The sequence below is a fragment of the Phyllostomus hastatus genome, unplaced genomic scaffold (genome assembly GCF_019186645.2).
Source record: "Phyllostomus hastatus isolate PE091 unplaced genomic scaffold, TTU_PhHast_1.1 phas_contig_148, whole genome shotgun sequence".
NCBI classification, from domain to species: domain Eukaryota; kingdom Metazoa; phylum Chordata; class Mammalia; order Chiroptera; family Phyllostomidae; genus Phyllostomus; species Phyllostomus hastatus.
The window spans coordinates 20,068,340-20,210,834 of NW_025333607.1; the positions used below are offsets into that span (position 1 = coordinate 20,068,340).

Here is a 142,495-nt window from a genome sequence, read left to right on the forward strand (position 1 = left end):
ACACCAAGGCACATCATAATTAGCCAAGATGAAAGATAAGGAGAGAATCTTAACAAGAGAAAAGGAGACAGTTACCTACAAAGGAGTTCCCATTAGACTATCAGCTGATTTCTCAAAAGAAACCTTGCAGGCAAGAAAGGGCTGGAAAGAAGTATTTGAAGTCATGAAAGGCAAGGACCTACACCCAAGATTACTCTATCCAGCAAAGCTGTCATTTAGAATGGAAGAACGAAGTGCTTCCCAGATAAGGTCAAGTTAAAGGAGTCCATCATCACCCAGCCGTTATTATATGAAATGTTAAAGGGGCTTATCTAAGAAAAAGAAGATAAAAAATGTGAACAGTAAAATGACAACAAACTCACAGCTATTAACCAAACCTAAAGACAAAAACAAATGAGCAAACAACTAAAACAGGAACAGAATTACAGAAATGTAGATCACATGGAGGGTTATCAGTGGGGGAGAGGGAGGGGGAGAGAGGGGGAAAAGGTACAGAGAATAAGTAGCATAAATGGTAGAAAATAGGGAGAGGTTAAGAATAGTATAGGAAATGTAGAAGCCAAAGAACTTACATGAACAACCCATGGACATGAACAAAAGGGGAGAATGTGGGTGGGATGAGGGTGTACAAGGCGGAGGGGAATAAAGGGGGGGAAATGGGACAGCTGTAATACCATAATGAATAAAACATTTAAAAAAGAAAGCAGAACAGTGCCTTGAACACAGTAAATGTTCAATAATGTTTGATATTATTATTTCCTGGCTATAGGGATTCTCATTATCTTGGTATTTATCATCTGAAAGCTAGCTGTTGGAAAATCTTAACATGAGGTGTTCATTCTAACAGGAAAATGTTCACTAAAAGATTGTTTATTATCACCAAATCTCTTGGCCTATCCCCAGAACCTTTCCCTATCTACTTCCCTTTTTTTCTCTCTCTTTAAATTGTATTCATTACTTTTGGGGTTGTGGGGGTGGGGGACAGAGACATTGATTTATTTTTCCACTTATTTATGCATTCATTGGTTGATTCTTGGGGATTGAACCCACAACCTTGGCATATGGGGATGATGCTCTAACCAACAAAACTACCTTCCCAGAGCCGCTTACTCTTTCTTGATCAGCCAGGCCCTACAGCATGGTTTGAAAAATATTAAACATCATGAGGCAAACTAATTGCACAGTGAAATTACAAATCTTTAGAAAGGATATAAGCTATTGGAGGCTTCAAAAAAAGAATCACTCAAATATGTAGGGATTAAGAGAGTGAAAATTAAAGCTACAATTAGTTCAGGAATTATTCTTATCATTACGTTGCAAAACTCAAGTTCTGATAGAAAAATTTCTCCCTCCAAATACTTCATTCATTCACTCAGTGCACTGAAAATTAAAATGTTGTAAAAGTAAGCTACTTTTTATAATGTTTAGTGTTCTCTTCTAAAAGGTACCCATCTTTTTTTTTTAACTGTATAGCATGAAATTTTAGTACCACTTCAAGAATCCACTTTAAATGGCTTTTTATTATGCTTGGATAATGAGCACCTATGTAGCCATGCCTATACACATAGAATAAGGAAGCTATAAAAACACCACCTTAAGTAATAATAAAGAGTTAAAAACAGAAAACACTCCAAGGGAATATTGTAACATTAAAACTCCCCAATGTTTACAATCTATCGTTTCTTGCTTGTCAATAGTTTAGCAAGGAGACCTTTAAGACAAAAAGGGCCTGTGTGCTCATCTCAAAGTGGGGCAAGGAGAATCAAGTTAGGGAGACTACAGCCAACTTAGCAGAGGTGTAGTTTCAAGAAAAAAGCAGGCAAATTCCTGGAGCTTAAACCTGAAAAGTAAGGAGGTTAATAAATGCTAGCCTGGACCTAAGGTTTATCAACTAAGTAAGCAAGTCCTTTTCATCTCAAGTCTAGCATTTATTTGGTATACCTAAAACCATCTGCTACAATATTCACGATTGAAGCACTTCTTTCCTCAGAGGTTTTCTCGGGCAGTGAAAGCATGTGGGAGGTGCATTCTGAAATATCATGCCCTTCCCTGCCAAGTGTAAGAGTGTTTCTGGAAGACACCTTGCTCCTTAATTCTAGTTGAGTGGGCAAAAGTTATCACCTAGTATGGAAAGGGGCATAAGAAGTGCACAATAAATGTTTCCCTTCCACACTAATGACGCACCCTCCAGTCATGCCACATTCGGGGATCGCCTACTATTGCTAAGTAGGCAAACTGCTAAATGCCTTAGCAATACATATAACTGGAAAAACACATCTTTAGGGGCCTCAAAGGTCAGCCAGTCACAAAGTCATGTCGGGTGATCAGCATCTTTCTAGCTTGGCATAGAAAGTTCAAGAATTCCCAGAGTCTTGCAAAACTGGTAAAAGCTACCAGAGCAAGTGGCTAGAAAGAGATCCCACGCAGACGGAGAGATGCAGTGGCCGCACAGATGAGCCAGCTGGTGGGGCAGCCGGGACCGTGGGGCGGGCCAACATCAGCCCAGGGGGCAGGTCTCCCATGCCAGCCAGGCAGCCGACGGGTCTGCGGAGCACCGCAGTGCAGGGAAGGCACTGTCCACGGTACAGCCAGTAGCACCTCAATGTCAATGCCACAGTGCCTCCTATGCTCGAAGCCGTGGCCACTTAGCAGGAAGCGCCCCCTTCACTTCCTGCACCGTTAGCAAATACAAATGCACAACGCACAATTACAATTTGAAATACACAGCAAATAACTGTTTAGTAAGAGGATGTCCCGTGCAATATTTGGGATATACTTAGACTAAATTATTCGCTGGATATCCGAAATCCCAAATTATTAGGGCATCTTGTATTTTATCTGGCAGCAATGGTGGCCAGGGTGGTGGGGTGGTTGGTGTCCAAGCGGACACAAGTATTTTGAGGCTCGTCCAGTCGCTTGGGGCCCCAACCTCCGCACCCTTTCGGAGCCGGGCCGGATAGGTCGCCGGGTCCACGTGGCCCCGGGAGAAAGAGGGGCGAGACCTCCTCGCCCCGCTGAGCCCGCCCGGCCGGCCTGTCCGCTGTGTCCAGTACCTCGAGGCCGCCCCGCCCAGCCGGCCCGCCAAACCGCTCCCACTTCGGGCGAGCCGCGTCCACACCAGCGACGCGCTGCTCCAGATCATAGTCCGAATGCGGGGCCAGAGCCGCGACCAACGGAGGAGACACCGCAGCCGCGGCCCGGGAGAGTCGGCCTCGGCTGACAGGCCCCGCCCCCGCACGCAACGCAAACGTTCCCCGCTCGCCCGACCAGCCCCTCCTCGCAAGGCCCCGCCCTCTAAGTCCCTGGCCGCGCCCCCGCCGGCAGGCCCCGCCTCCGCCTCCCGGGCCCCGCCTCTCAGGGCTGCCGGCGCCAGGGCAAGTGTAGAATGAAGGCTTGGATGCTAGGCTCTCCGCTCTTGGGTGGTCGGCGTGTGGACGTCCGGGAGCGCGGAGTCCGGCCGAGCCCCTCCCACGTGCATGCAGCCGCCTGGTGGTCCGCCAGGGTCTCACCTGTTAGTCGCCAGGTCTTGTCCAAGCCCCACACCTGTTTCTTTCAGGCTTGGGGATCCTCCTAAAGGCTCAAAGGCGCTTGTGGACAGTGCGTGGGGTTGTGGCCAACATTTCGGCCAAGCAGAGAAGAAAAGTAATGACTGTCCCAAAGAGGCCTCGGATGGTTACCTAAGGATGACAGCGTCGTCCCAACTTCCTGTTGGGCAGGTCTAGATGTTGAAATATACCCATATTAAAATAAGGCCATTGATCGAAAGTCCCTATCAGTCTTGGGAATGTTGGATTTTACATTCACAATTAAAAGAAAAAAGTAATCCAATGTAGAATGTTCATTCCAAGGAATCCAAAATAAAAGTGAAATTAGAAAATAAGACTTAAAAGAGCTCAGAAGTGTGTTGCAGTGGCTTTGGAAAATAGGCCGATGCTTCTAATGACAAGATGGGGCACACAGTCATGGTAATAATAGTCCTCTGTGGGTGGCTATCTACGATGAAGTGGGTAGGCCTTTATTTTTATTTATGGAGGACTTTGAACTCTAGTTCAAGGTCAAAGATCAAATGGTGTACCTAAAATTTTGAACAATTATTAAAGTAATACATACCCTTTTCTCCATCCTTCATGCTCAACTAGCTAAGTTAAAGATTCATGTTACCAAGTTACCAAATTAGAACTTCTGTTTCTGACAGTTCTTTTTCTACTTTTTCAAATGGGCTATGCTTCATGATTTCATAAAAGGGTGCAAGTTAGTTACAAAAACAAATACCCCAAAAGGTGTGAAATCATTATTCATGAATCGAAAATTAACTTTAAAAATTAAGATATGTTCTTTATAGTGTTGTGAGGGTTTGTTTTTTTACCAAAAGAAAGCTATTTAGGAAATTTACCGTGTTCTTTTAGTTTTGAAGTAGAGTTTTACATTATTTGCCTCAAGTTGTTTTACAAAATAAAGACCACTACAAGGCAAAAACAATCATGTCATTATTTTAATAGAGATGGCTTATGTTTAAGTACAGAATTTATTGGACAAAATTTTTTAAAAAGGGAATCCCACAGTGAAAGTACTTCGGACAAAAATTTATGCAGATTAAGCATATTACGATTTTCAGATTCTTTGTGTTTGATTGGGTAGGTGCAGAAGGGATGATTTTTGGTCACATTTGTGATGTCTGCAAGAGCACGTTAAGAACCAGGCTGGCTGCTCGTCTGAGTGTGTGGTGTGGACACAACAGGGGGCGGCCAGCATCGGTGGGTCAAGAAGGTGCTGATAAATGCAGCCTCATGAATCCTATAATTTTTTCATACCTCAACACGGTAAAAGAATTGATGTATCTTTTACCTGTTTTTTCAAACTTGTATTTTGTTCTTTAAATTGTCAATTAGAGCTGGCGTGTGTTCTTTGAGCAGGTGTGTGCACTGCCTGGGGCTGGAAGCCACTAACGTCAGTAAATGATGAGATCTTTTACTTGAAAGGGCCTTTAAGGTAGGTCCTCTAGGGTGGAGCCAACCTGTGGACCTTAGGCCCCTGGCAAGCATCACAAATCTTTTCCTCCAAAGAAACTTTTCAGAAAAGAGACTGACTGTGAGCCCTCAAGGGTCAGTTATTGTGTTAGTTTCCTAAGGCTGCTCTGACCTATTAGCACAAACTTAACAGAACAGAAATGGATTCTCTCACAGTTCTGGGTGCTGGAAATACAAACCTGGCTGGGAGGTGCTCCTTCCAGACGTTACTCTCCAGGACCGTTCATTTCCCTTCCCACCGTCTGGTGCCTCCAGGTGTTCCTGGCTTTCTAGACTTGTGGCCGCGTCTCTTTAGTCTCTGCTTCCACTTATATTGCCTTCTCCTGTTTGTCCCTGATGAGGACACTTGCTGATTAGATTTAGGACCCACCTGGATAATCCAGGATGATCTCCTCAAGATCCCAAACTAATTGACATCTATCTGCCAAGACTCAGTTTTCCAAGTAAAGTAACTTTTACAGGGTCCAGGGATTTGACTGAAATGTGTTATTGCAGGGGGTAAGGACCAATTTTTTCAGCCTACCACATTTTTTAGCCCATAAATCTAAAACTGCCTATAGAAAGCCTGATGTTTCATTGAGATTTGTGTATTTTGTTAAAATTCTGTGAATTTTGTATTACACTCCCCTTGCACTATAATCCACTCTTTGTTTTACTGTACAGCTTCATCCTCTCCCATGCCAGTCTCCGCTGTAGCACAGTCTGCAAACAAGGCTCCTGCCCGTAAGAGACAACACTCTATCTTTTCTCCAATTTTGTGAGAATGGTGTGAAATTCATGGTTCTTAGAGATGAGTCGTGTTTTTGCTCTGGCATCACTGTTCAATACCATTTTGAGCCCTGTCTTGTGTGGCTCAGTGGGTTGAGTGCCAGCCTGTGAACTGAAAGGTTGTTGGTTCGATTCCCAGTCAGGGCACATGCCTGGGTTGAAGGTCAGGTCCCCGGTTAGGCACATGCGAGAGGCTGCCAATTGGTGTTTCTTTTGCACATTGATGTTTCTCTCCCTCTTTTTTTTCTCCCTTCTCCTCTCTCTCTCTCTCTCTCTCTCTCTCAAAAAACACCTGTTTGAAAAGGTAAAAACAAATTTATGTGTGCCTAGGCTTTATTTAGACTGAACAATGTCTCCCTCTTGTGTTTTTTTTCTCCCCAAATATACTGCAGCTGTAATTAAAATCACTTAGTTTAAAACCATTCCTGAAATGCATTGTACGTTTTTGGCATTATAAAGTTTCTCATTCTGCAAGTGCAGAGATTCTTCTTTCACAGAAATGCTTGAGAAGGAATGTTGCTTTTCCACATAGAGCATTTTCCAACGCTCTGACGTCAACTGGGTGCTCTACACTTCGGTTCCACGCTGACACTCACCACCTGGAGTGAGCACATGCCTCGCAGGTTCAAGACTCAGTCCCACAGGTCTGCCTCCACTGTGGACACCAGCCACAGATGGGGTGTCCTGGCTACTTGCGGTTCTGCCTGGCCAACTACAAATTTGATTGTTACTCTGACCTCCCTCAGGTTCAATGATTTGCTGGAAAAACTCACGAAATCCAGGAAAGTGCTGTCCTTACAAATACAGTTTTAATTCGAAGGCTATAACCCAGGAACAGCCAACTGGAAGAGACTCATGGGCAAGGGTGGGGGAGGTTGGGTGCAGAGCTTCGCTACACTCTCTCCGGGAACACCCCTCTGTGGTTTTCACAGACCAGCTGCTGCCCCAGTCCTTTCCGTTCAAGAGTTCTCATCATATCTTTTTTCATAGGCATGATTGATTAAAGCAATGGCAAGAACTCAGTCTCCAGCCCCCTCTCCTCCTGAGAGGTGTTTGGGGGTGGGAAGTGGGGTGTTGAAAGTCCAACCATTAAGCCCAAGTAGTCACTCCCTTGAAACTAAATAAGGATTCTCTAGTAATCACCTCACCCACATCAACTCAGGTACATGGGGAAGGGAGTTGTTATGAATAACAACAGACTTCAACCACTCAGGAAATTCCAAGGGCTCTAGGAGCTCTGTGCCCGGAACCAAACCAGGAACAAAAACCAAATACACACACACACACACACACACACACACACACATCTATATATGCATACACAAATACTATCAATTTTATATATGTATAAAATTACACCACAAGGACCTAGCTAGCCTTTGTATAGAAAGCCAGGGGTTAAAAGCCCAGTGAAAGAAGGTGTCAGATGTTATTTGAAGTTCTTCTACTCAGAAAGCACATGGTTTGGGTTCCTAATTCAAGAATGAAATGAATAAAGAAATATCATTGTTAGATAGGTTATAATATCCAGCTGCGTAGTAAAAATGGAAAGAATTAACAATTTCTCAGAAATTGTAAGTGTCAAACTGAAAGACATTTCAGTGCTTTGAGCTCAGAGAACAGGAGGAGATAGTATTTTATACATCATGGAAGAATTGGGAGTGATATTCCTGAACCAAGCGTGCCCTGGATGTATTTATGAGGAAATTAAAGATATGTCATTCATTAGGGGAAATCCTGTTAAAGAACGTGGTAACTTTACCCCTTCAATTCACTCAGGAATTAGCATCCGGTATATTCTGACTGAAGTATTTGCTTTTATTTCCTTCCAAGCACTTTCTTCCTTCTGTGTATATCATGTCTATATCCATAAAACCTGTGTCCTTAAGTCTCTGGGTCAATAGACTGGATGACAAGAGCAGAATATATGTTTTCTTTTGAAGTGTGAGCAAATTATTTCTTCAAAAGATCTCGGGTGGTCTCTAAGCCTTCGACTAGACAAATTAATGACTCCAAGTGCCATGTGGTGTTGAACAAACAACATTTAGTGATCAATGTTTCCTGACCTTTGCATTCTGGAGGGGTTTTTTTTTCTGTCTATCTAACGAGTTCAGTGTTTCTTTGCCTTGTCCATTTTCTCTTGTCAAGGGGAGGCTAACCTTGTATTTTTATTCTTACTTATGAATTTAAAGAGAATGAATATTTTCAACTTCACTGGTGAATCAGATATTCACTTAATAGTATAGAAACTTTCAACTGTTGATGCAAAAGACTGAAAGCATGTGTCTGGTAAAATTTAATAGTGGCATAGAGTGAATATAGGTAAATTCACATAAGTAAAAGTCACATAATTGAGTGACATTATCTGGTTCAGATTGAAGACTGAGAAATGTCAGTGGCATTTCAGAAACAGGCTACAGGGGTAGTTGTATTCCACTGAGTCTCCGACTCTTTAAGCTGTAACAATGGGTATGCCTGTCTCCACAGTGTGTTCCTGGGGGCCTCTGTCCCAAGGTCATTGACAGAAATGAAGTTTCCATCAAGATTCAGCAGACACCCTCACCACCACAGACTGGGATCCTTGACTCTTGTCTATTTCTGGCTAGGGCCATGGATGCTTAACTGAGCTCTGACTTTTTGTTGAAGTCCTTCACATTGGTTATTATTTTCTTTTCTTTCCTAGGAAGAAGTCTCCTGGGCCCCTTCTGTTATCTAACCTGATTTGTGGTGTTCATTTGTGAAATTGTTTGCTAGCCTTCTAACATTTTCTCCTGATGTCTGTTTGTCAGGTTGTCTGTTGGGGGGAAAGTCTGTGAGAAGATTCCAGGCAGGGACCCTGTAAGTCTGTGCTTGAGCTGGCCCCCGGGGTCTCCTTTGAATCACCTTTGCCTCGAGTCTCCTCTCCAGGCAAAAGTAGATATAGATATTCTCCTTAGTCTTGCCTTTGTGTCCCTGCTCTGTTTCATTTCATCTGCTTAAAGCAGGAGGTTTGCCTGACCCCTGTTTGAGGATGATTAGCCTTTGGCCAACTTCCAGTGCCGTGAGGTTTCACCAGCACCGCCTTTCAGGAATAAGGCTGTTCTCACAGGGGCTTCTCAGCTGAGCACGGCCACCTCCACGCCGCGCACGGCTTCCCTCACGTTTGCACACTCTGCTGACTTGTACGCTTACCTAGGAGGCACAGTTGCACCAGGGACGGTTTAGAGCTCCCCTGGCCACTTTGGTTATTTCTGACGAGAACAAGATGTTTACTTAAGAGGTGTTTTAGAATAAAAATAAAAGAAACCTTCATGAGAAAATTGTCGTTTGTGTACAAGAAAGAGAATTTTTAATTCAAGGTAGGAGACACCCCCTTGTATATGTCCATACTTAGAAGGCTGCTAAGGCTAGCCTTTTCATCATATGACCAGATGAAATTGTCATGGCCCAGCTTACTCTTTAAATCAGCCATAGTAACACTCTTTTGTGTGTGTACATGTTAAAATGGGTATTTCTACATCTAAATTTTCTCTCTTTGCATAGAAAATACAAATAGGCTTTTACAGTAGAAATTTCATATTTGTCTAAAAACTGGCAGCTTCTCTCTCTGTTCTGTTTTTCCCTCTCTTAAAGATTAACTGATGGATCAAACAAACAAAATTGTTGAAATAATACAAAATGCATATTCATGGAAAAAGTAGCTAAGCAATTACTGGTTTTCTGTCTGATGATTTTCTCTTTTGTTTGGAGAAAAAGATGGTTACTTTGAACAAATGTGATCCTTAATGTGACTGGTTGACTATATGAGGTGACAATAATTACGGAGAAATAAAAGAATGTATGGTAAGCAATCTATATGGTTTTCTGATTTAATTGGTACATTATGTTAGTTCAAATACATATTTTAAGGCCATAGTTAAAAACTTTATATTATTTGCATATATTCATTTATGCTTAAATATACATAATATAAAGGTATAGTTATAAATCTTATATAGCCAATAATTACATGAATAATGTACAAAAGAGTAGAATATGGGCCTTTTTTTCTGTAAAAGAATCCAGTCATTCTGTGCCCAAGTTAGTAGAGGTTCCTTTTTGTCCACCAAAATATGTTCATTCTCAGTGCTTTCTAACATATTCAATCATGAATTTTGAAAAGACTCCTCCTTTTGAAAAATTTAATTCCTAATTGTTGTCTATCACTGTTTTTACAATATTGCCTCTAAATATTTCTTTAGATGCGTATTTTTTAAAATTCCTTTTTTAAAAAAATTAATGATCCAGAGAGAGGGGAAAGGAGGGAAAAGACAGGGAGAGAAACATCAGTGTGAGAGAGAACTGCACGCTCCCGGACTGGGGACCGAACTCACAACCCAGGCAGGTGTCCTGACTGGGAACTGAATTCACAGCCTTTTGGTTTGCAGGATGACACCCAATCAACTGAGCCACACACCAGCGAGGGCTCCTCTTAGGTACCTATAACTGAGTTCTCGTTTTCTGTAACAACTGTTGTTAATTTTGCTTTAGGCTCCACATTCAGAATAATGTCTAAATTCTGATCAGGTCTCCCAAAATGGCCATTGGAGAAAAAAAGAATTACTCTTTTACTCTAAGTATTAAAAATCAAGAAACATAATTCAACATTTCTATAATTCTTCACATTTTAAAAAGTTATTGAGAAATTGTTTTCAAATCTTAGGAAAAAACTGCAAAAAGAGGCTGTTTTAGGTTAATTATCTATAAACAAAATGTGTTAATAAAAAATATCTTTCACTTACTGTATATACTTTTCAAGTTAAAAGAAACCTAGCAAAATCTTTGTTTCCAGCTCTGGCTGGTGTGGCTCAGTGGGTTGAGTGCCAGCCTGTGAACCAAAGGATCCCAAGTTTGATTCCCAATCAGGGCACATGCCTGGGTTGTGGGCCTGATTCCCGGTGGGGGGCACGCAAGAGGCAACCACACACTGATGTTTCTCTCCCTCTCCTTCACCCTTTCCCTCTGTCTAAAAGTAAATAAATAGAATCTTTAAAACAATTTTTGTTTCAAGGATCCTCGTTTCAAAAATCCTTTTTTGTTTTTGTCCAAGGAAGGTCTGAACAAGCCAGAGGGGTACTGACTCTTTAGAAGTTTATTACTTACTTTAGTCTTTCATTCAATCCAGTAGCCAAAGGGCACTTGTCTTGTCTAAGAACTTCAGTTGATTGTTTCAGGGCCCCTGCTAAACCTAATTGTTCCCCAAGCCAAGCAGACTTTTTAAAAGCTAGCAGATTAACCTATAAAACAGTTTTCCTCATGCACCTCTGTCTGTTACTACAACACTAAATCTGGTCACCTGCTTTCCTTTACAAAAAAAGTGATTCCCACCATTGATTACCTCCTTTAGGAACTGCCCTTAATACAGCAGGTCCTTGAATAACATCATTTTGTCCAAGCTGATGGGGAAGAAAATGTATTCCAGCTGAGGTCATAGCCTGGGTGCAGTGTGAACATCCTCGCCTTGTCTGCTGTGTTTTCCTCCCACATCCCAAAGATGTGCATGCTCAGGTTCAGTGACGTGTCTACATGGTGCCCGTCTGAGTGAAGTAATAGCGAAATGTACAATTCAGAAAGGTAAATAAAAACAAACAAGAGCATTCTTTTCCCACCTGGTTATTCCAGGCCAAGGCTGCGGTGACCCAAGCCTGTCCCTGCAGTGCGGACCCAGCTTGGACAGCACTCCCTTCCAACCCAAAGCCACTCACACCCACCACGCCCATGCAGACTGGGACCGTGTAGACAGGCCAGTGACCCTCACTTGTACGTCTGTCTTTGGGTTGTGGGAGGAAATCAGAGACTCCAGAGCCCTGGGGGAAAACCAACACACACGAGTACACCGTGCAAAAGCCACACAGGGAGTGGCCAGGCAAGATGATGTTTTCTCATCAAAGAGCAATGGTTATTCTAGGACCTGCCGTTTATTGAGATGGTATTGTTTCCAGCACAGCAAGGCCACCCTTGAGCCGTCTGAATACCAGTTTAAGAAATCAAGCAATCCGAAAGTGCTCTAATTTGGGCAGTTTGTAGTTCTTCTCTTCACTTCCCACTGGCATCTTGGAACAGATCCTTTTAAATTCAGCCCTTTGGGGTTGGTGGGGAGGAAAGGGGACCAGGATGGAAAAAGTCATTATGTACAGAATGGAGGGATAAGACCCCACATGGGTGGCGTTTTGATGATTTGCTATACGCTTTCACCTAATTCTCTTATTAACTCCATTTTCGCTATTGTCCAACTGTTGTTGTGATAAGATGCTTAGTTGACCAGGATCAAAGAACGGGAAACGAAAGTGGTGCCCAGGACTGATCTCTGCTGGCTTCGGTCTTTTCCAGTATGCGAATTCACCCCAAACCTCAAACCTCACCCTTCCAAAGGGATTAATCCCTGAGCGCCAGGGGCCGTTTGCTAGACCTGAGTTCGACCTCGAGGGCAACACTGTCCCAATGCTCTGCAAACCTTTGGCCAAGCTCCGTCCGCGCTCGCCACAGCAGGGAGCCCAGAGCCTTCGGCCACACTCAACACCGGCTCCAGGGATGGGAGGGCGGACTCTCCGCGCAGGTGCGCGCGCACCTGTCGGTCGCCGAGCGCTCGGCGGGGTGGGAGGGTGTGGTGAGAGCCGATTTGCAGTACGTTCTCCGTGCGCGTGCGCCCGGCGAGGATTCCCGTCCGAGCGTCTTGCGTGGGCGTCGCGTCTCCGCGCCGCGAGGTTCGGGTCGGGAGCCGGCCCGGTGCGGAGCGGAGGTCTGAGAGGGGCGTGTTCCGGGCCCGTGGGCACGCCCCCTGGCGGCGGCCGCGCTGCGTTGGGAGCACGCAGTCAGGCGTTCTCCGCGGGCAGCCGGCGGCGGGGCCTTGCCTCCTAGCGCGGGGTCCTCGGCGGCCTGGGCGGCTCCTGCCCCTGTTGCTGGCGTAGCGAGCACGGCTGCGAGCGCGGCCGCAGTTGGCTCGCGGCGGCGGCGTTGGCGACGGCGGAGCAGCCGCGGGCGAGCGAGGCGACAGGCGCGGCCGGAGGCAGGCGCGGCGGCGGCGGCGGCGGCGCTCGGGGCCCGCGGCGGCGAGGGGGCGGAAGATGGCGGACGTGCTCAGCGTCCTGCGACAGTACAACATCCAGAAGAAGGAGATTGTGGTGAAGGGGGACGAAGTCATCTTCGGCGAGTTCTCCTGGCCCAAGAACGTGAAGACCAACTATGTGGTTTGGGGGTACGTCGGGCCCCGCGGAGGTGGGCGCGGGGCGGCCGGGCAGAGCCGGGCGCCCGGGGCGCCCTCAGTCCGCCTCGGTCCGGGCCCCTCCCCCCGGGCCGCTCGGGGGTGGGAAAGAGGGGGCTCCGGGCGAAAAGTTTTCCTCTGGAGCAGAAGTTGCACTTCCAGGTGGGGATGCGGAGGGGCCGCGTCGGGAGCGGCGGCCGCGTCGGGAGCGGCGCGTCCCTTCTAGTGTCTGGGCGGCGTGTGACTTCCCGGGTCCCCCGAGCTACCTGCGCGGGGCGCCCCGGCCGCCCCCCCCCCCACCCGGACGCCCCTTTTTGTTCCGGACGCTCCTTTCCTGTCGCTGCGCGCTGCCCTCGGACGCGAGTGTCGCCGCTGTCCGCGAAGCGCCTGCTCGCTGTCTGGTGCTTCCGCGGCTCCCCTAAGAGAGGAGGGGACGAGCTTCGCGGGGTCGGGACGCGGTCGCTTTGGGAGAGTCCTGCAGGGCGCGTGGCAGGTGAAGGGAGGCGCTTCCCAAGGGAGCGGGGGCTGGGGAGCCCCGAGGGGGAAACGGATGGTGTGATCTCGGGGAACGGGCTGCAGAGAGAAGTGGTTTGGGGATGCGGGTCCACGCGGGGTGTCCCGACCTGCGGTCCTGAAGGAAGTGCCTAGAGCGAGCTCGGGGAGTCGCCTGCGCCTCTCCAGGGACGTCGGCCTCGCTGGCGTCTCGTTGTCAGTAATTGGAACCTGCGGCCCGAACGTCCCTGCCCGCCTGGTTCGGGCGGACGGGAGTCGTGGGCCTTGTGGAGAGCCGGTGCGACCCGGGGGAGACGGAGCCTGTTGGTTCGGTTCTGCGTGTGCTGCTTGGCTCCCGGGGCTCCCGGTTTATTTCGCTTCGTGGCACGTTGGTGAAGCGGCACTCTTCTGACTTCGTGTGTGTGTGTGTGTGTGTGTCAAATTGTACAAGCAGAATTACATTTGCTTGGAGTTTTAACCGATTTTTAGTTTTTTCTTTAAAAAACGGTGAAGGAGTTTATTCGGGCTGTAGAGCGGTCCAGCCTGAGAAACAGGAGAACTCTTAGGACCCTGGTCCCTGCCTGGACGGCGCTTGACTTCCTCAGTCACTGTGTGGTCTTGGGGTGCTGGGTTTCATAGATGTGTGCCTGGCTTATGGACACGATGCAGGTTTCTGCTGAACACCTGGGTGAGGAAATGGATGAGCAGCTTTCGAGAAGGGGTGGGAGTTCTGAGTTCGAAGGATGGGCTAGGTCTTTCAGGACCAGGGGACCGGGTGGGGAAAAGGCCCGGCAGCCCGAGGGGAAGCGTTTTGACAGCAACTCAGCGAAGCCAGAGCGGCGGAGTGTTGAGGGCAGTGGATCTCAAACTTTCACAGCAGTGAGTCACGCCGGTCATGTATTTCCATTTACAGTTAACTTGTGTGCACGCGTAAATATGTGCGCACTTGGAGCGGTAAGCGATACATTACTGCATGTGCTACATTCTGTTACTTTGCTTTTCTCTGTCATAAAAAAAGCCCCTGTTGTTGCCCCTATATTAGATTTCATAGTACAGTAATTGACAGTGATGTGTGGTTTGAAATATATCCTCTGAGAGGAAAAGTGGGAATAAAGGCTAGAAAATTAGGTTGGGGGCTGATTATACTGCTGTGTTCAGATGCAGTCCAATACTCTGGCGTTTGTGCGCGGGGGTGCGGGGAGAGTGTGGTAGGAAGGGGGGCCTGGCTGCTGCTATTGCTGAGCATTGGAGAGCTTGTGTCCCCAGGTGACGTTGTTTTATCACGGGTAGAATTCATTTTGCTTTGCATCTGTCGGTGTGATTTGAGGGATGTCACAAGAATTGTACCTGTGAAATTCAGTGTTGTGTTTACTGTGAAAATGTTACTTGGAAGAGGTAGTGGGATCAATGTCTTCTTGCTTCACCTAATCAGTTTGATTCCTTTATTGATCCCCTCCAATGTGTTACTGATTCGGTTTCTCTATTGACCCAGCCCAGAACCTCACTTGGGTCACACTCTAAAAAGTGCGTAGTAGCCTAGGGTACAAGTAGTGTGTGTTTTCCTTACCAGCTGCTTTTTGTCTTTGTCTACCTTTGTGTTCCTTTGGTGGGCGCTAAGGACAGTTCCATTTATTAGATTTCATACTTTGTGTGTATTTTCTTTTAAAAAAAAAGATTGTATTTATTTTTGGAGAGGGGGAAGGGAAGGCAAAAGAGAGGGAGAGAAACATCAATCCCTTTCACACCCTGAGTGCCCTGCCCCGGGGCCCAGCCGGGACCTTTGCTTTTCGGGAGCCACACCAGTCAGGGCACTTTGTGTATATTTTCCTTTGCTGCGTTAAACCCGTTGTTGGAGAGCAGGGTGGGGACAGGGGAACCGATGCATGCGGTTGAGCTCAAAGGACTGAATTCGAATTGTGAGTAAAACTCTTGTCATTCTTATTTCAGGACTGGAAAGGAAGGCCAACCTCGAGAGTATTACACGTTGGATTCTATCTTGTTTCTGCTTAATAATGTGCACCTTTCTCATCCTGTTTATGTCCGACGTGCAGCCGTAAGTAGAACTCACTTCAAAAGTTTTTTTTTATCTAATTGAGTGTAGGTATCATTTGGCCTGGATAACTTCCCTCATGGATTGCAAATTGAAAGGATGAAACGGTTTTATTAAAATTTCCTGGTGGGTTGTGATTATGTTATTGTGATTTGTGGACATTTTTTACATGTAAAATGTGGGTGGTGTTTATAACAACAAAAGTTTTAAGGCCATTTGTAGGGATATTTTAAATAATTTATGTGTCTGTGGAAGGACCCCAATGTTCAGGACTTGAGTTTAATCTCCAGAAAACTTTGACACCAACAGAATTAAGAATAACAGGCAACTTTTAAAATTAATTTTTAATTAGTAAACTTTGAAAACTTTATTGATAAATTTATTTTCAGTTTTGCCTGATTTCTGTGTTTCGGTGTCTGAACACTGCTATTATGAATAAATGTGCATATTTAATGTCAAATTTGTATTGAAAAAACACCAGGGAGGGTGAAAGTGCTTGGGATTTGGGGGAGGCGTGGGGTGACATAGCAGCATCTCTCTACAGAGCAGCGTCAGCGACAGCTCACGTGAGACCTTCCGAAGTGAGTCAGGCAGCAACTAGAATGTTTTGTTGGGTATATCCATTCATTTTGAGGTAGTAAAGTTGCTCCAGATTCTTGGTTTAGAGTTAGAAATTTTGCATTTTGGGGAATGGTTATAGCATATAATGAACTGCTGATAGCTGTGATTGTGTCTGATGCCCTTAACACCCTTGGTCACATAAGATTTAATTCTTGTTTTTCGTAACTGTTTGACACATCAAAAGGGCAGGATTCTAAAATTCTAGGGTTCTACAGTTTTATTCTCCTAACTCCCCTGTGTTATTTGCTCCTTCTTCTGAGTGGACTGTTTCTGAAACTTTCCCCTGACCCATAGTTCATCTCTTACCATCCAGGGTTGTGTGCAGAGCACTCGGTGCAGTGGCATTAAATCCGTGCCCAGTGTGACGTAGTTAGCCCGAGATACTGAGGGCTCTTGTTCCTTCAGTGTTGCTTATATAAAGTGACAGAGGCATTTTAACTTCATGATCCAGCAGCCACCAGTTTTTCCTGTGCTCTCGTTTGTTTACATTGTAAAAATGCTGTGGAAATGGTGGTAGTTACAGGATTTACTGTGTTCATGGCCTGTAAATGACTTCTGCCTCAAGTATACAGGCTTATTTGTTTTGCTCACCTCTTTATAAATTGCTAGTGTAGAAGGCTAAAGGAAAATCACTCATTTTACCAAAATAGATGCATTTTCAAGATTTAATTTTTTATACCTTTTTTTGCTGACATACAGAATTTCTGCTTACTGAAGGATAAAAAGGAAATACGTGAGGTAGAAAATAAACAACCGCCATGAACGTTTTCCTATATAATTTCCTAAATTTTGCCCCCATGCCTACACAATGCAAACCTATTATTAATTAGGAAAACGTAGTTTTAGTGGCTGTGAGTGTTTCTGACAGAGGTCGGGAAGACTGCAGGCTCGTTTGGGTGTGAGGAAAGAAGGTCCTCTGCAAGCACTGCCTGGCGTGCGCCGGCACCTGGACTAGAGAGCTCTGCCGCAGAAGGCACGCAGACCGTCACGGGCAAAATTAAAAAGTAAGCAAAGTAAGCCAAGGGAACCAGAAAGACTCAAATTGATATTTTATAGCGTTGTTTTATTTCCAATGACTATCATTTTTATAGCATAATTAAGTTTCAAGAGTAGAGTTATCCAAAATTAATATGCTTAAAGTTTTTAAAGATTTTTGTTAGGTTCTTTCAGCCTAGGCATTTTCTAAAAATATCCTAAATAAATGTTACCAAGTTACGTTGAAATAAAATTCAGGTGTTATGTAATATTTACTTTTACCAAGTTTCTTGTAGTTATTATTGATTTGATATCTAATTTAACATTTTTATTTCAGACTGAAAATATTCCTGTGGTTAGAAGACCTGACCGAAAAGATCTGCTTGGATATCTCAATGGGGAAGCATGTGAGTAATTTTTGTACTGCTGTCCCTCTTTTTTTTTTCTTTCTTTCTTTTGATTTCATCTTTACTGTATTTTTTCCCTTACCATTTAGCCTCCTTGTATCCCTCACCCCTGGCATATTGCCGTCCGTCTTATGTGGGCCCCGCTTCATTCTGTCCCCTGTGAAACAAGCAGTGCAAGAGAACTTGTGTTTCCACTAAAAACTGGCCTGTCTGCACCTCTCTCCAGCTGCTCTCCTTTCTTTGCTGTGGATGACCTCTCATTTTTTTTGTCTACTTCCTCCGATGCTGACCTGTTCCTGAGCTCCAGACTTAGGGAGTCCCTCCCAACATCTTCCCATGGAGATGTACTAGGCATCTGGAATTTAACATATTCAGATTCAGTGCTGGTTACCTCCTCCCTGTCTCCTGGAAACAAAACTTGAACAGCAGGTTTATTCCCAGTGTCCGCATCTCAGTAAATTCTCTCTCATCCGGGGAGTTGCTCAGGCCAAGGCCCCGGCTCTCACTTCTCCCGTGCACACCATCTGGGAAGGTCTGACAGCTTCTTACTGGTCCCCTCCCACCCTGCTCCGCGCTTCCTCTTCCTGCTCCCGCACGACCCTCCCTTGGGTTTCCACACAGTGTTTTCTACAGTGTCCCCTCCGCCTGCTGTTAGAGTGACCTGCTTTTGAGAGAGCACGTAGCTTGATGTGTCACTCACCTGCTCAGGGCCATCCTGGGGCTTCCCGTCACACTCACCATGACTTCCACGATCTTGCTTCTGCCTAGATCTCTGACCTCTCGTCCTGCCACTCTTCCTTGCAGACGGCAGTCCGGTCCTGCCTGTTCTTTGAACTGTTCTAACCCTTAGAGCTTTTGCAGTCGCTGTTCTCTCCGAGTTCAGCCCGGTTTCTCTGCGTTGTCACATGGCTCCCCTTCTGTCACTTCACTCAGTTCTGTGCTCCCATGGTGCTCTGCCAGAGGGAGCTCACCCGGCCACTCCGAAGTGTGAAATAACACCGCTTTCCCTCATCAGCCGTCTGTGTGTGGTACCTCCGGTTTGTAAACTCTAAGGGGCACACACGTTGTTAAATAACCCAGCACTTAGAACAGTTAATAGTCGGTGCTTACCTGAGTAAGTGAGCAGTAGTGAACTTGCATCTTACAGAGTATGAGTAAATTTATGGTGTAGAACTGTTTGGTCTTGCCTTTGCTAGGGTGGAGTTCCTTACCTTGAAGTCCTCTCTGTCTTGTCCCGTGTGCTCCCCGGCTTGAACACGAAGATTGGTTTGCACAGCCTCGGGTGTAATGGAAAGACCATCATCAAGGGTGCTGGCTCTCTGTGCTGTCCGCACTGAGCATTCAGCAGGCACTCCCTGAGTGCTTATTCTCAAAGGCATTATGCTGCGTGCTGTACAAAGTGCAAAGTCCCCGTCCTAAAACATGTTACAGAGGTGCAAGGTAGACGTGACAAAGGGTGAGAACAGGGGTAACCCTGGGGAGAGGGATCTTCGGTTTGTGGTGAAGAGGGTGGAGTTGGGGAAGATAGGCAAAGGCACCCCGCCCTTTTGAACCATTTGGTGGTACAGTTGGTAAAAACAGATTTTTGTTTTGCTTCAGAAGATCTTGTGTGGAGTCTTAGGATTCTCTGTTTTTAACAGGTTACCTCAGGTGAGCCTGTTAAATAGGCTAGTTTGGGGACAGTGCTTTAGAGCAAATGGTTTTTCTTTCCAGAGCAGAGTTCCACTTTAACCCATCCTCCTCATTTCCTGTAGTTTCTATAGGATAAATAATTTTAGTCGTTGAGTACATTGCTTTGCTAATTTTTTAAAAAATCTTTAATGGTTTAATGAAAAAGTTGATCAAATCTTAAGACATTTCATGTTCTCATACAGGAAGACATAACAGCTTAAAGATAAGAGTTGACATAATTTGTACATTTAACATGATCCCAATAAAAATCTGAAGGAAATTGGTGACTATCACATTTAGAATCATCAGAAAAGATGATTCTAAAGGTCACTTAGTAAAGTTATTGTCACAAAGATTTGGAGAAGAGCAATGAGAAAAGACCAGCCATTGTAGAGTTTAGAACTTAAAGTAAAGCCCAAATAACTTAAAATATCTAAACAAATAGCTTAATAAAACTTTTTTTTTAGATCTTTTAAATTTACTTTTTAGAGAGAGTGGAAGGGAGGGAGAAAGAGGGAGAAACATCAGTGTGTGGCCAGATAGAACTTCCTTATTTGCTAGAGGTGTGAGTTTAACGAGATTAAAGAGACATTTCCATTTCTGATTAAACTGAATCAGATTATTCAGTTAATGGGTTGGTAAACAATAAAAGTTGTGGCTTTGTGAAAACATGATAAACCGGGAAAGGGTATTTCAACTCATTAAAGTAAAAGGGCCAATCTCACTGATAATGTGAAGTGGTCTTAGAAATATATACATACCAGCAACCCAATGTATTATAGTCACCGAGTTCCCGGAACAGGTCATTAAAATCATATGAAAAATGCTTCACTTCATTCACAGAAATAGAATTGCAGATATACACTTGTGGAGAAGCAGTTTTTTAAACTGACAAAAGTCTAGAAGTTTGAGAATGCACTCTAAGGCGGTGGGGAAATAGATATGTTAGTGAACTGTTGGTTGTAGTGTCAATCGACACAGCCCCACGGAGGAGGTTTGGCAGTGACCGACCATTACAGATCGGCAGAGAGATGCTGCCCACCTGGGGCCTCGTGCTAGAGGCGTGCTTGGAGATGTGCGAAGCAGGTGGAGACTATATATGTGTTTTTCATTCTGCCCTTGTTTGTAGTGGCAAAAGACAGAATTGAACTGCCCATTGATCAGGAACCTGTTAAATAAATTACAGGTACTCTATATATTAGAATACTATGTAGTTATTAAAAAAAGAGTTAAAAATGCTCCACATACTGATAGGGAAGGCTATTGGAGAAGATATATTGTTAAATTAAAAAGAGGAAGGTTCAGAACAGTGTGTATACTGTCTTTTGTGTGAAAAAGGGAAAAGTAACTGTAGTTTGTATTGTATCTACAGAAAGGAACTCTAGAAAAGATATACAAGAGACTTGATCGTAGTCACATGACGTGTTGAGAACTAGGTGGATGGGGACGGTGTACCCTTGGTTATCTTTTTCAGATAGTTTAATTTAAAAATAACTTTCTATCAATTGAATAACTAAAAATTTCATTACAAACTGAATGCTAACTTATAACCTTTTCCTCATGTGTATGTTTATGTGATTATGATTATACTTTTATGTGCATGTATTGGGATATTAGAGTATGCTCTTTGAAGTGATCAGTTGATTTCAGTCAGATTATCTCAGTAATTTGTAAGTTAAACTGTTAAAAATACTTTGTCTAACGGATTTTCTAATACACTTTAGTCTTTTATAATACAGTGCATTTACAAAGCTGCTTTAAAACTTACGTTTTACCTAGGGAAATGACCTATATAAAGTAATAGAACAAATCTTGAGCTTTTTCACTTAGAATAATATCTATTGTTTGTGTTCTGATATTGACCGCACATAAATCTCTTTAAATCTTCAGCAACGTCAGCAAGTATAGACAGAAGCGCCCCTCTAGAAATAGGGCTTCAGCGATCCACTCAAGGTATGTCTTGTCAGATGTTTATATAGAACTTTCAAGAACCTATGCATTTCTATGTTTATATAGAACTTCCAAGAACCAAAACTATGCATTTATTTACTTTTTTCCCTTGCAGTCAAACGAGCTGCAGATGAAGTTTTAGCAGAAGCAAAGAAACCACGAATTGAGGTGATGGAATTTTATTTTAGAGGCGATTCATACTGTTAGAGAAATGGGGATTGTGGAGCAACAAGAGTTCTTTGCTCATGGTATCCCAGGAGCTGTTTTTCTGGAAAAATTGCTGTAGAATAAATAGTAGCTTGAGCAGTAATTCAAGATCTCTGTCGTATAAGCTATGTCATGGATAAATCACTTTATTTTCCTTATTGATGAAAGTGTTGGACTGTATCAGGGATCAGAAAATTTTCTGTAAAGAGCCAGAGAGTAGATGTTTCAGGCTTTTGGGGGCATTTAGCCTCGGTCCAACTACTGCCCTCTGCCCTGGTGGGGCGGAAGCTGGCATAGACTCCATGTAGGTGAACAGGCCAGGCTGCGCTCCAGTAAACTTGACAGAGCAGGTAGGGGCTGGGTTTGGCCTTCGGGCTGTAGCTTGCCTAGTCCTAGAGTAAGATGGTATGGAGATTTGCTTCATTCTTAAGAGCTGTGCACATAAAGTGCTTATTATAGTTACTTTTAAAATATTGACACATCAGGTTACATGTTTTTCTAACATGTTATAGCCAGCAGGTGAAAAATAATATGGGTAAATAGTTTACCTGCAACAGAAGTCACTTAAGAAATGCAGTTAGTTACCTCTGGAAAGAATATTTGTTGATTAGCTAGTATACTGCAGAAGACTTGAGGAATTTTATGATACTGTTTATTTAAATGTGTAACAGGCCCCAGATCAGTTACATAGCAATCCCCCTTTGGTTTGCAGGCTGGCACTCAATCCACTGAGCCACACCAGCCAGGGCATAATTTTAATTCACATACCTGAGACATGGGCCAGATGTTTTTTAGGCAGTGATAATAATGATGATTAGCTCACTGTTACTACTCTGTGCTAGGTGATGCTCTCAGTACTTTATGTATATTAACTCCTGTAATCCTCACCGCAAGCTCCTGAAATTGGCAGTACTGTGCATGTCATCTGTGAGCACCCCAGCTCAGAGAGAGTAAGTGACTCGTGAGGGTCACAGAACCAGGACTAGAGCCCAGGCAACCTGCCTGCTGGCCACTCCGCTCTCTTGGGTACAAGTTTCATGGCAATAAAACTGAAATTTTCCCCAGCTCTGTTTCTCTGAAAGGAGGCTGTGACCCAGTATACAAAATGAGTGTGTTAAGGGATACCATTTATTTGGGAAAACCTTAGATCCATAGTATAATTACTGAAAAAAAAAATGAACAGATTAGAAATGCTAATTTTCTAGGAATCTAGCAGTTTGAAAAATCAGCAGGACATAGTGTAATAAATTTGTTTGCAGAGCATTTATAGACTTATGTGAATTCCTTGAACAGCTGTATTGCATAAACAGTTCTCAGTTCAGCAAATACATGTTGAGAACCTGCAAGGCAGTGTTCTGGGAGACAGAAACCTTGAGGACAGGGATTCTGATCTGGTTGAAAACTAGGCCACAATTGTTTTTAAAATCCACAAGTAGCCTCCTAAGGAACTTGAGTAATATGTTTACACCTTTGTTACAAATGTCAAAAATGTATTGGATTTCGTAAAATATTATTCTTGCATTCACGTTAGCAATATGTCTTATTTAAAGAGTTCTTAAAAAGATTTTATTTATTTATTTTTAGAGAGAGGGGAAGGGAGAGGGAGGGAGAGGGAAAGAGAGGGAATCAATGTCTGGTTTCCTCTTGCTCACCTCCCAGTGGGGACCTGGCCCACAACCCAGGCACGGGCCCTGACTGGGAATCGCACTGGCAACCCTTTGGTGCGCAGGGTGGCGCTCAGTCCACTGAGCCACACCAGCCAGGGCGTAATTTTAATTCACATACCTGAGACGGGCCAGATGTTTTTTAGGTAGTGATGATGATGATTAGCTCACTGTTACTACTCTGTGCTAGGTGATGCTCTCTGTACTTTATGTTTGTTAAGTATATGCATTGGTTGATAAGTAAAAACAGTAGAATCATGGGCAACATTTGATGCTAAAATAATGTAATTTTTAAAAAAATTTCACTGAATCTGGTCCTCAGTTTCCTCGTTTGTTGAATGTGGAGATTAGACTATGTCAGAGTTACTGAGTTTTGTTTTTAAGTAACCAAACACTTTTCAGACTAAATTTTACCTGAAATTGTACTATATAAATTAGGTAAAAAGTTGCAACCAAGGTTGACTTCAGACAAGAAGTGGCCCAAGAGGCACTTTGTAGTCAATTCCTACTGTTTGGAGGAACAGGCATTGAAAACCATTAAAGGTTCACTTCTGATGTTTTGATCCTTATTGATGGATTCAGGACCTGGGCAACAGATGAGAACAATCTAGGCCCAAAGTGAGATTTTGACTGGTGAAGGCTTTTCATAAACTTAGTTATACACTTTCCCGAAGAGTAGGAATTTATTTATTGTATGATATCTTTCTGAATAAAGGTAGCTCTGATATCTTTGGAAAGACGACTTAATCATAGAAAAGTCACTGAAAGTTTTTGGTAAGCTTTTAGTCAGTTCTACTTGTATGTGACCCAACATATATTTATTACTGTTGTCTTTATGTAATTGAAAGTAAGCTTCAAGTTGTCACAGGGCCAGTGGTGCCTTGGAATTTTATAGGCAGGAACATATGTAAGGGTGTATTACATGCAGTGTTGTTTCATTCTAAAAATTAAATAAAGCTTTAAAATACTCACTAAGCAGCACTTGTTTTCAGGATGAAGAGTGTGTGCGACTTGATAAGGAGAGACTGGCTGCTCGCTTGGAGGGTCACAAAGAAGGGATTGTGCAGACTGAACAGATTAGGTAAGACCCTCGTCGGTAGAAAGGAGGCAGCTCAGGTTCCTGTGAGTGTGCAGGGAAAAGGGGCTGTTGGGCCACTGTCTTCGTTTGCCTTTCCCTCTTGCGCTCACTGTTCGCCACGGTGCCCCGAGTTCCGGAGGTGATGTGTGGGCCTGTTTTATGACGGGGTGGGGGCTAGAAGCCATCGTGTGACTTACGCTTTCTGGGAAGCCTTCCTCTGGGTTCAGTTACCATATTGATCTTTTCCTTTTAAATAATGCTGTAATCTAAGCCACTCATTTTTCACGTAATCTCTTGCTGATGTAGAGGTCAGCAAACTCCTTCTGTTAAATGCCACATTTCGGTATTTTGACTTCACAGGTCATGAGGGTTTTTTTGCAGCTATTCAACCACGAAAGGTCGTGGTAGGAAACAGCTCTGGACTGTTTTCAATCATAAATGAATGGGCGTAGCTGGTTTTGGCCTGTCATCTTGTTTTGTTGACTCTTGAGTTTTTACTGTAATTAGAATAATTTTATAATTTTTCTTTGGCACACTATGTGTTTGGACATTTTATCCAAACTTAAAATTGTAGTGCAGGTTTTAAAAGCTTTATCGAGGGTAATCCACACACAGTAAACTAGTCACATTTGAAGTGTGTAAGCTGACAACATCTGTGGAAGCCCACGTCTGTGGCATCACACTCCAGGTGGTGACTGCGGCACCAGCGCCACCCGTTCCCTGCGCACCCTTGTACTGCCAGGGTCCACCCATCCCCGCGTCTTCCCCTCCCCAGGCAGCCGGTGATCTGCTGCTGGGTCGGTTGGGGTGTTCCCCGAGAGTTAAATATAAACGGAATTGCATAGTATGTACTTTTTGGGTCTTTCACTTACCATAACTATTTTGAGACTTGTCTGTGTTGTTAGAGGCATCAGTAGTTCATTCCTTGTTATTGCTGAGCAGTACTCCATTGTTTGGATGTAACAGTTTGTTTCCCGGTTATCACTGGGTGAATATTCACTTGTTGCTGTTTCTCTGTATGTTTTTGCTTAGGGACATACGTTTTTATTTATCTTGAGTGAATTCCTAGTAGTCATGATGGATCATGTCGTACTGGAGATTTAACTTTTTGAGAAATTACCTAAGCAGGTGTGATACATGTGTTCAATGGAATACTACTCAGCCATAAGAAAAGGTGAAATACTGCCCTTTCTGACAACATGGATGGACCTTGAGAATATCACACTAAGTGAAGTAAGTCAGACAGAAAAAGTTAAGAATCATACGATTTTACTCATATGTGAGAAATAAAACTGAAAGCAATAAATGAACAAACAAGACAAACAAATCTCATAGACAACAGTCAGCAGCGTGGTGGTCACCAGCAGGAAGGGGGCGGGGGAGAGCGGAGGGTGAAGGGGTCACACACATGGTGACGGAAGATGATCTCACTTGGGGTGGTGGGTGCACAGTGCAGCGTGTAGATGAGGTGTCCCAGAATCGTACACTTGAAACATGTACAATCTTACTAACCAGTGTCACCCCAGTATTTAAAAAAAAAAAAGAAGGAAAGAAATGGCCAAACTGGTTTTCTCAGTGGTGGTGCTATTTCACATTTCTGCCAGCAGTGCGTAAGAGTTCTGTTTCCTTTACATCCTTGGTCGGGCCTCTTCAGCCTTTCTGAATTAGAAGACGTCGTGCGCATCTTTTCCATGTGCTCATTTTACATCCTATATCGTCTTCAGTAAAGTGTCTTCACGTTTTTGTTCATTGCAATAAAACGTATTTTTAATTACAGTTTACATGCAATATTATGTCAGCTTTCCTTTAACTGAAATGTTTTTTTATTACTGAGTTTTAACAGTTTGTTATATATTCTGGATACACGTTCTTTTTCAGACTTGTGCTTTTCAAACATTTCTCCTGGTCTGACTTGTCTTTCAGTTTCCTATCAGAATATTTTAATTTTTATGAAGTCTGATTTATGAATGCATTCTTTGGTGAATTGTGCTTTGGTGTTGTATCTAAGAAGTCTTTGAAAAGGTAGACAAAGATAGTCTCCTATATTTTCTGGTAGAAGTTTTGTCATTTTAGGTTTTACATTTTAAACCTGTGATCCACTTTCAGTTAATTTTTTTGTCTTTGCTATGTGGTATGGATAAAATTCACTTATTTTTTTTATGTGGTAGGAATTGAAGTTAAATTTAGTGCATATGGGTAGTTAGTGTTTTCATTGGCCCCCAGTGAATTGTCTTTGCAGTTGGGGGAAAAGTCAGTTGTTCCTTCACGTGCAGGACCCTGATTCTGGACCCGTTCTGGATGGTTGGTCTTTGTCTTTTTTGCCAGTACCACAGTATTTAATTACTCCTTCTGGATAATGAGTTTAGAAACCAGGTTGTGTTAGCCTTCTAACTCCGTTCTTCCGTTTCAGGGATGTTTTGGTGTTTTAGGCCCTTTGCGTTTACATCTGAGTTTTGGAATTGATGTCTGTTCCTACTGAGAAGCCGGTGAGATTCTGATTTTGATTGCGTGGAATCTGTAGACCAGTTAGGGGTAGAATTGACATCTTAAAAATACATCCTTCTGACATGTTGAACAAGGTGTGTTTCTCTGTTAATAGAAAGATACTTAGTTCTTCGTAGTTTCTCTTCACCATTATATACATTTTCAGTGTACAGGTTATATGTCTTTGTCATATTTTCATATATTTGTTGCTGGTGTAAGTGGTAGTTAAAGAAATTAGCTATTTTGATTATTGCTGGTGTAGAGATATTATTGGTTTTGGGTGTGGACCGTGCATCCTGCAGTCGTGCTAGACTCATGGGTTAGTCCTTGTAACCCTTTTGCAGACTTTGTTGGCTTTTCCGCATAGATAGTCATCTTGTGTACACAAAATATATCTGTGCTTCTTTCTTCGCAGGCTGGCTGCCTTTTTTCCCCTAAGTGCACTGGCTAGACTTGCTAATCCAGTGTAGACTAGGAGCAGTGAGATTAGACATTCTTGTCTTGTTCCTCATTTTGGGGGAAAGCAGTCTTTCATCATATAAGCATATTAACTTAGGTTGTTTTCTTTCTCATTTTTCTTTTTATTTTTTAGGTAATCTTTAACAAGTGGAGGGAATGTCCTTTTAAAATTTAGTTTGCTGAGATTTTATCAGAAAGGAATGCTTGATTTTTGTCAAGTACTTTTTCTGAATCTTTTGAAATGATCATATAGTTTTTCTTTTTTATTAATACGGTGAATTTTTTGAATGCTTCCATTCCATGGATAAACTCTACTCGTTACCTGTTGCTGCCCAACACATTAACCCAAAACACAGTGGCTGAAGCAACACCTGTATCATCTCAGCTTCTGTGGGTCAGGAGTCCTGGGATGACTACATGGCTTCTGTGCTTCAGGGTCTCTCACAGGCCGCAGCGTGGTGTTGCCCAGGACCGCGGTCTCCCGCGTAGGCATCAGGGTCTCTCACAGGCCGCAGCGTGGTGTTGCCCAGGACCGTGGTCTCCCACGTAGGCGCGGTTTGGGAAGGGTCTGCTGCTAGGCCCACGTGGTTGTCGACAGGATTTCGGTCCTTGCAGGTTGCTAGATACCAGGTTGTTTAGATGACTCTCTTGGTTCTTGGCTACATTTGGTCGGTCCCTAGAATATTTCATAATACTGCAGCTTGTTTCATCAGAGCGAGCAAACAAGAGGGCTAGAGAGAGGTCAAGTAAGATAAAAGTCAGAGTTTTTATAGCCAGATCTTCAGAGTGGCGCCCTGTTACGTGCACAGCATTCTGTCCCCTAGAAGCAAGGTTGGACCCACACATTCACCCAGAGGGGGATTCAGTGTGTTTGTGGGTGCCGGGAGGGGGATGTCATGAAGAGTCATGCAGGCCCTGGCCGGGTGGCTTGGTTAAAGCATCATTGTTTACACCAAAAGGTTGTGGGTTCGATTCCCAGTCAGGGCACATAGGTTGCAGGTTTGATCTTCTGTCCAGGTGTCTACAGAATGTAATCGATCAGTGTTTCTCTCTCTTTCCTTCCTCCCTAAAATCAGTGAACATATTCTCTGGTGAGAATTAAAAAAAAAATAGTCATGTTAGAAGTTGCCTACAAAGATTTTTTTAAAAGGTTTTATTTATTTAATATTAGAGTGGGGGAAGGGAGGGAGACGGAGGGAGAGAAATATCAGTCTGTTGCCTCTTATGTGCCCCCTATTCGGGACCTGTCCTGCAGCCCAGGCATGTGCCCTGGCTGGGGATCGAACCCTGTGTGACCTTGTGGTTTGTGGGAACAACGGCCAAGCCACTGAGCCACACTGGTCAGGGCCCATTGAGTTTCTTGAGGGAATTTGGGGGTTCATAATTTTCATTGAATTTGGAAAATTTTTGGCACTGGTTTTTCAACTTTTTTTTTCTATTTTCCTCTTTCTGGTCTGTAGTTACTTTAGCTGTTGAAGTTGTTCAGCAGCTCACTTAACATTCTTTTTTTTTCGTATTGTTTTGTATTTCCATTTTCACGGACTCTATTCATTTTGTATAGTTTCTGTAATGTAGTTCACTAGTATTTTCATCTGTAATTATATTTTCAGCATATTTGTTGTCTCCATCTTTGCTTTTTTATTTCTGCAAGTAGCGTAAATACGTAATCTGTGTCTCTAACTTTTTGAGCACTTGGAATAGAGTTGTAATAACTATTTTAATGTCTTTGTTTGCTAATCCTGGGTCTGTGTCAGTTCACAGCGGTTTGATTTAGATTTGTCCTCACTCTGGCTCGTATTTTCCTGCTCCTTTAACATGCCTTGTGATATTCAGGTACTAGATATTTCCATTTTACCTTTTGAGTGCTAGATATTTTTTTATTTCTTTAAATTTACATTTTAGTTTGGGATGTAGTTAAAACATGTGGAACTAGTTTGTCCCTCTTGGGTAATTAATTGTTCCCCACGAGTTGCTGGGGCAGGTCCACTCTGAGGACTCTCCTTAAAGTCCGGCGAGTGTGAGGTGGGAACAGGTGCCGGTCCTCGCCCGGTGTGGACACTGGGTGTGGTCCTCCGAGTCCCCTTGGAGGGCTGTGCGCCCCGCCTTGGTTCCCTCCTAGTCCTGTCTGTGCTGATGGGCACTCGGCCGGAGTCCTCGAGGGGCCTCTTTTGCAGCTCTCCCTTTCCAGGCCCTGTGGGCCTGTGAGCTGCAGCCACCGCCGTTTTACCGGGCCCGGCTCCTTCTCTCGATCCCGCGCCCACTGAGTTTTCCCAAGGCCGCCTGCCTGTGCCACGGTGGAGGCTTGCAAGGCGCAGCTCGTCAGAGATTGCCGTCTTCCGTTGTTGGGTGTCAGCTGTCTCGCACACTGTTGCTTCCCGTGTGCTGACCGGTCGTTTCCGAAAGGAAGGCCGCTGCAGTCCCTGTTAATTCATCTTGGCCGGAAGAAAGTCCAGTGCACATTTCATGGTGATTGAGAAAAGTATTTGGTTTGGCCCAAGGTGTGCTGGTATGCCTCAGATTTTGAGGGGAAGTTGCGCGGTATTGTATAAAATGAGTCCAGTACTAGATGCGTATTCAGCTTCTGCTGTAAAGCACCTTCATACCTGATGTAAATAAGCTAGTATACTATATAATATTACCATATTTAAACCTGCAGGAATTCCCGTCCTTTTTCCAGATGTTGTTTAAACGTATTTCAAGATTGCCATCTTGTGATTAGAGTAATAATTTTATCATCTGTTAAGGTACCCAAACACTTTTAAACTTTTTCTCATTTTACATTGTGAAAAATGACTCTGAGGTTAAGATTATTATCATAATGAAATCTGTCTTCTCAGTGTTTTTTTATAATGGTAAGCCTCTGTTTACCATTTTGCCTATTATTTGAAAGTTAAGTAAAGGAAAGAAAAGGAAACCTCAGAATACGGTTTCATCTCCCAGAGAGTGAAAGAAGTATATGTTTACGTGGCACATAAAAGCCTCCTGTCTCCTATAAAATCGATGTGTTGTACATCAGGACATGTGGGTTTGAAACCTTGAAGTAAAGTTCAGGGAAAATCTGAGCTCGACTTTTTTATAGAATGAGTTTTTCACCCTCCCTTTCCAAGGGTGGTGTGTGTGATTTGCATGGGGGGGGGTGTATGTGTGATTTGCGTGGGTACAGGAACATAAGCAAATAAAAGTCTCATAAAAATATAAAAAAAAGCCGCCATGTTAAAGAGTTCTACTCTTTTGGGGGGAAGACACAAAACATGTGATGAGTTTTGTGGAATTGACCCTTTTAAGAAATAACTAATTTGCTCATAGAGTAATATTTCTCCATGGGCTCTTTATAAAAAATCTTACGTGAGCATAAAATATGAAGTATGTCATTTTTATAGATAAGAAAACCTTAAATTATTGCCACTTCTAAAGTACTTTTTTACTATGAACTTTCAATTGTGATAGTGTATTTTGATGTGCTCAAAAGATCCTTGCTGTGAAAATTAAAAAAATTAATTGCTTTTAGGTCTTTGTCTGAAGCTATGTCAGTGGAAAAAATTGCTGCCATCAAAGCCAAAATTATGGCTAAGAAAAGATCTACCATCAAGACCGACCTGGATGACGACATAACTGCCCTTAAGCAGCGGAGTTTCGTGGACGCCGAGGTGGACGTGACTCGAGACATCGTCAGCAGGGAGCGAGTGTGGAGGACGCGGACGACGATCTTGCAGAGCACGGGAAAGGTAACGGGGGCTGGGGCACGTCCGCCCGGGTCCCGCCTGGGACCCTCACGGGAGTGGCGGAAGTTTGCCGTGGGGGTTTCAGTTCGATCAGAATCGTGTCGGTGTCTGCGTGCCGTGTTTGCCGTTGTAGTCGGCAGCACCGTTGGTGGTTGGTCTCCCTGGAAGCTGCTAAGGAAGGCTGACTCCAGGTGCGGCCCCCGGTTTGTATCCTCCTCTGTCAGGCAAGGGGGGCTCAGTTTTCCCGTGGGTCAGACTGTTGCTGAAACCCAGGGAACAGGGAAGGAACATGGATGTCGAGCTTTCTGGCCACTCATTTTCTTCTCCACAAAGTAGAGAACTTGGTTAAATCGGTCAGCAAACATTTGTTGCACATATTTTATATATTGTGATGTGTGGATGTACTAACAATTATTTGTTCCCTATTAATGGAGTCTTTTTTTTTTTTGCTTGCTAAAGTGGGATTTTCTTCCCTCTTTCTCCTCCTATTCTCCCTTCTTCCCACTTTTCTACCTACCTAGTCACAATTACAGATAATGCATTAAGAAAAACATCCTTGTACATAAGCCTTTGTGCACTTACATGTATATGGCAAAAGAATTAATCTTTAGACACAAAGTGCCAGTTAAAGGAGACATGTACTTTAAATTTTGAAAGATAAAAATTGGAAAGATGTGGGATGTCCAGTATTTATTGGATTTCTGGAAAGGTTGCAGTGATTGTCTCACCCATATATGTTCATCTGTCTTTTCCTCCCCCACCTCAGTTTTCCCCTAAGTGGGAATGTCCCCACTAATGCACAGTCGGTAGCAGTGTTGGTTTGGTAAGGAGGTTGGTACACGTGGGGGAGGTCACTGATAAAAGTGATCTTTTGCATGGGTTGCATTTGCAGATTTGGGGTTCTGGGCCCCACTTGACTGTGCCACTGAACTGTAGTAGGAGTAAAGCTGTTGGGAAAGAGTCCTGAAGGAGAGAATTCTTTTGTACTTTGACTTGTTTTACAAAGTACTTGAATTTAGGATTAAGCAGCATTCTCCAGAGTTTGGAATGAGAGAGAGATCTAGAATATGAGTGAACTTCTACTTTTGTATTTATAGTAAATGATCTGTGTAATACTCATTTTTATTATCTAATATGGGGCTCATAATTGAATATTGTGACTTACATTGTTCTACCAACGTTTATTGTAATTGTTGGAAAAATCTGAATTTTGTAGTAATGGAATAAAACATAGGCGATATAATCCACCTTACTTTTAGACCAAACATTAAGTTTTCAAATAACTGAGGGGAACAATTTTCATTGATCCCTAGGTGGCAGGATTGTATCATCATTTGAAAACTTAGTATTCTAATTTACTTTAGTGTTGTTGGCACCACTGTTAAACATTTTTAAAAATAGGCTAATTTAAGAATTGTTTGGCAGCTAGCTTTGCCTCTATAAATATCATTTTTAAAAATAAAAATTACTTTGGCTGATATTTTCTCTGTATACTGTTTCCTCCCTTGCTAAATTGCCAAAAACCTTGTAGGTGCTCAGCCCTAGAAGGCCCCAAGGATTTAGACAGACCTTCCTGTTTTCTGAGTTCCAGGCGTGAAAGACAGGTTGAAGATGAGAAATGCAAGTTACGTTACTATTGCAGGCATTCAGCATAAAGCAACCTAATTTTTATCGTGGCATAAAGAACACATTTTTGAGCATATGTAAATTGGCATGTGTTCGTTGCTGGAAAGTCGATGAAGAGAGATTATTAAAAGGAAACTAATCACCTGCACTTGTGCCACACAAAAGATCGATTTTTCTGGACTCCGTGCCTCTCACCCAGTCCTGCGCTGTGTTTACAGTTCTGAGACTTGCAGTCCGTCGCTTCGGGCTGCCTGTGCGCGGCCGCCGCGCACGCAGCACGCAGCACGCAGCACGCAGCACGCAGCACGCAGCACGCAGCACGCAGCACGCAGCACGCAGCACGCAGCACGCAGCACGCAGCACGCAGCACGCAGCACGCAGCACGCAGCACGCAGCACGCAGCACGCAGCACGCAGCACGCAGCACGCAGCAGCCTCGGCTGAGCAGGCGGCGGCCCCAGTTCTGCCTGCGGCTGGCCGGCGCACTCTTCGCCCGCTGAGCCCGTCCTTCACGACACGCGGAATGGCACCGATTCCATACTCTTCTTGGCCGTTGAAGAGCGTCTTTCTAGTGTCCGGCGTGATGAAATTAGAGTATACAGAGCACCTCTGCCTACCGAGCAGGGTGTTCGAGCCCGTGAGGAGCACTGTGCCATCGCTTAGGTGGCCGGCCAAACCAGCCACAGCCATGGTTTCCACAGAAAACCGTGTTTCACTTGGAAACCGTGCTGTGCAGACTTACACGTTTGGCGGGCATCTCTCAAAAACGAGGGAAGTTTGTCCCTTCCGGGAAAGTGGGTGACAACATTTGTCGCCAATGATCACGTGTGGACTTTATGAGAAATGCCGATCTGGGGCAGCTTCTCTTCGCTGTGGTGGCCGAAGCAGGTTCCTCATGCCCAGACTCTTCCGGCGGGGTCTGCGGCGAAGCTGCAGCGCGCGGGTGGCACGGCGGGGCGACGCGGGGAGAGTTCCCGTGGTTCGGCGACGCGTGTGCTCCAGACGGCCACTGCGTGCTGTTGTTACCCACGTTACGGGCCGGTAGAAGGAAAAACTCCACTTAGAGTGCCAAAGACACCAGTGGGTTTTGTTTACTTGTTTACGTGTCTTTTAAAAGGTTTTACTTGTTGACTTTCAGAGAGAGGGGGAGGGGGGGAAGAGAGGGAGGGAAACAGCGATGCGCCAGGGGACACGGCGAGGATCGGTCGCCTCCCACGCGCCCCCGAGCAGGGAACCCGGCCTGCGACTCAGGCGGGCGCCGCGCCCGGGGTGGAACTGGAGGCGGCGGCTCCTCCGCTCGCAGCCGGCGCTCAGGCCGCTGAGCCGCGCCAGCCAGGGCGTGGATTTTGAAGAAACAACATAAAGGTTTACGGATGTCGTTTTTACGTTGACGTGCCCTTTAGGAAACTACTGCTTACTGTGTTTTGGCATAGTATCAAAGAATGTCCACAGCTATTTGAAACCTGTGAATACTGTGTGTGTGTGTGTGTGTGTGTGTGTGTGTGTGTGAGGCTAGCTTTTTCTTACATGTATTTACGCTAAAAAGAGATGCCACAACAAATACTGACCGTGCAAATAGATATGAAATCATAGCCATCTTCTATTAAGCCAGGCATTGAGATTTGCAAAAATTAAAAACAGTGCCAATCTTCCTTGTCATTACTTTTCTTGCATTTTGGGAAATAGTTTTTAGAGCCACGGGTTGCTCCAGAAAGCATTGAACCTCTACAAAGACTTCAAGCAGGGGCCCCCCGAAACGAGTGACCCCAAGTCATTTACTGCAAGTAAGGGCTGGTCACCCAGGTTCAAGAATAGGTTTGGACTGAAAAGTGTAAAAATCACTGGAGAAGCTGCGTCTGCTGGCAAAGAAGCTGCTGCACTTTTCTGGCAGAGCAGAAGAAACGATTAGGGCTTCTGTAAAAACTTGCAGTTCAGGCATCCACGGGGTCCTGGGCCACATTCCCCGCGGGTAAGGGGGGACTCTTGCAGCAGATGACCTAGAGTTAAGGCTTTTTGACAACAGGTCTGTCTCATCTGTCTCATTTCAGTGTTAACTTGTTGGAACAGATGCAGAATACAAATGAACGTAAGCCAGTTATGCAGTTTAAGTGAAATGAAAGCACTGGGCTTATGTAGTCATCAGTCTTTGGGCCAGTTTCCTTGTGGTAGTTGATTTGACTTCGGTGTGTAGCAGTAATATAACCGTGTAGAAGGGAAGAGTCAGTAGAAACCTTAGTCTAGAGTTACTGAGTAACCGTGCTGTCTTTGAATGTTTACAATTCAAGTGGGCTTAACTAAAATCTATTTATATTTCAGAATTTTTCCAAGAACATTTTTGCAATTCTGCAGTCTGTAAAAGCCAGAGAAGAGGGGCGTGCCCCTGAACAGCGACCGGCCCCGAACGCAGCGCCCGTGGTAAGGACGCTCACTGCTCTTGTGGTGATCTTACCGGCCGTGACTCTTGGTCTTCAGTATTGTGGTTCGGGAGACATCTGATCTTAAAGATTTTCAGCCAGCAGGCTCTAAACCTTTTGCTGGTGCAACACACATAAAGGATGTGAAAACCCTTCTCACCATTAAAAGTTCTTCAGGAACAAATCTTTTCATTTATGTTTTATTTTTTTAAGATTTTATTTATTTTACAGAGGGGGAGAGGAGGGGGCAAGACTGGGAGAGAAACACCAGTGTACGAGAGATACAGTGATAGGTTGCCTCTTGCACTCCCCCAGCTGGAGACCTGGCCCGCAGCCCGGTGCCCTGACTGGGAGTTGAACTGGCGACCTTTCGGTTCGCAGGCTAGTCCACTGACCCACGCCAGCCGTGGCTCAGCGGTAATTCTTCACTAAAGATATACCTGTGTCAGAGTCTGAAAGGGGTTAGTTAGGAAAAGCCCTCTCAGTAATTGGCTAGACTGTAGCTGGCCTACCGACTGTTGCTTGGGAGAATCACCAACCACTGTTAGAAATACAAATCCCTATTAACATTCACTTTGGGGCGCTTTTTAAAATCACTGGTACCTATGACTTCATTGTGAATGTATTGTGTTTCTTCTGATGATAGGTCATTTGGTCCTGTCATAGTGCCTTTAAAATTTTTTTTAAAAGATTTTATTTATTGTTATAGAAAGAAAGGAAGGGAGGAAGAAAGAGAGGGAGAGGAACATACATGTGTGAAAGAAACACCAATCAGTTGCCTCTCGAGTGCCCCAACTGGGCACCTGACCTGCCACTCCAGCATGTGCCCTGACTGGGAATTGAACTGGTGACTTTTCGGTTTCTTGGCTGGCACTCAGCCCACTGAGCCATACCAGCCAGGGCCATTCTGCCTTAGTTTTAGCTATTTGGAAGGTTGCCTGCGTCACTCAGGATCCTCCCCAGATGAATTTTACTTCTGACATGTAGCCCATATTTAAATTTGGACGCACCTTTCAATTTTGTTCAAATCCTCTAAATAGTTTAATATACATCAGCAAAGGAAATAAGTATACAAATAGCATTGTTTTTATTTTACATAAAATTTTAAAAAGTATATTAATATTTGGTAGGATATAAATACAGTTTTTCCAAGATTTAGTAGTTTGGTTTGCTGATGAAATCACTGGTTCTTAATCATGTGTAAGTAGTGAGTTTGTGGGTGTGTAGATAAGCATTTCCCGTGCACTTGGCAGCAGCACCGACAGTGCCTGCCGTTTGTCCGGCCGTGTGCCGACCAGAGATGCGAGAGTGAGAAGGGTCGCAGTCCCTGTCCTCTCCGGGCTTCCCGTCTCTGGGACGGGGAGGTGACTCAGGGGAGATGGTGGTGAAACACTGGGCGCTTACGTTCCGAGCTGCGCGTCGTTTCTGATAGCAGCTGGTAGGAGACTCGTGCCACATCTGAACGGTTTAACCACTGTCTTTGTGACTGAATATTCTGTGTTCCCATGATCATTAAAATACTGGAAGATTTTGATGCTTGCATTTGACTCTAGAAGTGTGTGTGTGACTGCCAAGTTCACGCAAAATGTTTATCCACACACACACACACACACACACACACCCCCACTCCTAAAGACAGTCTTAAATAAAGTCTCTGTTATTTGGATCAACAAAATGAAGAGTGTTTTAGTTTTCCTGAATATCATGAATTTCCCAACCAGTCTTGGAATATTCTTTAAATATGTTTTTCAGGTTATTACAGACTGAGTTTTAGATAAAGTATTTGTGAATTAAATTATCCATCATTTGCTTGGCAACTTTTTCTAAGTATTTGGGGGAAAAACACCTCTGTTAACTTCAGCCTGACCCAGTACATTTGTAGTGGGTTTGTTGTCACAGTTGTCATTGTTTTAATTTAAAGATGAACAATTCAGAAAACAATTCAGTTAAAAGGCTCTAAAATGTCAGCTTAGTAAACTTTGAATTCAAAGAGGTTTTATTTGTTAAAGAACATATTTATAATTGGAGGGAGCTTATTATTTCATAAAGAAATTTGAGTAACTGGAATGAAAATACTAGGCTCACCTGCTTTATTTCTGCAGTGTCTAAGGGTTTTGCTTTTTGCCTTGGTGCGCGTTCACTTGGGGTCCTTTGCCCTTGTTCCCGTAGGCCTGGCCGTTTTCTCGTGGTAAGCAGTATCTTAAAAATAAGCACCAAATGACTCTCCCCCTTTGTCCTGTTGGCTGTAGTAAGAAAAAAGCTTAGGAGAAAATACCCTTATTGTGGTTTTCATCATGAGTGTTTAGTAACAGTTTAGAATATTAACGTGTAAGTCATGATTTATTTTTCTGCAGGATCCCACATTGCGCACCAAACAGCCTATCCCAGCTGCCTACAACAGATACGACCAGGAACGATTCAAAGGAAAAGAAGGCAAGTTACTTAATGTTTGTCTTTCTGTACTGCTGTCGTACTCAGCTGGAGAGGCAGTGCGCCCGGACGTGTAAGGGCAGGGTTGGCGGGCCACATCTGGAGTGTGGTCGCACTCCTTCACTTGTGTGCGTTTATGGCTCCTTTGGTGCCAGGACGGCAGTGTTGTGACGAGCCTGTGCCGTCTGAGGCAAAGCCTCAAGACCCTGTCCGGTCTCCTGCAGAGTGACTTTGCCTGCCCCTGCTTAGCTGCGTGCATTCCCTCTTCGGACGGCCGCATTCTCCCTCGGTCTCCTCCTCTGTCACAGCACAGTTCTGGCAGCAGTAGTGGCACAGAGCCTGTCTCTCAGAGTTGTTGGGGGTTACTCTGCTTAATCAGGTCCCTAGAATTAGTGGCTGGTGTGTAATAAGCTATTACATACATTTGCTGTTACGAATGTTACTGCTGTTTTTCCAAAAGTTATTTTAGAGTGGAGATTCCGTATGTCAGATCACGTTTCCCAGATTGTAACTGTGCGCTGAGAACCTGGGAAGCGTGGATCCGAGTCGCCGTACGAGGATCGTTTTGTGAAGGTCCCCATGGTGTAGTGGTCAGGTGGACTAATGTCGATGGAACAACTTATTTCTCTTGACTTGGTTCATGAAAAAGTGAGGTGGTAGCAAGTGGATGTTGACATTTGTCATTTCCCCCCCACTGTCTGAAGTCTCTCAGTTGTGTTAAAGGATATTGTCTGATGCAGTGAATTTGTATGTTGACTTCATTTGCTGGACACAGGCATGTGCTAAATCCACGGTGTAGACAGTGGTCTGTTCTTTTATTCACTGCAGTGTTCTTGTGAAATGAATTGTATAAACTAGGGGTTGGCCAGTCACAGCCCGCAGATCAGATCCGACCCCCACCATGCCGATCTGTTTCTCTTACTTTTGCACCACAACTGCAAACCTCAGTGGTTGCGACAGAGACTGCCTGGCTTGCGATGTGTAAAATGTTTATTAGCTGACGCTTCACAGAAGGGCGTATTGGACTCTGTCTTAGAACCCTTATCCTGTTTACAACACTAGTTTTTTACAACATAACATACGCCTATCAATGTAATTTTGGAACGTGAACTTATATATGTTAAAGACTTCTCATGACAGTTGCTTTTAGTGGTACTACAAATTGAGTATTACGTATAAATAATTTTGGGGTAATATCATCAAGCATCTTAGTCTAATTTTTGATCCTCCCAACAACCTGTGCGTGTAGTGGATACAGTTGTAGAGGTGGTCTTAACCGCCTTCCGCATACTGGGCTCATTGGTGAACGTATTTTTGAGACTAGTGCCCTTGAACAGTTTTTATCTTCACAAGTATGTCATTTAACCTCACGTGTACAGTAGATTCAAGGCTTTGTTGTGCTGTTAAATTATTAAGGTATATTGAAGGTTATTACTTTAGATTGGGGACGGATAAAGAAATACTAAAGTCTAATAGAAAGCCTCTTCCCTTACAGAAACGGAGGGCTTCAAAATCGACACGATGGGCACCTACCACGGCATGACACTGAAGTCCGTGACGGTGAGTCCCGCCGACCGCAGAGCTCCTTTGTCCCGTTCACTGTATGTGGCAGCGGATGCTGGAGAAGCCTTTCCTCTTCAGTGTCTCCTCTTTGAAACAGTCACTGGTGACCAGTCGTGTCACTAGGGCTGTGTGGCGGTTATTTGATTCATGGGTGTCCTTATTTTTCTGTGCTTTTTTTTCCTTTTGACTGAGTTGAGTGTGTTTAAATCTGTTGTAATTAACTGCAGGTAGGTAGGGTGCTACCTGGTTAGAGGATTTAAAGCCAGTGAGGCGGCCAAGGTCCAGCTTGGAGAGTTTCTTGCCATGATACCTTACGGTCTTAAAAAGACACAGTGCAGTGTTGATTCCTTGCTTATTACAAATACGCAAATGTCCGCGATTATAAGCCTTTGGCTCACTTTTAGCAATCTTTCTGTTTTGTTTTATTAACTCGCAATCTGAAGTCTCTAAGTCATATATGTTTTTTAACACTTAATTTTTAGTGATAGGACATGGTGACATAGAGCAGGAATTCTATTAACCTCATCTTGCATATTTATGTTATAGATCATTACACCTTTTTGACTTTAAAACAGTGTATGCATTAATTAGAGTACCGTACACTTGAAACACGGGTGCTGAGCTTTGTTTTGGGAGCCACCAGACCTTTGAGGACGCAGGGACAGGGAGTGGTCCTTCATTCGCTTTGATGGCTCACAAGTGAGGTGTATCTCGCCGTGCTCTGCTCATTTCCAGAAACAGCACTTAACAGTGGAGACGCTAATATTAAAAGTTGACTTGTTTCTTTTTCCCGTGGAACTGAGGATTAGATACTCTGCTGATGGTACAGCTGTTTTTAAATTGTCGTCAGATTTACTTTCATAACTCTGAACCTGTGCGTGTACTCGTTCACTCACCCGGCACCGTGTGAGACCTTATTCTGGTGTCTGGGACTGCACCCGGGCTGAGGCAGGTAGGGCTGCTCGAGGGGGAGGAGTGAGGGCGGTGCCTGTGGGCCGGTGTCTCCGGGGAGGTGACGGGTGAGCAGAGGCCTGGCAGGAGAGCGTCCGTGGAAGACAACGCAGAGGTCACCACGACTGAGGCCCAGCAGAGCCCCAGCGGGAAGGCCAGCGTCTCGGAGTCCAGTGGGTGCGGGCGAGGGGTGGGCGGTCCGACACGCCCGCCTTCTAACACCCGCGGCGTCCTTCCCGACTTCACGGCGTGACTGGAGTCTGTTAGAGCTGACGTGGGTCTGCGAAGGTTCGCTTGCTGACCTTCTTGGGGACGGGACTCGCCTACTGGTTGTTCCCCAGGTGGGTCAGTGGGGACGTGGAGTTGTTTTCCTGGGGTAGCCATCAAAGGGAGCCTGTAGTTATTGGCGTTTTTACTTTCGCTTCATGTGAAATGCCATTAAATTGGTTTCATTACTCAGTTTCCATGCAAATTGTAAAATCAGTGATCGTTTTGGTAGTGATTCTTTTTACAGAACAATTTTTCTCAAACCCAAGGGCAGTCTCTTGATTAAGCAGTGGGGAATGATACGGCTGCTTCCTCATCAGAGACTTTGTTCCTACGTACGCTAACGAGAGAGGCGAGTCGAAGCACGTTGGTGGTGTGCGATGGCACGGGAGCAGTCCCGGGAAGACGCTGTCTAGGGCTGCATCCGAAAGACTAAGAACGGTCAAGCTGCCAGCGCTTTCAGTATTTCAGTGCCCAGTTTGGGTCTCTGCTGCTATGGCCTGGCTTATTTTAGCAGTTCTTATGGAATGCTTACGGAAGTGTGAACTGGAAAGCCTTGAAGTTACTCTGGTAATTGTTTCTTTTAAAAAGTTAAACCTCAAGCCTATGCTGCTTTTTTTCCCTCCCTTTTTCTTCTTCTGGAATTATTATGTACTTGTGAGCTTACGAGTTTCACTAATTTTTTACCTTACTCTCCAACTAATAGTTTCTTTTATGATACCCACCCAGACATACAAAGTAGTTAAGTGTCTGTTAAAGGCTTAATGAGTTACACAGATGTGATTTCTTTCTAATTTATGTGCAGTTCATTTTGTTGCCGTTGTTCTTCAGAGTTTTGATATGCCGAGTTGACATACAAAATTACTGAAATTAGAATCAGTCTACATTACGGCTGATCTGTATGACTAAGTTCCAGACACCAGAGTTCTATTAGAGATATAAGACTAAATTAATAAATTGATTCCTGCAGATGGGTAGAAAATTTTTACACAAATGAGGTTTTCTGATGTGTTGTAGAGAAAAGGTATGTGTTTTGATAATAAAATACTTCATTAGAATCATAAGTTATTGAGATTTATAGAAATTCATGCCCAGCCAGGGTGTTGGTAATATTTGGTTGGTATTTCACAGAAGTAGTCATTTACTCAGGTTTATTACAGGAACAGAAGCCCAGGCGGCTGTGCAGTTAGTTGCAAGTTGACGTGGTTGGGTCGCTGGTTGATTTTGACTGACGTCAGGAAGTGCGGTTCATGTAGAGGTCCCAGAGGCCGAGGCAGGAGTGTGGAAGGGTTGTTGGAGGGCTTTTCCCAGTTGTGTGCCTGCCCCAAAGGGTGCTGCTTGGGTTCTAGAGTGTTTAAGAACACTCGGTTGGTCGTCACTTTTAATAGATTGATCGAGAGCATGCCTGCTTTCCCAGGCCTGCCCGTCCTTCCTTTGCCTTTGTCCTCCCTCTTGCCGGGAACGCGGGGGAGACCGCCTGTTGCCCCGGGTCAGTGTGAGGGAAGCTGTGAGGGAAGCTGTCTTGGGAGCTACGGGTGGAGAGTAGAAGCCATTTAGTGCAGGGACAGCAGAGTATATTTTCATGGATTCCTTTTATGAAGGGGGCCGTATTACCTAAGAAAATGCCACCTGCTTGTGCTTTAATGAAAATCAAGTTCAGGAAATGAGAGGGGTTGATGAAGACCTTTCTTTGTTAGGTAGTAGCAAGGAACGTGGCTATGGTTCAGCTGGAGAGGGAATACGAAAGTGCGATCCGAGTTCACCCTCTGTCCTCTATAACAGGGACACTCCACCGGTGTGCTGCAAGAATGTTTAAAATATGCACCACCTGGCTGTTCAGTCAGGGGCACTGGCCTTTTCCCCTTTACATTGTCAAGTAACAAAATGACAACAGCCAATACAACAGTCCTCTGGTGTAGATATTCAAAATTACACCTATTTTGTGTCTGATCAGCAAAAGGTGTGTTCTTTGGCGTTCCACAGAATGTCAGTAGTTCGCTGCCGTGGCCCATGAGAGGAGAGGTGGCAAGTCGCTGACCCGGAAGGCTGTGGTCGTTGACGCCAGCATCCGGCCCGCCTTCACTTCCGCTTCCGCCTCCGGCTCCAGCTCGCTCGGCGGCGGGGCCCGGCGCTCCACGCCCCTGTTGCGCTCCACGCCCCTGTTCCGCCGCACGCCCCGACTGTCCAGGGACCATCTTGCCGTCTGCGTGCTTTTGAGGAGACGGTTTGCACTCCGAGATTGGGCAGCTCTACAGCTTTCCTCTAAGATTGTTATTTGAGTTGACTCTTACGGGCAGTAGTTCTGATAAGTCTTTGGGGAACCATTTTTCTAGGAGTAAGTAAACTTGGGTGGATTTTCAGTGTCTGTGCTAGTGGTGTAATATCACCATCAACCTTTACTTTGCAGAAGGATCCAGAATCTCAGTCTCTTCACGAACTTCTGTTCTCAAGCAGAAATGCGTACCGTAGTAACCTCCCTGTAGTAACCTCCCTGCGCCCTGTGTTGCAGCGTCTTTTCATTCTGCTCAGGTGCTGATCGCCGTGTCCGCGTCTGCCGGGGGCCGGAGGGCGCCGTGGGGGCAGCACACACTCGCTGAGGGCTGCTCACAGGCCGTGCGCTGCGCCGGGCCCTGGGAGGCAGAGGCGAAAGACTGGCACGTTTTCTTGGACTTCGTCCAGCGTCCCTTGGAAGAGAGACCTTCAGCCCCTCTGAGAAAATCGTGGCTGTGCTCAGTGTGTGGGGGTGCATCGTGCCATGGGAACCTGAAACTGGGGGGCTTTGTACAAGTCGGACTGGTCCATTCAGGGGGCAGTAGTGGCAGTGAGGCCTGAAGTTTGAGCCGGGGTTGACTCGAGGACATCGGGAAAGCACATCTGGGAGCAGGGCCCCAAGCATTTACCATCCTGGTGGGGAGAGCGGGACAGGTAGGAAGATGCGGAAGAAGACTGCTTATTGTGCAGGTTCTACGAGTGCGCACGGGAGTGTTTCTTCCCTGGCAGCCGATGCTGCCTGTCTGGGCAACCTGGGCACGTCACGCGGGCAGCCTGGATGGGCTGCTGCTTCTGTGAGCCTGAGCCCCGAGTCTCCCACCGCCGTGGGTGCAGCCTGGAGCGAGTGGACGCTGCCTCTGTCGGGAGGGGCTTTTCTCTCGTCGCCCCAGGCTTCACGGCCTGATGCCTTTTAGCCATCCTGCTGCCCTCCTGCGCACCGCCTTCCGGGGCGCCTGGCCCTCCCATGGAGTCCTGGGCTGAGCACAGGCGGTTCCCGCTTGTTCCAGAGCAGTGAAGCAGTTGGAAACACTGTGGACGGTCGGCCCTGGCTTTGAATCCCAGCTCTTCCGTTCACTGTGCAGCTCAGGAAGTTGAGAAGGTCACTGTACCTTTCTCTCAGTGGCCGTGTTATTTTATTTACTGATTGATTGATTTTGTCTTACAAGATAATTTTACTTAACACGTTAAAACTTCACAGGTCACAGTACAACTGCCCAGCCTTCCAGCTACCACTGACACTTTTCCCAGCACAGAGAGGCCAACAGGTGGAGTTTCTGACTGTTTTTAACCTTTATTTAAAAAGAGGTTTCTGGTAGTCAGAACAAGTAATCTCTCATTTGTTGCTTGAAAGCCTAAAATGGGATCATTGGTTTCCAGGCTTGCTGCTTAGCAACCTGCTGCACTCGCCTGCCTTCCCTCCTGTTGTAAAGTGCAGCGGACCCCGGGGTGGGCTGACGATGGATGGGAACACGACGGAGGCACGCATGCGGGCTGCTCAGGAGTGACGTGTACAGCACAGGCTGGAAAGTTCCTGTCTGTCTGGATGCTTGGGCGCAGCCTAAAGCTCAGGAGGCAACCGCGTGCTGCCACACCCCGGCCTGTTCGCCGGGGCCTGGGTGCAGAGTGAGGTGTCCGCACCCCGGTGCCCACAGGCCGGGCGTTTCTCTGGGACTCACTGTGACGGACAGAAGGTGCTCTTGCTCCCAACTCTCACCGCATGAGTAGCTTTCAATGTGTTGCCATCAAGTCCGCATAATGTGGAACTCCCTTCAAAGAAAATGGTGTATTCTAATTCTAGAACGTTACAGGAGGCTTTTCTTTATCTGGATTTGGATTCAGTTCTTGAGAGGTGAGAGACGTCAAACGTTTGGCTATTGCAGCACATTGGGCTTAATGTCTTATAAATTCCCCTTATTCATTGCCAGCCACTAGCTCAGGCCCGGTCAGTCCTTCATCCTTCTCAGTCAAGGAAATCTCTGAGTTTCACTACTGTTGTTACTGTCATCCTTACACTGCTTCCTTGATCAGTAGATGAGCAGAGATTTCCTTCCCCAAACCTCTGACCCTTCAGCACAGTGTTGGTGGGATCCGGCAAAAACTGCTTGAATGTCCTCTTAGCACTCATTTCTGGAAGCCGAGTCGTGATTGTCGCACCATCTTCAGTGTATTGCCAGTAAGACAGCGGCTCCTTGATTTCTGGAAATCGTTGTGTTCATCCTTGTTTTCTTTAGTATCCTGACCAGCTGGAACAGATGGAAAGACTCAGGGAGACAATCGTTAGACCCTTTCCATTAGGCTCACTAGCAGTACAATGTGGTCCTGACTGTCCATGGAGAATATCACACTTAATACTTTCATGGTTTTCATTATCTTTATTTTTCTTACTGATGGTGATGTGCCTCAAGGAAACAAAGAAACCACTGCCTTTCGCGTCCATTTCTCCTGTCTCTGTTCAAAGAGGCAGGGCAGCTATTGAATGCTCTCCGGCTTTCAGCTGTGAGGTCCTGTGCGCTACGATGAAAGGGTCCCTAGCTCTTCATTAAACATGGTCTCCCATTTTTCAGACGCACTGTTTCCGCACCTGTTCGCAATGAGATACACTCTTCCAGTTCCGCCTGACGGGACCCAGGCAGAAGCTGTGAAATGATGGCTGCCCAGAGGCGACTGTCGTACGCCATTGAATCTGTAGGCAGTCCAGATGCCTCCGTGGGCTGTCCTGAGGCAGTGTCCGGCAGCATTGGGAAGTTCATAATCCTTCCAGGGCCGTCGGTGTGGAGGACGACGTCTTGACACCGGGAGGCACAGAGTGGGTGACTACACGTTCCAGTAGCACACCTGTGTTCCTGGGTGTGTTGATCCATCTCAGCCTTTTCCTTCTGCATCAAGTTCCAGCTGGTAACAGGGCAGTGGCTCAAGGGAGAGTTTGTGACCCTCGGGTCAGGGATCCCACAGAGGTCTCTCCACCTACGAGGGGCTCTCAGTGGCTGCCCCACGGCCTTCGTGGACCCTACCGTGAGAGCCTGTGATGCTCTTGTTGAAAGGTCTGCGGCGCCTCCCTCTCAGCACGGAGGCTGGGAGGCCGCGTGGCTGCCGTCCCAGAAAACACTGCCTCGTGTCCTTATTTTGTAGGAAAGATGGCTTTCGCATCTGGAGAGCGGTATCGTAGTGACTTCCTCTGGGGTTCGTTTAGGGGTTTAAATGTGTGCAGGTGTACCTTGGTTAGTGTTGTTCCTTTCGGTACTCTTTAGTCGTCCCACTGAATTCATCGTGACAGCTACTGCAGAAATGTGTTTACATTAAACATAATGTTTTGTAAACTTTTTGTACTGAACAGAAAACACCTTTTTGTTAAGTTGGTAGTATTTGGTGTGAACACTTATTTAGATAGGTGGGTATTAATCTCCTTATACTGGTACTTTCTTTGTGGTGAGAGACAATAAAGTCTCATTTTATCCTGATATTTTGTCAGCATAATCAGCAATTTAAAGAAATCTCACCCAAGGATATGTTTATTGATTTTAGAGAGAGAGGAAGTGGGGCGGGGGGAGAGAAAAAGAAACATGGATTGAGAGAGACATCCATCAGTTGCCTCCCATGTGCCCCTCACAGGGAAATCTAACCTGCAACCTTTTGGTGTCAGGGACGACGCTTCAACCAACTGAGCAACCCAGCCATGGCCATGAGCAGCATTTTGGTGCTAATATACTTCAAGAAAAGTGAATTAGGGCAACAGAACACCTATTAATAGGTATTAGGAAATTTTAATGCATATTAAGTAAAAGTTTATCTTACTAGATGTACTGAAAATCCATTGCCCTAATAAATTCAATACAAATTAAAAAAGAAGTGAATATAATGAAAATCCATTGTGCAGTGTATATGTTTGACGTAAAGCTATAATTAAACTCCCATTAGTTTAGGCTTGTGAAGTTAGGTTAAACTTCATTAAAGAGTTTATCTAAAATTCTAAAATATATGCACACCTTAGCAGGAGCATTTGAAAGCTTGCTTCCAGGTGTATGTCATCAGTTTGGCTCAAATAAACTAAAAATATTCTCTAAAAAACAATGTAAAAAATTAGTGATTTTGATATTATCTGTAACGTATCTTTTAAAGTTAGTCTACCAGTGATCACGCAGTTAATGCTGTGATCGTGAAACTCCTGAGACTTATTTTTGAAAGAAGCATAGAAAGAACTATTCAGGTACTTAGATCAGAAGTAACCCAAAAACCGTTGTGTAATAACTTTTAATAATAATGTTAGCATCGTCTTGTTTCAGAGTGGTCTAATATGATCACATTCTGAGGATAGAAAATCGCTGGCAGGGTTGCTCGGTTGGTTGAGAGCATCATCCCGGCGCACCAGGTGGTGGGCTCAGTCCCTGGTCAGGGCACACGCAGGAGTCCACCAGTGAATGCGGAACAAGTCCAACAACACATCGATCTTCCTCCCCCCCGCATCTTCCCTCCTCCTCCCTTTCTGCCTGAAATCGGTAAACTAAAGAAATAAGAGACTAGGAGAAAACAAACCAGTTAGGAAATATAATGGTATTTTGTTAATTATGTGATGAAAATTTGTGCCATGCAATTGCAGTTTGATTGTGTATACTCTTTTAATTGTAGGTCCATGTGTAATGCTGTAGTTACATATGACTCATGCACAACCTCAAACTGATTTCCTTTAAATTTAACAGTCTCTTGGATGAAGTACAGTGTAGCTTCTAATTTCTATGTACTTTCATCAATACCATTTGAATCCCTTTAATTTTAACAGAATTATTACCAGTATTGAATGTGTTTCACCACTTTTAAATTCTAACTCCTTCTAAGTGTCTTGGTAGACTAACCACCAATTTTTTTAGCACAGATAAGATTTTATATATGTTTTTCATTTCTTTGAGGAAAAAAGATTATTTCCTTTCATTTAATGATAGACGATTCTAATTCATTCATGTGAAAAACAGCCTACTGTGTTTAATAACATGCTGTAATTGGTGTTTAGATACTTCCTTGATGGATACTTTTCTGCTGGCTGTTGTTGGCAGAGTTTTAGTTTGCTGTCTCAAGTTCTAGGTCTTCATAGATTGGTTTAAATCTTCAGTGAGTTTCCAATCTTCTATATAAATTCAACATCCAAATTTTATTTTCTTAATTATTTTAGTATTTCTGTAATTATTCATTGGATTGTCTAGTTAGTTCATCCCTCCCCCTTACCCCCACTGTGCCAGACCTCATTTGATCTTTAATTCTAAGTTTTGATTTTTTTCCAGGTCTTTTTCTTGATGGATGTTTCTTTTAGTGTTGTTCTTCTTGTCTTTCCTGCTTCTCGTGTTCCTCTGTGAGTGACTGTTCCCACTTTTATTTTAAATATCTGTTCTAAACTCTGACTGCTTCTGGTCTGGATGAAACTAAATTTTATTTGAAATTTTAGAATAGCATTTCACTGTGAATAAATCAAGGATACATTCATTTGTGATACTGAGGAATTAAAGTTCTTAAAGATTTTTATTTTAATTGGAGACAAAAGCCATATCGTAGAACTCAGATAAGTGTCTCCTGTTGAGGTTGTTGTAGTTTTTGTTGTCATGAAAAATCTTTACATTTAGATTTTTGCAATAGTGTGTAAGATCAAGCATAATTATTTTGATATCAAGTTAGTCTGACACTTTTACAAATTACAATTTGAGTCAGAAATAATTGAGTTTTTTATTTTCATCTTCAAACACTGAATGAATTTTGAGCACTATCAGTCTAATTATTGACTTCCCTAAATTTGATATTTTTAGGTTCTTCAATTTTCTTACAGTGTCTTTTTGTCATCGCTGTCTTATATGTGTTGCCATAAACATCCTGGAATCGAATTTTTGTATGTTTTAATATATCAAACTTGAGAACTAAAATTAAGCATGTCCTCAACTTTTCAAAAAAAAATTATTATGTATAAGGCATTTAGTTTTCTTTATTAGGAAACCCCAAAATTCAGCTTTTAATATGATAGAATTTAATAATTTATCTTAAAATGCTGCATAAAATAATAACGTCTTTAGGAACTGTTGAGTTTTAACATAGAACTATCATAACCATTCTGATATAAATTTGTGGGTACGTTATAATTTATCAAGAACTTTGGTATATATTGTCAGATTTTTCCCCCTTCAGTTACTTCACTGGAAAAAAAGCATTTAAAACTTTAGTTATTTGAGTTGGGGAACTTTTTAAAAATCTGGATTAAATGTAGGAGATATCATTGATACACATTTGATTTATTTCTAAACTTTGAGTCATTATTAGTATTTTTGAAAAGCTTATGTAATTTTTTAAAGCTTCAGGCACCAGTGTAAAGGTCACAGTGTGGTAGATGCTACAAAAACACGCTTCAGTGTGGCAGCTGCGTGGCATCACGTGTGGATTTGGTGTCGGGTCTGCTTGTAGACCACTGAGCCCACTCCATAGTCAGGCAGCCTGGTGCCGGCGGCCCAGAGGGCTGCCACCCGCTTTCTGGTCGTGGAGCAGCTCGAAGAGCGAGCGTGTCCCTGCTGTTGGGAGTCCCGGGCAGAAGGTGGCGAGTGCCCCAGCACCCGGTGTTTGGAGAACAGAGTTACAAGGCTCTTTCCCCCCAGTCGGGCTGAGGAAGCACTTTGCAAAGACGGGGAGCCTGCGGAGTTTGGCGGCGGGTGAGGTGAGCAGGACAGTGTAAGGGCAGGGAAGCCACCTTCCTGCCAGTGCAGACCTCGTCCGTGTTTCTGGTTACGTGTGCTGAGCGGGGCGGGTGGGCGGCCCCTCCGTCACACCGATGAAAGGGTTGCTTTTTAGTCAGCTGTTTTGTGACAACCGGGAACCGTCTGGTGCAGTCCAGTTGCCTGAACGCGGTGTTGCCCCCCCATCCAGTTTCCCCTTCTTACCAGTCCTGAAGATGGAGGGGCCCGGCCTGCGTCATTCCGCGTCGTTCCTGTGTGTCTGCACCAACCCAGCCTCCCTCCTCCTCCTCCTCCTCCTCCTCCTCCTCCTCCTCCTCCTCCACTGTTCTTCTGAATTGTCGGGTGTTCCTCGGAGTGAGGCTGGAGCTTAATCAGCACCTGTTAGCTCAGGACTGTAACTTACTATTTCTTCTAAACTATTGCTATTTCTGGTGGCAAGATAGGCTAACTTGGTCAAAGGTGGCTGAGTAAGGAGAAATAGTTTGTTTTCTCTTGGCAGCCAGTGCTGTCAGGCAGGCAGTGCGTACTCAACAACATACGACTGATTCCAGAGCAGGGACTCATGATGCCCTGTCTTCCCTGAGCTGAACAGGGAAGAAGGGACATCTCCTTAGCCTCATGGAGTCCTGCCTCCTGGTCTGGGACTCCAGTCAGCCTGGAGAAGGGGGCATCTTTCTTTCATTTGTTCTGCAACCCTCGGTGCCTTTTCGTCATTTACTCTCTTTAAGGGGCTTCTTTTCGAAAAGCAACTACTCAATGGCTTTTATCTCCCCCCTTTTTCCTTAATTTTGAAAAACTCCAGACATAAACATAGAGAATTGTAATTAGTATGATTTTCTATCAGCCCATCACACAGATTCTGTAATTATCATTTTAAACCCCTCTTTCTTCATCTGTTCCACATCCCTTGTTTTCCTGAAGTATCATAAAGCAAAATCCAGACTCCGATGTTTTGTGTCTACATACTTTACACTTCTAAAAATCACAGTGTTGTTTTTTTTTTTTAACCTAGCTGCAGAGGCATAATGTCACATAACATAAATAATTTTTTGGTATCCTTTCAGTTCATTTTTCAGTTTCTTTGATTTTTCTGAAAAGTGTCTCTTTGGAGTTCATTTGTTGGAAATAGAGTCCAAACAAGCACCAAAAGTTGCATTTAGCTGCTAGGAATCTTAACTTTCTTTTCCTCTAGATTAGAGGTTCATAATCTTTTTTTATGTTATGGACCCTCTTGGTGGACTGGTGAACCCTGTGAGTCTCTCTCTCCAAATATTTTTAATGTGTAATATAAAATACAAAAGATGACAAAACCAGTTTTAATGAAGTAAAGTTATCAAGGTATTTTTAAAATGCAGGTTATGACATGGTAGTTTGTACTTCTTTATGAATGGGATACATAGCAAGATCCAGTGAAAAATCTAATAAATGCCGGAAATTTAAAGTATGAGCGTATGCATTATTTCAAATACATGTAGCGGCAGTGATATGAAAAGAACTGATTTCTGTTGATGACAGAGTCGCAGCCATTGTTCATGGTCCTGTGGTTTGTTGCCTACATTCTCCAAGGATGGAAATGCTAATTTCTGTTAGAGGTTGGTGAAAATAAAATTGTAAAATGTTTTTTCATATTCAGATTAGGGGCCCTCTGAATTCTATCCACAACGCCCTGCTCTACTGTAAAGGTTTTGAGAAAGGCTCTTGCTACAGTTCTGTTTCACTGGCTTTTTTTCTGCTTTTCTACCAACGGTCAGGTTCTTCTCAGCCTCCAGGCCTTTGTCTTTGCAGTTGTTTGCCTGGGTCCTCCTCCTCTCTGCGCTAAGTCGGGCACCTCCTCATTCCCACCTCACTTCAAGGTTTACTTTCTTAGGAAGGCTTCCCAGTGTATCCTTCGAGTAATGCTCTGGTCCGTTCATGTGCTTGGGTGATTTCTTGGAACACGGGAATCGGAAGGCGAGAACCCCATCTTGCCCTGCGCAGTGCCTCGTACGGAGAGCAGTGCTTGGCACGTAGGCATTACTTGGAAAATGTTTGTCAGAAGAATGATTCTTAGCTCATATTACACATTCTGTTTCTAGTTACTTTCCATACTTTCCCTTGTATGTGGAGTAGTAGCTAAAACCCTTCATGTTGTTGATGCTGTAACATGTGGGTCCTCAGTGCCACTGCACAGCCCCTCTGTGTGTTTCTGGGGGCTGTCGTTACATTATGCCTGTGAGTCGGGTCTCACACGGTGTTTCTGTCTCGGTCCATGGCACTGTCCTCCCCTCAGTGCCCGGGCTGGGACCCTCGGCCCCATCTCGGCCCCGTGTTTCCTCTCTGTCGTCTGCAGTGTCTGGACAGCACGATGCCCGCTGACCCTCCCAGCCTCTCTGGAATCTCCTGTCTTGTATCCCTAGCATTCTTCTGGTCCAAACCGTTTTATACCTGCCCTGGACCATGCAGCAGCCTCACAGTCGGTCTTCTCACACCACTCCTGTGTCTCCACAGTCCGTTCTGCGTGTCGCTTCAAGGTCCTAAGAACACAGAAGCCGCTAGGCTTGAGCCAGCCTGTGCTTTTTTCTATTTTCCAGACATTGCTGTGTCTTCACTGGCTTCCCACCACTTCTGGGGATAAAAACCATCGTTCTTAACAGCTGCCACAAATCTTGCGGTTTTACCTGTCCCTGTCTTTTTCTACCTTTCTGGCATCAGTGCATACCAGTCTTCCTCTGTATTTTTGTGCCATGGTTTCTTCCCACCTTGGGGTCATTGTACCAGTTGTTCCTCTTCCTGGAGTCGTGCCCATGTCACCAGATTAGCATCTGGTCACCACTTAGATGTTCGCTTGAACGTTGTCTCTGAGAAGGCTTTTCTGACCCTCGGCAGCACAGAGGAGGTCGGATCCCCTGTTGTGTGCTTTATGGCAGGTACCCCGGTTACCTTTCTGCGTACTTGAAGGTTTGGTGTATGTCTTTCCCTGTTCAGGGAGTGTTGTCTCAACAACGTAATGGTTGTTTCTGTTCATAGGTCTCCTCACAGTTCACGTCTCAGTGCCTAGGCTGGCAGGAAGTAGTTCTCAGATGAATGCACTTTCGGGTGTTTCTTTAATCTTGAGGAGTATTGGGCTTCAGGGTTTCTGTTAGCCTAAGGCTAGAGTTCTGGAACACGGTAAAACATTAATGGGTTGCAAACATCTTTTCCTAGTTTGTTATTTGTCTTCTGATTTCATGTTTTTATTGCCATGCAAGAGATTTTTCCAAAATTTTATGTAATCACAATTATAAATCTCTCTCTGTTTCTCAGTTTGGTCATATTTAGGTAGATTTCTTCTTCTCCCAGGTTATAAAGAAATTCACATTTTCCCCTCTAGAACTGGTTTGTTTCATTATTAACATTAAGATATTTGATCTGTTTGAAGATTATTCTGATACATGGTTGAGGAACAGATCTAATTATTTTTCTTACGGCCATTCAGTTACCCAAACATCGTTTATTGAATTCAGACCATGTCCTCTCTAGTTACCATCATTAGTGTCAGCACCTGGCAAATTGTAGTCTCTTAAAAAGTGTCTGAATGATGGAAAAATTCTCTCTTTAAAGATCTAGTCCGTCACTTTATTAAAGTTTTGGTTATCTTCTATAACTCTAGAAAGTTCTTTAAAAATATTTGAAAGTTATTAAATTAGAGTGGATTTAATGATTACAGTATATAAGATCTACTTTGTCTATAATGCCCATTAGCTTGTTAATGACTTCTTTTTTCACTGATTTTTAAACCTGGGAAAATTGAAAAAATACACAAAAATGTAAGAAGAAAACAGACATCCCATTTTCTAGAAATCATTACCATTCCTGTTTTTTGAGCATTCATTTTCTGGGCTTTAATTTTTTTAATATGTATGGTTGTGGAATAAGGTTATGCTATATAGTATACTGATTTTGGGGGGAGGGACTTAATACAGTATGTAAATGGTTTTCTACGTTATTAAATAGTCTCTAAATTCAAGTTTTAAACGACTGTAGTATTATTCTATTCTTTAACCACCACAGTTTATTTAATCTCTGTTTTGAATGTGAACATGTTTTCTTGTGTTTTACTTCCTTGAATATTGCTTTACAATAGATTTTTAATTGTGGGCTGATGATTCTCAAAAGCTCCTGTTAAATATTTTTAAGTTGTCTTTCAGAAAGACTTTACCACTTTACACTGTCATTGGGATGTTCTGTTCTCATAAGTGCCATAGGCAGTTATTTTTAAAAAAATTCTTCCATTTTAATGAAGAAGGGACCGTACTAATTTTTAAGTACGTTTATGTGATTAGTGAGACTGAACGTATTTTATTCATTGGGTTATTTCATTGTTGTTTGTGACTTCTAGGAATTCTTTTTATATCAAGACTCTGTTAATTATACATTTTTTCCCAATTTCTGTTTTGCCTTTTGTCTTTTAATTTTGTTTATGGCATTAGTTTATGTAGAGGTTAGTTTTTCTGCTTGATTTCTTTCTCTCTGATTTTTACTTTGTGATCAATAAAATAGTCCCCTACCCCCTCATTAAAATGCTTAGTGTAGTACCTGGCACATAATAGATTTGGTAATTATTAGTACAGTATTATACTTACTTTGCCCAACTTGGAATTCATTTATTCTTTAATAGTATGAGTTAAGTAATAGTAAGAGGACTTAACCTGAATCCTAAGCATTAAACCTTAGACATCAGCCAGTTTTTCTGTTGAATAATGGTATGTATATTGGTTCTAATTTGTTCATGATGCCAGGTTAGTATACATGTTAGGGTTTCTTTCAGAGCTAACTTTTTTTTAATACAACTGCCTGATCCTTGTGCCTGCACAAACCAAAATTGTTACTGCTTTATAGTAAGTTTTTTATCATCATTTAAAATATTTTCTTAGCTACTGATACTTTTCCCCATATTCTATATCTTTAGTCATTTAGTGATTTCCATTCACATACTATACGAACTTAAAAAATTTTAAGAAAAGACTCTTGCTTTAGTATTTTAATCTTGCCTTTGACTAATTTTATGCATTCTTTTTATTCTTTGAGTCACTTGATCTGTTGGATGTTATAAATAAATACAAATGTTATTCTCTTCTGTAGTTATAATTCAGTTCAACAATGATTGAACTTGAGTTAATATATATTTTAATGTGCTGTTGATATATTTTTATTTTTTTTCAGTGTTTATGATACTGTCTCAAGTGGGATACAAATTTAAAATCGGTCAAAATTCAGCTGCAGGTTGAAATAATTAGATTAGTAAACAGACCGAGGCAGCTGCATTAACTCTCGCTGTTTTCTAGCTCAGTCCTTTTCTGGGGGACAGGGCAGGGGACAGTCCTGTAGAGCCAAGGATGCTCTTTTTCCTCTGCTGGCAGACTATCTTGAAAGCAGTGAGGTTTGTCCTTGTGTTGTGCGTGGACGAGGGTGTGTGTTTGCGTCGATGGAGTGCACAGTAATAGGTTTCTTCCTGAAGTCAAGATGCGCCTTTTTAGTGTTTGATGTATATAACCTGCCTTCTGATACGCTGATAATCTGCAGGATATATTAAAAGTATATACTGCGAATATTACTTTTGCTTCTTAAATCTCTGTTAATGTAATAGTCAGATCTTGTAGTTGGGCAGCAAACACTGGGGGTGGGAGAGCCCAGATCAGCTGGGTCAGAGGGTCTTACTGGCTCACCACAACATGTGGTGAGTAAAGCGGTGGATTGGGTACATGTAGTACTCTTTGTCTGTTGAGAATGATGGGTTGTGCTTCAGCAGAAGCACCTTTTGGGATTGGTCAGTGCCACGCCTGTTCACAGATGTGTCTCAGTGTCCAAAGGAGCAAGAGGTAAGCACAGAGCTTGTGCTTTCCCAAGGTTCTGGCCGCCTGACAGCAGCGGTGGGAAGGAGAGGAATGGTAACTGAAGGACGGATGGCCTCTCCTTTCCCTTCTCTTTACTCGCACCTAGCGGCAGGCGCCCCTGCAGCGGACCAAGAGCAGCAGAGAACAGGAGACAGTGGACAGGCCATGTCCAGCGCTGTAGCCCCCACGGCGGGCGCTGCGGAAAATGCGCAGCAGAGGAGTGCAGTGGTTATGAGAGTGGCCTTTGAAAGGCGCCCTGCCTCTTAGCGAGCCCCCGAGGCTCTCCTGCTCCCGGTATGGTGGTGACTCCGGGCAGCCGTGTGGTGTGTGTGTGCAGTGCTCTGACATGGCGCCGGCGCCGGCACAGCACACGCGGGGCTCGGCCAGGCAGGGTGCCTGTTGCTCTGTGACTGTTCCCGTAGGGCTTTCGGGTGGCAGGTACTACTGCTGGCGCAGTTGAGCTTAAGTACAATTATGCAGTATAGTGAGAGGCGACAAGTTTCAGTTTTAACACTTGAATTAGAATTTCATCACTTAAGATCTTGAGCAAAATAAATGCATAAGTATTACGAGGTTTTGCTATTAAGAGTTTAGATATTTTCTTCTAAAATATCTATTAATACTGAGCATACAGATTACTTTGTAATTTTTTTCCTTGACCAAATGCAACATTGTCATTTAAAGTTATGTTTTCATGTATAATAAAAATTACATAGTTCTGGGCATGAGTAAGGCATAGTCAATATTTGGTGAAATGTTTAAATATTTTAAAATACACAGAAATTCCTATTTTGCTGAAGAAATCAGCTTGCATATTATTGACAGTGGAAGGTCAAATATAAAGTAATCATAGAATACTTATTTTAAAACAAGGATTCTCAGTAGTACTAAGAAACTGTTATTTGGTCCAGTGCTCTTTGAGAACTCAGAGTATTGTCAGTTACCATCAGTTTTCAAGAAAATATCAGGGATTTAGAAATGATTTTAAACTGGTGCCTGAGATAGGAGGAATTTAGTTGTCTATTAAGAGTTGTTTTTCCCAAGCCAGCTTTTTAAACTTGAAGTTTTCTGGAGGGGAGACACTGTTTTTTTAAAGATCCTGCACCGTGACCACGCACATGCTGGACCGATGGCGCGGGGCTCTGGCTCTGTGCACGCTCACACGCGCTCACACGCCCGCTGGTCTGTGTCCCTTCCGCGCCAGGGGCGCGAATGAGAGAAGTGCTCTACACCGAGGGGTGTATTCCTCCTGCCTTCCATCAGATTTCGCTGCTTTGGTATTCTTGTCATCTTATGTGTGACTTTTATTTAGTAATTTGGGGATTTAATTTTAGTCTTTTTGTAATGTATGGAATTTAAATTAAGTGAAAAACCAAGAACTGGGGGTGTTAGCTCAGCTTTGAGAATTACTGTATATAGAATAGAACACTCAGACTAGTGCATTGAAAATGGGAGATGAATCGAGTATAAATAGAATTCAACATATTAAATAAGTACAGTTTCTAATTTTGAAGTTTATCAAATGTTACAATTCTGATTTGATGCATTATCTTCAGAATCAAAGATACAAACGATCATTATTAGAATTAGGATAAGTAACATTCTGCCTAAGATCAATAAATTTACATAGCTGTATGAAATAAAAACACCATTTTAGAGCTAGTAGTTTTAGTATTTCCTGATTTTTAATTTTGTGATGGAATCAAACAAAACTACTGAGAAAATATTTGTACCATAACACTCAGTAAAGATTTTTTGTTTACCTTTTTTATTAAAAACTTGATAAAAGTGCACTGAATACATTGTTCATCCTAGAATCAAGTGTTCACCAAACATTTGTTGTTTTCTCTCACTCCCCCAAAAAGGTTTTTAACTGGAGATGCAGACTATTCGTCATCTACCAAATTAAAAACTGCAGGTTTTTGTAAACTGGCACTTGGGAAGAAGTAGGTTCCGAGAAATGATTAAATGTTGGTGTGTGCACTCCTGCTGCCAAGATACCAGCTTCCCATATGTTGCCGTTTGGCAGACATGCATCTTAAAAATGGATTGAATGAAGCTGCTGCTGCCCTCTTTTCCCCTTTATCTGTTTCTAGCAGTGCGTTCTCTTTGTGCCTGTAAGTTATCACTTCTGCTGCGGTGAGGAACATGATGTATTTTTACAGATACGCTTGAAGTGAAGTGGAAGTACTCCTTCAGAGTGCAGTCCCCGAGCTAGTGGAATAGCTCCTTCAAATACTAGTGTGGCTCTTGCACCAACAGGAGAACACATTTGTCTGTTTTGAAACATTTAATTTTTTGTTTTTATAAAAATTTGAGCCTGAGACACATTGATTTTTCACATTTTATCACATCATTTCAAAATAACTTCCTTGATATATGTGAGTCTTAAAAGAAAATGAATATCTCAATTGTTTTTGAAAAATAAGTACTTAGATGAGAACAGATTGATGAAACATCTGAACTTTATAAGTGTGTTTTTGGAGTAACTCAACTAAATCTTATTGCACGTAATACAGTTTTTAGAACCCCAGAAAATCTGTCTTCACACAATTACAAAGTTTCCTTAAAATTGACAGTGATGTTTTATTTACATATAATTATATATCGACATGTAGAACTGAATCTAAAATGAAGGGTCTCTCGACTGTCTCCATTTCTTAAATAAAAACTTACGTGGAAAATATATGCAAATACATCGTGTCGGCCCCTAACGTAAGACTGGAGCCATGGTGAGTGCATGCTTGTTATTGCATGTTAATACACAGAATCCCCGCGTACAGTTTTTCTCTAGATCCTCTCAGGGTGCCTTTTTGTCCTATAATGTATTTTTAAGAATTACCTTTTCAGAAATTAAAAAAATACTTTTAGAGTTCTTTTATGTGATGAGTTTTAACTAAAACTTGTCCTATGGGTGTAATCAATCTTAATTATACATGCTTTTAGCAATATTTTACAGATTGCACATTTGGGAAGACAAGTTGTCTTTTCTAGTGCAGTTTACGGTGGCGATACCTGCCTGCCTTTTCCTTGGCTGCGTTGGCACAAGCGTTGTGCTTATTTTGTTGTAAATGGTTCCAGTACTTTATCAGTTCACTGGGCTGGAACTGATGAGAGGTAATCAGGTGGCTGTATTTACAGCTCGAATAAGAAACCCGCCAGTGATTGAACACAAATTCATTGGGAGGGGGCACGGGGTCAATCCGCAGCTTGGCAAGACAGATCCCTACATACACATCCTCCAAGTGCAAACGACGGATGCTTAAAGAAACTTTAAATATCTTCTCTGCCAGATCTCCGGAGAAGACGTAGCCAGTCCCAGAGCAGAAGACCGGGTAGCGCTCGCTGGGGTAGAGGTCCGGTGGCATGTACCACTTGCTGTCTTTGTTTCGGTTGGGTGCGTATCCTCTCATGAGGTACCCAGTGAAATAGTTACGTCTGGGCGGCAGGTCTGGCTTCAGTAGCTTGTGTATTAAATACTCAGTGTTGACAAACATGTCACTGTCCGTTTTCATGACGTAAGGAATGTGTGGGCAGTGTGTGGCGACCCAGTTCATACCCATCAGTGTTTTGATGGTCAGGTTGTAGTATGTGTCTAAGTACTCCTGTTGGATTATGTCATGGTACTGTCTGCTCTCTTCCAGTATCGCATGTTGAAGGTAGCCATTTACCTTGACACTTAGGCCCAACAAAAAAATTCGTGTGATTTGAATTCCAGGGGCTAGACTTTCGTTTCCCCAGGTTTGCCGAATAGCTCTTCTAGCTTCTATTTGTCCAGGCTCTGCTGCTATGAGTAGGATTAAAAAGGGGCTTTTCTCCTGGCATTTGTCAGGTTCGTTGATGATATACTTGAAGTGGTAAGAATTGGGATGTCCGGTACCCTTTTCGCGGTAGATGCTCCCGTTGGCACTGAGTGTGTTCTCCAGCCCTGTAACTCCTTGTGGCGACAGGTCCGTGTTGTTGGCGTTGGTTGCAGTTTGAGGCCTCAGAGTCTGAGGAACTGTTTCTTTCCAGATATTCCGAAGAGAGCTGTGGTTTGTCTCACTTTTTGTAGAACGAAATCCTCGCAAAGTGTAGGTCACGGGGTTTTCTTTGAATCCGGCTCGGCCTGGTAGCCAGTCGTGGTGACTGAAGAACAAGAACGTGGCGAAGAGGAACACCAGGGAGAGGGCGCCGATGAGGTGGGTCCGGAACAGAGACCGCTTGGCCCAGCAGCAGTGCCGCCGCCTCCACTGCAGCATGGTGCAGGCGCCCGGGGAGGGACGGGACGGGAGGGGAGACTGCAGGCCGCGCCGTTCTGCCTCTGCTGGGTCAGGGCTGCTCTTTGGGCAGCATTTCTGTTCGGTCACGTGGTCTCCCTTGCGGTCATTCTGTAGAGATAGAGCATATACAAGTTTACAAAATGCCGAGTATTATGGGGATGCCTGAAGGAGACTTTGGATGATAATAAAATTAGGGCAGATGGGCATTTGGAAGCTATAGAAATGTGATAACCCTGGAATGCAGTTTAAAACTTGTTTCCCTTTGGCACCGTGACCTCGCTGAGGGCAGGGTCAGCTTCTCTAGAAATACTCTGTGGTAGCACTGTGAGCACCTTGCTGTTCTTCCACTTAATTTTCTCAGTAGCCCCAGGCGTTTGTACTTGGCACCCGAGTTAAAGATTTAAAAGTTGCTTGTTTCTAGAAGCGAGAATGTTACTAGATTTCTGAGAGGGGCCATGTAACAAGGCCTGAGAGCAGGTGGAAGTCTTATTGGCATTAATTAAAATTGATTTGACACACTGTTGGTGGGGTGTGCACACTCAGCAGCCTTCTTTGTAAAATGGCCATGTGTCAGCTGTGGGACAGACAGGGCGAGGTGACGACGGCAGAGTTCTGCTAGTCACACTGGGCTGCCGGGCTCGTCTCCACCGGCCCCCGCTGTGCCGAGAAAGTCAGGGAGAAGGTGCGCCTGCCGGAGTTAATTTTCAGGGCCCAGTAGCTTCAGTCTAGGGCTTTGAGGCAGTAATGAACGATGAGCATCGTCAAACACTCTTTTCTGATTTTTAACCTTGTTCTTCAAATAGGAAGCATTCAGGAGATCATTATCCTTACTTAGACTCAAGGTGGATTTTAAAAAAATACGTAACAACGACTCATTCAACCCTCTGTGGCCGCGGCAGGCACCGGCACGTGTCCCGGTTCGCCTCCATGTTGGAGCCGGAGGGAAGTGGCCTCCGCAGTCTTTTCAGATGCACAGAGTGCAGGTGCTGGGTACCGTCACAGCCCACTGTTTAAAATTTTAACTTTCACAGAATGTATTTTTAAAGGTTCTCGAGTTACGCCGTGGTTTAAATTTGCATGAAGAGGATTTGTTACATTTTTAGGACTTTTGCTAGCGTGACATTCAGAGCCTGAGGTTTTTTAAAAGATTGGGGGATGTCGGTGTGGAAGGTGCACGGCGCCCACGTGAAGAAGTGGCTGTGTTGTCCTCGCCCAGGGTTCCCAGCGCACAGCACAGGTGTGACCGTGGTTGCGGCTGGCTCCTGGTCTTTCTGCCTCCAGGAGAGGGGGTGCGGGTGCGGGGGGCGGAAGAAGCCGAGCTTCCGTTCTCTGTGAGGGTGTTAACAAATGTGCAGTTTTGGCTTTTTTCAACGTTTTATTGTGAAGCTTACTACTTTAAGCAAAATAAAACTAGTTAATGTAGGGCCATTTGTTTATTTGTATGTATAATTTTATGTATGTATATTAATACATTATAAACATTATAATATACATATGTGTGTATTCATTTAGCCTGTGATGTTGAGAGATTCATAGTTAATACCAAATTTACTTAATTCTGACATGAAATTTAACTATTTTGGAGGAAATAATGAAAGTTTTTATATAACTGAATAATTATAGAATGAAATTCATGTATATAATGTGAAGTACTTTGAAAATATTGAAAGTGTTAAGACGTATATGTGAATGAAAGTGCTGCTAGTAACAGCCACTAGGGGGAGCAAGTAGCTGGGAGTTTGAACAAATTTCTAAAGTGTAATATAGTACAGGCATCAGCTTTTGATAATTTGTAGTATCTGAAAGTAGTGCTTTTTTAGAAGTAATGGTATTTCTCAAATGTAGAAAATTATTTAATCATTTTGTGAGATATAAACTGATTCTTTTTTTAGCTTTGGGATTTTTAAAACTATCTTGTTATTTATTCGAGTTTATTTACATGAATTTTAATCTTACATTACTACAGTGAAGACCAAGGCTATTCCTTCCACCAGTAAAACATAGTTCTGCAGTGAGCTAAGCTGGACATAATAGGGCTGAGTGTTCTGATTCAGAAACTCACTCTTTCCCTCCTCGTTCTGTAAATAGCAGCCTGTTTAGACTGAGAAACTCTTCCTAAGCTTTTGTTTTCAAGTGAAATATCTGATCAATAGTAATGATTCTTCTTCCATCCCATAAAGAAACCAGTAGATATCAGGTCTATGAGTATAAATTGAAAAGGAAAATTACCTTTAAAATGTATTTGATAATCTATTTTAAACAATCCAAAGCTAGATTAAAATGTGGCAGCTTTCTGTTGATATAATAGTGCTTGGAAACTGATTGAAGTCCCAATTGTTGAAATCTTTTAAAAGTTTAAATCTTATAGTTCGAGAAGCAGTAAATGTTTGGGTGAATGTGTGCCTGGAGGACGGAGGAGGTGCGTGAGGGTGAAGACAGTGACAAATTGTGGTGTGTTTGTGAACACGCCACACCTGAAGTGTTTCCGTGTTACCGGAAACAGCCGAGTGCTCCACATTGTGGCCCAGCAAAACTGCATAGTTCAGGGTTCTCTGTGGCTTTGCAGCAATGGGTGATGCAGGGGCGTCTTGATTTACATTCATGGTGTTTGTGTGCCTGTGAAATAGGAAGCTGTTCTGGCTTGAAATCATTTGTATCCATTTGTTACTCTCCCATTGATAATAAAAAAAGTGCATGTGTCTAGCCTTAAAAAATTCTTTATTGATAAATTTTCTCAGGTATTATTTCTTTGTTAAAAATAAAGTAAAATCACAACCTTCTATTACATGGTAAAATTATTCTCGACATATTCTTGTGTGTTTTTTTTCCCCTTAAAAAGTGGGAACAAGGCAAGAAAGTTAAAATGGTTGGGCATGCTAAATAGCTTTGCACTTTAGATTTTCAGCATATGAATAGCTTTTGATTTATATCCCCTATGTTTTATGATAATATTTTCAACTTATTAATGTGTGTTCATACCTTACAGATTAAAGTTCATGGAGAGGATATTACAGTAAAATGTTGAGTTAGTACACACACGTACTGTTTTTATCATTTGGCTTTTATAAAAGTGTTGCTATCTTTACTTTGTTGAAACAGTCCTAGATTTCAGTGGTGCTTGAATGAAAAATTCTACACTTTTGTGTTGAGATATCTAGCTTATAAAAATGTTTAATTGGTAATTTGAACATTGAGACATAAAGGCACTGAGCAAGACTTGAGAGTTTTACAACCACATGTTTTCAGTACCCCCGATTTCATTCTTAAATGGAATAAAAACTCATGGTATGAATGAGAGTTGATGCTGAGATTATAATAACAATAGGGCCTGATAAAATTTGTTTAGTATTAATTTTAGAATGGCACGCTTACAAGTGCCTTTAAGATGTTTGCCTTTTATGATTAATTGCTGTGAAATTGAGTAAAATTAAGATCTTCCATAGATTTATAAAAAATTTTAGAAACATCCTTGAGTTCCTGAACCATGAGCTGCTATTATAACTGTGATTGCTGAAATAGTTTATTAGATCTATTTCTGCCCTGTGCTTACACACCATGGCAGTGGTTTGTTACTACATATAACATAGCCTGGAAGCACAGTGGCTACATTATGTTTAATTTTTGACCTTGTAGTGCTATTTATGGATGTCTTGATATCAAAGTGTTTTAGTATTATGTTTTTGAGTTTCAAAAATGACCACCGAGAATAAAAGCCTATGTGTGACCTTTCAGAAGCAGTCTGTTGCTTAAAATTAAAGCTCACTCTTTTAAATGGGGCATTTCCAGCAACTATTGCTATTTCTTTGTTTAAAGTTGTCTTCATGAACAGTGTAACATGCATCCACTGTGATGTGCTGTGCATAAGCTCATGCCTTCTGTGAACCTGTGCAAATGCTCTCCCTGTAGTCTGTTACCGCTCGGTAATACTTAAAATTTGTGGGTACTCGCATGGGTCGTATTCGTTCTCTCTATTTGGGGAGATGAATTTTGGAGGGAAGACTTTGTTACTAAAAGCTGCTGTAAGGATTTTGTTTTAAAAGGACTGAAAAAGCTCTTGTTAACATCCTCTCTGATACTATTTAATGTGATTTCACTGCATTGTCTCTCTTGATAGCCATTTTCAAGGGAGCACTGTAATTTACTGGGTAAGGATTCAGTTTGACCTAATTTGGTAGAGGATTGCTATGCTTTCTTTAGAGGGCTGCAGATTTTTTTTTTAAGTTTTAATTTTTCAGAAACCTTTAAGCACATCTTGTTACTATTTGCCTTGTATCGGCTGTATGCCTATAATCTGTAATTACTCCAAGCCCCGTGGTCACTGGAATACAGCAGTGACGGCTTGTGCTCTAAACAATGACACATTTTAGATAATACATTCCGAAAGCCTCTCGCAGTTTCAAGGGCAGTGAGCTGCGGGAACTTGTTTATCAGACACGAGTGCCTCCAGGGCCACACCGGGTAGGGAGCAGACATTCAAATGCACATCGCACACAAGACAGCCACGTACCTTTCCTGGTCAGGCCATCCGTGTGGACCGGGTTATGCCCACTGACCGTACTCTTGGCTCGCCATCCCTTCAGCAGAAAGATGCCCTCGAACATGCGCACATCCCCAGTGGTCTGCCGCCTGCGCCTGCTTTTCACGGGGTCCAGAGTGTCCATCTGTCTGCCTGTCTTCCTGGCACCCTCCTCCTTCATACGGGTGCTGGTCTTCGGAGGCTTCCCCTTTCTTTCATTTTCTCTGGCTTTAAACAAAAGAGCTGTAGTCGTCCGTTCTGCTGGGAGCAGTGTTGACTCTTCCTGGCAGCCGGCGATGCATGGAAGCTCCTTACGTCTGCCGGTTTCCCGGCCGGACGATGCAGAGCTGCGTCCTCTCCTCAGTGTCCATGTTTCTGGGAACCACCCGGACCTGCAGTGGGAGCCGCCGGCGCTGGAACGGAGTGCTCGGCTGGGCTGGGGAAGGACGGGCTGAGCTCCCCTTTGTGGCTGCCTGACAGCTGCAGGGAGGATTTTGAGCAGTTTTCCTGGGCTTTAGTCTGTAATATGAAATCCACGCTTCCTCAGCTGCTGCACAGGCAGGCAGCAGTTTATATCTGGGCTTGACAGATGTTCTCTCTGACAGAGCAGAATTGAACGTCACTGCTTGGCTGGGTCCCACGTGATTGTTTGCATTAATTTGGACTAAAAACCCAAGGTAGGGAGCAGCTTAGAGATTTTGCTTCTGTGTGAAACATACTCGGTGCAAGTGTAGTGACGAGTGAATAATTTGAAAATGGGATGAGGAAATGAATGGTTGTAATTTTATTTTTTCATCTTATTTCTTCCTTAATGCTTAAGCACTGGCTTTCTAAATGTTTTTAGCGTTAGATGTTGGTTTTCATGTTTTATGGGGCACAAGCAATATAAGCTTTTATATATAACTAGATCCGATTTAACCCCTTCAGTGCACTCCCTCCCATGAAATTTCCCTTTTTTCCCTCAAGTTGCCTCACTTTTACAAATACCTAATTAAGACTCAGAGACTGTTTTCTTTCACCTGTAACTTAGGCACAACCCCCACCCCCTTTTTCTGGGGTTTATATAAATCAGCTGCCCTGGGCTGCGTTACTGACACATGATGTGATACAGTGTGCCTCTTTTTTCCCCTCTGAGTAGTTTCCGATGTTCTTGAAGGCAGCAGAACTTTATTTTTAAGCAATTTTAATGTAAACATTTATTATTTATTTAATTTTTCCTTATTTTAAAATTACATGTATGATAGAATTCAACAAAATGATATACTAGATACAGTGCACTTGTACAGGATCTTCTTGATGGGTAATTAGGTTTTACTAATCATATTTGCTTATTCTAATATTTCAGGATGGGCTAGTAACTTGCTCTGAAGCATATTTTTTAGCAAGAACTACATACTCAAGTATTTCTTTGTATGTTTAGTCTCCTGGGCACCTTCTTTCTTTCTTTTTTGCTGTAGAGTATTGGGGCATTGTGCTTTTTTTTCTTTAATATCTTGAATTACCAGTTTTTCCTCAGACATTAGGGACATTAACTCCTAGAAATGTATAGTTTTGGAACTGAAGCTATATGTTTGTGGTCATAATATACCCTTGATCCTGCCTGTCTTCCCCAATAATGTCTGTTATTTCAAAGATAGATTTATATCTCATCTAATTTTTTATTCTACATGTTTATTGTGAGGAAATTGAGATGTTAGAGAGTAATTCTAGTTATTTGATTACTTTTCAGTATTCAAGTTAAGACTCCAAAGTCTATAAGCCATTCAGTTTACACAGTTACTTTTCCATATATTCTGCAGAAACATAAAATTCGAATACAAAGAAATGTTTGAGTGAATCTGAAAACTGCATTTTTTAAAAAATGTCAAAGGGTGGTGATTGACAGGAAGTGCAGTAACATGGAGGAAAGACAAAAATGGCACATGTAAAAGACAAATATTTTTTCTAGATTTCATCTCCAAAGTTTTAAATCTTTCCAACTTTTAAAAACTTTTTGCACCAAAAAAGGAATCAATACTTTTCATCCCAGTCTTATCAACTTGAGCCAAAGCCTTCTGAGCTGCAGTCATTTTGCTATTTTTCTTTTCAGCCTTCAAGTCTTTAGTATTAAACTTAGTGTAATCTTCTTCTGCTTCTCTGGGCTCATCTGATAACTTCCATTGATGGAAGATTTGGCAGCGAAGCTGAAGGGCCTGGAAGCTTCAAGTATTTAGCTAGGGTGATACGTAGCAGGGCGACACGTAGCTCTTCCGGGTTGTAATCAAGCATCAGACCACGGGCACAGCGAACACGGTCCTCTTTCGCGTCCCTGGGAGCCCGGCGTCTGGAGAGCAGTGCCGCTGACCCTGCCTGGGCACTGGTCTTTCTGTGACTGGTTTCTAAGGCCGCCATAGTTGGATGAGCCTTCTTCCAGCCTCATGTCTTTTCTTCGCTATACTTGTAATACTTCCTTTTGTCTATTTCTTTACCTCTGTCATGTGCTGAAGTAGCTTCTCATCTACTGGACGTTTCAGCAACAAGATGCAGTTCAGAAACATCATCCACCACACCTTGGTCTGGAGGCTGAACCTGTCCCACGTGGTCAGCCTCTGTGAAGTAGTGGAGGTGCAGCGGGCGAGGGTCCAGGGGTGTGGCCAAGCAGAGAAGATGCCACTGAACAGGCGGATTGAAGAACCAAAAATGGTGTTTTCCTTGAAAATTCATTTCAGACAGCTTCAATAGACACACATTGAACAAGAAAGGGCTCCTTCCCCTGAACATGGGTGAACCGGTTTTATAAAACATAAGCCCACTTTCATCTTCTTTGAAGCATCTTCTAAATATTCTGGAAGCCACGCAGCCTGTCTTCCCGGAGCCTGGGCACCACCGCCGCAGCTGCAGCCCCGGGAGGTGGACGACTGGACAGAAGTGGTTTGGTTTCCAGAGCCAGCGGGCCGCTCACACTGACTGTTTGAATTCAGTGCCAGCCATCTGATATTTTTAATTTTTGCCCATTACATTTTTAGTGTAGCTGATGAAATGTAGTTTAGGAATTCTGGGACTGTTTTTAGGAATGTCTGTGACTTCCCTGGAAATCTTAGAAGGAACATTGGGCATTTTGTACATGGGGAACCCCAGACCTCGAGTCCCGAGGTCGCAGTTCTCTCCTGAGTGAAGGGGAAAGCGGAAACCCAGGTTGTCCCAGCGTTCAGTCCTCTGTCCACCCTGCTGCGTGCTTACTGCTCCCTGTGTTCGTGTGTTTGATTTAGGTAGCAGAGCAATGCTTAAGTGCCTATGTACAGCAACTTGTTTTAAACAAGCGGATGTCGATTTTAGCAGATCAGTGTTTATCAGCAGTTCCTTGTGCAGGCTGCACTGTGTGGCCAGCAGAGTGACCATTACTGAGCACTGACCCCGAGTCCAGATGGACGCTGGCCTACCTGAGATGCGACGGACATGGCCTTCGTGCTCATCATAGTTTTATGATCGTGATACCCATTTGAAGATGGGGAGCCATGCTTAGAGTTGTAAAATAATTATCCCAAGTAGGAGCTAATTTGTGGTGAGGAGTCCAGCCGGGAATTAAAATAAGATCAGCTAAGTCCTCACACTCTATTCCTAACCATTATGCTCCATGGCACTGCCGGGAGTGATAGGATCTTCTCCTGCTGGGACCGCACACCCAGAGGTCATTTGTGGAAGTGTCAGTGGGGGGTTTACGTTTCACTTGCCTCATCTGCTCGACAAGTTCATGTCGGTCAGCTGCTGTGTGCCCGCACCTGTGTTAGGCACAGCTCATTGAAGTGAGCGGGATCCAAAGGTATTGTAGTCGTATTTCCTGCCCTTTCTCCAGGAAGGGCGAAGTAATTACTTTTTGCCAGTTTGATTGGATTCTTCTTTGATGTCCCACTGGATTTATTTTGGATCTTGGTTATTAAGAGATCTCCATAGGTCATTTGCTGGCTAGTGGGGAACTTTTAGTATTGCCTGGTGCCCCTGACTTCCACGCAGATTGTTGATTACTTCTGCTTGCTATGGGGCAAGTGTTTATACAGCAGAGTCCTGAAAACTAATAAAAAGGGGCCTGTGTACTTAATCAGAATTTACTTTAAACTTTTAGGTACACCTGCATTCTATTTCTTAAGTTCAAGTTAAGCTGGTTAAGAACTTCTCACAAAGTACAGAAAACTAGAGCAGGCATGAAATAAAGAAAGGTTCCTTTCGCAGAAGGAACTTTTTCTAGCAACCTGCATGTTTCCAGCCAAGAGAATCTGTAAAAATCTTAGGACAGACAGGCTTGTAGAAGTTCTCCCTTTAGTCTAATTTCTTTAACATCTGAAATGTATGGGTGAACTTGCCCAGTAAATGCAGTGAGTTTCTTTGTCAGACTGGCACCTCTTCTGTTTGTTTAGCTTTATAGTTATAACTGTGTTGTAATTTTTACTGGCATAAGCCTACATTTTAGTCTATAATGTGTCACTCATGGGGTAAAGGTCGTCGTTACTAAGTGTGCAGTAGTCAGAGCTGTTGGGGTTGGCATTAGCATTTTCCTGGGCGGTCTGGAGCAGCCCTCAAGGAGTCAGAGTTTAGTGACAAGGCTTGCAATGCCTCTGTCAGCATTAAAAATAAAGTAATTATTTTATCAGCGAATGCGAGTTTATTTAGGAATGGCTGAGGAATTGCAAATTGGGAGGTGAAAGCTGTGACAAACCGTAAGCAGGTCTGGAGACTATCGGAGAGGAACCTGAGTTTACAGAGAAAAGGGGAGAGCGGGAGGGGCTCTGAGTGCCAGCCCCTCGGGGGGAAGCAGGCGCTCGGGGTGTGGCAGCACGCAGCTGTGGGTGGTGGCGTGTGGGCGCCCCTCCTCAGGGCTCCTCCCGTCAGCTTCAAGTGAGGTTTCCCGTATTCCTTTCCACGCCTCCCAGCTCCTGGTTTCTCCTGGACCCAGAAGTAATTGTTTTATTCCGGTGGTTAGTAGTTTTCAAGTGATCATTACGTGATGAATCAGGTATAGGCATGCTTATTATCTAAGAGTAAAGATAAGCCATTTCCTGGACTTGTATTATCTGTTATCTAGGTAAATTCAACTGAATGTCCTTGGTGAAAAGAGTGAGGGAGAAGGGGGTGTGGGGAGAGCATGCGCCCCTGCCGAGTGATTTTCAGTCCCTGGACACCTGCGCTTGTCCTCGAGTGGGAAGGGAGGCCAGAGTCTGGTCTCTCCCACGCTGGTCTCCGTTCCTGCTTGTGCTTCAGTATGAGTATGGGCCCCAGATGCATTTATCGGGTTGGCCAAAAAAAGCTTGTTAATTTTTTTCTATAAGGTGACTCTAGTAGTGCTTAGTTGTCTTTAACTTCATTTGAAACAGTTTTGTTAGATTGTATTGTGACAGCTGTCATATCAGTGTGCATTTAAAAAAACAACAAACTTGGTGAATTTTTGTATAGCTATTTTAATATTGAAGATGGAAGAAAATACACATTTTTGGCATATTATGCTTTATGATTTCAATAAAGGTAAAATGCAACTGAAACACACACAAAAAAATTGCGCAGAGTATGGAGAAGGTGCTATGACTGACCAAATGTGTCAAAAGCGGTTTGTGAAGATTCGTGTTGAAGAGCTCTTGCTGGACGATGGTACACGGCCCAGTGGACCAGTTGAAGTTGGTAGTGATCAAATCGAGACATTACTTGAGAACAATCAAGGTTATACCACTCGGGAGAGAGCCAACAAAATATCCAAATCAGTCAAGTTACTGGTGAGAATGAAAAACAAGTCTTTTATGGGAAAAACCATTTGGACTTTTTGGCCAAGCCAGTATTTCAGGTAGTGTTCACCCAAAGAACCACCCATTTTTTTTTCCAGTGCAGGAAACAGATGCTGATGTTTTGGGTCAGATGGAATTGCCCCCACATTGCTCTGAAAGTGCCGTTCCACATTTACTTAGAGACCAGTTTTAGTTTAATTGTGATTGGTCAGCACTTTGCTTGGGATTTGTATCTCTTGACTGTTTAGCCTTAAAATGAGATGAAATCTTTTTCATTACATGAAGAGATTTGGACAAATGGTGAATTTTGACTATTTAAATTTAGTAAATAGTTTTTCCCTTTTCAAGAGGAATTGTTAAGGCTTTAGAATTTTTCTTTGAAGACAGTCGGTGATTTACAAACCAGTTTCACTTTTCCTTGAACTCCTGAAGTGGGAGTGAGCGGACTTGGAACTGGCAGTCTCAGAGTGAGGTGTCGGTGCGGGCTGCCCGTCTCTCTCCCTCGCTTCTCACCAGCTTGCGCCACAGGCCTGAGAAGTTTTCTGACTTCAGAGCAGGGCTAAATTTAAGTGTCTTTTTCAGAACCAATGGTAGACCCCTGTTCATGACCCCAAGGGGGAATGGAAGCATGTAAAATCAGGAGTGAGGTAGGACATACTTGGCTAGCATGCGTGGGCTGACCTTGGTTCCTCGGTAGCCCCGAGATGCTGCTGAGCACAGATCAACTAGGATTCTTTCAGCTGTTACTTGCTGCATTCAGGGGATACTCTGGGTTAGAGGGGTGACACTGGGGGCAGTGCTGCTCTCTAGGAGGTGCTGTAGAAATTTGTGGGGGAGTTCATTTTTGGTGGACAGAACTGGTGAAGGTCGATCGTTGAGGGGGCCCTGAACGGTAGTCTGGAGTCTGTGGGACAGCCGTCAAAAACAGCGAGACCTGGTTCCACGTTCTGCAGGACTTGTGTGTGAGCGGGACGCCTTCTTTATAATCCCACAAACCTAAGACAGTTGGACGGCCAGGTCTATTCTGTAAAGGTCAGACACACGCTGAATTTTCCTGGGAGTTGAACTGCAGCGCACGTGGTGGGAAGGTGGTACTTCACTGCGTTCTGCACTTCGCCGTAGCTCGCCATTCTGAAGTCAGGCCCGTGGGCTGTGGCAGGTGCCGTAGGTCTTTCAGAGGCATCAACGCCTGAGTAAATGATGGGCAAGACTCAGCACTCAGCATGTTTTCTTGTACACATTGCATGCTTAGTGATCAGTTGAGATTTGCTATTCAGTTTTAAGATATCTTCAACCACTCTTAAATATGACAGATCTCATCTTTGTAAATGGGATTATTTTCCCTGAATATTTCAAAGGCATTTAATATGAAGTGTTTGTGGCTTTGTTTACATCTTTCTAATGTGAGGTTATATATTAATTATTCATTTTGAAACTGTTTGAAGGGAAAAAAGGGTTGACTTGATTAAAAACAGGTAATGACATATTTGAGATGTTAAAATTGTCAGCAATTAAATCATTGAATATTTGAGAAATATTATGCTTATAATAACTACTGTATAGTAACAATTTTAAATTTATTTTCCACTTAAGTTTCTATTTCCACCTCATGACCAATAGCATAAAAAATAAGGAAAAGGTATTTATTTTATTTTATACTCTTAGGACCATAGCACGTTCATTGGGGTGACTGAGAAACAACTAGGTATGGAATGTATTCGCAGTAATTAAATGAAAGTGTTTATTATGTAAAGAAACTTTGATGTCATGTGTCATTTTTCATTCTCTTAAAGGAGGGTGCATCGGCCCGGAAGACTCAGACTCCTGCAGCACAGCCAGTACCGAGACCAGGTGAAAACAGACAATTTCTTTTTCCTAAGTGATCAGAAGAGTGAAAAACTGTTGTTGTTTATGACGCTTTGAAAGAATTAAGATTGTCGTTAAAACACTTCTAAAGTAATAGCATAAGAACGTGTACCTGGCAATAGGTATATTTGAAAAGGTAAAGAAAATTTTTAAGAAAATGATTTTAACATTTTATAAAAATGTTTTAAAAAAGTTTACATGCACCTCCCCTTACTTATTCCTTGTTTGAGTCCCCTGATGGGACATGTTTTCTTCATAAAGCATAAAGCTTTCATAATTTTTTAAAAGATTGATTTATTAATTTTTACTGATTTTTTAAGGTTTTTATTTTATTTATTTTTAGAGAGGGAAAAGAGAGAGAGAGAGAAACATCAATGTGCGGTTGCTGGGGGTCATGGCCTGCAACCCAGGCATGTGCCCTGACTGGGAATTGAACCTGCGACGCTTTGGTTCGCAGCCCGAGCTCAATCCACAGAGCTACGCCAGCCAGGGCAAGCTTTCATAATTTTAATAGACTGATAACGCCACTTTGTTGCTTCGAGTTTCAGCTGTGTGTGCCATTTGTCATACAGGGTTGTGGAGTCACTGTTCTAGAAACTGTACTGCGCAAAGGTGGGAAAAGTGGCTGCTGAGGCCCACGGGGCCCAGTGGGTGGGGCGGCACTGGCCTTGGTGGGCGGGGCCCTGGGCTCGCTGCCACTGCCTCTTGTAGCCCGAGGGACCACCCCCCTTTCTGACACGCACGGGCACAGCTGGCTCCTCCAGCCCCAGTTCTACGAGCCACCTGCACTTCGCAGAGCTTCTGGCGGGAGCCCTGCTTTCGGTCAGCGCGAGGAAGAGTCGGCCCTCTGTGTCTCAGACAGATGGCGCGTGCTGCTCAGGCGTCCGCTGCGTCACACAGGTGCCGTGGGAGCACCTCCTTCCGTGGTCGTGGGCTGACGTGCTGGTGACGCTCACGCTCGTGTCTGCAGCTCAGGCGCCTCTTCCTGCCTTGGTGTCTTACACTGACTGCCTAACGTTGGGACGTGCCACAGGCGTCTTAAAGCTGATGTAGAACCTTTGTTCCCTGGCATCTCCCCCGAGAGGTCTACTTCCCACTCCCTGCTGCATGGATAGAAGGCACCAGCCTTAACTCTGTTTCCTAAGCCAGAAGTTTAGGAGCTATTTTTCATCCTTCAGATTTGCTGTGCCTCTCATCTAATGTCATGAGTTCTGTCAGATTTACCTTCTGTATTCCAGATCCGTCTGTTTTCTCTTCGTCTCCACCACCACAACTCAAGTGTCAGCCATCATTATTTCTCTAGATCCGTGGGTCTCCTTTTCTAAAGATTTTATTTACTTTTAGAGAGAGGGGAGTGGAAGGGCGAAAGAGAGGGAGAGACACATCGATCGGGTGGTTCTCACATGCCCCTGACCAGGGACCTGGCCCACAGCCCAGGCTTGTGCCCTGACCGGGAATCAAACCTGTGACCTTCCGGCCTGCGGGACAGTGCCCAGCCCCTGAGCCGCACCGGTCCAGGCTAGATCAGTGCATGGTAAAACATCACTCCACGTCCCCACAAGGTGCACCTGGACATGGAGGGTGCGGTCTGGTCTGGTCCAGCCCACGGGTGCTGGCGACAGTCCGTGGCGCCGCGTTCCCTTCAGTGCCGAGCTGGCCCTCGCCCCACGGGAACAGCCCCAGCGCAGCCTCCGCCTTCCTGCCGTTTCCTCGGAGTCCCTGTCTGAACCCTGTCTTTCCCTCACAGGAGAGGTGAGGTGAATGTTGTGTCACTTTCTGGCTTAAAAGTTGCGTCTTCCAGTGGCGCTTGTGTACGCACTTAATGTCGCCCAAGCGGCTCCCCGGGCGCCGGCATCTGCTCACGTCCCACCTCCGCCCACCGCCGGGCCCGCCTCCCGTCTCGCCGTTGGACCCCTCGTTCTCCGCAGTTGGCGCCTTTTCTTCCTTTGCGAGGGGCTTCTGGGCCTTCTCGCAAGGACACCGTCCTGCAGGGTTACTCCTCTGCCCCTCAGCACTGCCTGTTCAGACCTGTCCGTGCGTCTGTGTGCCGTGGCCCGTGGGTGGTCTGGCTCCACTTCTGCACTGGAGGGTCTCCGGGCGCAGGGGCTGTTTCTCTTTTGTTTGTCGCTGTAATAACAGGATGTAGCAGAGTGACTTGTACACGGCCTCTGAGACATACTTAAGTGAAGAATGTAATTATATTTGAAATCAAACATAGCAACGGTAATGCTTCCTCTGAGCCTGTGCATCATCAGTCCCTGCATTTAGTGGAGGAGGGGGTCAGGGCTGTGACAGGTAGCGCCCACCATACCCGGTTCAGGAGAGCCTTGCACAGTGTCCAGGTGTAGAAACTTACCTTGGTGTTACGGCTGGGGACACCTGAGGTTGAGCAGTCAGACTGGCCAGGGTAATTTGCCTAGAAAGTGGCAAAACGGGGGCCCAAATTGAGATCGTTTGTGTGTAGACTCTTACGCCGTAGGGCTTCCTCTCATTCTCCTCTCCCCTCCCACCCCTCCCCCATGAACCGGCCCCGTCAGCATGCCCCTCACCGAGCCCCTGCCTTGGTCCTTTCCAGGAGCCTGTGTGTATTCTTTTGTGGTTATTTTTTACTGACCCTCTAAACTTTACTTGTACTTTGAGAGCTTTTATATTTTGTCTTGTTCTTACACTTGGTCTTCTTGGCCTTGATTTTAGGACTCTTTTCCTAACCCCCTGAGCCTGTTGTGGCTCTCTTACCACATTGGTGGCATTTCAGTCCGAGACGTCCTTTTGTTTTTCTCTTAGTCATTCTCCTAGCACCTGCTGTCTCCTGCCTGTCCCGGTATCTGTCCACGCTGCCATGCCTTTCCCCCTCCAGCAGATAGCACACACTCACTGAGCCTGGACTTCCTCCCAGGTGCCGCTGTCCGGCTGATGAGATGTACCCGTGAGTGCTGTTCCCAAAAATGCCTGGAGGGGTTCAGTGCTTTTTCTCAGCAATAAGAAAGATGAGAACACTGCCGTAAATATCTGTGTGTGTAAACTTGTGTTTGTGTGTATCTCTTTCTCTTTTTACGCATGTGGGACAATCATGCTACTGAATTCGATAATATCTAATCACAATGAGTTTGTATAGGAGTACAAAGTAGTATTCTAAAAATGGTGTGCTTCCCTTTAAAATGGTATCTTTCTAAGAGCAGATGTTTAGAATTCTAAATCTAAATTTTTTATGACTAAAAAATATGTAAGCACAGTACATGGCACATGGAAGGCAGTTAGTATATTTTGATTTTTATGGATAAACACAGAAAATTGAATGTGTGTGTGTATGGATAGATAGATAGATAGATAGCCCTTTTTATCCTAAAATACATTCATCTTGAACTAGGCTCGTATGACCATTTATGTGCCAGCAAATCTTTCTGTGCGTCATAAAGTCTGTTGCATACAAATAAAAGGTATGAATACTTGTGCTGTAATAACGTATGTTCACAATTCTTAACGATAGGGGAAACTCCAGATAATACAGACCTCTATATGATTCATTGCCCATAGTGCTCTCTTTTAATGAGAAAACAGAAGACACTTTGAAAAAGAGAGAAGCGAAGGTAATGATTTAGGTCTGAGCTCCCTGTAACTCCTTTTCCCTGGAACGTGGTGAGGCACATTGCCCCCCCCCCGTGTCGTGTGCTCCGTGTGCTCCATGCGCGTTAGCACAGTGTCGCAGTTGGTCCTCGGTCATCAGGGCTACTCCTGTGACTGCAGATTGCTGGGTACCGGCTAAGCCCTTTCAGTGTTGCTTTTTAAAGATTTTATTTACTATCTTTAGAGAGAGGGGAAAGGAGAGAGAACGAGAGGGAGAGAAACATCGATTGGTTGCCTCTTGCACGTGCCCCAACAGGGGACCTGGCTTGCAGCCCACACATGTGCCCCGACCTGGAATTGAACCAGCCACTTTTCTCTTTTCGGGCCGATGCCCAGCCCACTTAGCCATGCTGGTCAAGACCCATTTTAATGTTTTTATGAAGGAGAGAAATAATATTATTTAAGATGATTGCAGTACATTTAAAAATTTTATAACTAGTTATATGTAAATATAAATAATTTTTAAACTTTAAAGTAAGAATGTGATTGTTATAACACTCAAAAGTTTGGTTCTTATTTTTTTCTCTTACAGTTTCTCAAGCAAGACCTCCCCCAAATCAGAAGAAAGGTGAGGTGGTGCATGCGATTCTAAGTGTGTTTTGAAAAGTCAGGGTGGGGAAGCTGGACTCCAGACCAGGCCAGTGCTGCGGTGCACTCACGTCGTGTGTTTGTGCGCGGTGTCTGTGCTGACCAGCAGGGCGTAGGTCACATGGAATATTGAGTATTTTGAATTTCACTGCTGACCTAAGATGTTTTTTAGCTCAAAGGATTGAAAATGATAAATTTATAAATTTTTGACTGGGAAGGTAATTAATTTCTTTTCAAAGTACCGATGACATACATGCCGCCTTTCAAATTCTGTCTGACAGGGTCTCGCACGCCCATCATCATCATCCCTGCAGCCACCACCTCCTTAATCACCATGCTCAACGCCAAGGACCTCCTCCAGGACCTGAAGTGAGTGCCGCGCCGCCTCGCGGCTCCCGGGGCGGGGGCCACTGCGGGGAGTTAGCTGGTGTCTTTCCGTGTTTCTTATTTGGGGAAAACAAAATTTCAGTTTCTGCTTTACAGATACTCTGAAATGTAACTTCCAAAATAGAGGGGATTCTTTTACGTCCACTGTTAGTTAGAATAGTGATAGTATTCTGTACTTCGAATGGTCTGACATTTTAAATTCTTGTTAAGTATTTTTAGTGGCAACTAGGAAAATATATTCATTCAGTGACAATATCTAAAAAGCGTGAGTGAGCGCTCTGTCTTTCAACGTAAGAATACCAGTGACAGTCCTTGAGGAAGGAGAAGGAAGCACCTCGCCTCCACAAAGCAAGTCGAGCTGCTTCTGGTCCATTCTGGTCCAAATCACTTCTGGTCCATTGAAACTGAGGAGCAAAGTTGGTTGCAAGACCTGCTCATTTTGGGTTACATCAAATTGAATTTTATGTGCCTGTGACTTTTAAATAGCGGAATAAAGATCTCTCTAACCTAGTACGTACAAGTTTATTCATGTAGTAAGTGATTTTTCTTTAGTAACTTCGAATGAAATTTTCAACAAACTTTTTCCCATTAACAGTATGGAAAGAAGGAATTTTTAAAATTAAATTTGTTGGGGTGACATTGGTTAATAAAATGATAGGTGTCAGGGGTACAGAAGGGATTTTATTTATTACTTTTTAATATTTTACTTATTTTTAGAAGGAGGGAAGGACGAGAAAAAGGGGGAGAGAAACATCAATGTGTGGCTGCCTCCCATGCGTCCCCACTGGAACCTGGCCCAGGCATGTGCCCTGGCTGGGAATCAAACCGGGAACCACTTGGCTTGCAGGCCCATGCTCAATCCACTGAGCTACACCAGCCAGGGCAGGGTTTTATGTATTGTAATATTATATTTTATTAGGTGTTTTTTAGAAAAGACTATTTTTTTTTTATTTTTAGAGAGAGGGGAAGGGAGGGAGAAAGAGAGGGAGAGAAACATGGTTGTGCGAGGGACACATCTATTGGTTGCCTCTTGCATGTCCCCAGCTGGCGACCTGGCCCATAACCCAGGTGTGGCCACACCGGCCAGGGCTGTTAGGCTTTGATAGGGAAGTTTAGTGTTCTGACAATGTGGATTACTCAGGTAATTCCTCTGGTGATCCATGGTTCCTCAAATAATCTACAGTAGGGTAAATAAGAAATAGTCATTTTTGTCTACCTCTTAAAAGACTTTTGATAAAAGAAACTGTCAGACCCATGTACAAATGGTTTTCATTAGGTACTTTTAAAAAGTGTTGCTTTTATTTGAGTATTCATGTATCTCCTTTTCACCTGCTAACCACTATACTCAGTAGACTTTCTGTCCACTGCATCTGTGGGGCGGGAGATGCCTCTCTGTCCGGGCTCTGGTCCGGGGCTGGCTCTGTGTCCTGCAGCTGCGCACCCGGCCCTGCAGCTGCGGGGGAGGCCCTCAGGGGGAGGACCTGTTCTTCTGTTGTGATCTCCGTCTCTGTTGTGTGAGACAGCTCTTGCCTGATAATGGGCACTGAGTAAATGTTCCGGAAGGGGAAAAGGAGGCGGACCACATTGAGAAAATTAGAGAATAATGTAGACTTTTCATCCCTGAAATTCAAAGTGTGTGTGTATTAGCTATGACTTTATCTAGTGCATTTCTCTCTGGTTTTAAGCTCCTTTTTTGATATATGGCAGTCTCATCTGCACTTGTGACTTGACTTTAGTTCCTGTGAAGTGTCATTATACTTGGTGGTAGATTTTTTGCACTGTCTATGGATCTTTACTATCTTTTCTAGCTCTGGAATACTTACGATTTGTGAACTTTGTTCTTACGGTTATCATAATTTTTAGTAATGTACAACTGTACTTTTTATAAATATGTCTGAGTAGTTGCAGAAAATTCATAATAAGTTTTTGAAAAGTTAAAAAAATTCTCTTTAATTTTTTATTCTCTAAATCTTTGCATTGCTCCTCTAATATTACACATCTAATACTTAAATATTTCATAATAGAAGAAAACAAATAGTGCAGAGAAAATCACAAAGTAAATTTTAGTGTCTTTCCCCTTCACCTTGCTACAAAGAAGCCACGCAGTTCAACAGACCACATTCTCAGGACAGACTGTGCCTAATTTTTCTTCCAAGTCTAAAACACTCCCTTCATTGTTTAACACCTCATTGCAGCTGACACGTCCCCTGCAGTGTGAGTCAGCTGGAGGCTCTGCTGTGTAATTAATGCATAATTGAAACCTCCTCCACACAATTACAGCACTGGCTGTAACCCATGGCTCGGGTTGGCGTAGATGTTGTTCGGTTTCATGGAAAACTGAGGATTCTTCAGTTGTCTAGCTCTGCAGTAAGTAAAAGAAACAAAACAAAATAAAATCCACCCTAACCTTTACCACCCTAAACAGTGAAGTAAGGATACGTGATGGGAGCGTTATAAAGCACCTTCCCAGTTTGTAAACAGGACCTTGAGCGAGTTTCAGTGGGGCTGACTGTAAGTATTCAGAATAAGCTGGTCTGAGGATGCTCGTGATTCTGGGCCATAGAAGTGCTGAAGGCCTCCTGGGCAGGTGGCACGCCGAGCAGTTGCTGGAGTTGACCCCGGACCAGGAGTCGTTCCTGTTTCCAGCAGAGTGCAGAATGACTCAGCCACTTTGGAAAAGAGACAGGAGTCGCCCGTTTTTGCTCATTACATTGAAGACACTGCACTGTCTCCCGCTGTTGGTGACGTTGGGTTGGCTGTTGGTGTGACAGCCCGTCCCGTGGAGGAGGTCTTCTTGACTTGGTTATTTTACAAGAGCACCATAGTTTGCTGCGCGTAATGCGAACTTGCACCTCAGTGCTGCCCGTGCAGAAGGTGCATCCTTAGTTTTCCCTCAAAACTGGGGACCAAAAAGTATGCATTATACATGGCACAATACAGTGTCTTGAATTTATCTCTGTACCGAGATGGAGATTTCATATATATCCCACTTTGGGGTTCATTCGAATTAAATTTATGGATTGGCCTTTTTCATCAGTTCTGCTTCTTATCTCTTTAGATCAGTGATTTTCAGATTTTTCTACCTCGTGGCACACACAGACTAATTACTAAAATTCTGCGGCACACCAAAAGAATATATTTTTTGCTGATTTGACAAAAAATAGGTATGATTTTGATTAATCTACAGAAAGGAAATAATAGTAATTACCTACTCTTTTTTTCTCCGAAGTGACTTTTACTTTATTTTATTTTACTATTTTGTTGTGGGTTTTTTTGGCATTAAGTCACCCCTTACACCCTTCTCCGCCCTGCAGTCACCACACTGTTGTCCATGCCCATGACCTCCACCAAAGTGACTTTTTAAAAAAAGTCAGGTGCCTGTGACTTGTATATAAGGATTTCTGGTACCAAGAATTAACCAGTCAGATGCAACCTTACTATGTGACCCATACGATGTAGCCCTATTCTGTGACCTATATATGTATTGTCCAACACAGGACATTCACACCAGACGGCTGCTGTTGTGGCTGTTGTCGCCTTTTCATTCGACAGTCTAAGGGAAAAGAGGTCAGTGCCCTGGACCAGACAGTCAGGTGTTGCGTGTTTTACACGTTCTAGCAGCGCACTAGTTGTAAATCTCTGCTTTATATATTACTTCTTTGTTCTTTCCCCTCCCCCCCCTTTTTGCTCTCTTTTCTTTCTGGGACTTAAGTAAGATAAACTTCAGACCTGTCATTTCATCTTTCACTGTCTTTTGCATGGTTCTGTTTCCCATCTCTCTCTGTCACGTGCATTCTCGATACTTTCCTTAAGTTTAACAGTGAGAAAGTTGTCTGTTTCTTAGGCCATGCCCTAATCTGATGTTAAGCCTATCTGTTGCATTTTTAAATTCAGATAATCTAATTTTTTGATTGCAGTGGTTCTTTTCAGTTCGTTTTCAAACCTTTTGATCTTTTAAAGTAATTTTCCCTTTACATATTTGCAAGCTTTGTTACAAGCTTTGATCTGACAGTTGCATCAGTGAAGCCTTCAGTTACCTTTTTGACTGTTTCATTCATGACACCTCATTTCCTTGTGGTTTTTGCAATTCATGTAATGTTTTTGCGTTGTTTTCATTTACTCATGTCCTTGGAATTTTTTTTCCTGAAATTTCTGGATTTACAGAATGTAGGTGGGGGTACTCCAGAAAAGATTTGCACTTGTGTGTGCTGAACATCTGGGAGCATAACCAGTTTAACACCACTTTAAATTCGCACTTTGAGGTTAACTTCCAGATAGTATTTTCTTGCATTTTTTTATTTAGGAAACAGGGAAACCTGGGAAATATCCATAAACTTTTCCTGTATGTATGTATATATGTATATATTTTCCTCACCCAAGGACATTGTTCCCATTGCTTTGGTGTGAGGGGAAACAGATAGACGGACAGACACTGATGTGAGAAACATTAGTTGCCTTCTCCTGTGCGCCCCAACCAGGAATTGAACCCACAACTTTGCCGCCTGTGGGATGATGCTCCAGCCACCTGAGCCACACTGGCCAGGGCTTGTTTTGTTCTTACAGTAACATAAAGCCTAGAGCTTACCTAGCTGTAAGTTCATTTGCATTTTGTTCTTTGACAAACTGATTGTCAATACTTGGCAACACTAAATGGATGAATCAATGGATGTCAGAATATTTCTTCAAATCATATATATCCATCTACCATCTCGGTTTTGTAATTGTGGTTGTATTTGTTAGAATGCTTTTAGTTGTAAATGATAAAAACTCACTCAGAGTAGTTGTGTCAAAAGTAATTTATTGGTTCAACAGAACTGAAAGAGTGAGGCTTTGGGCACAGCTGGGCCCAGCCCTGAACCGATGCAGTCAGGATTTGGGCAGGGTCTCCCCTTCAGGGACAAAGGCGGTTATCAGAAATGTCAGGTTGGCAATCACTGACCAAGACAGTGCCCGTTTCCCAGGAATTCCAGCAAAAACCGCAGGATTGATTCTCATTGGCCTGGCTGGCTTGTTCTAAACCAATCACTGTGGCCAAGGTTAAATCTTGCCTCAAATCTAAATGAGGTCCAGTTTATAATTCTGAGATTTGGTTTTCCTTGCAGTTGCCATGGCATTGGCTACAGTTGGTGGTGAGGGGCAGGAAAAAGGGTGGTCGGTGGGGTTGTATCTAGTTTACCATTACACCAAACGTATCCCAAGAGTTCTGGCTTTACGAGAGGAGCTTCTGTGGGATGCCCTACCTGGAGTAGAATTCGGGCTGTTTCCTGTCCCAGGAATCTGTGAAATAGAGAGACAGCAAAGTTGAAGTCTAATTAGTTTGCCAGTGCCTTCCATGCACAGAATTCTGCAGTGTTCTGGGTCCCCCGCTTTCTTGTCTGGGGCACAAGTCCTCTTCTTGCTGGTTACCTCAGAGGTGCTTTTATAATGTTCTTTCTACTTTGTCCTACTTTGCAAAACTTCCTGACAGTGTATTGTAAAGTTAAACCTATGCTATGATCCAGCAGTTCCATGCGTAGGGATTTATGTAAGACATGAGAGCATATGTCCCCCAAAAGACGCACACAGAGTGTTTATTGCAGTGTGATTTGTTACGACCCCAGCTGTGGGACTGTCCAAACGTCCCTCACAGGGGAATGCGTAAACAAACCCTGGCGTCGTCCTACCGTAGCATTCTCCCCAGCATTCAAAAGGGTGAGCTAGCACTGCCCGAGCCTGGGCGAATCTGGAAAACCTCAAACCGAGACAGAAGCCAGACCCCCAAGAGCACGCCCTGTGCAATTCTGGCGTGCATTGCTGGAGCAGGCAGCACGGGTCCTGGGTGACGAAAGGCAGGCTGGAGCGGCCGCCTCTTCGGGGAGGGAGCCAGGAGGCTTCCTCCAAGGTGCGCGGCGAAGCCTCCAGCCCAGTGCAGATGTTTTTGATCCCAGTTGGAGTGGAGCTTAGACTGAGTACACGTTTATGAACACTTACCCGTCTGTGAATGTCACTCTGTAAATTTTATATGCGCTCCATGAGATGCTATGGTGTATGCAGAAATACACGGAAAGGAAGTAAACGCGGTGTTCGGGAAGCATATATTTATCCCTGTCGGAGCAGTAGCCTCACTCTCATACTTTCTTGTAGATGAGTTTTCATGCTATCTGGGAGAAATCCTTAAGTGACAGAGCAGTCTCAGCTTTCTATCAGATGTGCCATGGATGTGAAAACACTCCGCTTGGAAGTGAGGTTCACTGTGACCAGTCACCTTGTGCTAACAGCTCTCAGGGTTACACAGTTTTAGTACCACTTCACGATGTATCCAGTATGTGGGATTGGATATTTTCAAAGGATTCTGCCCAGCGCACATTCTCCTGCCTCCTTCCTCCTTCCTCCTTTGTCTCCCTGAACTTTAGAGCAGGGTGATACTCAGTGCAGTGACTGCATTGCCCCGTTTAACTGGAGAGGGCGGACCATAGTTAACACAGTATGCCAATAGTCCGTGTGTGGGGGGGGCGGGGGCGGGGAGAGTGTGTGTGTGTGTTTATGTTTCTTTAAACACTGTCTTAAAATGCTTTGTGAATACTAACAAACCTAGAGCTGGCAACAGCTCTGCAGATTGCTGAATTATTTTTGAGAATAAGGTTGATGGTACAGTAGATAATTGAACTACATAGATTTGCTCATTTGCTAAATTACTAGCAATATTTACTGTAACAGACAATTGGCATACGCTGATCTAATTTCCTTACTTAAAAATTTGCAGAGCATCCCTGAAATTCTAACTTTGCTGAAGCATTACCTGTGAAAGGGGGCGTTTGGTGAAGTTCGTGGGCTGGCTGAGTCGCCTGGCCGGGGAGAAGCCTGGCCGGCCACATCACCTTCCTCTCAAGCCGTTTCAGTTTATCAGAAAATTTCCCTCGAGTAGCACTTGAGAAATCAAGGGTCGGTGTGCTTTTCTGTGTTGCCTTGAGGCGTGCCGAGTGCTGGCGAGTATGAATTGTGCGTCGGTGCGAGAGACGCCCACCCTGGCACGGCAGCAGTGAGCGCGCCCCCGTTCGACGTGCAGAGAGGAGACCCGCACTCCTCGAGCATTATGGTCTGTGCACACGGAGCAGGTTTAATTTGGAAAGAAATGTTTTGGGTTTAAACCTCAGTATTTAAAAAACAATCACGAAGTATGATTTATTTTTCCATGTTTATCACATTGCATCATTTGACCTTCTCTCTGTTTTGTCAAAGATTCGTCCCGTCAGACGAAAAGAAGAAGCAGGGCTGCCAGCGGGAGAACGAGACTCTGATCCAGAGGAGGAAGGACCAGATGCAGCCCGGGGGCACCGCCCTCAGCGTCACGGTCCCCTACCGCGTGGTGGACCAGCCGCTGAAGCTCATGCCTCAGGACTGGTACGGCGGCCTCTCCGCGTGCTCGGGCGTCTGGGGCCGCGAGCCGGGAGCGCATTTACTGTGTGTTGTAAACGGAGCCTGTTTTGAAACCAGGGTAATGCCTGATGTGGTCACCAGTAATACAGTCCAGTGATTCTTACTGAAATCTCTGTTTTGGATAGCGAAACTTCATTTTACTTGTAAGAAGAAACACTGACTTCTGGAAAACTTAGTAGAAATTCTTTCCACTTGTCTGTTTGTTCTGGATCAGCTTTTAGAGCAACACTTGCAGACAGACTAATGTTTTGAGGTCTACATTTTAGACTTGGGAAATTCAGGTTTTCTGGTAAGACACAATAAGTAAAGGCATTGTTGCATTTATTACAAGGGAATAATTTAATAAGAATAACGTGATTACCCTGGTTTAGCACTATTATTATATTAAAATGTTCCATAATAAAATACTGAGCGATGTATAATACAAAGAGCCTTATAACCTCAGATACGAAAGTTACCTCAAACCCCGTCACTGATCGAAGCTGGAGTGGAACCACCAGTGCCAGAGCGTGTCTCTGGGACTCAGAGAGCGCAGCACCTTGGACGGAATTCTCCCGTGTAGCCTCGGTTGGTCTTCGGACCGTAGGAAGTCAAGCCGCTGGCAGTATGCTGCCACGGCGGCAGCAGCCTGGGAGCACTGGGCGTCCTCAGGCCCTAGTGGGGGACTGGAGAGGTCACAGCTGTTTCCATCTTAATGCCAAGTGGCTGTTCTCGTGATTTATCGACCCTTACCCAGGGGCAGTGAGTGGCACAGCCAGTGCGCGAGGTTCGCTGTCTTCGACTCCCTCCCCCCTTCTCCTTTTTCTGGCGTGCCTGCGCACCTCCTTCCTCCTCTGTGGAAGGAGTGGTGACGGGCTCATCTCCGGGACTCTGTTGTTGAGGGCTCAGTGTTTCGGCCTAAGCGTGTGTGAGCTGCTGAGACCCGCGCTGGCGCAGAGGAGGCGCCATGGGGAAGGTTACTAACGGGCACGCTGGGCTTTTGTCCCCACCTCTTTGGTTCTAGGCTTAAGCTGTTTATGCCAGTATGCTTACGACTTCTCCAGTTAATTAAGTATTTTGTAAACTAATGAGATACGAGGGCCTAGAAAGGGATTTGTGGGATCTTTTTTTAGGAAAACAAAATTAAATGGTTAGAAAAACAAGTTGCTATAAGAAAAACTTAAAGACTGTATGGTGAGTGAAACAGTTGTAAAACAATTGAAAAACTTAAAGTTTATGTGGTTTCTGAACTCAGATTACTTTTAAAATAATCAGAAGTCAAAAATAAGGCCTTATAGCTTCATAAAATTGGTGACTTACAATAATTTATAGATAGCATTTTTAATTAAAGTATCTGTTTGAATTTTAAAATAATTCCTCTTTTTCTTTTTTGTTTTAAATCCTCACCTGAGGTCATTTTTTCATTGTGGGGGCAGGAAGGGGGGGTGGAGAGATAGATAGATATTAATTGGTTGCCTTCTCAAACGTACCCTGGCTGGAGATTGAATTTGCAACCTGTGCCCTGACCAGGTGTCAAACCCAAGATCTTTGGTCTACAAGACAGTGCTCCTACCAACTGATCCACACTAGGCAGGGCTGAATGATGGCCCTTTAAAACCAGCTTTTTCAATGACTATATCAGGTACTGTTCCCTGCTGCATTGGAGAAGTGGGCCCTTACTATAGTTACTGCAACAGAAGGGGAGAAATGAAAGGCTGCAGAGAGCCCTGGTTGGTGTGGCTCAGTGGACTGAGTGCTGGTGTGCGAACCAAAGGGTTTCTGGTTCAATTCCCAGTTGGGGTACCTGCCTGGGTTGTGGGCCAGGTCCCCATTATGGGGCACTTGAGAGGCAACCACACATGGATGTTTCTCTCCTTCTCTTTCTCCCTCCCTTCCCCTCTCTAAAAATAAATAAATAAAACCCCCTTTAAAAAGGCTAAAATATCACATAGGACATGAGTGGGATGAATCATGTTGGAAAGATTTAGAGGGGGAAACACTCACGGGACGCACAGCAGTCGTTCATGGACTCGGATGACGACGGAGCAGCGGGCGGTGGTGGTCCTGTGCCCCGTGCCTCGCAGGTGTGCGCGGGACACTCTGCTGCGTGGAGGGGGACGAGGCTCTCGCCTGGAGGGTCACAGCGCGTGCTTGCCTGCTCTCGCTCCACCCTGCTCACCCCCTTCTGTTTGCAGGGACCGGGTCGTGGCCGTGTTCGTGCAGGGGCCTGCGTGGCAGTTCAAAGGCTGGCCGTGGCTGTTGCCTGATGGTTCGCCAGTGGACATATTTGCTAAAAGTAAGATTCCGTTTTTTACTGCTAATTCAGCATAGGGGTGCTCTTGCGTTATTTAAGATGAAGAGTCCCCTGTGTGTCTGCATGTGAGATATGCATATTAAACGATTCCTAGTAACATATGTAATGTCATTTTTCACCTGTGAAATACTTTAAAGCCTTTTTTGAACGTTAATATTTTCTGTATACGTGAATTATTGCTTGTTCCCCAGCATTAATAATTTTCAGGCTGCTTTAAAATCATTAATACTATTTCATGTCCATGCATTGTAATCAAAATTGATGGCCAGCATATATCTTGACTGTAAGTTCCCCGATGGGAGGAGCCTGACCCACCTTGTGCGCTCTAGTTTCGTCAGCGCAGAAGAGTGTGGTGTAGAGGAAGCATTCGGCAGGTCTCTGAGTTTCGTGTGGCTTGTACCCTTTACCGAATAAGAAGTAGATAAATTTAGCCTGGGTTTTTTTGTTTGTGTTTTCCCAGTAGGAAGATTTCAGTTATACTTGAATTTGAGTACCCAGTTAAATTAGTAGCATAGAACTACTTTATGAAAAACATTCTCATGAAACAAATGTTTATTAAAAATGCCAACTTTGTTAGGAGTGTGGACGGTGCTGCTGTGCAGGCCGGCCTGCTTCAGCAGCCTCTGGTTTTGCCAGGGGCCCAGCACTGTTCCCGGCCAGAAACCGCCCTCACGCGGAAGACCGAATCGTGTAAGGGTCTCTGCTACTTCTAACGTCAGCATTGCTTTGTATGTTATTTCTGGGACTTGAGTGATGCATATGGTTAATAAATGAAAGTTAAAAGATCAGGAGACACTGAGAATGTTATTAAAAAGTAAAATGTCAGTCAATGTGAATACCGTGTTTTACCTACTTGTCTTGTTGAATAGCATTGTAAAAATTATGATTAGAATGTCTTCAAGATATAAATGCTCTCTAAATTTCATTAAAGACTATAATGATGTTTTAATTGTTTTGTTCAGATTGGTAATTTCTGAAATTTAGGTGGAAGAGCTTAGAGACTTTTTAAAAATAGTTATTAGTGATTATTTTCTTCCGTGAATTAGTCTTTTTCTTCAGCCTTCTTCTTTACTCCTTTCTGCCAGCATTTAAAATGAAAGTGCTCTTGCCCCTTCTGTCCTGAAAGCACGGAGTGAAGCAGACCCTTCCCCTTGACCTCAGCCTTCCTTCTGGCCCCTTTCCTGTCTGCTTTCACTGCCAGGCTTTTGAAAGAACGGTCTCTGCCAACTCTCGCTCTTCCCTCCAGCTCCCGATTCACTGCGGTCCCATTTTCTTGCCTTCCTCTAGACTGTTCCCACCAAACTCCCAGTGACCCAACGATTGTATAGACAATTTTGACCTCTTCCTCAGAATTTGACTCTCTTCACCACATTTTCTCCTTTTTAAAATGTTACTTTCCTGTGACTTGTTATGCTTTCTCAGACTCCTTATCTACTTTTCCTCTGGCTTCCAGCCACATATTTATGCTCTTGCTTCTCTTCTCTCCTTTAATTACAAATTCTCTCTCTTGAGGAGTTCCGATGGCTTTCCTCCACCACCTCTGTCCTCTGAGCCTCTGGCTTGCTGTTCTGGGCCCCACAGCTCAGGACCCATGACCCGGCGCCTGCTGGGAGGTCCCATCGTGCATCAGGCTCAGCCTGCCCCGGGGGCAGGTGAGCGTCCCGTGCTCGCCCTCAGCCCCAACCTGCCTTTTCCACAGTTAGTCTTTAAATGATGTATTTGCCTAGGTCAGAAACTTAGGGATATGTTACCTCGTACTTCTTAGTGATCTCTTTGCTGATCCCGCTTGCTCTCTGAGCTTCTGTCTGCACGCATGCAGGAAGGGGCAGGGTGCCTGGGAGTGTCTGGGTGGGCCCCGGCGAAAAAGACGTTTTCTTCATAAGCCACCAAGTTTTAGAGATCCTAAGTGTATTGACTTACATAAAATTGCCAAATAAAACCTTTTCAGAATTATGAGAAATTTGACCTTGTAACTAGATACCGCTTTTCTAAAGTATTATTTATTCTGTGTTTGAGGTGGCTGCATACATTGTGATCAAGACTTTTAGGTGATGATTTCTTCAAATTTGTGCTAGTTACCATTTAAAAAGAATTTTCGTTTAATATTTTTTGTATTATTTGTGTCTCTATCATTTGACATCACTGTATCTACTAAACGTTATTTAAGAGCACTGTTTTAATTTTGTTTGTGTTTTTGTTCCCATAAAAAAAAATGTTGACAGGATTCATGCAGGTTGCAGGAAGTGAGCAGCTCTGGCCCGTGTGAAGCCGTTTGCTTTGGTGCTCACTGTGTTACCGATAACTGGCTTCTAAAAAGGCTTGTTTCTCCCTCACTTCTTGCTGATGTTTAAACCTATTAAATCTTCTTTTGAATAAGAAAGATATTTTTTTTAAAAAAAGAAAGATATTTTGTGGTAATGTCCTAGTGCTGTAAGCTTGCCTGCCACAATTGCTTCGTGCAAATGAAGTATTTTATATGATGAGAGAAACCTTGTTCATTATAGCTTACACTTTTGGGCCCTGATATTTCAGCTTTAATTTAAAAATTTGTCTCTTCTGTTGGGAGAACAAATATTCTATAAACTAAATCCATTGAAATCATTAAGGGGGACTGTATGCCTTTGTTGCTTTGGGTAAATCATTTTAAAAAATATAATATGTATTTTTTAAGATTTTATTTATTTATTTTTAGAGAGGGACAGGAGGGAGAAAGAGAGAGTAACATCAATGTGCGGTTGCTGGGGGTCATGGCCTGCAACCCAGGCATGGGCCCTGACTGGGAATCGAACCTGCGACACTTTGGTTTGCAGCCGCGCTCAATCCACTGAGCTACACCAACCAGGGCTAATATGTATTTTTAAGAGTGATTTAAAGCAATCATATTAAGAAAATTAGAAAAGTGAACCATGTTAAGCAGAATAGGAAATACTGAGATGTGAGTTATTTTTTAAAATTTAAAAACAATAAAAAATATTTTCTACCCATAAAAAGCATTTTAAAAATGGGTTTTCTGAAATCATGACGTAAAACCTCTGTAATGAGTTGGTTTAAATTCATTAAATTGAATTCAAAATGAGTAATGGGTCCAATGAGAGACTTTGATTTATAAAAGCAAATAATTTAGAAATAATGTTTGTGTTTTTTTGTGGGCACAGATGATTATTCATTTGGGATTTCCATGAAGAATTGGACCTTGATTGGTTTTTAACACCAAAAGCCAGTAAGCTGGCATGCATTATGGGACAAGCAATCTGTAAAGTAGCTGTCAAAAAATGAGCAAACTTAATCATTTTCTCTTTAAAAAATAAAAAAAAGCCCTAATACTAGATGACAATGGTGAGAAGAAGAGCCATATCTTACATTAGAACAAAAGTAAAAAATGGAAAGAAAGGCTAAATGTCTTCGTGTCATGTGCATGTGTAAAATGACACTCCACTGGCGTTAAGTCACCAAACTATCCACATCTAGGTAACTTTCTCCAGAGGCCTTCTGGGTTTTTTTCTTTCTTTCTTTTCCTCTTTTCATCATTTCTTGCCGGTTCCCATTAGTTCTCAGCCCCTGCGTACGCGCACATCTTCCCCCATGGATCACATCCGCCTCTCCTCTGGACGTCGGGGTCACGGCCTTGCTCTCTGCTGAACACCTGGTGGCGCCTGTTCGCATCTGCGAGCTCGCGGTGCAGGCTCCTCGGTGTGGCCCGTGAGCCGGTGCCGCTCCAGGCCTCTGCCGTGGTCCCCGTGCACACACGGTTCCGCTGAACCTCTTCTGTTCCGAGAGTGAACTGCCTTCTTGAGCGGCTGTCGCTGCTGGCTGGGCCACTCGTTCTGCGTTAGCCTCCTTCTCGCTTCACCGTTAGGGCGCTTAGATCAGACCTCACTGCCCGTGCGAACCTTTTCTGAATCCAGGGTCTGGGTAAGGGGCTCTCGTGTGTCTCTGTGATACCCTCCCTTTCTTTATCATACTGCGTTTGAATTGGCTTTCTTATTTTTCACTGGGCCATACACATTTTATCTCACTTCTCATTTCAGTCCCAGCGGCTGGCATGTATAAATAACCCTCAGTAAATATTTGTTGAATCGAATGTTTCTGAGGATGCCACAGTTTCTAGCATCCGTTTCAAAATTCATTTTGGTTATAATAATAGCTTTGGTTGGTGGAAGGAAACTAGTTTTATGGTTTAGTTTGTTTTAAGTTATTTTAAAGTTATTTAAGTTAAGTGGGGTGCTAATGTCTATATTGTGTGTCTTCATTTTTCATAAAGTACTTTAATAATTTTGATTGCACTTTGAATTAAAAAAACATTTCCTCCCATGCAGTAAAAGCCTTCCATCTCAAATATGATGAAGTTCGTCTCGATCCAAACGTTCAGAAATGGGATGTAACAGTGTTAGAACTCAGCTATCACAAACGTCACTTGGACAGACCAGTTTTCTTACGGTTTTGGGAAACATTGGACAGGTAATTCTGCTTCCGGAATGCTCTTACTTCTGCTTTATCATGTTGACTTTCCCGTCTCTTCAGTCGGATTTTATGTTCCTTAAGGTTGTGAACCATTTCTCACCATTCCATTGTTTTGAACACTAATTTGATGCTGAACTACAGTAGATAAGTAACAAATGTCTTTGTTACAGTGACTTCAGAAACGGGTGGAGGAAGGGCTTCTTGCTTGGTAGAAGGCAACTGAAGTCTGAGTCGGAAGACCTGCACTTTAGTCTGGGTTTCTGTGGTCTGGCTGTGCACCGGGCCGGGCCTTGCATTCTCTCCGCCCGAGAACTTGGGTTAAGGGATCCCTGTGGTTTTTCCAGCACAAGGCCTGTAACTCTGGATTTGAGTTGGGGGTAGCTCATGAAAGGAATTTAGTTTCCGAATTTGTTTTAATTACTAGTTTAGCATTATTAAAGTCCTTTACAAGAGTATCCGTTTTGTAATTGGAAAATAATCACAGTTAATACCACTGAGTCTATTATTCTCTTTGAGGCACCCATTAAAATCTAACTTTCTTGGTCTGAGTCTCCCACTGAATATTACAGGTTTCCTCAAAATCACAGGTGATTGAGGTTACCCAATGATTAGAATTGAAAATGTAGTAAAAGGGAACATGTATAATTCTAGCCAGAAGCTCTTAGATTACAGACTTTAATAAGAGGAATGTTTCTTCTACTTTACTTCAGAAGTCTTTGTATTTCCAAAAGTTATAGTAGCAAGTTTCCAGGGGTTTTTTTTTTTTTTTAAGAAAACAAAATGTCCTGTTTTAGTGTTTTAAAAAGTCAACTTATTTTTACATGTAATATTTTAAAAATCCTAAAATTCTCAATAATCATGATAACTTCTTATAATACTATTTTTCAGGTACATGGTAAAGCATAAATCCCACTTGAGATTCTGAATTACATCATTTCCCCTTCTGCAAATATGGATTAAGAAGCATTGGATGTACCTTGGTCTAAAGACTGCCTGAGAGTCAAGCTTTATGAATTTATCAAAAACTTACAATTAAGAAGGTCACATCGATCAAAAGACCTCATTTGATGCTTTATGCTTCGAAGGGATGGTGCCCGTCATTCATATACGCAAACTTTTTGGCCTACAACTATTTTTTTAATATTAGCCTTCTAGTCTGTAATGGAAATTGTATATTTTGATAGAAGTTTTTTCTCCATTGGTTAAACTAGCATTACTTAAAATGTGTTTCTTTAGACAATAAATACAGGTTATAAATGTGTGTATATTTAGAGGTTATATGGCTCTCTAAGCCATCTTGCTTCTGATTTTTCATTGCTCTATAATTCCTTTTATTGAAAATGCTGTGTTATGAATGGTATTAAATCTTAGTTTCTGGAATTTGCAAAACCAAGCAAAGGGATGTGACTATTTTGGATGAATCAAAATGTCAGCCTGTATGTATGCTATATCTATACTTATTCTTTATTTAAAAAGGAATAATGAAAAATCAAGAACAATTCTTCAGCTTTGGTTGAACTGTTCAGCCTTTTCAAGACTTCTTTACTTATATTGAATACATTTAATGAATGTACATGCTTCTCACTGACTTTGGGGATTTTAAAACTTAGAATGATATATTTCTATCTGTGACATCTTTCCACTTGAAACATCTCAAAACACAGACTGAAAACCTTGTAGGCTATAGTACTTTTTATTTTGGGAGCCAGAGTATGATTTGGGGGAAGGAAATGTATGAGTCCTACTGCAATGTGATTTTAACTTCCTTATCTTTTCCCATAAATCCACCTTTGATTGGTAACTTACAGGGCATGGGATTTGAGTCTTCTGTTTCTAGTCAGGTGGACCTCAGTCCTTATCTTCCATTGTCCCTGAGTACTGATAAACTCTCCCAGGCACCAAAGAACACATTTGCTTAAGTAAGTGTCTGAACAGAAACAAGATAAAAACACTGGTATTTTTATGTGTGTATTCAATATCGTATGAAATATAAAACCTATATTTTAACTTGTTAAGATATTTTACTACTTCTCTACTTCAGACAGTGTTGCATCCATAGTACAACGAATGAGCCTTTCCTTGAGTCTTAATTTCACCTTTTATCACTTAAAAGCAACTCGGAAACTTGACTTCCAGTTTTTACCATTAGAATTGTTGCTGATCATTTATATCTTCCCTCCATCCCCCTGTTTTCTCCCCCCAGTGATTTCTCTTAGGTTGACATGGGTTTTTTTGGTAAACATCTAACTCTTTCTTATGTTCAGCTGACATTGTCTAGCCCCATTTGTAAATTTAATGCTATCATAAAAATGAGAAGCACTTAACTTACTCTTTCACTGACCATGAAAGTCCATGCTGATAATAGGGAATGGAAAAAAAAGGCTTATTCATGTGGAATTCACTAGGTTTTCAGAAGAAAAGCAGTCAGCATTTAAAATAAGATTTTAGAATGTTTATAAGGTTTGAACAGATTTCTGTCCCCTTCTTCTCTGCACCCTCTTCTTGAAAATAAGAGAAAATTTTTTTCACATTAGAATATCAGCATATAAATCTGTTTTCAAAATAAATTATGTATTGTATAAACTTTCTCAGTGATGAAATAGTCAAGGTTTAGAATCTGTAATATTTTAATGTAAGATTACTTGTTAAGACTACTACAAGTGGACATGAACTACCTTTCTATAAAGATTTTTAGTATTTATACTTATGTCATGTATGAAATTTACTTGATAACAGAGTGTGGTTAAAATTGGGAACATCTACTTTAAACAGGATTTATTTTTCTATCTTGAATTTGCCTTATATGTATTCAGAGGCTTCTGGAAATACTGTAAGGAACATTAGGAAAAGTACAAATATGCTACGCCTTGTATTTTAAAATCAGACCTTAGCATGTACCTATTTTCTTTGTCTCTCTCTGTTTTTGGCAGTTCAATCCCTTATTTAGGTCTATGTAATTAATTTATAGACATTAATTCTTAAACAAAAAACCAACTCACAGCCAATCACTGTTCGTGACTCCACGTCCTACAGCTGCAGCCATCACAGTGCCTTGCACATAGTAGGCATTCAGGAAATATTTATATACACGAATCAATGATGTATTTTCAACGTAACATAAAGTACTCTGTACTTGGTCTGGGAGTTTGAAAATACAGAATTACAGGGAACAAAGAGGCATTCGAAGACACTTAAATGGAAATGAAGTACCCGTGAATCAATTTGACTTACCCATAAGTTACTGTGACCAGGCCCCTTGTCTTATCCCAGTGGATGCAGAAAGCTCCACTGCATTATCTCGTGGACACTCCTCTGCGCCAGGGAGCGGTGAGAAGCACCAGGTCTCCGTCGGCAGCTGTCCACCCTGACTGCAGGCCGGAGCCACGTGGGGGCCTGGGCAAAAGACCGTTTCCCGAGTTCTGATTCCCATCTGAGTTGTCTGGGGTGAGACCTGGTCATCAGTGTTTTTAACAAATTCTTCAGGTTCAGAAAGGATTGAGAATTACTGGTATTACATGTGTTTTCTTCTCCTTTTTTCTTTTTTGTGGCCACCCTTTGCACTAGACCATCCCCATTACTGGCGGTATTGGCCTATGGTTCCACATGACAAATTGGTTTTATTTATTTAATATAGGAGTATTTGCTGTTTAATATTTAAACAATGTTTAATATATTTCATTATAAACTAGTATTGTAGTTTATGATTTGTTTCCCATGTGTCCATATCCTTTACTGACTATTTTTTTTAATAACAGCAGCATGACAACAATTCATACCAAAATAACTAATCCGTGGAGGAAAACTTCATAATTTTTAAGGTAGAAGGAAATAAAGTATTAATTTCTTATCTGCCATGCAGAATGAGAGTTTGCTTATGGAAAGAAAGGCATACTTTTTAATTGGTCAACACAAAAAAGCAAAAGTAAATTATTCATTTAAATAAAATTAATGATCTAATAAACATTGAAGGAAATATTTTTCCTAAATAAAAATTTTTGTGACTCCTAACAAAATTAAAGTGATGACATTGTTCTTTTTTGGAGGGCGGGGAGGGGGTCTTTAGTTGCCATATTTCTTACTATATAACAATTCCACTTTATCAGTGTCAACAGTAGAAACAGTGATGATAGGATACATGTATGTGGCCGGAAATGAGGTGCCACTTTGTCAGATAACTTACTATCTGAGTCTTACTTGTTAAGCTAGTTTATAAACTTCTCTGTGACCAATGGAATATTTTATAATACAAATACAAGTACAAAAGCTGGTCAAAATGAAAGAAAACATGAAAAATAAATTTAATTACATTTAGCCTTAATGTCATTTGACTGAATTTTTATTAGTTACTTGGATTTGACATTCAACTGGTTACTCGAGTGGGAGTATATTCACACTAGAAGTAACACACGGAAGAGGTGACGGAAGGTGACATTGGGATTGGAAGTTGGGAAATGCTTTGTCCCCTGTGGCCTGGCCTGCGCGCCCTCCCGTTTGGGTGTGCCCTGACCCCCAGCCTGGTAGTTGCACTAATATGTTGGAATAATAAGGAAAATTGAAAATGTGCAAGAGATAGATAAAAGTTACATTTAGTAAGTGCATAATAGCTCATCATTTCAAGTTCTGGATCCGTTCGGGCGTGTATGTATTATTTCAGGTAGTGCTTTGAATAGTAACTTGGGGATTACAAATGCGTGCCATTTAAAATGAGGAAAGCCAGCGAAATAAACTAATTTTACTACCAACATTTAAAAAGTGGGGGTGGTTGTAAGTGACCTGAGAAGTTTTCTGGCGTCGAGTTCCATTTTACTCGCTTTAAATTTACCAAAGGCTACTTCACTTGCACGTTTGAAGGTGACGCGGGGCGGGCGTGTTCAGTCACCGGTTCCTCCTCTTTCTCCACGAGGGGATGTTGATCGGAGGTTAAATTTGGGCAGCGTGACCTGGTAGGGTGTGCGATTTATTTCAGCGGACTTGGGCACCTAGGGTTCAGTTGAAAATACAACGTGTGGAGCTGAGAGCCTCGCGCCTCCGGATGAGCCGGGCGACCCGGGCCCCCGGGCGAGGAAGCCCACGTGCTGCCCGGGAGGCAGGGGCTGCGGTCAGGGGCTGGGTGGGCGTCTTCCCCGGCAGGGGGCCTGAGGGTGGACCCGAGTTCCGTGTTGAGGAAATGCGCGTGACCCCCAGCAACGTGCGGTTGGGGGCACCACACAGGGTGGGGGTCCCGCGCGGGTCGGCTGGTGTCGTCCGCGCAGTCAACGCACCGGGAGGAAAGGCGGTTCCCGGAGGCCTCTGCGCATGCGCGGAGCCGGGAGGCTCAGGGTGGCCGAGCCATTGTCCCTCGCGGTCCCCGCCAGCTCCGCCTGAGTTTTCACGCTGGAAACCAGCCAGCGCCGCCCCACTGAGCCCCGCCTGTCTTCGTGAGTTAAATACTGTGGAGACTCGGGCCTCTGTACGGGTGGCGGGCCGCGTCTCTCCGTGTCCCACGGGTGAAGTGGCCCTTACAGGTGAGCGTCCCCGTCGGGACATTCGTAACTGAAATTTTAGTTTCCGGTCACAGTGTACGTTCCGTGCTGTTCCGTACCGGTCCCAGGTGCGCGGCCTAGCAGGTAGACAGTCCGGGACCTGACAGAGGGCGCCCCCCCCCGCCGCCACCCCCGGCCCGTATTTCCGGCACCCGCCGGCTCGTGCACAGCACGACGTGGCCCACGCAGTCCCGCGCTGGACTTCACGTCCCCGTGACCCCGTGACCCTGAGTGACTGCCCGGCTGTCCCTCTCATTCCCTCGCCTCGCCACCCAGCCCCACGCCCCCGGCCGCCGCCGGTCTGTTCTCTGTGTCTGTGAGTCTGTCTCGGCCCTGTTCCTTTCCTTCAGATTCCACGCGGAAGGGAGGTCCCATGGCATTTGTCTTTCCCGACCGGCAGACCTCTCCGAGCGCGAGGGTGTCCCGGGCCGCCCTGCTGTCGCAGACAGGAAGATGGCGGCCTTCTCCGGGCCGCGTACTCTCCCACGGTGCACGTGACCGCGTCCCCGCCCGCGCAGCTGTGGGCGGCCCGGGGCTCCTTCCCGCGGTCGCCTTTTCCGTTTCGAGCACAAGCCGTGCCCCCGGGCGGGTCAGCGAGTGGGCGGCAGCGCCGCGCCAGGAGTGGCGCAGGGCCCCTGCGGCCCAGCGTGCCCTTGGCAGTGAGTCTCACGGCCACGGGGGACACTCCCTGTCCCGTTCGGGCGACAAGTGCCGCCGAGAGTGCTGGCTCTTCTTCCGCTGGGCCAGGGGCCCCGGCAGAGCGGCAGGAGGAGGTCGGGTCCGAGAGGCTACCCCCGGAGAAGCCCCTCCCTCCCCCTTTGCAGAACACGCGGCTTCGGTGTTCGGTCGGGCAAGGGTCGGCATTTGCGGGGGTCGGGAGACTCTCCCCCTCGACTTCCTTAAGCGACGCCGAAACCAGTGACAAAGAGGAGCCGCGGGGACAGGCCGTGCGGCGTTGCGCCTGTCTCGTGATGACGGGTAGGCCGTTGGGCGCAGAGGTGCTGAAAGGTAACGGACTGCTGTTCACCCTCACCCGGGGTGGGTCCAGGCTAGATGACGGGTGAGGGTGAGGGCGCCGGACCCAGAACACCTGCCGTTCTCGCGCCTCGCCCGCCGCGAAGTTCCAGGTGGGAGGGCGGGGGGGCGGGGGGGGGTTCCAACATCCCCCGGAGGGAACGTGGTCACGTGCTTTCTTCGCAGGCCTGCCTTCCGGGGACGGGCGGTGTTGAGAACGTCAATAGGGCAACGGCATCTGCTTCTCCTCTTAAAATGGTCACGTAACAGAAACTCGTCTTTCTTCAAAACGGAATCCTCTGGAAGTTTTACAGTGTTTACACTCAGTCGTGCGTTTCCCGCCACGCGCTGCCACGCGCTATCGCGTGCAAACGAGGGGACGGCCGCCGAGGGCGCAACGAACTGAGGAGCGTCAGCGGCGTTGACAGCGAGAGGGCGGAGGGACCGCGGGCGCGAGGGGGAGCTCTGCGGGCGCTCCAGCGCTTCCACTTGGCCGCGCCTTTGACCTTCAGCGGGAGTGGACTCGCGGGGAGCCGGCCTGCCTGCCCACGGGAGAGCCTCGCGGGCGGGGGTCCGAGGCCTCGGAGGGACACGGCATGCAGTCCTCCCGGGCGGTCCTCGGAGGGCTCTGGTTCTGGGCAGCGGGAGGGGGGCGTCACGTGGGCGGACGTTTGCTTGCACCTCGTGTCAAGGACAAGGTCAAGGACAAGGACTGCCCCAGTGGCTGCGAACCCGGGGTGAAGGAAGCTTGGGGCCGCGCCCGGAGTGGAGTGGGGAGACGCAGGATGAGTGCATGAGTGAAAGTGTCCGATGGGAGTGAGTGGTGAGAACAAACGGTGGAGCCACCACCGGAGTGACTGGGCTGTGCTGGGGTGAGGCAGAGGAGGATTCCCTCGCTGCGGTGGTTGGTGGCCAGAGACGCCGCGGGGAGGTGGGATCTCAGGTGAGCAGCAGCTGGGGGGCGAGGGGGCCAGCCTCCTAAGTAGCTGTCGTGTTTGCCAGTGAGACTCACTGTATGTGCTGAAGCTTTGAGGAGGTGATGTTCTTGTACTTTGTTTTGGTGTGGGAAGTGTCACTTGTGAAGAGGAAGTTAAAGACAGTGGAAGTGAGATAGTGTGGACCAGTTTCACTGCTGATCGGGCACAGCTACTGGAGTCATCAATCCCCTCTCAGTTACTTTAAAGTGTTTTTATGTGAGTCATGTTGTATATGTAAAACGCAACCAGTACGGTAAGAAATTGTTGATTTTCTGCTTGGTTTGCCCCTTTAATTCCTTCCTTCCTTCCTTCGTTCAGTTCCTTGGCTTCTCCCGTCTCCCTCGACCCGTCCCATGTGCCGGGCCGAGCGCTGTGAGATGGGAAAGCAAAGACGAATTAGGCTCTTGGTCGCTGAGAAGCCCGTGGGAGAGACAGAAACGCAGAGAATTGTTCAACAATGTACAGCAGCCACAGAGTTGATAAACACAGGGTATCACAGATGGGTTGGAGAATCCATGGAGGCTTCTTGGAGGAAGTGTCCGCTTCAGTCTAAAAGGATCAGTAAAAATTACCCTTGAAACCACACAAGGCAAGGCCATTTTTGGGAGAATTACCTTTTGAGTTGTTCTGTTTTAGATTCAGGAGAAGAGAAATGGCTAAGCGCTGGGTATACGCAGGGAAGTAATTTATGACCTCCATTAGAACTGGAATCACACCCCTTAGGAATTTATCACACTTGAGGAAAATGGAGTCAGAGCCGCTGCTCAGGGGTTATGTGTTCTGAGGCGTGTTTCTTGCTAATGTATATTATTTTTTATGCTTCATATACAGAATGGAGCTTTCTGGGCAGTTCCAGGTACTTTCAATAATATTAGTATTTATTGAATGCTTACCTTGTTCAGAGCACTTTTTAAGCATTTATTGAATGCTTTCTATGTTCTGAGCACTCTTTTAACCATTGACTAATGTAATCCTCACACCCAGCTGATGGTATATATAAGACACTGAGACACAGTATCGTTTGCCCAGGGTCATCTATTAAGTAGAAAACCAGAACCTGAACCAAGGCATCCATGACGAATAACAGAACATGAATCTTAAAGTACTAAAACGTTGAGTTTTAGCATCCCTCTGTGTGATAATCTTGCCATACATCTTTTCTGACGGGGATAAATGCATGGATGAAGCTTGATTAGGAAGGAGGTCATTTAAGGGGGGGTGGGGGGCGGGGAGAAAGTCCATTCAAAATAAACTTCAAGTAACATTTGAGGGGCTGAGGAAGCACACTGCTCCTCAAATTGCTTGGGACCGAAAACTGTCCAAAGGCACGTGTTGGGGAGGGGCAGGGTGGCACCCACCACCTGTGGTCGCTGAACTCCTTACCAGGTGCGAGACGGGTCCTCAGGGCTACGGCCCTTCAGATGCTTGTAGGAACACCACCCTCCCAGGAGAGAGCTTGGAGGGAAGCTGGGTGCGCCGTGTGCTTGCTGAGCACACACAGGAGCTGCAGGCCTGAGGACACAAGCGTGAGGACCGCGACAGCAGAGACCGAAGCAAAGCGTTTCACTGGAAGAAAGTCTAATCTAAAAAAAATTAAAAATCCACACGTATCCGCATGCTACACATCTCCCAAAGGATGGGATGCTCTCAAGTGTTAAGCAATGAAAACGAATTTTTTAGGTGAAAAGATGTTCTCACTCTGTCATGTTACAAGTTATTAGACATAACATTTAGCCTAAACCCTGTGTCTGCACCAGGTCCTCGCTGGATTCTATCCATTTTGAAAGGTTTCAGTTGAGTGAGGAAAAAGCACAGGCAAGAAAGACGGGGTCCCTGTTCTGCAGCTCTGAAACCGAACACTCTCCTCGAAATGCAGCTGTTTCATTGCGTTTGGTGCCAGCGAGCATTTGGGCGTAACACCCGACCGGAACTAATGTGCGGTTATGTAAGTTTTCTGTTTATCACAGTTCGTGTGAATATTGATATGTTTTGCTGCAAAAACCTTAATGAGTTTCATAGATCCCTCTCTGGGTGTTACATAATAAATAATGTAGGTATCATATTACTTTTCTAAAATTAAAAAAAGGAAACCTGAATTCTGAATGCATCTGGTGCATGCTTTGCAGAGAACTGTTGTGGACACGCACCAGCAACTTGCACGACCTGTCCACTTCCTGTTTGTAAATTAGATCATTTTCATATTCTACCCTTAGTTCTTTTGGGGAGAAACATTATCAAGAATTAGAACTTTATGAAGCAGCCAATATGCAGTCTTCATGAATCACTCATTTTATTAGCACCCAAGTAAAAGTGCTGAAAACGTAGTTTCAAAGGAAAATAGTCTTTTTTCTTCTCTTCTGAAGAAGGGAGTTGAGTTAAAAATGAGGAGGTCTTCACCTCTTTGGTGGAATAGATATCAAAAGATTAGAAACTTGTAGAAACAAATCTCTCAAGCACAGAGATTTGTTACTACACACCGACATTTACCTTTTTTCTAGTTTTACTGAAAAGTGATTGACATCACTGTGTAAGTGCAAGGCGTACAGCATGGTGGTTTGATTGACATGTATTGTGAAATGGCTGTCGCAGCAGTCTCAGCCTAACACCTGTCTTTTCATGTGGTCGCCACGTCATACCTGCCATCCCTAGTGCTTCCTGATCGTGAGACTGACAGTGTGCCTTCCATCCTTGAGCTTCCTGATCATGAAACTGACATTGTGCCTTCTTCCATCCCTAGTGCTTCCTGATCGTGAGACTGACATTGTGCCTTCTTCCATCCCTAGTGCTTCCTGATCGTGAGACTGACATTGTACCTTCTTCCATCCCTAGTGCTTCCTGATCGTGAGACTGACATTGTACCTTCTTCCATCCCTAGTGCTTCCTGATCGTGAGACTGACAGTGTGCCTTCTTCCGTCCCTAGTGCTTCCTGATCGTGAGACTGACAGTGTGCCTTCTTCCGTCCCTAGTGCTTCCTGATCGTGAGACTGACACTGTGCCTTCTTCCGTCCCTAGTGCTTCCTGATCGTGAGACTGACATTGTACCTTCTTCCGTCCCTAGTGCTTCCTGATCGTGAGACTGACACTGTGCCTTCTTCCGTCCCTAGTGCTTCCTGATCATAAAACTGGGGGGTTGGTGCATTCTGACTGTCTTCCTCCAGTTCCCCCTCTTTTTCTCAGCATAGTGCCTGCCCACAAGGGTTATTCATGCTTACCCAGCAAATGATAGGGTTTCTTTTTTATGGCTGAATAACATGTATATTATATTTACATATATACTACAACATATATGTATATATATATCCATCATATGTGTTATATAGAATACATATTTATATTCAAATATCCCAAAGTTTCTTAGCCAGTCGCACACTGGTGAACACTCAGGCTGTCTCCACATGCTGGCTGTGGATCAAGGGTGTCGTGGACACGGGAGAGCAGATGCCTTTTTGAGTCAGCATTTTTGTTTTCTTCCGGTGGATGCCCAGAGGTGGGACTGCTGGGCCTTCCGGTTGTTCTGCCTCTGGTGTGTGGGGGGGCCCTGTCCCCGCGCTGCTTCCCGCACTGGCCGGCCGCGCCAGCTTTCGCCCCCCCAGCGGTGCGCGAGGCTCCCTCTTCGAGTCCTCGCAGGCACTTGCCGTCTCCTGTCTTTTAGACGACAGCCGTCCGGGCAGGGGTGAGGTGCTGTCTCATTGTGGTTTGTACTTTCACATTCAGTGTTTCAATTTTTTTTAGCAATTCCCATACCTCCCCATAATAAACTGCTAAAAGAGAAGCTTTGGTCAAGAATGGAATGAAAGAGCAAAACCAAAAACGAAACCAAAAGAAACCCCCAGCACTCTCACCAATTACATTCAAACAGAACCACCCGGACAATATTGGCACAAAGTATCTTCAGTGTTTCCTCGCGGCCACTCTCCTCGCCAGCCTACAAATGACAAGTCGGCCGTCGGGCGGGTGGTCAGTGGTCACTTGGTCAGTTGTTGGTCAGCAGGTCAGTGGTCTGGTCAGCTGTCAGTCAGGTGGTCAGTGGCCGGTTGTCTCGCTGGCTCTAGCAGACGCACTCGGCCCCACGGTATCCCGGGCCCCGGCGGGATGGAAGACTCTAAGGTCCTCAAATCCCCAACTGTGTTTGTGAGGGACGCTCCGGTGCTGTGTCCCCAGGGCTGAGTCGTGGTCCCCTGTCACAGCCCTCTTGTCCGTGTCACCCTGGATGTTCTGTTTCAGAATGTCCAGTGTGGCAGCCACAGTCACCTCAGTAAGGACACTGGGCAGCAGCCGCAGCCAGCGGTTCAAGGCTGTTTGGTGAAAGGACACTCACGGGAGGGGCACGGGCTCAGTTCTCAGGGTCAGGCCCACACGCTGTGCACGGTGCTGCCACGGTGGACCCGGGCTGGCAGCTCCATCCTCGGGTGGAGAGGCCAACCCCGCACCCAGCCACCAGGGAGTGCCATCACCACCGAACCCCGACACCCACGGCCCCAGGGCAGCGCCTGGCTTTTTCATGCACTCCCTGAAGGACTGTAGAAGGCACTCGCATTAGAAATGACCTGATCCAGCGGTCAGCAGGATGTCGGGGTGCCAACCCAAGCTGAGGGCGGTGAGCACGTTGTAACGGGCTCTGTAATGGGCTTGTCCAACTGCCAGTCGCTTTTGGGTGAAGTAGCAGCCAAGAGTGAGTGCCCCTCCTGGCTGCCCCTCCCACAGCAAATGTGCTCTCTGGTGGGGACCGTGCAACCTAAGTGGTGGCACGATGGATCCTCAGGTCGCCAGGCATGGCTTCCAGACACATCCGTTTGACTCCAGGCGTGGGCCCCACAGTCACTCCCGGGTGGGTCCACTCTGCTCCTTGGGCTCACGAGCTGTCACCAGGACGCCCCGCCTTCTTACAAATGGGGGCTCGAGATGATGGTGGCTGAGGGCTCTCTGGGTACAGCTCCTGTTCCAGGCATGACGGGTGACGGGCTCCAGTCAAAACGGACGCAGGGACATTGGCCTTCATGATTCAAAGGACAGAAAACTTGGAAGGGTCGACAGAAGGGTCGGGCCTGCCTGGCCCGGCTCAGAGCAGAGAGTCTGTGGACTCTGGTCAGCCCAGGCAAACAGGCTCCAAAGGCACGGGGGCCACCTCGCTGAGGTTTTGACCTGCAGCGACCACAAGGACAAGGCACAGGCATCTTTCTCTGGTGTACAGATTGGCCTCGTTTACCGTTAGGAAGCTGTGCAGTGCTGAAGTCCAGAGACTTTGTTTCAAACTGAAGAACATGAATTTGGTTGGCTTGTATTTTTCTTGGACAAACCAGAGCGCAAGCTGTAGCCTGCAGGTCGAGTCCGGGCTGCTGCCCAGACTGTTTTGTGACTGAGGTGCTGATGAAGCAGCCCTGCCCGTGTGCTCCCAGGTTGTCCACGCTGCCCCTGAGCCTGGACGGCTGGCTCGGGTGATGGCAGCAGAGACCTGGCGGCCCGCAGGCAGGAGGGGTTCCCAGCGGAAGCTTGGGGACCTGGGGTGTGAGTGGAAGAAACGTGCTTTTAAGAGCTTCAGACTGGGCACACAACCTGTCCCAAGCAGCCTTTCCTGAACACATCTTTTTGACTTTCTGAGACTCTTTTTTTTGTCTGAGAAAATTACAAGTTTTGCATTTTTCTCTTACTAAAAAAGTTGCTGTGTTGCTTTTTGAAAAAATTTCATTAAAAAAAATTTCTGCCTTTTCTGCTTGAGAAATTCATCTCCTCAACTAGTTAAATAAACTATTGGAATTCAGTGTCGTGTCCACAGTCCCTCTTACATTTCCACTGGCGCTGAAATGCGTTCTGTGTTGTGACATTTCTCACAAGAGCTAAGTGTTGGAGTGGCAGATAAAATATCGGAACACATCAACAACCGCTTTATCTCGCAGAATCCCGAACCGTCTCCTGAGCCCCGGAGGTGAGGGCACATTCGAGATAATGGAGCAACATGTTGGACATTTTTAATTTTTCTTCTTTCTTTTAAAATAAGCACTCTCTCCATGTGTTTAAGCACTCTGTAAGATTATCCTGAAAGAAATACTTCATTTTAAAATCTAGAAGCTTTCACACAATTATACATTCATCTCATTGTTGTCTTTTAGTACAGTGCCTGGCAATTTAAAATTAAGAATGTTAATACAACTATATCCCAGGAAATAATTGAGTTGTAACTCAACAGCTTTTTCAAAAAATTAAATTTCCGATCAAATGAGAATCAGTTGGAACAACCAAATGCTTACTTCATCTTAATTAATATTTAAGACACCCAATGAATAAAGTTGCATACGTGTGTATTATAAAAACACTTTATGAAATCAACCAGATTTGAAATAAACATCAGGGGAAGAGCATTTATATGCCTCTATGTTTACCTTATAACAAAACATTAGCTTTTCAATCACATGAGTAGCTCAGATTGTTAGAATCATGTAATAAAATATAAATTGATTGATTACTTTGCATATCCACCATGTCTAATTTAATTATAATTTCCATATATTTTAAGGAATTGTTATGAGCACACATCAGATATTAGTTTGGTTATTTTAGTGCAGGAAATTCTAGGTATTATAGAAATTAATAAAACATGGCTTCTGCCATCAGGGAGTTTATGATTTTGGGAATGAGATGCATATCTGTGTAAAATAACCATTTATGCATTTAGCAAACCTTTAGCCCGTGCTTGCTGTGTGCCTGGCATGGTCTGTGAGCCAGGCCTGAGGGGTGCAGCAGTATAACCTTGTGCACAGTATAATCTTGCTTTCCTAGGATATGGTACTGAAAGAACAGCCTGGAAAAAGCCCTAGGAGAAGTAATGAAAAATGCAGAGAGATTAGAGAGGAAAAAAAAAAAGAATTGTGTCTGTTTAGGACAGCAGTTGGGGTAGAAAATCTTCGTGGAAGAGGAGGCCCATGAGTTGCGCCCACGAGGATGGTGGGGTTCAGGCCGGCAGCACCGATGGGCGTTCCCAGAAGTGAGAGGAGAGGGGGCGAGGGAGTGGCCCGAGACAGGCGTGTGTGGTTGTGTAAAGAATCGCAGTCACCGTGTCACCACTGTGGCCACCTGCTTGCCAGTGTCTAGCAAGGTTGAACACACCCCTCCCCCAACATCACCGACTTCGTGTCTGCTGATGAAAATGAATGCGCGTGTCCACAAAGAGACTCACAGGAGTATTCACATCAGCGTCACTAGCGGTAGGCCCCACTCGTCAGGACGAGTTATCCACGTAGTAGAGGTGAACAGGTTGCTGGCACCTGTGGCACGTTTGTGGACGAGGCTCACACACGGGCTGAGCTAAGTGAGACACAAGTGAGTGCACCCAGAACGGTGCCGTCCGGATGAAGCTCTGGAACAGGCAGGGCCCACCCAGAGCGGCAGAAATCGGAAGAGCTGTGGCCTCCAGGTCGGGAAAGGAGGAAGCACAAGGGAACTTTCCGGCCTGCTGGACCCGTTCCACGTCTTCCTGTGGATGAGGGTTACGTGAGTGTGCGCGTTGTCCAAACCCCACGGAGCAGCCGCGCGGCTGACTCACGCCTCTAGGTTGCACCTCAGGGAAGTGCTTCTCGGCATTAAGACAGCACCAGCAAGGGGTTCATCTGAGTCGAGTGTTGGACAGATGGCGGCCTGGTGACTTTAGCATAGCAATAAAAGTGGTGAATAAGCAGCGAGCGCCGTTCTCTCTTCCTGCTGGTTCTTGTGTTGTCGGAGGCAGGGCCGCGGGCGAGGCCCCTGCAGAGGGGAGGGAATGCAGGGCGCCAGGAGGCAGAGGTTCGGGAGGGCTGCTCATGGGGGAACGATGAGAGGCTACGGTCAGGTAGTTTATTTCTTATGTTTTTAAAACAAATTAGAGTGTAGTTTGCATACGTGATTAGTGTTAGGTATATGACTTAGTGATTTGGCATTTACACACCTTCTGATGCCTGTGACCACCCTCGGTCCAGTAGGCCCTGCCCCGGCGCTCAGTCCTCATGAGGCCGACCGTGTGTCCTGTGCTGTGGGCTCCGCCCCTGTGACCCACAGGTGACTCCCTCCTCCCGTGACTGGGAGTGTGCACCTCTCACTCCCTTTCCCTTTCCTACCCACCCCCACCCTTCCCCACCGTTCAGACCAGCTGTGTGGGCTCGTTACTCAGGTGATCGGGTCACGGGGATGAGGAGCCCCATCTCTGCAAGGACCTGATTTGGAGAAAATCCGGCGAACAGATGAGTAAATCAGGGACGGTGTGACAGCAGCTCCTGTCGGCCCCCCGTGCTGCTGGACAGAAACCCAGGCTCACCGCCTTCGCCCCCTCTTCTGCTTTCGTTATGGGGGGGGCGTGTCTCCTCTCTCTCCACTGTGCCCACCCGGCGTCTCCTGTTTCAGGGGTTTCCCCACCAACAGCGGGGCGCAGACGCCCGCCCCACCGTGTCCAGAAACCTCGCCGGCGTGTTTCTCGGTGCAGGGCGCAGAAGCACGCGGGGGGCTGGGGGTGTGGTGTCAGAGCAAGCCTGCGCTGCCCGCCCGGATGTTCCCGGGAGCTCCCCGGAGGCTGGGGGTCCCCCTGGAGCGCGGCCCTTGGAACTGGGTGGGTCTGCACCACCTTCCCGAGGGCTCCGGGCTTCAGCGCCGTATCTGTGGAGGGGACACACCCGGGCGGCACCTGGAGGGTGCGAAAACTAGAAGTGAAGTGTGTGAAGGGTGCCGGGAACGCGGTGGGCACACTACAGATACCGACTGTGATTATTAATGGGTGGGTTTATTGACGCCTTCTTACAGCCTGAGAACCACGAAGCTTGCAGGTTATGCCTGCATTCCAGAGCCCTTCCGCTTGACTGGCTTCCATCTGACAGGTTCCTGGCGACTTCCTCCGTCTCCCACAGAGCACTAAAGAGATCGTCCTCTTTTCTGGCCAGAGCGTTGGCTCTGCATTCTAGAGCGAGGTCGGCAAGTTTTTTCTGTGGAGGGCCACCTGGTAGATATTTTTGGCGTGAGCATCCTGCAGCCTCTGTGGGGCCCACCCCACCTGCGCTGCAGCAGGAAGGCAGCCCCAGGGGCGCACGGAGGGCGCTCCGCCGCGGAGGCGGAGCTGGCCCCGGGCGAGGTTCACCTCCCAGATCCCGGCACTGCCAACACTACGTGACCCTTGTCCCCGGCGTGTCGTCTGCTTCCGTCGTCATGCTAACCTCGGGTGGTTTTAGGGTGTCGATAAGGTCGCTCTTATTTGGGGTGGTATTTCAAACTTGGAATTTCCCCCCTTTTTTAAAAAGTTATTTGTATTTGTGTTTTTATTTTGTTTTTGCTTTTTCCTCTTTCTTTTCCAAACACGGAATTGTTTGAGATATGCAAATGTTTTCTTCTCCTCCTTCCTCCTCCTTCCTTCTCCTCCTTCTCCTTCTCCTTCTCCATGGGCCGTTTTAAAGCAGGCCGCCCCACGTGCGCTCCCTCTGGCTGTAGCGCACAGCCCGTCCTGAATTTTCTGCTCCCTCTCCCTCACGCCCTGCCCCTCGCGGGGCCTTCACGTGTTGGCAGGTGGCGCGGTGCCGGGCTGCACGTGCGGCGGAGAGCAGGCCGACCCTGGGTGTGAGCGCGGTGGCTGGGCTGCTTCCGGCGGAGTGCCGCGGCGCTGTCCGGCGCTGTCCGTCAGCCAGAGCGCTAGAGGGGCGGGCGTCCCCAGAGTGGGGAGGGGGTGAGGTGGGAGGTGGTTTGGCTCCGCAGCTGACTGCTCTCAAATAGGTATTTCTTTTCTCAAGTTCTTCCTTTTTTTCCTCTGCGGCAATAACCACAACACATGCAATCTGGTGGGATCGCATTTCATCACGTTGCAGATCTTAAGAGCTCCTGTAGACTCGTCCATAAATCATTTCTGCTTCTGTCTGGCATGCGCCGTTTTCACGTCCCGCTGGCGTTGCTCCGCGACGGTGTAACGGACACGCCCGCGTTGTCCTGGCCAAAGGCAGCAGGAGCCCCTGGCCTTCCCCATCGCCCCCCGTCATGCCCGCCCCCGCCAGTCACTCAGCGGCCTGGGCAGGGCGGGCCCCACGCAACCCCCGGGACCACCCCGTTCCCGTCTGGCACCCGCGGAGGGAGAGCCTCCCGCTCGCTCGGGCGCGGCCCAGCGTCGCCCGACGCACGGGGGGCGGCGTCCTAAGGAACGAGGAGGGGTGACTGCGTGGGACGATGGCGTTTCCTCTCCAGCAGCTCGGGCTCCGAGCGGCCTGGTGCAGCTTTGGGTTCCTGGGCTTTGCCGCGCCCCGGCGTGCGGCCCGCTTGTTTTTCCGCCTTTCCTGACACTCGGCATCACCCCCCGAGGTGTCCCTCCCCAGAGCTGGCCCCCCGTCGTCGGCGTGGAATGAGGGCCTCCGCGCAGGCCAGGCCGGGGTGGGAGGCCAGTACAGAGTTTCCTCCTCTCCCAAAGGACGCAGCCTTTGAGTTTCCCCAGCATTTTCTTCGTTCCCAGCTGTAGCAGGAGAACAAAACGTTATTTCTGTAACTGGCCCTGGAGTTGCTCTGCGCGAGGCCCTGTCATGTGAGAGGGAAGCCCCAGCGAGGCTCCCTGGGGGGCGGAAGGCCGAGTGTCAGAGCTGGGATCTGGGACGTTTGCTCGCTGAGGCGGGGGCGGTGCCACCCAGCGGGGTGGGGGGGGGTGTTACAGAGCAGACGGGGGCGGGGGGGGGGAGGGGAGTGTGTGAACAATGTACTATCACCAAAATGATCCCCTGTAGCTCCGGGGGTCTCCCGTCCAGTACTGGGTTCACCTTGCCCGTCGCCAGGGAAGGGTGTCTCTCCATGCCAGAGACTGGTGAAAAGGAAAAGAATTATTTATTTTAAAAAGGTATACAGACTCAGAGTAGTGACTTAATGTCTTCACTAAAATACTGAAGTCCTTTAGAACACCCACAAACACACACAGTCCTTCCTTCTCCCTCTGCCGGGTCCGGGGTACGGTGTCTCAGGAGAAGAAGTAGAAGTCCGTGGCTCAGGCAGCCCCTCGGTCCTGGCACCATCCGCTGTGTCGCTCCCACGATTTCCAGTTAATCCACAACCACGTGGCACCTTCTTGTGGCCCACCAGCAAGAGTCCTTTCACCCCTTTTCTTCCCAGCAAGGTCTCTCCTGCTTCCTAAGCCACATGGCAGAAAGGAGCACCCCAAAGCTGTGTGGTCCCCACTTACTCCAAAGTCACGTGGGCCCCAACCTTCCTTCTCTTCTCTCTCACGAAGGCGCTGTAACCAGAGGGAGTTCCCTCCTAGTTCCCGCATAGGTTCAAGTCCTTCCCATCCCCCTGGCTCAAAGCAGAGCCACAGCTGTTGAACATATCCATGAAACCAGTTAAAAGCTGTAGGTATGTTAAAGTACCACGCCAGAGGTCAGCTGCAAAGCTGTGGCTGTGCAAAACAGCTCTCAGTGGCCCTGCTCCCTGTGTCCCATCCCCCAGTTCAGACTTGTGGGGGTGAGGACATCCTACATACATATTTTTAAATATCTCCTGGACACCCTGAGTTCTGGACCCCGTTACAAATCCCTATGCGGGGGCCCCCTGGCTGCACCCTGTGTCAGGAGAGGGGTTTGGGGCAGGTGGGCCGAGGCGGCCGCGGTGGGCTCTGCTCAGGAAGGAGTGGGGAGAACACGGGGGAGGCAGTGGGGTTCGCCATGCGACTTCGAATTACGGGCACTGGAGCAACGTAACCCCTCCCATAGCTTCAGATGTCTGCTCCCAGTCTTCCCCATGTGCCGGCCTGTGCAGGTGGCGTTTGGGGGCATGCAGAGATCGGGGGCGGTCACGTCCCACACGGGGAGACGCAGTGCGCAAAAGCCACGCCCGTGCGGTGCAGCCGGGTCCCGACACGGGGCGGACTGCGGGCACGGAAAGGTGGCTGACGTGGCGAGAAGAAGAGTGAGTCTTGCCCCGAGAGACGACGAAGGGCCGCCGGCTCTCCCGCTGCGGGCGGGGCGGGCTTTCTGGGGTGTGCTCGTTGATTCACCCCAACTCAGACGCAGGCGGTCGTGGCCGGCAGGTGGCCGTGGCCGGCAGCCGGGCTCTTCGGTTACACTCCTTGGCACGCCGTGCCTTCCGTTGTCCAGTTCGCCAGATAATCCAAGTGCTATTTAATGTTTATTCCGGTTCAAAGGCGTGCGGGGTGCAGGATTCTCCAGCACGGGGCGGGGCGGTTGCTGGGCGGCCGGTGGACTGTAAACCTGGGTGTGCCTGGGGCAGGGGGCCAGCTGTCTCTGGGCTGACACGCCCTCCTCGGAGGAGAACCAGGCAAAGTCAGCCCGGGAACGGAGCCTCCGGCGGGAGGGAGGGCAGGGGCGTTTCAGGGTGCGGTCACACGTGGTCCTCGCCCTGGTCCTCAGGAACTGCTGTCCTCCTCCAGGGAGGGAGGGGGATGTGGGTGTGACCACCTTATCTGCCCTGAAAGGTGTTGGGCAGCACCCCTGCTCCTGGGGGGACGCAGGTGAGAAGTCACAGGACAGCAGGGACGGCCCGAGGGCGTGATGCTCGGTGAACTAAGACAGAGAAAGACGGATACCGCGTGATCTCACTCGTATGTGGAATGCAATGCACAAAATAAAGACACAAACAAAGTCGAAACAGATCGCAGACACAGAGAACAGACTGAGGTAGCCAGATGGGGGCGGGGGCCGGGTGTTGAGGGAGTGTGTGAGGACGGGGAAGGGACTGCAAGTGCAGACCGGCAGGTGGGACGCCGTCCGGGCTGCGAGGTCCAGCACAGGGGATGCAGTCAAACAAACTGGGGAGATGACCGCGTGCCGCACCAGGCGGGCCCTGGTGCTATTGGAGGGGGGGCCACTCTAAAGCAGATGACCGTGTAACTGCCGCACTGTACACCTGAAACCAACACAGACTAATGTCGGATGTAAACTGTAATTGGAAAAAAAAACAAGAAGCAGGTGGAGGCCAAAAAATATTGTCGCATCCAGAGTCAGAGAAAGATATTCTCGTCCCTTCAGTGAGAACCCACACGGAGGTGGGGGCAGCTGTGAAGGGCAGCCTGTGGTGGGGGCGCTGGTTGTTGACCGAAAGCTCCCGTCGGTCACACGGATGGGGAGCTGCCCCCGCCACTCCCCAGGAGCCTCGTAGGGACCCGTTAGTCCTCACAGAACAGCCCCGTGGGGTCAGCGCCTCTGCCGGCCTCGCTCAGTGCCGTCCACAGTGAAGAGAGGACCCCGGGCTAGGCAGCGACCCGGCCCTTCACAACCAGCCGGCCTGGGGCTGCAGCCCGAGCCCCAGTCATGGTGCCCTGGTCCCTCGGGGGAAACCCCCAAGGGACTGGGGAGGGGACTCTGCCGCCAGCGGGCTTCTCGCTGAGGAAGGGGACCGCGGGGCTCCTTCTTGCCCACTCCCCAGCGGCTCCCTCGGAGCCCCCCCTCTCCCTCTCCCATGGCGGGGAGGCCATGCTAGCCGCTCTCCATGGCCCCAGATGAATGCCTTGCAAGGCCGTTGTCGGGGGTGACAGGCGGCGTGTGTGTCCTGGTCGGGGCTCTTCTGACCTGACGCTTCTCGGTGCCCGTGGGGACGTGAGCAGCCCATCTCCCGGGCCCGGGGTCTATTTAGAACGTGAGGTTGTTAGTGGTTTTCCTTCTCTGCTTTGGGCGTTAGCCTCGATTTCAGAATAAGATAATCTCACTTGACATTCTCGTACATGGATTTGTGTGGATATAAAAAAGTAGAAAATGAGAAATGCTACAATAGCAGTTACAAGAGAATAGAGAGTGACAGAAATGTAAGGATTTCTCATATTACCTTGTTCTCTTCGATAAGCAAAGGCGATCTTTCCCCCAAAATGCAGGCTTGTGGTTCTGATTTCCAGGTTTCGCTTCCTCCGTAGCAGCCTGCACTTCATCCGGAACCGTCCGTGCCCCCAGGCTGAAGTGCGGGGGCAGAGCAGGGACCCGGCTCCGGGAAGCGAAGCCCAGTGCCAGGGGCCGGGGGGGGGGGGTGTCAGGGCTGCGGCTGCGACAGTGAGCGTGGGTGTGCCCTCTGCCCTCTGCCCTCTGCCCTCTGCCTCGGTGCTCTGCAGACACGGCCGACCCTTGAACAACAGCTGGGGTTGGGGCGCCCACCCCCACACGGTCGACAATCCAGGGATAACTTCTGACCCCCCAAACGTAACTCCTAACAGCCTGTTGTTCACTGGGAGCCTTGGGACAGCGGTGGGTTAATAACATGTTTCGTCTGTTGTATGCACTATATACTCTATTCTTACAGTGAAGTAAGCTAGAGGAAAGAAAGCGTCATTAAGGAAATGACAAGGAAGAAAAAGTCCATTTCCTTTGTTTTTAAACAAACAATCCACGTGGAAGTGGACCGTCGCAGCTCAAGCCCATGCTGCCCAGGGGTCGGCGGAGAGGCTCCGGACAGGCCACCTGGGCTGGGATCGGGGCAGCTGTGCGGTGGGTGGGTGGAGCAGATGGGGTCCTGGGACGCCTAACATGCGGCCTCGTGGGTGCTCCGCTCGCAGGCAGTTCTACCAGTCACTCAGGGGTGGGGCCAGGGCCCTGTGCGGGTCCCTGTAGGTCCCAAGAACCCAGAGATGCCCTCTTCCACAGCTTCAGGTCAGGGGGGCTCTTGACTGTGGGGGACGGGAAGCCTTGCAGAGCCCCACGGGGGGTCGGGATGAGGAGGCGAGATCCGCCACTGCCTTGAGGCCTCCCGACCCTCAGCAGCTCGACCGCCCGATTTCGGCTGCAGCTCAGCGTGGCTCAGGCTTGGGCACTGGGGACCAGCTGCCCCTCGTGTTCAGAACGCGGCTTCGTTCTCTGTCTCGAGAAAGGCATTCTGCTCGGCGGCCCGTTGGCCAGCATCCCCGAGCGCCCTCGATCCGTCCGAGGGCTCAGGGCAAGCTCGGCTGGGAGGGGACGAGGCGGCGGCACCGGAGCCTCAGGGAAGTGGTCCTTCCAGCCGAGAGGCCACCGTGTTCTGCCAGACAGCAGCCGCCACCCCACGGGTCACGTGTTGAGATTGAGTGTTGTTGAGAGACAGTGGAGGGAACTCTCCAAATCGGGTGAGTCATTTCATTCGTCGCGGAGCCTGTTGGGTGGGGACTGCCGTGCGTCCCGATCAAAGACTCTGGGTCCGTCCTGGGTAAACCCGCTCCCAGCAACAGCGGCACTTCCTCTGGTGCCTCAGATGGCTGTTTCAGTGCCAGGAAGGGGACACAGAAACAGGACAGTTTTCTGACCCGCGTAGTGCTGGCTGATCTCCAGCATCTGGGTTTCTGAGTGTGTTAACACTGTGAAGTGGCAGACGAACGGTCCCTCAGAGTTGTCGTCACTTCTCTGTGCTGTGTCATCAGTTAGGTGCGTCTGCTGTTGCGTGTTCCTGCAGCCACAGCTGGCTGACGGGACGTCTTCTGGGTGCGAAGCTGCTGTGTTATTTTAAGGCTGACGTCCTCAGCCCAGAAGCAAATAAAAAAAGCACACGGCCGTTTTGGCAGAAAAGCTGATAAATGACGACATACAGAGGGGCTGGCAAAGGACAGACATTTAGGAGAGTCTTACTTTCTGATCATATCTTAGAATATTAAGAAAATGGGGAAATTTGCAAAATATCTTGAGAATATATCTTACTGACTTTTTAAGTAAATATGAACTTTAAAATGGAAATGGGAATATGCATCCTTAAGTGTAAGTACTACTTTACAAAGACATATGACCTTGGCTTCACGCTGGGACATTAGCTTTGTTCAGTTCCTCTGTCGCTGTTACCACCTCGTCTCCAGATTCTGAGGAGGGATTCTATTGCAACGATCAAAACTGGATTCTGATGTCCGTAATCCCCGTCTCTAACTTGGGAAACCTGTTCCCAAGGAAGGATGTGTCTTCTTACCGTTCTATAAGGAAAGATTTAATGCTGGGAACTGGAATAGGAGCTGTTTCATTATTATTTCTGCCCAGAAAGACCACTTTCAGGGACTCTGGTTTGTGAGCTAAGCTGTCCTTTGTGTTTAAGTGGGCCGGTGATCTGCCGCCTCCAACGCACCAGGAGGGGGGCGTGGGGAGGGTGCTGAGGTGGGGCGTGGGGAGGGTGCTGAGGTGGGGGCGTGGGGGAGGGTGCTGAGGTGGGGGGGGAGGAGAGGGTGCTGAGGTGGGGGGGGAGGAGAGGGTGGTGAGGTGGGGGCGAGGAGAGGGTGCTGAGGTGGGGGGGGAGGAGAGGGTGGTGAGGGGGGCGAGGAGAGGGTGCTGAGGTGGGGGGGGAGGAGAGGGTGGTGAGGGTGGGGGCGTGGGGGAGGGTGCTGAGGTGGGGCGTGGGGAGGGTGCTGAGGTGGGGGCGTGGGGGAGGGTGCTGAGGTGGGGGGGGAGGAGAGGGTGGTGAGGGGGGCGAGGAGAGGGTGCTGAGGTGGGGGGGAGGAGAGGGTGCTGAGGTGGGGGGAGGAGAGGGTGGTGAGGTGGGGCGAGGAGAGGGTGCTGAGGTGGGGGGAGGAGAGGGTGGTGAGGTGGGGGGAGGAGAGGGTGGTGAGGTGGGGCGAGGAGAGGGTGCTGAGGTGGGGGGAGGAGAGGGTGGTGAGGTGGGGCGAGGAGAGGGTGGTGAGGTGGGGCGTGGGGAGGGTGGTGAAGGGGGGGAGGAGAGGGTGCTGAGGTGGGGCGTGGGGAGGGTGCTGAGGTGGGGCGAGGTCCATTTTTTAATTCGCCGCAGAGGGTGCATAGCCCTGAGATGAAAGGCGGCTTGCACTACTGAACTCGGGAGGAGAGTGGTCATTTATGAACCATTTTTATATGGAAAATTTTTATTATAACAACATTATCGTCACACATTGAATGGGAATCTCAGGGTCAAGCTTTCTGCATTAAATGCTTCAGCATGTGACGCTTCTGTGGTGAGCTTACGGCACGAGCGTGGTTTCAGAGTGCCGCCGTTCCGCTCCCTGAGCCGGCCACTCCCCCCACCCCCACCCCCCACCGGCAGGCGACGTGGTCGGCACACGAGACGCAGGATCGCAAGGGTATCAGCTTCCGCGTGATCGCTTTTCCTCGTCTTTCTTCTTTGACCGTGACGACTTCTCTGACCCTTCCCACGGATACTCTCACCTCTTCCGGCGCTCCCCCGGGCCCTTCTCTCAGGGGCAGAGGGGACCTGACACCACTTGTCGCGGAGGAGGACACTGGGCGTGAAGGAGTGCGAGCAGCAAGCCGGAGAGAAGCCGTATCAGTGAACTCGAAGGCGAAGAGAGAACAGGAATTCCCTCTGGGTATCGTCACACAGAATCAGGTTATGAAAGCAGATAAAAATGTTTTATTATTTCAGTTTCTATGTCTGGAATCACAAAAAGCTGAAGAGATAGAGGGCCATAAACCCTTGCTTGAAAAAGAGCTCTGCTAATCTTGTTAGGCTGAGATCAGATTGTTTGCAGAATGTCTTTTCTCTTTTTAACTCTTGCACTTGTAAATACACTTCTTTCTGGATTTGGAGCATCTGTGTTTCCCCAGAAAGCCCGTGCAGATAACTGAAGAGATCGCCGATATGTTTATGGCCAAAACGTTAGTCCTTTTTCACATCCCCCAGCTGTGTCTGCCACAGCGAAGGTGTGCTCCTGTAAACGAGCATGTGTGTAACATCAACCTGATGTGCTACCACCGTGACTTAATTTCTGTCATGGCATTTGTCACCAATATACAAGAGGGGACCCCCAACACCCGGGATTATCTTCTGGAGGGCGGGCCCCTTGCAGTGCAGGCTCCCCGTGCCAGGGGAGTGTTCTGGGAACCCATCTGGATCAGTGCAGCAGCTGGCGTCGCTGTGAGAGGCTGCGTTCTGATTCAGGGATTTTTTAAGAGACTCTTTCAGCATTTGCCCATTTCGTGATGGGTGATTTACGAGCGCACCTGCCCGCACCGCGCTGAGTGTTCAGCAGCTTTTGACCCAAAACAGCGTGGTGCTCGTGCCCCTCCCTCCCTATTCACCCACTCTCCCCCCAAGTGACTTTTTTTTGGTTTCCCCGGATGAAAAAAGTCCTCCGAGGGAGACATTTTGCTGATGTGGAAGAGGTGGGACAAAAAATGGCAGAAGCACTAAAAGGCATCAAAATCGACAAGTTCAAGAGCTGTTCTGAGCAGTGGGAAAAATGTCTCGATAGGTCTGTTGCATGCAATGGAGAGTGCTTTGAAGGTGGCTGAAGTTTAAACATGGAAGAATCATTATACAATTTTCTATAAATAAATTCCATTGTGGGGGTCCTCCTCTCATATTTTCGTTTGTTTGTTTATTGTCTGTGCCCTCCCATTGAATGGTAATTTTCACAAGAGGGAGTGTTCATCTTCTGTCCCTACACCCCCGTCGCCGAGAGCAGTGTCCGGCACACAGTAGGTGGGAAATGTGGGTTGGGTAAGTGGCTGAGTCACCCTGGGGCTCAGGACAGGCCTCCCGAGGTGTGCTTTGGCACGTGGGTTATTGGGAGCCGAAGGCAGTCGGGACCCTGTGGGCCGAGGAGGAACTTCTGCCCCTCCCTCAACTGCCAGAAGAATCTAACCTGGGCCCCTGAGCGCTGAGAACAAGGGCTGTGTCTTGTGTGTTCCTGACGCGTCCCCGGGGCCTCCAAGGGTGCGCGCCGCGGGCTGGCACGTACTCAGTGAAATAGGGGTGGTGTGTAGGTGGACCGTGGGGACGCGGGCTCACGGATGTGCAGAGACCGCTCATGAGGGTAGTGAGTACTGGTTGTCCCTTTGAAAGCTGCTGTGAGAGGAGATCTCAGAAGCTCTCATCACAGGAGAAGACAGTAACTGCCGTATTTTTAGGACTATAAGACACACCAGACCATAAGGTGCACATAGGTTTCAGAGGAGGAAAATAGGAAAAAAAGTTTGCAGCAAAAAATGTGCTAAAATATTTAATAACCTGTGAACCCTGCTCCACTGCCGCCACCCCGCCCCCAACAGGGAGCCAGGTAAGCTACATTCGGACTATAAGACGCACCCCCTTTCCCTCCCAAATTTGGAGGGAGAAGTGCATCTTAGAGTCCGAAAAATACGGGTATGTGAGGTGGCGGGTGTCAGCGAGACTTACGGTGCTGATCATCCTATAACACACGCGTGTCCATCCAGCCATCACGTCGCACATCTGGGACCGGTACACGGTTAGGTGTAAATTATATCTCAGTAACACCGGAGAGTACTCTGTTTCTAGGTTTAAAAAAATAGCTAAAATATCCTTCCTGCTCTTTCCTTGGTTACAGGGAAGTTTCGGGGTTGCTAACACTACCAGCTGACAGAGACGAGGAAGAAAGCAAAGGACGAATAGGTTTTTGGGCCCTGGCGCACTGGGAGAAAGGCGCAGGCCGGCGGGCGTCCGCGTGTGCAGGTGGCTGGAGAGCCTGGGCGCCGGTGCGGGCGCGTCTGTGGCTGCTGTGACCGTACAGGTCTCCGCGTTGCCGCGCTGGGTGCCATTTCTCGGAGCCGTTAGGGTGTCAGCTTGAAAAGGCTACTTTCTGTAAATCTCACTTACCTGCCAGCCAGCACTCTTTCTTTAAAAAAGTGAGTTTCCATTAAGGTTTAAAAAGTAAGGTGATCTTGGAGATGTAAATAATACCTTAATGTTTTACTCCGCTTTAAAAAGCTAAGTACATCAGCTTGGAATGTGCTGAGCTCCTGGTAAGTTGATCCCCAGCCCGAGTGGCCAGAGGAGGGTTTTCGTCTTGTCTTTGTGCAGCAGAGAAAATGCGAGGGGAGCTGGGGTCCGTTAATTGCCTGCCGGGGCGCTGACCTCTCTATTTCAGGCCGGGAAAGCTGGGGAGGGCCGGCTGGTTTACTCCGTAAGTAGCTTCTTGCCCAGGGAGCTCAGTTTCAAAATCCTAGAAACCGTAGGTGTTAGTGCAGTACGGATTTGGCCCCAGGGAGAATTAAAGTGAAAGGAGACTCCACCCTGGGAAGGCGTGGAGGGTGAAGCCGAGCCGGCAAAGCCCCTGGAGAGGCGGGGCCGCTTGGTGAGATTCCGTCCTCCGGGCCGTAAGGGGCCACGGTGGTCCTTTCCAGGTTCCCTCACTAGGAGCTTCTGGGTCTGGCTCCCAGTGCAGTGCAGGCCTGTCTCAGACGTCCTCCCCGCGTTCTGCGGGCCTCCCCTCCGAGGTTCTCGCCCCCAGCAGAGGAAGGGGGAGTCCCTCGTTGGCAAGGGGTCTGAACAGGGGTTTGTGGCAAAGGCCCGGACATGCAGCCCAGCTGTAAAATAGGCTTCGTTCTCCTTCTTTTCCAGAACTTACTTCCTCTTCTCTGAGGAGGTTGCTTTGTTACTGAAACATCACAGTAAGGAAGGAGAGAAAGTCGTGGAGGGCCACTGTTTGTAGGTGTTTGGGGTCTTTGGGGGATCCTCTGCTAAAATGACTCGGTGAAGAGTACGACTTGGTCACTGTTGGTCAGCACTGACCCGTAGCCGTGCACAGGGGAGCGGCCCGGTCAGCCGGGGCAGTGCCGGCGCCCTCCCGGTGGTCCCGGAAAGACTGCGTCTGAAGTGAGCAGTCCCGAGAATTAGACGTGTCTCCGGTCTTAAGAAACCCGCACTAACGCAGGGCAGGTCTCTGCTTTGATTTTTGGAGGAACTCCGTGCTGTTCTTCGTCAGAGCTCCACTGGTCTGCACGCTCCCAGCAGTGCGCGAGGGGTCCCTCTCCTCCACGTCCGCCCAGCACTTTCCTTCTGGATAGAAGCCACGTGCTAGATGTGAGGCGGTAGCTCATTGTGACGGGTTGTGTTGACACTTCCTCGTGTCACTGCTGGTCACTTCTGTGTCCACTTTTGAGAAGTGTCTATTCAGACCCTTTTCCCATTTTTAAATTAGGTGGGGTTTTTTTCCTTGCTGTTCCTTATCTATTTTGGGTGCTAACCCCGTACCAGACACACGGTTTGCGAACATCGTCTCTCACGCCGTAGGCTGCTCCTCCACCCTGCTGGCGGTGTTCCTTGCCGAGCACAAGGTCTCAGTTCACCGTGGTCCCATTTGTGGGTGTTGGCTTCTGTCGCCGGTGCTTTTGGGGTCACGTCCAAAAACAAAATCATTGCCAAGACCAATGTCAAGTTGTTTCTCTGTTTCCTTCTAGCAGGTTTATGGTTTGGGGTGTTACGTTCATTTTCATTCTTCTGTGTGTGTGCATTTCAGTTTTCCTGCCACCACTGATCGAAGAGACAGTCATTCCCCCATTGTCTGTTCGTGGTCCCCCTTCTTACTCGGTTCCCTCCACCTCTGTGTCTGTTTTGTGCCAGTGCCATAGCGTTTTGATCCCACTTCTGAGTCTATATCCAACAGAAATGAAACCAGGAACCTGAAAAGCTACCTGTGCTCCCCTGTCCTTTGTGGCTGTATTCGCAACAACCAAGCAGCAGAGATGACCCGATGCCCGCGGCGGGTACGCGGGTAGAGAAGATGCGGTGCTGCGTATACAGTGGGCTGTCACTCATCCTGCCGCAGGAGGGGGTCCTGCCGCTTGTGACACCACAGACGAACCCGGAGGACGTGACGCCGAGTGGAGTCGTCCCGTCACAGGGCCAGCCTGCACCCTCTTACTTGTGTGTGGAATCCAGACGGTTGGACTCGTAGGTGCACGCGGGAGAAGGGCAGTGGCCCGGGATGGGGAATGGGGGCGATACGGAGATGTCAGTCAAGGGGACAGCCTTCAGGTGTGTATGTGAGTGCGTCCCGGGGGTCTAAGGCCAGCGCCGTGCTGACCGCGGCTGACGCCACTGCACTGCGCACTTGAAATCCGCCACGAGGGTAAACCTTACGTGTTCTCACCAGACATGTGCGCGCGCACACACACACACACAAATATACATACATATATGTATATATGTGTGCATGAAAATGGTAACTGTGTGAGACGACGGGTGTTAATTAGCTTTTGTTCTAGTTAATGTGGCGATCGTTTCACAATATATACATATAGCAAAACATCAAGGTGTGTACCTTAAGTACATACATTTTAAATTTGTTAGTTATATCTAAAGCTGAAAAAGTTTTTAAAAAAGAGACCCATCACTGACAGCCTTACTGTGGGAGGGGCACGTGATGTAAATGCAAAGCAGCACAGAAGCAGCCCCGACTGCTGAACCGCCAGCGGGTGGTCTAGGCGTGATTTCATTACCCTCGTACGCACGGCACGTCTGCCTTCTCCAGGGTCCTCACCTGCCTGTTCCCTTCACCACCCCTCCTCCTCCTCCCTCCTGGAAAACTAAGAATAGCTCTTGAATTCGCAGACGATTTCGAGTGTATAGTTTGCTGTGCTGCAGAGGTGAAGAAAACACTCTGTGCCTCAAGGTGTTTAAATAACTTAGGTAGGTAATTGTAAATGTAAGCAAATTTAATTTTATATAGTGTGTCAGTCTAATAATTTAATTATGTCCAAGGGGTAGAGATACCATCGATGCCAAAAATGCTTAAACCCAGGTGAGGTGCTGAAAGGAGATGTTTCAGTGCGTTTAGGGGTGCACTATTGAGCCTCTGAACTAGCCAATTACTGCTTTTTGGGGCATGACTTTTTTAGTATATTTTATTGATTTTGCTATTACAGTTGTCCCATTATTTTCCTCCCCCTTGTCCCCCTCTGCCCTGCAAGCCTTCCCTCTAGCATTCCCCGCCCCCTTAGTTCATGTCCATGGCTTGTACATAAGTTCTTTGGCTTCTCCATTTCCTATGCTATTCCTAACCTCCCCTTGTCTATTTTGTACCTACCGATTATGCTTCTTATTCCCTGTGCCTTTCTTTATTTATCGGAGGGTAGAAAGCCTACTTCTGTCTACCTCTGTTCTATTCCTTGCTCTGACATAGGCTCATCAGAAAAAATGTGGAACCAGCGATGGTGTTGTATTTATGGAATTCCGATGTAGCTCTTAAGCAAGAATGTCAGTGAAAGAAAGGAGGTTCTTCCTGACGGAATAAATAGAACCAATAGTCCATTGTTTGGTGTGTGGTTCGTCAGCTTTCATTCTCGTTCGTGCCTAAGACTTCTCTTTTGGAATCACAATGTGTCTTAGGAAAAAAAGGAACCAATGTGTGGTGAAACTCACTTTATAAATGGACTCACACTGGGTCTCGGCTCAGATTGGTTTGCTCCAACCAAGCCCCTTTGAGCTCTGACTTTTGCGAAGTCCTCTGGCTGCACACGCAGAGGTGTACCTGGGGCCGTGACCCAAAACGGCAGTGACCTGGAACTGTGGGTGCCAGACACCATGGATCAGAGCTATGGGATGATTCATATGGGAATTAGAAGAACTCAAAGGGCATTCTTTTCCCTTTTATTCAGTAATGACTTCACCTTCAGTTGGGTCACTCAGTGGCTCCTGGCACTATCATAAATTATTCATTTGCTGCGCCCTAGCCATTTCAAGCCATATCCCTGGAAACAGAACGGGGTTGAGTAAAACGGTTTCCTTCTGCTGAAGCATGCACGGGTACCCATTTGCCTGCGTGTGCACCTCATTCAGGGGTCTGTTGGCTCAAGGGACACTTGTTTCCAGCCATCCAGCTATCCAATCGTTCCCCTTTCTGGAACAATCTCGGACATTTGGGAATGAACTCTTCTTATACTGCTCATCACACTGACGTAAAGACAGTGGGGAAAGGGAATGGCATCTCTGGGAGTCTCAGCAGTTCTTGGGTCTCCCTGTGCAAGCCAGCCCTCCCCCTAACATCTGCCATGCTATTTACGGGGTGCAGGGGGAGCGAGCGCTGCTCTCCTCTTGTCTCCCTACTTGGGTCGGCTTCAGTAGTGACGGGCCTCTGTCACTTACCCTGAGGTGCCTCTGTTCACACGTTTGTGTTGCAGGCAGGACGACTCTAATTGACTGGGAGTACTTCTGAGCAAGGTGTTTTCTGGCTGGATTTCCCGTGGCCCGAAGCAGCCCTCCCCGGGCTGGGGCGCAGATGCGCAGCTGGCGGCTCATCATCTGCGACGAGGCTTCGGAAAAGCCTCTGCTGCAAAGGCACTCCGTTCGCAGTCGTGACTACAATTTGTGAATAATTCTACAAAATTTATGTTCTGTAATCTCTTTGAAAGACGGGCTCAGTGACTGAGAGATCGCCTGTCTTCCTGAAAATAAATGTCATTTAGTGCACGTGGTGCTATTTAGTGCAGTGCAAACGCTATCGAGCTTTGTTGAGTTCCGAGTTCTGAGTCATGCCTCTTTCCGAGCCTTCCCCATCCATGCGGCAAGTAAGTCCCTTGATGGCAAGTCCCCCCTTGACGGACCTTGTGGTGGAGGAGCCTTGGAGCCGGGGGGTGAGGGGGGTAGAATCGGACCGCAGCATAGAGTTTCCACCGGGAAGAGGGAGCAGGTTCAAAGATCACGGGAAGGCGGAGAGCAAAGTACGGTGGCATGAAGGGGTGGCAAGGAGAAGCCACAAGTGCGGATTGCCAAATTTGACAAGACATTTGCTGGGTTAAGGAGTCCAGAGAGCGGTAGCTAGAGAGTGGATGAGAAGGAGGGGCGGTTTTGTAAAAGCTAATGCAGACCTGAGCACGTTGAGCTAGAGGGAGAAGCCAGTGAACACGGAGGATAAAAAACCCAAGAATAATTGTTAAAAATTCTCGGAGGAGAGAGAAAGGGCAGATCAGGGGGGTTAACAGTGGCAGGGAAGCAGAACACCTGTGAGAGACTGAGATGGGGTGAGAAAGAATCATGAAGACAGAGATTATGAGGGTTGATTTTAGGTGTCGACTGGCTGGGCTACGGGACCCGGGCGTTTGGTCCAACGCCAGTCTAGACGGTGCCGTGCAGGTGCTCCTTCAGGGGTGAGGGGCACTGAGTCGGCAGGTCCTGAGCAAAGCAGATGGCCCCCACAAAGGGGGTGGGCCAGGGTTCCCCAGGACGAAGGGAATCTGCCTCCCTTCTGGACGCGAGCCGAGCGGAGCCCTCCCTGGGTCCCCAGCCCGTCAGCCTGCCAGCCTGCCCTGCGGAGCGTGCACGTGCCAGTCCGCAGTGGTGTGAAGTGAACCTCCTCTCTCTAAATCTATATGTACATACGTGTGTGTGTGTGTGTGTGTGTGTGTGTATTTAGTTCACTGCTCCTAGGTCTCCGGGGAGCCCTGACACACACACAGATTCCACGTGGAGTGGAAGGGTTTGGGAGATGCTGAGGCTAGTGACGTCAGTGTTTTTGATGAAATGGGGGACAAAGACATGTAATGGAAGTGAGCAGTAGACTTGAACTTGGAAAAATTTCCAAAGGGTCTTTGCTTGGATCTAGTACACGAGGCCGTCTTACCCATTCCGCACCCTAAAGTCATTGCACAGTTGCTGGCATGAGGGAGGTGCTCCATAAGTTCCCGTCTGTCACGTGAGCCGAACCACAGGACGGGGAGGGCCCAGCCGAGACGAGATGCCGTCAGCCCCAGGTGACTGAACCGTCGCAGCGTGCTGACGGTTGGCGGCGGCGCTGGTTCTCTGGAAGCTGGAGGAGAAGGAGGGAGGGGATCACCGGCGAGAATTACCGAGGGCCAGAGTGTGGATGACACTACAGAGGGTGGCTGGTTCGATTCCCAGTCAGGGCACAGGCCTAGGTTGTGGGCCAGGTCCCCAGTAGGGAGCGCGTGAGAGGCAACCACACATTGATGTTTCTCTCTCTCTCTTTCTCTCTCCTTTCCCCTCTTTCTAAAAATAAATAAATAAAATCTTGTAAAAAAAGATCATAGCAAGTAGAAAACATAGGCAGTGACTGCATAGCATTTTCTACTTTAGTGACAAAAATCACCCAGAGGGGCGAGGTGCTTCACGGGCCGGGGTCTCTCTGGACTCCAAGCAGGGAGTCGAGTGCGCACGGCACCGACGTTGGAGGCAGACCCCGGTATGAGCCCAGACTCGTCTGTTTGCTGGGCGGGTGAACTTGGGCAATGCATGTAACCTCATTAGACTCTTAGCTCACAAAAGACGAGTGATGGTAAGACCTTCCGGATTAGTGTAAGGGTTAGAGGAAATGTACAAGGGCTCTTTCCGGCTGTAAAGACTAAACACTGGGCAATATTTCACAAATATTATTAGGCACGGTGCTATCTTTTGAGGAACATTCTACCTGGAAACGCTCTTGAAGGGTCCGTTTCTTTGCTTTGGCCTGGTCACGGTGTCCTGGCTACTCGCCCCACCTCTTCCTTGGGCACAGCGACCCCTTTCCAGCCTCAGGCCTTTAAGGCCACTCTTCCTCGTCCCGGACCGTTTGCATGGGGGTCTCAGGTGGCGGCTCCTCCGGCCCCTTCTCGCTCAGCACAGCTGTCATCGGCTCCGGGCCCCTTCCTGCCTGTCCTTTCTGAGCGCATGCTGTGTCCCAGGCTGCTCTTCACCCCCTTGCTCCTCTCCTTTGCAGCCCTTGTTGAGTTATGTAACAGTCCTGTGTGCTCAAGTATTCATCGATCCGTCGAGGGTCTCCTCTCTTTGGAAAGTGTAATCGTTAGGGGGGCGCCTGTGGTGTGCCCTGACTCTCAGACTCTGGCACGTAGACAGGGCTCAGTGATACCGAGCTGAGTCACCACTGAGCGAGCTGGGTGGGTTCCGTGGGCTTCTGACAGGTAAGAATCTGGTGGCCGCGGTGGGAAAGCCGGGGAAAAAGAACCTTACACAGGTGCACCTCCGTGGATTCCCAACTCGGGCATCCGGCGTGTCACCTCTGGGCCGGCAACTAGTCATCGGCAGCCGGTGTTGCACGTTCAGCCACTCCCCTGCGTCGCAGCTCGGATTCCCGCCCCCCACCACCCACACAAGTTACGTCCACGCCCTGGTACCTGGGCCCTGTGACTGAGCCCTCATTTGAAAAAGGGACTTTGCAGGTGTGATTAAGGACTTCAGGATGAGTTCATCCTGGATTAGCCGGTGAGCCCTACATCTGTGGACGAGGGTCCTTGGAAATGCGGAGAGAGATCCGAGACCCGGAGGGGACCGGCCGGTGTGTGAGGGCAGGCGGAGATCGGGCCGCCGGGAGCCGGGAGCCGCGGCAGCCCCTCCCCGGGCCCCTCCTGCGCAGAGCCTGCGCCTGCCTCGCCGGACCCAGGCTTCCGGCCCCCAGACCGGGGAGGGAACTCATTTCCGTCGTTCCCAGTCTCCCAAGTAAATTTTCAGTGTAAGTACGTTCCAAATATTGCCTGGAACGTATTTAGACTGAAAGATTATTTATTCTTTATCTGAAATTCTAATTTGACTGGGCGTTCTGATAAATCTGGCAGACCGACTCCAATCCCGAGAATATCTGAACGTGAGGAAGAACTGGCGGGGAGCGGCACGCAGATTGTGTCAAGTGGGAGCTGGCGGCACGTTTGCTAAAAAGTTAAGTAACCCCGAGAAATGAGACGGGTGTCAGCGGAGTTTTATATATGCCGCAAAATCCTGAAATTTTGCCCAGAAAAGTAACTAAGTAAAATGCTTGGAAATAGAAAAGGTTTTCCATGTTTTAAGTCTGATCTAAAACTTCTAATCTGTTCCTTGTGTCTGTGAAAAAGAACTAAATTTCATCCGATCCTGACTGAAGTTTTAAAAAAATTCTGCAGGGAATTAGGGTTGAACTGGAGACTGCCTCTTATGTCTACTGCCAGCGGTTTGTTAGGTTCAGCTTTAAAACAGGTGCCTTTTAAAACACAGGAATTAAAAAAAAAATGAGACAGAACCCGCACTGGGTGCGGTGCTGGCGCCGGTCCCCCCGCCCAGGGGCCTGCAGGTGTCTCTGCGGGGAACCTCCGTGGGCCCGCCCCTGCCTGTTCACGAGCCGTGGGGCGGCGAACACCAGCCATGAGGCAAGATCCTGGTTTCCTCTGTCTAAATCTTGTCTCCTTCATGTTTTTCTTCTTCTCCCTCATGAGTTTTTAAGCACCAGTATTATGCGGGTTATTAAATAGAAACATAATTCAACCCATTTCAGGAGCGGCTGGGGTGGGGCAGAGAGAGGACAAGAACAGAGCCAGAAGTCCCCCCAGTCCGTGCTCTGTCTGACGAGAGGCTGCGTGGGTGGCGCGAGTTCACGTCTCTCACGAGTGAGAGTCAGGTGCCCGGGCCCGCGCGCCGGTCGGAAGGGCCCGAGGCGGAGGCTTCTGACGGTTGGTTGTTGGCCTCAGTCTGCCCCGAGCGCCCTGAGCCGCCGCAGGCCTGGGCTGTTGCAGACTTGCGACTCGGCGGAGGCGAAGGCGAGAGGAGAGGGGGCCTATTTCTTCTGGAACACACCAGGCCACCCGGGGCTGCTGTGGGTCCCGAGGCCCTGGCGGCCCTGCAGTGCCAGGGGCAGAGGCCACCGAGCTCGTGGAGGCCGCGCCCAGGACAAGCAGCGGACCCCGGCCACCATGCCGGGCCACCTGGGCAAGGGTGTGACGCCCTGGGCCCCGGAGGGGGCTCCCTCCTTTCCCTGGGGGCATTGACGTTTCCCTGGGGGGCGTCCCTCAAGGGCCGGCCAGGCTCTGAAGACCGTGGCCCCCAGGAGCAGGCCCAGCCCAGCCGGGCCGCGGACCCGGACCAAGCAAGGCATTCTGTCGCCGTCGGGGCTTTCGGCAGCGGACGAGCCGGCCTGGGTGTGCCGTGCTCTGAGGAGGTAGCCCCGCCGCCCGTGGCCCTGCCCCCCCGCTGTCTGTCCCCTGTGCTGCTCCCCCTGTCCCCTGTGCGGTGGGGCTGCGGGGGGCACGGGGCTGCTGAAAGCTCCACTCTGCGCCTTGCAAGGCGACCGGTGCCCTGGCTGTGTGCTGGAGTACGAATCCACCCCCCCCCCCCCGGGCGTCCTCCGCTCCAGAGAAGCCGCTGCTGGTGGCGTCGTCCACGAGTGCTCCGCCTGAGACAGGACACTGCCCTGTCACGCCGCCGGGCCACCTTGCCAAGGCCACGCTCAACACCATCGCCAAGACCGGCGGCTTTCTCAGCCCCCATTTGGAAGGAGGCCGTGTTCACAGTCCCCGAAGGAGGAATTCACCCACCGTCTGCCGGGGAAGGACGCCCAGCAGAGTCGTGTGTCCGCGGGGCAGGACCCAGGCCCCACCCCACCGCCGGCAGGCCCCGCGCCTGCAGCCGCCTCGGTGCTGCCGTGGTCTCCTCGGGTGGGTTCTGGGGCCAGACAGGCCTGGCCCTGGGGCCTGGGTCACACGCAGTGGCAAGGTTCGGGGGCGGAAAAGACAAATTAGGAGTGAGAGGACTGATGGCCATTTAGCGGAACTTCAGGCCCAGGGATCTGAGGAGAGACAATTCTAGAGTTTCCTGAAACCCGGAATTTTCCAGTTACGCCTTCAGGACAGAAAGTTAATAAACATAATCTCTGTCTCAGGAGGCATTCTGGCTTCCAGAACGGGTGCTAGGTTTCGATTCGTGAGGCTGCGTGGAGCGAGATGAAAGCACAGGCCAGCGGTGGCCTCGCCTGGTAAAATGAAGATAAAGGATCAAATATCTTTTGAAGTGCACATCGAATGTTTATTTTTGATTCATTTCCTTTGCAACAACATTGTGTTTTGCAGGGTTTTTACACCAGTTGGTCTAACAAGAATTCAAGTTCGATCCTGTAGCTGTCTTTTTTTCTTTTCTTTTTTTTAAATCACAATACTAGCAACACTTTAACTGTGTCCCCACAACTCAGTTTGCTTCTTAAATTCACAGGCTGGGGGCAGAACCACAGGCACTTTGCTACAGAGCGCTCCAACCAGACGACACCAGTAGCCAGGAAAGAGAAGGCGTGGGCCCTCCAGCGTCCATGATCCTCTGACCGCGGTCTTTACCTGCTGGCCACACACTGTGTTCCCGCACTGGCCAGTCACCTCTGTGTCGGCAGCTGCATTGGTGTGTTCATTGCCGTGTAACAAATGAGCCCCAGACCGATGTGTTTAAAACAAGCAGTTGTCTGCTGGCTGCTGTGGATCGGGGCTGAGCCTGACCCAGCGGGGTGACTCTGGCCGGAGTCCCTGTGAGGTCACAGGTGAGTTTGCAGGTGAGGGCAAAAAATCCCCTCAAACAAACGAACACCCCCAACCCAAAACACACATCGCAGAGCAGCCCCTAGCCAAAGGCAAGCACAGCACTGACAGTCTCACACAGAAACGATTTGACTTTCATTGTCCAACAGTTCTTAATACTTGGGCTGTTTTACTACCTGCTTACTAGTTTCTGAAGGACCAACAGTGTAGAATATAGAATAGATGTGGCATAAAATAACTGTAAAAAGGGGAAACACCAGAAGGACTTAACAGGAGTCCGACCCTGAACGAGGAAGCAGAAGCACAAAGATGGACACGGAACTTTATTCTTTGCGCAGAATGTAACAGTAGATGCTCCCGGTCTGGCTGCGGCATTCGGGAGAGGTTGTTACGTGCATGATCCCTCCACACAAACACAGTTTTGGGGGAGCTATCTGTAAAAAAATGATTTAAAAAATCTAGTTTAACATTTTTGCTTTGCTGGTAAACTTCTCTGGCAAAAAAATAAATGCCCACAAAGTGCCCCCTCCCCTGCCGGGCTGCGGAGGGGGCTGTCGCTGAGAGGGACCTGGAGGAAAACACACTGGGGCGGTTGGGGGCGCGGGGACAGACGCCTGTCAGCTTTCCCGGGACGGACTCGGCTGTTCCATGCCCCCGACTCGCACGTTTCTCGGGGTGAGATGGAGACGTGGTGTCTGCCGCGCGGGGTCACTGTGGAAGGAAGCCGGGGCCGGGCCTGTGCATCACCTAGCACTTGCTCGTGAAATGGAAGCCTGTGGTGAAAGTTCTTTAAAGATAGTTGACTGTTGTCGTTCGAACTCTAAAACGTCTCTGGGTCACGGAGTGTTCGCAGGCCGCTGCCTGTGCTGACGCAGCAGGTTCTGCAGGTTCTGCAGGTGAGGCTGGCGAGAACGCGGTCTGCAGTTCACGGGCCAAACACCGAAGGGCGGTGGGGGCGGGAGTTCCGAGGGAGGTAAGCGGATTTAGCAATTACTGGTGATTTTCGGGATAATTTTGTGAGTGCTGAGGATGGAGGCCGGATTGTAGGGGTGTGACTAGCACCGGGAACTCCTTTAAGAAGCGGGAGGAGAAGGAGAGGGGGATAGGGCGGGAGGGTGGAGGGTGTAGGGCAGGGACCCCGAGTTTTCCGCGAGGAGAAGACCAGGCCCTTGGGTCCCCTGAAGGTCAGCAGCACGGCGGAGCAGACAGGGAGGGGGTGCAGGTCTGAGCGTCGGCTCTGCTTCCATGTCGGGCTCCGCCACCCGCAGACGGTGTGACCTTGGATGGGAGCGTCGGCCTCTCCGAGTCCCCGTGAAGTGGGGGGTGCTCCCGCCTGCCGCGGCTGCTCTGTGACTTCGGGGCGAAGCTCCCGCGCGCCTGAAATAAAGCCGGTCGAGACGGCTGGAAAAGGACAGAGCGCGTTGTCGCGGGAAACGGGCGTCGCACCGTCTGTTCAGAAGGTGGTCTCCCCGGGTCCAGGACGTTCACTGTCCCGGCCGGTGCGCGGAGACTGCCCTTTGCCGTTTGTCGGGGGCAAGCCCGGCTCCCCACGTGCGCACGGAAGCCAGCGGCAGGGCAGGGCGTGACCTGGACACGCCAGGCCCTGGACCGGGGGTGGGGCAGGCTCTGCTCCCGCCTCCGCCCCTGCACACCACTCACAGCTGCGGCGCGCCCGCGGGCTCTGCGCCCCTCGCCTCACACAGCGTCCCCCCCACCCTCCCCCGCCAGCACCTTTCCGTCTGAAAAACGGTGGTCGCCTGCCATTTGTTTCCATCGAGGTAGCATGGCACCCGCTTCAGGCCCGTGGGCACAGGAGGGAAGAAAAACTAGAAACCTAGTGCCAAACCCGGCTGTTCCAAACCGTCTCGTGCTTGGAACTCGGTGGAATCAACAGTCAAAAATTATTAAAAAATTTTTGAATACAAGGACTATGAAAAATCTTGAGTCTGAGCTTTAAATATAATCCCTTAACTTGTGATTTAGTTTGTTCTTCAGCTTTTGAATTTATTTTTTTTGGCACAGTTTGTAAGAATAAAAGACATTTTCCGAGAACTGTAAACTCCCAAGAAGAACATAAGCAGCTTAGAGAGGAAAAACTCCGTGAAGACTCCCACCGTGTGTCCTCTGATTTAGAGATTTCATTGCTCAGCCGGGGTCCAGGCAGCAACCGGGGGCCAGAGACCAGCGGGCGGCCGCTGCACTCAGTGGGCTTGGGCGCAGCGGGGGCGGATCGCTGTGTGGGAGGGCGGGTGCGTGGCAGCGTGGTGTGTGACGCCCAGGGGTGGCAGAGGGGGAGTGTCAGGGAAGCCTGCTGCCCCAGGGGTCCGCCGAGGCCCCCTGTAAGGTGAGAGGATTGGGGGGTCATCTCACACCCTGTGGGTCAGGTCGGAGGCTTTTAGCAGGGGGGAGCTGCTGCCACCAGTATGAGTTGGAGGGGGTGCACAAGGGCAGAGTGACCAGGATGGCTTTTTAGTTTGGGGTTTTCTTGGCTTTAATCTTTATTATTTTTTTGGCAGCTCAAGTGGGGTAAAACTGATAGACACGAAACCGCACGTATCTAGTGCATTCTGACACATTTTCGTACCTATCAAACCATCAGCACTGCCGAGATAAGGAACGTCCCCCGCATCCCAAACATTTCTTCGTGTCTCTTTGTTACCCTTCCCTTTTGCACCGTTGCTAGAATGGAGTCCATGAACGCTGGGCATGCTCTCTCTGGAGCAACCCATGGATTCACGGGTGACTTAAACGGAACCTGTCACAGGCTGGCTGCCCCAGTCACAGTCTCCCCGCCAGCGGGGAGTGTGGGCCTGGCCCCCAGACAGGGACACGGGAAGGCGCCTTCCATCGCCTGCCCCCCCCCCCGTGTTTACACAGTGGGCTGGTGTGCGTGGGCCGGGCGGGGTAGGTGTGGCGGAACCATGGAGTAAACAGTTCAGAGGTCAAAGTGCGCGAGTGGGCCTCTTCTCCTCACAACCAGGGTTCCTGAAAGCTTTTTGGGTTGTTGCTTTCGGTGGCACATGCAGAAATTGAGTGAAATTAGATGTTTCTCAGCACCCTTACCTGTATCTTTATAAATCAGTACTCGTTCCAGAGGAATGATTACGGGGTGAGAAACTGTGGGCCGCTCACACGGCTCCCAGGGGCACGTGACCTTGGCAGCGATTTTACCCCACGTCCGGGAAGATCGCCTCGGACCCGTTCCACCACCGCAGGGGCTGCCTCGAAGGGCAGGGAAGAGCTGACCCCTGAACTTGAGAGCCTTTACGGGCCTCGTCAGGGGAGGGAGGGGCGGGGACAGTTTCTCTATTTGAATCAAGAAAAATACCTCCCGTGAGCTACGTCCTTGCTTCCTCCTTTAGGAAACCGACATTCTGGCTAAAGACGAGGCTTTGCCGGTGCACAGACCGGGGGTGGGGTTCCTGACCGGCCGCCCTCCTGCCGGCCTTGGGTGAATGGTTTAACCCTGCCTGGTCTCATTTCCCTTGCGCTAGAGTGGCGTCATAGTGGAGGGTTAAATACCCGAATGCCTGCTGAGTTGCTGGTACCTCTTCTTACTCTCGTTATTTTGAGTAATGACCAACTTGATATGCAGAATCCCACGAAACACAAATGTGATCCCAGCGTTCTCGCCAGTGGGTCCGGTGGAGGGGAGGGGCCCGAGGAGGGCTTTCTCCAACCATCACCTGTTGTCCCCTCATCACATGCACGTGGCAGGTTTGGGAGAAGCGGGTGCGTCAGCTGAGACGACTTCGGGTGCTCTGGGAAGCCCGCGTAGCCGGCTGGGTGGTCTGCTCGCCCGGGAGGGTCTGCAGACTCGAGCAGGGAAGGAGGAGCGCAGTGCAGCCCATCCGGCCTCTGGGCAGGGCTTGGTGGGCTGTTTTTTGCTTTGTCCAGCTTTGCGTTTCACTCCGTGAGACAGAACGTGGAAGCCGTCCATGGCCACGGCCCACGGGGCAGGAGCGCTGACCCACGCAAGGGACCTGGCTGCCCGACCCCCGCCTTTTCCGGCGGCCGGTCCAGGAAGCCAGGCCTCAGCCCGGGGGATAAGCAGCCCCGGCGACCAGCACCTCGCCGTCGTCTGCCCGCCTTTCAACTGAGGACCAGCCGGGGACACGGGTGCTGTGCGCTCGCCCGCCGACCCCGTGTGTGTGGGGTGCTGGTTGGGCGCTCGCCTGTGCAGACATCCTTGGTAGTGTCTGACCCGGGGGCCAGGCGTCAAGTCTTCTTTTTCTCTCAGCTTTGGAGGGGAGGGCTCTGTCAACGATGAAAGGAACTCAGCGTGTGATCGCGCTTTGATCCAGAAGTCTCGGAAATTGAGGGCTGGGCATTAGGAATTTGGATCAATACCAAGAGGATTTTGTCTATAACTCAAATAGTAGTGATGGCTCTTCACCCAGACATGCAAACCTTCCATTTACCAAAAGAGAACAGAAAAGTTCCTTGGAAAATGTATGAGTGCGTATGAGAAGAATGGCTAATAAGAGTAAAGATGGCAGCTTAAGTGGTTGGTAAATTTTTCATTAAAATTCTGCTATTTTAAAATCCCCGAGTTTGTAAATAATTGATTCTGGTTTCTAGTACTGTTAGTTTGTGAACGAACCTAACAGTCATTTTAACACTTCTGAGTTTGATTTTTTTAATCATTAACACTTTTTCATTGTTGCTAAGTGACCAGTCCAAAGCCAGATTGGCTAACGTCTCTCATTGCTAATGGCAGCGGACACTGTGTTTAAGTGAAATATCTCTGCAGTGAAGTCCACCAGCAGATCTCGGGGAGCTGCTGCCTTACTCTCCGGATTCCACCTGGTCCAGAGCGTCTCCGGCTCCCCCAGAGAACCGCCTCTCTCTGCTCCCTGATGCGTCCCTTCCTGCTTCTGCCCTCGAGCGCGGGGCACTCTTTCCACGTCGTGCATGCCAGTCACGCCTGTCCGTGGCCCAGTGTCTCACTGCAGGGTGGGGAGGGGGGGCAGGACAAAACTAGGATTATCCTCTCACTAGACGGGAGTTTTAAAATTTCAGTTATCTGAAAATGACTCGGAATGTCACGTGCAGTGATATGCATTATTTTAATTTTTGCAAAAGAAAGTAGTGTGAGAACATGCATGGTGTTCAGAGTAAAATGGCCCCTTCTGTGAAGAAAAAAGCATAGCTAGTACAACCACTTTGGAATGGCTGGAGAAAAACGGTGCTTCGGTCGGTCGCCTAACAGCTCACGAGCTGCCCACCTTCACGGCAGGCCGGCAGAGGTGCCTGGTGAGCCGGCCAGTGAGCACACTCGGTGATCTGAAAGAACCCTGCTTTTGTTGCCCACATAGTGCCACTACTTAAAAAAAAATCAACACATGAATTTATTAGTATTGAAGTTTTCAACAAAGTCAGAACTTTCAAAAATGGAAAAAAATAAAGCATGTTTTAGTATGAGTGGAGCACCTTAATCAGCATTTAGAGCTGATCGCATAGCATTTACTTCATTTTTAAAAGTTTTATTAAAAAATTTACAATGCACATCAGTGTATATTTTATATAACAGTTCAGTGTAAATTTGGCTCCAGAAAAAGCAAATGAAAAAGCATTGACATTTTCTATAACAATGTGTGTATATTTATAAGGGAGAAAAACAAATAACCCCAGGGTTAAAAAAGCAATTCTGTGAATTTAAAAATAATTTCCTTGAGCAGAAATAAAATCACCAGCTCTCCCAGCATTCTATTTAATTCAGTTCAAGGAAGCAAATTCAAAGAGTGTGTACACCAGTCTAGATGAGTATGAAGCAGGCAGGGTCACGTAACACTCGCGGTGGTTTTCTGGACAAGGTCTCTATGCTGATGGCAGAGTAACAGCAGGGATTGCAGGCTTTAAAAAAGTTGAATAATCTCATCTAACTGCGCTGTAAATACACTATTAACACCTCAGTAATATTCATAGGCGTCAATGAATAGTAGTTTCTTGAATTTAATGCAGATTTCCATACACTGATGAGTATATACGTGAACACATGCATTAAACAGTTAAGTGCTCGAGATCAGTCCTTGGCTCATAGTGAGGACTCGGGATTAATTAATTAGTGCCCTATCCGTCTATTATTTACCTGCGCATCTAGTACACAAGTCGTGGTATCACACACCACGACTGTGAGTTATCCATGCAGGGAGCGGCTCGTCGTGTGAACTTTGGACTGTGGCGCTGCGCATTTCAGTCGCGTGTGTGCTGATAACCATTAAATGCTGGAAGGCCATGGATCCTCTCAGCACTGCTGCTTCTTTCTGACACCGTCTTGCCCAGGAGAAGAGGAAACGTGACGTGAATGATACAAAACAACCGAAAAGAAGGACCGTGAATGCGTCGTCTGTTTCACACTGCCAACTACCAGCTCTACCTTTTCCCCTTTAAATGAGTGTAGATCCTTGCCGATTGTACCAGCTGGCTTCCTTATAAAACAAATCATTTTTTTAAGTGTGACTCTCCAGCAAGAGGTCATAATTTGATGGGTGTTAATTATGGGGATGAAAATATCATTTGGCCTATTCATTAGAATAATAGGGGTGTGCGTGGAGGTGGTAAGGCAGCTTCTGACATGACTCCCCATGAACCCCACTTCCTGGTGTTCGTGCTCAGTGTCAGCCCCTCCCCGAGAGCCTGAGCTGGACTTAGTGACCAGCTTCTGAGCAGAAGAGGGGGAAGTGAGGGCTGTCCCTTCTGGGGGGGGATGGCTGGTGTCCTTTTCCCGGGCTCTCTCCTGCTCGCCCACTTTCTGCCGCGTCTGTGCGATGCTCTGTGGAGACCCCCCCATGGGATGGAATGGGGCGGGGGTGCGGGGGGCTCCCAGCCAACGGTGCAGGAGAAACTGAGGCCCGAGTCCCGCCAACAGCCACAGGAACGAGCTCGGACGTGAGCCCTTCCAGGCAGGACCCTGAGGTGCCTGGAGCCCTGAGTGGTGCTCAGAGCCGCAGCCCCAGCTCAGCTGGTCCAGAGAGGCTGCCGGATGGGAGACCTCGTCTCAGGCCACTGACATTTTGGGGTAATTTCTTAGACAGCCACAGATAATTACAACAGTGGGTCAGTGGAAGAGCTGAGTGTTTATTGATGAACTTGGGTCACAGAGACGTACCATTTGGTTCATTTGACTCCAGTTCTATGAGAGAGTATATAAAAGTATCTGCGAAGAGTTAGGAAGAATCCTACGGTAGTTCTGAACATGCACTGTTTTTCTGATAGTTCCCTGTCCCTCCACTCCCCACCTATGCCCTACTTTTCCCTGCACACTCATGTAACTATGACAGTGGAATGTTTTCATGTAATTACTCACTTGCCACATGACAAAAATAAAAAAAAAACTTTGACAACAGTGCTTTGCAAGCCGCGGCTCCAGGCTCTGTCCTGTGGAGGGAGGTGACACATAGCATAGTTTCCATCCAGCCCTTGCCCTGAACAAAGCCACTCCCACGGGGCACGGCCGGCAGAGCGCCCCTTTGAGACGACAGGCCTGGGCCCACCAGTGGGGGCGCCTTACATCACACAGGGCCCTGAGGACCGTGGCTGTCACCTGCGCTGGGCCGGCTGGGCGTCGTCACAGAAACCTTCCTGCGCACTCGCACGGCCGGAATGTTTCACTGCTTCCGCCCACCCCGAGTGATGTGTCACCTGGGAAGCACGTCGCGGGCCGGTGTAATTCTAGAGAATTCTGTCCGCTCCCCGTGCGCCCGCACTTCTCCCTGCTGCATGCTGAGAGAGCACGTCTGGGGGTGGGCCCGAGTAAGGGGGGTCCGGCTGAGGGCGGTGGGCGGGGTCGGCCCGCTCCGCCCCTGCAACGGGGTGAAGTTCATTGGCGCTCCCGCTTTCCCCTTAACCTGGGTCTGACTTCACGGCTTTCTGCCAGTTTGATGGCTCTGGTTTGAAGTCACTCTGTTATTCTGATGAATGTGGCTGAGTTTAAATAAGTTAGTTCTTAGCTTTTGAGCGCTTTTCGGGTGGTGCGAGTTTTTTTTTTTTTTCCTTCCCTTCCGCTTCTGTATTTAAGGGCACTTGAACTACACGTTTGACCCGAAGCAGGAGGGTAGCTCAGGCCGTCTGGTGGTTTGGCGCGTTGGCTTTTCAGATGGAAAGGCCCCGCGGAGAGGGAAGTTGGATTTAAGAGAAAACATCCGCCAGTTCCAATGACCCACATTAGTATGGGTCTGTTTACAAAGGAATCAAGTGTTGATTGGTTTTAAATTCCAACTCTTGTTGGGTCAATACGCGTGGTCAAGATAAAATAGAAAGTTATTCACCAGGGCCAGCATTGACCCTGGCGATAGCTGGTTCGTTCCTTGACAGTTGAGTGTTATAAATAGTTTCAACCTTACTGCTTCGGACAATTGGATAAACAGAGCCCATTAAACCCTGAGTCAGATCTTCTTACTTTCTGGGTATCGATTAGTCTGTTTAGAGAGAAACAGATCCCAATTATCTGTTATTTGCCCAGATTATTTGTTACTAGTCAGAGGTAGCAAACTTCCTTGAATTTAGACTTGTGTTAATTCTGACAAAGTCTGCCTTTTTTTTTTTTTCCCAGAGGCTTCTACTGGTTTTTGCTTTCAGGTGTGTTCAAGAAATCATTGTTTCCAACACTACATAAAACATTACCTGCTCCAGGTGATTTGACAGTGGTGGAAGAAAATGGTCAATCATTTTTATATGTCTGACATTAGACATTACTCTGTTAGGGAATCCCACAGATAAAAACTTTCTATTCTTTCAAGAATGGAAACAAATTGCTGGCATGCTTTCTTGTTTTGGCCAATTGAAGTGCACCTAAAAAAAAAAAAAAAGAAAGCTCCAGGAGAAAAACAGTGCACAGGATACTGCCAAGCCTTTCAGCCTTTACAGGGAAAGAAGAGACGCATCAGAAAGATTGTCTTGAGGTATTTGCAAAGTCTGTCATAGGTATGGGAAAAGGCATCTTTCATAACTTTTGTGTGAAACTGGCTGTAATCTTGTGGATCAATATCCCTTTATGTATATTCATTTTTTATTGCAAAAAATATAATCATTATTACAAGGTAATATTTGTTTATTATAGAACAGAATAGAAAACTAGTCTAAGAAATCTGTAATTCCACCTTCTAAAGATTAAACTCTAATCCTTGATTATTTATTGCATGCCTTCTAGATAAATACGCATCATTTTTTAGCCACGTTGTTATCAAGAGTTGTGCCATTTTACTCTGATTTTGACTTGTTAACGCAACAGCACTTTGCTAACACATTTGCCGCTGTTGAACGCGTTTCCCCATCACCGTCCTTGCTGGCGCGTCAGCACTGCGCTACGGGGCTGGACCGGCGATTGTTCGGCGGTTGGCTGGTGGGCCTTTATACGCGGTCGTTACGCAATCCTGAGATATAACTCCCCTTATTCCTGCCGTTTCTCAGCCCTTGTGCGGTCCTTTCCTTAGGGTACATCCCTAAAAGTAGAATTTCAGGGTTGCCCGAATTATGTTATCAGGTGAGAATTGCGCTGCCTAGACGGGTGTTTTCAGGACCCCTGGCTGTCCGATCGTTTGTTGTGCCGCGTAGCACGAACAGCGGTTGTTTACCTCCCCGGCCCACGCGCGTCTGGGACGGCAGCAGAGGTCGTCTGGGCGATCAGACGCCCCCGCCCCCCGCTCAGAAGCTGCGGTCCGGCCGACCTCTCTGTGACTCAGAGCGGAAGGTGGTCTCGAGTTAATGCTGCCCCTCCGGCGGCACTGAACATCAAAGTCGACGTTTCCTCCGCCCAGCAGCTGCCTCCGGAAGGTGGCCCGATATTCGCGCAAGACTCGGGGGCCGGTGGCTGTATTTTCTCCGCGGCCGAGAGGTGGGCTGCGGCCCTTCGCGCGGCACGTTTCCTTTTCACAACCTGTCCTGTCCCTTTCACGTGTTTCGCTCTTTTATGCGTACTTGGATCCGTTTATGTCAAGCAGAGACTGTTAGGAAATCCTAAGAAGTCCAACTGACGCAAAGCATTTTGATCCTGTTTTACTCAGGTGGCAAGTATTTTTGCTGCTGTGTTCTCCCCGCCCCTGTGTCATGGCGCTGGTCGCCTGAGACGTGGCGGGGCTTGTGTTGTAGCTGGTGCTTTTTCTGAATGTACCCTCATGTTGATGGGTATGTCTTCATCACTGTCATTCTTGAAGGCGGTAATTTTTGCTCTCTTTAAAAACCCTTTACCTTTGGTCTAAATATGTGAGAATATTCCTTTCTATGCTGTACCACTCTATCCATACAGGAAATAAAGCAGAAAAGATTAAAAAACAATACAAATAATAAACACTGAAAAAATCTTCTACGGTTGCTTTGCGGATAGACTAGAGGCGATAAAAACCATCTAAATGCACTGAAGTTACATATAGGGAAGTGCGTTTGTATTCTGAACATTTCGATCGCTGTCCAGATATCAGGAAAGTTGTCATGCTGGTCAAGTGGCCCTTCGAATTTCTTCTCGGTCAGACTTGACTCGTGTGCTTGAGTCATTTGCTTGTGTATCTGTAGTAGTGTGTAACACACACCCTGTGGTGTACAATTTACATTTTGTAAAATTTCGTTGTGGTTACATTTTGTAACATATTGTACATACATACACGTATACTTTTGTTTTAGTTACAGGCTGATGGCAGTTGGTGGTAAGCTAAGTATTCACCCCTTTCCAATGTTCTATGCTGAAAGGGTTCTTTGGCAGTGTTTAAAACTGTGGACTCCCGTTAAAGCCATGCCCTGAAACCTGATGATAAACGCACTGAACCTCTCACCTCCTAATTCACGTTCCATTCTGCTCCCACACAACGTATAGAGTCACAGTATGGCACCTGGCGATAAGCTCTGGGAAGGTCTTTCATCGCAGAAGAGTGCCTTCAGTGTGGGGGGTCCCTGAGAAAATGACTCTCGGTTTCGGGGTGCTCATGGGAAAGCAGGCCCCCGGTGTGGGGTCTTCTCCCCTGTGCTCTTCTGGGACAGCGGGTGCCCCTCAAGGCCCTCCCACTTCCTGTTCTCCCACGACCCCTTTAGACTCTGAAAAATCACTGACGCCCCCAAAGAGCCTCTGACTGCTTATATCTAGAGATACTTAGTGTATTAAACTTAAAACTGAGAAAAGTTTTAAAAAATATGTGTTGATAGTTTATTTAAATTTAACAAACCCATTCCAGGTTAACATAAATAACATTTTAATGAAAAAATCATCTTATTTTCTAAAACTAAAAAACTTTAGCAAGAAGAGTGGCATTATTCCACATTGTTGCACGTCTCTTCACTGTCTGGCTTCGCAGGAGACAGCCCGGCGCCCGCGCGGGCGCCTGCCTCCGCCCAGTGCGCCGTGACCTCACCCGGCCCCGCGGCCCCTGGGAAGCCACGCCGCGCGCTCGCGAGGGACCGAGGGCTCGGACACGCTGGCGACGGTGTGTGCTGCCCTGGAAATAGTTTGGACCTCCCGGCTCCCTGAGAAGGTAGCTCAGGACCCCCCGGGAGTCCCGCCTCGCGCTCGGGGGCCCACCGTGCCGGGTTAGGAAGACGTGGGTCTCCTCCTCCGTCTCGCGGGGGCACGAGCGCGTTTACGGGAACCGTTGCCGCCGGTTACGGGCGTTTGCAGAGCCGCGCCGGCCTCCCGTGGCGGCTCGGTCGTCGTGGTGGAGTGAGTGCCGGACCTCCGTTTCCTCGCGTGGAAGATGAGCACGACGTCGTGTACTTCGTTAGACGTTGTTGTTCGTAAGGATGGGCATTCTTAGTTACCCACCAGCTCTTGTGGCTTTACTTACGGCTGAGCTGTTTCTGAGAACCCGTGGACTCGGGGTCTACTGATGAAGGCCCCTTTCTGCCCCCTGCAAAGTGGGGAATGTGGCTCGGGAGGGGGCAGGTTCCGAGCGCGGACCAGAGGGGGGCGGGGAGGGGGAGACAGGGCGGCCTCCCTGCTTCGGGCTCGGGCTCGGGCTGCGCCCGGGTGGGAGCGCAGACCCCGAGGCCGCAGCGGTCACCTCGCCCGCCCGGGCGAGGCCGGTGCCGCAGCGGGGCGTGGGATGCTGCGCTCCCCGCGCTGAGTCCGCGTACTTAGCCAGGCCCCCAGAGCCTCTCCTGGTGGGGCCGCGACTGTCGGGCCCCCGCTTACAGATTCTGAATCTAGAGATGGATTCTTCTCGTTGGCCAAGACCTTTTTACACTATGGACACCGTTGTTAAAATCTGCGTCCATCGTTACGTTGGCCGTGCGACGGAGGCTGTGGAATGAGGGGCCTGAAGTGAGTGAGTCCTTTGGTCCTTCACTTGCGTCAGTCACTACTTGGTGAATAGTTACACGGGGACTTCAGTTACAGCTGCTTTTCTCTGCATCCGGTTTGACGCTGTGAGAATTTCAGGTTGCTACTTGTGTAGATGTCTTCCCCTGTCCTTTCTATATACAGAGTTTCTCACCCTCCATTGGGTAGGGAATAATTTTCAGTATATGGTAATTATTCAGCTGAAATGTGTTCTTAAAAATTGTAAATAAAGAGAGCTTTATGACTTTATTACTTTAAATAAAAAGAACCTTTATTTGTTGGGTTTCATGAATGAAATATCTCAAACATGTTCTCTTTGTTCACTTTAATTAATTTTAACTGTAGTGAATCATCCTATTTTATTAGCGATATCATTCTCCAATGCAATCCAAATTAGACTAATAAATTTAATTTGGTTTTCTCCAACTCAAATTTGATACCAAATTATATTTTTATAATCATGGAGCAGTATATGGGTGATTCAGATCTCCATGTAGGAGGGTTAGATTAATCTTTTCTGATGAGTTTTCTTTCTTTGATCAGAGAAGAAACTTCTGTGCAAAGCTGGACTGCTGATATTCATTGTTTTTCTTCAAGTGCTAAGTGCAATTTAATTTGTGTTAATAAGGGTCAGCATCGCCATCTGGCCTATAAAATAAGGCTGCCTTCGGGGGGGAGGGAAGAAATAATCTAATTGCTAAATTCATTAGAAGAGTTTCCTTTTAACACAGTTTATTTCATTATGATATCATTGGGAAATCTCACTCTTTGAGAGACGGTTTTAAAAATATTTCATCGTGAAGGCTGGCTCAGATGCTGTGATCTAGCATGGTTTCCGCAGTCGGAAGAAGGCTCTGAGTGAAGTGTGGGGAGTTCGAGACTGTCTGTGGTTCCTCTTTGCTGGCTCCCGTCACTTGAAAAGGACTGGCTCTCTTTGCTGCTGCCCCATCTCCTCCAAGCGTCTTATTTTTCATCTCTTTTTAACCCTGCACTGAGTCAGTCTCGCCTCTCCAGGGTTTCCCGTTGATCAAAGGCATCCACATCCTTCTTCCTCTCCTGCTAATTCTCTCCAGAGCGGACCCCTGCCCGGCTGAGTCTGCGGGTCTCCAGCCCAGGGTGCGCTTCCATCTCTGTCTCCCGCACCCTTCTCTGACCTCCCCCCCCCCCCCCCGCCCCCGCCGGCCCATCTCCACCTGCCCCGCTGCAAGGACGCAGGCTCTTCTCGTGTCAGCTTACATTAGAACAGCCATTTCATGAGGCTGTCTTTTAAAAATTGCAGTTTGGGGTGCGGTTCTTTGCTGTTTTCAACAATAACTCCTTTGGACGCAAAGAGCAGCGCAGGGAATACAGTCAGTAACACTGTAATAACCGGGTGTGGTGCCAGGTGGGTACGAGACTTAATAGGGGATCGCTCTGTGAAGTGTAGAATTGTCTGGCCGCTCTGCTGTACACCTGAAACTGATACAAAATCATATCGAGTGTCCACTGTAACTGAAAAATAAAAAGCAAACCAAAACAAAAGCCACCCTTCCGGTGGCTCCCACCTTACTTGGGTGGCATGAAATTTCATATCTCAGCCTCCATAATTTGGAAGAACAATTATATGTCTTAGACTTCCGGGGATTGTTAAATCAAACATGTATTTAAAAATCTTTAAACATAAGTGGTTCTGAAGAGGGCGGATCTAAATATTCAGCTTAGAGAAACATTGAAAAACTCCCTCTGATGATTCGGTTTACATATTGGTGCCTGGGTTTAATTCTAGTGAATTATTTCGGCCCCAGGCGAGACGAGGAGACAGAACCCTGATAGCAGTGGACAGGAGCCGGGGCTGATGGGCAGCAGCTCTGACGTCCTGAGAGGACCGAGCGTCCTGCGCCTGGGAAGATGCCCAGGGGTTTTATGGGTCTGTTTTCCCAGGAAGGGTGGGGCAGAGTCGCTTCCCGAAAGGGCCGTGCTGACAGCAGGATTTCAGGGCTCTCCGCTGAACCCCCGGGGAGCGGCGAGCTCTGAGCCGAGTCCTCTGCAGCAGGTTGGATGCAGCCGCAGGATCACGCCTCGGACGGACACAGCCCCTGGCCTCCCGTATGTATGCGGGGGTCAGAGTCTCCAGTGAGGACGGCGTCAGAGTGTTTATTCCGTCAGACGAGTGCGTTTTACCGCGGTGAGGTCGGGTGCCGCGGTTTCCTTCCGGGCGACCTCCGACCTTGTCCTGATAGCTGAGGTCTACAACAGGGAAAAAATGAGCGTTGCCCCACAAAGACCGAATGGTTCCAGAAGCAAACTCAGGCAGTGTATTTCTTCCTGCAGCACCTCTAGGCTCATAAACTTCTTTGAGAGATGAGGGTGCCCCCAAGGAGCCCCCTTCTCATCTCCGATCCAGTGTTCGGAAAGCGTCTTAGAAGGAAACCCTGGCTTTTCTTCTGTGTGGCGGGGGGAGGTGTCTATTGCTTATTCATCAGTGAACCCATTTTTTTCTCAATCAGCAACTACCTAGTGAGCATCTTCTGCTCTCTGCCAGACATTCTTCTAGAAATAGCAGCGAACCACAAAGGCGGCAATTATTCTGACTCCAGCACCACAGGCACATCCCGCCAGTTCCTGAACTTTATATAAATAGGACAGCCCCGTGCGGGCGCCAGACCCCTGATGGCACCGAGTCCCAGGTCTTCAGCTGTGTGGCCGTGTGCGCTGGGGCTGGCTCCTTGCTGAGCGTCACCTCCTTGCGTGCAAACAGCACGACCCACTCGTTCCTCTGCTGACGGCACTTGCTGCCCGTCTCTGGCTTCTCTAAGTTTTGTTGCCGTGGACATTCTGGGACGCAGCCTTTGGCGACGGACCCAATATACCCGTC

The 142,495-nt window shown here is 46.9% G+C and overlaps 3 protein-coding genes across 4 annotated transcripts in view; 1 reads left to right on the forward strand and 2 right to left on the reverse strand.

Annotated features, from left to right (window-relative positions):
• GLRX2 (glutaredoxin 2) overlaps positions 1 to 3,620 on the reverse strand; it is an 8,814-nt gene extending 5,194 nt beyond the window's left edge. Inside the window, exon 1 of one of the 2 annotated variants that reach the window (XM_045861747.1) lies at positions 3,510 to 3,620. Coding sequence is in view for 1 of the 2 variants with exons in the window: in XM_045861737.1 (XP_045717693.1) it covers positions 3,054 to 3,142 (89 nt within the window). In the remaining variant the exon portion in view is untranslated. Of the gene's footprint in view, positions 1 to 3,053; positions 3,251 to 3,509 lie in introns of those variants that run through there. The other variant, XM_045861737.1, reaches the window with a different exon arrangement.
• Positions 3,621 to 12,523: 8,903 nt separating this feature from the next.
• CDC73 (cell division cycle 73) lies at positions 12,524 to 92,733 on the forward strand. The gene is made up of 17 exons (XM_045860007.1): positions 12,524 to 13,008; positions 15,454 to 15,559; positions 17,490 to 17,559; positions 21,121 to 21,183; positions 21,296 to 21,348; positions 24,044 to 24,132; positions 30,581 to 30,797; positions 34,736 to 34,834; positions 37,188 to 37,266; positions 38,759 to 38,823; positions 71,184 to 71,241; positions 75,413 to 75,448; positions 75,750 to 75,837; positions 83,074 to 83,235; positions 85,446 to 85,546; positions 89,881 to 90,022; positions 90,914 to 92,733. The coding sequence occupies exons 1-17, from the start codon at positions 12,878 to 12,880 to the stop codon at positions 90,948 to 90,950; spliced, it is 1,596 nt and encodes a 531-aa protein (XP_045715963.1). The 5' UTR covers positions 12,524 to 12,877; the 3' UTR covers positions 90,951 to 92,733.
• On the reverse strand, positions 57,196 to 64,256 carry B3GALT2 (beta-1,3-galactosyltransferase 2). Its single transcript, XM_045860020.1, has 2 exons — positions 63,635 to 64,256; positions 57,196 to 59,235 (listed from the first exon to the last, which is right to left on the reverse strand). Exon 2 carries the CDS (start codon positions 59,104 to 59,106, stop codon positions 57,856 to 57,858), a length of 1,251 nt encoding a protein of 416 aa, XP_045715976.1. The 5' UTR covers positions 59,107 to 59,235; positions 63,635 to 64,256; the 3' UTR covers positions 57,196 to 57,855.
• Positions 92,734 to 142,495: the final 49,762 nt, after the last annotated feature.

Coding starts and splice junctions, on each gene's coding strand:
- CDC73 (XM_045860007.1), top strand. CDS start 12,878: ATGGCGGACGTGCTCAGCGTCCTGCGACAGTACAACATCCAGAAGAAG. Junction 17,560..21,120: donor ATATCTCAATGGGGAAGCAT/GTGAGTAATTTT, acceptor TTAAATCTTCAG/CAACGTCAGCAAGTATAGAC. Junction 75,838..83,073: donor GACCTCCTCCAGGACCTGAA/GTGAGTGCCGCG, acceptor GTTTTGTCAAAG/ATTCGTCCCGTCAGACGAAA.
- B3GALT2 (XM_045860020.1), bottom strand. CDS start 59,106: ATGCTGCAGTGGAGGCGGCGGCACTGCTGCTGGGCCAAGCGGTCTCTG.